Here is a 144,179-nt window from a genome sequence, read left to right as displayed (position 1 = left end):
TCCTATCTACTGGCCCCTTCAACAGAGCTATGTAGCATCCTCACATCTCTGACTCTGTCCTTCCTTTTTGCCTTCCCCTTTCACATTAAAGTCCTTTAATGTGACTTTGTGATTACATTGGTCCACCCAAGTATTCCAGGATAATCTTTTTTATCTTAAACTCAATTGATTAGCTATCTTAATTCTATCTGTAACTTTAATCCCTTCTTCCCTTTGTCATGTAAAAAAAACAAAAACAAAAAAACAAAAAACAAAAAAACATATTCTTAGGCCCCAGGAAGTAGAGCATGAACATCTTTGGAGGTGAGTATTCTGCTATCACACCATGTAAGTGGAATTGACTTTATAGAACTTAACATTTCTAGCAATTCTGATATTTAAATCCATTTAAGATGCATTTATATGTATATAGATAGATGATAGATAGATGATAGATCTTGAATGTATTTATTTAAATATTGGAATTATTAGAAATTTAAAAGTTTCATAGATCATATAGATGTATCTATCATCTATCTATCTATCTATCTATCTATCTATCTATCTATCTATATCTATCTATCATCTATCTATTTATCTATCTATCATCTATCATCATCTTCAATCTGTGTATCATCTATCTATCTATTTATCATCTATACATCTATCTGAACAAACATGACTTTGGAAACCAAATCTGTAAAGTCTTTAATTGAGCTCAGCCACTGTCTGTTTTACATTGGTCATGTTACTTAAATTCACAGAAAAATGACAGTAACACCAAAATTGCAGAGTTGGTTTGAGAAATAGAAGTACTTACCATAGGAGTTCATACATTGTAACAGCTTAATAAATGGCATATATTATTATTTGTGCTGAAAACTGATCTAAAGGATATATGATTTAAAAAAAAACTATAAACATTTTAACTATAATGAACACATACCATGCAAATAAGTGAACAACTCTCTGAAACTTCACAAACTGGACATACCTGTTCAACACACATCCATACCAAGAAACAGTATTGTTAACAACACAGACCTCATTTATGCTGTATCTCTTCTTAGATAGTTACTGTCCCGACCATCCATAGCATAAATTAGATTATCTGTTTTTGTACTTTAAATAAAAGATGCATAGATAGTCTTTTGTGTTTAACTTCTTTGGTTCAACATAATGTCTCTGTAACTCACTGATATATTTCTACATAGTTAACAGATTTTTTTTTTTATCACCATTCTAAAAAAAAAAAAAAAATCATTGTTCTATACTATTCCAGCATAACATTCTATTCTATATTATATTCCATTGAATATAATACAATTTTTGATACATTGTTTTCTGATAAGCATTTTTCAGGGAGTTTGTTGTTTAGTTATTATACGCAGTGTAGTTCAGAACACTCTAGTACTTACCTTTTGGTTAATACATGTATGCTTTTTGTTAGATTTAAAAAGCATACATGTGAATTTATTGGATGTGTCAGAAAGAATAATGCCTCCTAAAAATGTCCACATTCTAATCTTTGGAGCCTGTAGATATGTTACCTTACATGGCAAAGAGAATTTTACAGGTATTATCATTATTTTTTAACAGATATCATTAAATGAAGGATCTTACTATGGGAGATTATCCTGGAGTATTCCAGTATGTTCAAGCTAATCACAAGAATCCCTAAAATCTGAGAACTTTTCCTGGCTGAGTTCAGAGTGGAATGGAAGAATGGATTATAGAAGAACTATTAAAGAGAGAGGCACACTTGCTGACTTTGAAGATGAGTAAAGGAGTCCAAGAGCCGACAAATAGGAACGCTTTGAAAGGCTGAAAAGGGCAAGGAAATGATTCTCTAGGTCCTCCAGGAAGAGACTCTGCACTGCCAATACCTTGATTGAGACCCACGAGAGACTTCTAACTCACAATTGTAAGATAATACATTTGTGTTATTGAAACCCACTAAACTTGTGGCAATATTTTAAAGTTTTAATAAAAACAAATATGCTGGATAATTGAGTAGTCATATGTTCAGCTGGACCATTATGAATATACTCTTTGGTAAAGTGTCTTTAATTATGTATGATTTAAATTATTTGAAATTTGTTGAGTCATTTTTCATCATTTTACTGTCAATATTCTGTCTTCTTTTATTTGAGGTCTCTGTTTAACAAGCAATAGGCAAATGATTTTTTTTAACCTTTTACTTGTAGTATTAAATCCATTATATTATTACATAATTGTTATGAAAAAGATATAGCTACTCCCATTTTATTGTTTCCTATTTGACACGTTATCTTTTTTAAAAATCTACTTTGTTGAAATAGAATTTATATTTTAAAATGCACCCATTTTCTATATGTCTCATGAGTTCTAACAAATATACATACTCATAACCGTCACCAAAATCAAGATGTAAAACACATTCTTCACCTCAAAAGAAGTACCATCATGCCTCTTTGGCAATCAACTTCTCTCACACCTCTGGTGTGAATAAATAATAATCTATTTCATGTTACTATTAAATTTATTTTGTCTTTTGTTGATTTTCAGATAAGTAGAAACTTGCAACCTGAATTATTTCATGTCAGGCTTTTTAACTCAGAGTAGAATTCTATTGTATAGATATACCACAATTTGTTTATCCATTCACCTTTATGTTTTTATAATTATTAAGTGAAGTTAATATGAACTTTTTCACACAAGTTTTTGTATGTGAACATATTATCATTTCTTTTTGGGAAACACTTAGGTGTAGAATAATGGTTTATAGTTCACTTCAAAAACACCAGTGATTTACCCAGACAGGTTGAAATGTTGCATTCCCACCAGCAATTTATAAGATATTCTGTTGTTTTATGTCCCTAGCAACAATTGGCATATTTAAATTTATTTATTTATTTTTCATTTAACCAGAGTTGAGTGGAGTAGAATCTGAATTTGCTCTAAATTAGCATGTTCCTGATAACTAATTATGTCAAATATCTTTCTATGTATTTATTGTCATGTGTGTGCTTCCTTTTATGAGATGCTTTTGTTCAGGTTTTTTACCTTTTTTTAATTATCTTCTTGTTACTAAGTTTTAAGAACTATTTAGATATTCTGGATATATATTATTTGTCTGTTAAATGAATTACTATTTTTTTCTCAATCTGACTTTAGCCTTTGCATATTCTTAGTTATGTCTTGGAGAGCAGAAAACTTTTCTCTTTTAAGATTTATTTATTTATCTATTTTTATTATTTCATTTTATTTTCATTTGATTAATTTGTGATTTGTACATTAATATTTTTATAGGTCTTTATATATATTAAATTATGGGTGCCTAATTATAGTCTAATAAAGTTATTCTTTTTCTGCTTTCCCTATTCTTCTAGTACATTGTAATCTTTAAAACCATTTCCATTTTGTATTATTGATGTGATGGTGCCTTGTTTTACATATAATTTAAGCTTCACAGGACATTTCTATAATTGTTTTGTACATTAAACAACTACTTACATTCACTCATTTATTTACATTTCTGTGGTATATTTTAATTCTATTCTATATTTCTTTGTTCACATTTTAGATTAGTTTTTTCCTACCTGAAGTTCTGGCTTTAATTTAGACTTTTATTTTTAACTATGTCCCTATTATTGACAGCTTCCCTCAGTCTTTGTCTGCAGACATCCTTATTTCACTTTTATTTTTGATGGATAAGAATATATTCACTTGTTTTAGAATTCTAGGTTGGCAGTACTTTGGAAATACAAAGATGTCATTCCACTGCTTTCTGACTCCCATCATTAGTGGTGAGAAGACAGCTGTCATTCTTATGGTTGGTTGTTCTTTGAAAACAAGGTATCTTTCTTCCTTTGGCTGGCTTTTAGGATTTATTTTTTTATTCTTTTCTTTGCAGCAGATTTACTGTGAAGTGCCTAGTTAAACTTTCTTTTTGTATATACTGCGTAAGGTATAATTAGATTTCTTGTACTTGTGAGTCTTATATCATTTAAAAATTTTCTTAGCCATTATTCCTTTGAATACTACTTTTGCCCCATCATTTCTCTCTTCTCCTCTCAAGACTTGGATTATAATTATAATAGACTTTTGAAGAGTGTCCAAAATATCTCTGTGCTCTATTCTATTCTACATTTCTTTTCTCACCATTGCAGTTTGTGTATTTTTTTATGGACTTTCTCTTAGGTAACTGAAATTTTATTTTAGCATGTCCGTTTAAAACTATTCATAATTTCAGATATCACATTTTATTTTCTGTTTGTAGTGTCAACTTATTCTTTTTTTCTTTTTGAGAATCTAATACTTTGGTAAATTTCTTTAACTTTTGTCTATTTTTCACTGTGTTCTTGAACGTTAATCATAGCAATTTTTAAGTATTCGTTTGTAAATTCTAATATATGGATCTTTGACATCCAATCTAATATATTTATTCTCTGCCCTTTTCTTTGATCGTTGGTCATGTTTTTTCTTATTTATAGCCTATTTAGAACTTTTTTTATGCCTGTCAATGTTCAATGGCATAATTCTAGAGGTTCTAGATGATATTATAGTCCTCTTAATAAAGTTCACCTTTTCCTCTGTAAGGCAAGTAGCAGAATAGCTAATCATTTAAATTGAATAAGAAATTAAGATAAATTGGCCTTTTTTTGCAGTCTTGATAGACTTTGTATACCCCTGTTTTGTCTTTTTCCCTAAATATGGCTCTCACAAGCTTTTGGTTGAGAGCTTTCCAAGTCAATATCATTTACCCCAGAAGATTACAAGAGATTAATTTCTGTCAATTCAAAGATTTATCTTAACTCTATAGTGTTCCCTTGCCCTTGTGGCTTCAACATTGTGTGCACATCTTACTGATAATGTTTTCAAAATAAGTGCCTTTTCTGTCAAGTTTTCACAAATACCACATGTGTGATTTCACTCTGCCTTTTGGAAGATTTGATTTCTATTTTCCTAGTCTCCTGTGTCCTCTGAACTTCCAGGTTATCACCCTTATTGAACTACTAAAAAGTTATGTTTCTTCTTTGCCTTTTCCTTTCAGGTTCTCTATGCTTGTCCATAATTTGAAAATGTCTCCAGTAAAAAATGGCTGAATTTTGTCAACTTATCTTGGGAAGGGTCTTAACTTCTTTGACTTATGGATTTTTAGCAATTTATTCTTTTCTGTTTCCAAGAATTTTTATTGCCTTTAAAAATGTGATTAAAATAAAGAAAAAAGAACTCACCATGTTCTCATTGTTGTATCAACCTTCAGGGTCATTTCTTCTCATGTGGATTTTCCAAATCTTTAAAATAGCAGTGCTGTGTCAAATTCTTACCATGCTTCAATACCTCTGACTTCCATTTTTAAAAAAAGATTTTATTTATTTATTCATAAGAGACAGAGAGAGAGAGGCAGAGACACAGGCAGAGGGAGAAGCAGGCTCCATACAGGGAGCCAGACAGGGGACTCGATCCCAGGTCTCCAGGATCACACCCTGGGCTACAGGCAGCACTAAGCCACTATACCACCAGGGCTGCCCTATTCTCTGACTTCCTATTTTTCAACCATTTCAGACTCCCTGCTCAGTGAGGAGCCCGCTTTTCTCTCTGCCCTTACCTCCTGCTTGAGATCTCTCTCTAAATAAAAATATTTTTTAAAAAACATTAAATAATGTCTATTATATCGGATATTTATGACAACTGGATTTTTTTTAAACTAAAAAAAATAAAGTAGGATTAGAGGCTAGAAAGTGTCTTAGAGAGACTTGATGGTTGAAATTTTTGATAAAGAGGTTTGGGAAGGCCTAATTGAAATGTGATTTGAATAGCAATATTAAGACCATTCTCTTCAATTTTGTTTTTGCCTATTTTTCTTCCTGTATTTTAAGTATCAGTTTTCTACTTCAGAGCTCCATCATTTGTCTTTTTTAACTTTTAAGTCTATTTGTATATTTTATACTCTGTGTTTCTCAAAGTGTAATCTGAAAACCAAATATATTAGAATCATCTGGAGTACATTTTGCCATAGCAATTTCTAAACTGCACATAAAAGTTTGAGTCTGAAATTGGTTATTCTATTCCCAGATTTTAACAAGCACCCATTTTGATGCTTATGCAAAACAAATTTGATAACAACTTCTTTTGATGAAGAAATGATTAAGTCTATTTGCCATGGCTTTCCCTGGCACACATATGTTGGCAACATTTTTCATCTCTATTGTCTGGTAATAAATATCCGTTGAATAAATTAAAGTATGAAAGGCTTTCAAATCATTCCTGCACGGAAAAGTCACCTGTATGTTCTATTCACAAATTCCAATTGATTTTACCTGGTCACCTTCTAAATTTTCTATAGAAAGACATCATTTGAGCATTTTCATTTTTACACCACATTTTAGTCTATATCACATGAAATTTTATTTACTAATTAAACTCTTTAATTGTTAATCATTTGTGTCAATATATATTGCCACACAATGCTATTTAATAAATGACCACAAAACCTCAGTGGCATAGAAAAATAAACTGACCACCCCATCACAAAGATCTATGGTTAGACTGATTTGGGATGGGTTCAGCTGATTCCAAAGGGGTTCACTAATGCATCTGAGGTCAGCTGAACGCTGGGTGGTTGCTTCTGAATATCCTAAGCTTAGACAACTTGTCCTTGTTGCATATGGCTTCTCATCTTCTAGGAGATTTGCCAAAGGGCAAAGTTTCAGAGTTTAGAGAATTGATAATATAATTTGATGATATGTGTGAGCAGTATCTGCAAGGTAGAGCTAATAAATAACTGAATAAGCTGAAACTATTCTTATTGTCATTCAGAAATTGGCCATAACAGTTGATCTTGATCTGGTTAAGTTAAAATTATTAGTAAAATTTGGGTCACCTCAATGGCTCAGTCGGTTAAGTGTGTGCCTTTGGCTCAGGTCATGTTCCCAGGGTCCAATACTGGGCCCTGCTTAAGCTCCCTGCTCAGCCAAGAGCCTGCTTCTTTTTCTCCCTCTGTTGCTATCTCTTCTTTCTCAAAAAAAAAAAAAAAAGTAAATTAGGTTTTAAACAAAAATTTCATAATACGCACATTACTATAATTGAAAGCAAGGGAAGTTAAACTTAATAACAACAAAGAGAAAATGAAAGAATTTAGATTTTGCTTCATTATAAGGATGAATTTTGCATCAGGGCTTCCAGCAAAAGGAATACAATGCTTCCTGAAATAGTAATTTTCCCATGATTGATGGCTTTCATGGGCTCTATGGTTTTATAGGAGTTGTAGAGTGGATTTTAAACCTTGGAATAAATTGGTCTAATCTCCCTGATTCTTTCCAAGCATTAAATATTTCTTATTTGTAGAATCAAAATTAAGCTGACATGCAACAATCACAAAAATGAGACTATAAAATATACATAAAGTTCTATGTAAATTCAAATTAAGAATGAACTTGAAATAAACATCAATTAACATACTATGATGCAAAGTGTTATAGTGGATTATTTACTTGTCTGGTAACGTTAAGCTTTAATCTAGCCTGTGTCACAAATTGTCATACAGACTTTCTATCATTTGCTATGTTACTTGGTCTGTTTCCCTCAACTGTAAATGTACAGTCAAATGACCTAAATGGCACGAAGGAAAGAGTCATGTAGATGCATTAGGAATATTTTAGGCAGAGGAAATAAGGACATCCTTGGGTTATTAAAACAAAATATTTTTTTAAGATTTTTATTCATTTATTTGACAGAGAGAAAGAGACCAGAAGCAGCAGGAGCTGCAGAGGAAGGGGCAGAGGGAGAAGGAGAAGCAGGCTCCCCACTGAGCAGGAGGGCTGCTATTGGGCTGGATCCCAGGACTCCAGGATTGTGATCCAAGCTGAAGGCAGACACCTAACCAGCTGAGCCACCTAGGCACCCCAGCTCTTTGTGCCTGGAACATGATAGAGGAAGACGATGAAGGAGACTAGTAGTTCAGGTCAATGCTTGGAAAACACTGTAAAGACTTTGGAGTCTTACAGGGAAGGGGATTCAAAGCAATGACAGGACACTTCAGTTCCACTTATAGAACAGTGAAGAGATTGTGGAAGACAAGTGTGGAAGCAAAGAGGTCAGTCTTAGTTATAATAGTCCAGCAAATGAGGATGAATCTTCAATGAGCATGTCAATGTGAAGGGGTAGCATGGCTGCAAACGGATGGCGCTTCACTGACAGGATTTACTGATGTATATTATTGGGTAAGGCCATCAAGAAGACGTGACCACCAGTTGACACTCAGGTTAGACTTGGGCAATTGAGGCTCTTTACCCCAACCCCTGTTCTTGGAATATATGGTCTTGTTTACTGTTCCTACAGTGGGAGCCACTTTAAAGGATTGATAGAGCAACGTGTGTTGAGAACTTCTGGACAATATTTGTGACTTTTTTAATATTTTATTTATTTATTCATAAGAGATACACAAAGAGAGGCAGATACATAGACAGAGGGAGAAGCAAGCTCCTTGCAGGGAGCCCGATGTGGGACTCGAACCTGGAACCCTGGGATCTTGTCCTGAGTCAAAGGCAGATGCTCAACTGATGAGCCACCCAGGTGTCCCTATTTGTGACTAATTTAGTTAAGGCTTCTATATACAAACTTTAAAGATTTGCTGGGCTGGTGCAGAGAGCTACTCATTTTGCAGCTGCCAAAGACAAGCCTAGTAAGTAAATTCCCTTGTTCATCAAAACTGTCACCTACCAATCTGGAGTAATCTGCTTCTTTCTTCCTTCTCTCCTTGTCCCATGTATGGGGCTTACTCTCAGATTACATCCAGAAACCTCCCAAGGAGGTTAGGAGCCAATGTATATGATAAAGAGAAGCCAATTATAATATTATTATATTTTATTTGTTTCTGGTTCCCCAATTCAACAGTAGCAAGGTGTGATCTTAGAGAAGGATCATGTGATAAATTTCATTTTTATCTAATATAAATAAAGTGCATTAGGTATATATTAAGTATCCTGGTAATTAAGGTTAAATTTTACATCACAAATCACTACTTTTTTACAGAGTGTGTAATGTATTTTCATTCTGAAAGTGCATTGCCCAGTATTACTGTGGTGAGTGTACATGAGTCACTTTGCTTTTGTCCTAGTGAGCTTTCTGTATTATGTCAATTGCTTTCTGCATCTTCTTCTTCCTCTTTGCTTCTTCTTCTTCCTGTAACAAGTGCCTCCTCTCCTTCCCTTTCACTTCCTCCTCCTTGCCATTTTCCTCCTCAGCCTCTTTTTCTTCTTCTTCTCCCTTCAAGGTCCTGATGCTTTCACCAAACTACGGTTAGCAAACAGTGATTTTATTAGAAACATTAATAATCAGTGGCAGAAGCCCTCCCAAGAATGCCAAATTGAACAACATGCAAAGGACCATGCTTTACCTATCTTACTTGAGGAGCATATAAACCACCTAATAGAATTTGCTACTATAGAAATGTCACAGTTCTGTACCAAAGGTTGTCACTTTTTTTAAAAAAGGAAAAAGTTTATATTTTAGTTTTTTCTTTTTCTGAATACTGTAACTTTATTTTTATTTACTTATTTATTTTTAAAGATTTTATTTATTTATTCATGAGAGACAGAGAGAGAGAGAGAGAGAGAGAGACAGGCAGAGGGAGAAGCAGGGTCCATGCAGGGAGCCCAACATGGAACTTGATCCTGGGTCTCCAGGATCCCACCCTGGTCTCAAGGCAGTGCTAAACCGCTAAGCCCCCCAGGATGCCCCAAATACTATAACTTAGGTGAAGAGCAGTTTTGAAAATAATGCTTAAGTGAAATAAAAATGCTGATTTGTCTTACTGTTAACAGTTCGTATCTAAAATGTAAGGAAATGAAAAATAATATTATTTTAATTAATTAAATTTTATTTAATTTTAATTTAAATAATTAATTTAATTAAAGTAATTTAAATTTTAATTTATAAGCCACTCAATTGTGGCTTATTGATACATAAGTTTTCATAATTTAAAAAAATATTTTATTTATTCATGACAGATGCAGAGAGGCAGAGACATAAGCAGAGAGTGAAGCAGGCTCCCAGTGGCACTTGATCCCAGGACCCCATGATTACAGCTTGAGGCAAAGGCAGACATTCAACCGCTGAGCCACCTAGGCATCCCAATAAGTGCTCATATTCTATATGAAAATTATGTATCAATAATTCAGTTTCCAGTTTCTTTATATAAATACTTCTATATATTTGAACATTGTGACAGTATAAGTGTTGTTACACATTAAATTCATAAATCCATAACCAGGATGACTCTTTTTGCTTATTTACATCTGTGAAAACATCACTACAATCTATGACATGAAATCTATCATCTCCAAAACTTTCCTCCCATCCCTTTTATTTAATAATAATTATATGTAAATATAATAATTTATAATTATAATAATACTATTATGACAGGAATACTTAACATGATATCTACTCTTTTTTTCAAAATTTTAAGAATATAATATGGTATCATTAACCGTAGGCACTATGCTATACAATAGGTTTCTAGGGCTTCATCTTTGTGACTGAAACTTTGCACCCTATGACTAATATTTCATTTCACCCATCCCCCAGCCCCTAGAAATCACCATTTCATTTTCTGCTTCTATGAGTTTGACTATTTTAGATTCCTCCTAGAAAAGGTATCATGTAGAACTTGTCCTTCTGTGACCAGCTTATTTCATGAACATAATGTCCTTTAGGCTCATTAATGTTGTCACAAATTGCAGGATTTCCTTCTTTACAAAGACTGAATAATATTCCATTGTATGTATATTCCACATTCTCTTTTTTTAATTTTTAATTTTTTTTTCCACATTCTCTTTATCCATTCATTTATCAATGGGCATGTAGGCTTCTTCCATGGCTTGTCTATTGTGAGTAACACTGTAATAAACATGGGTGTGCAGATATCTCTTTTAAGATCCTGATTTTAATTCTTTTGGTTGCATACTTAGAAGTGGATTACTGGATCAAATGGAAAACTCCACATTGTTTTCTATAGAGTCCATACCAGTTTCATTCCCACCATTGCTATACTCGAATTCCCTTTTCTCCATATTGTCATCAACATTTTTTGGTAACAGCCATCCTAATACATGTTAAGTGGTATTTTCTTTCTTTTTTTTTTTTTCTAGCTTTTTTTTTTTTTAATTAATTTTTATTGGTGTTCAATTTACCAGCATACAGAAAAACACCCAGTGCTCATCCCGTCAAGTGTCCACCTCAGTGCCCGTCACCCATTACCCTCCAACACCCGCCCTCCTCCCCCCTTCCACCACCCCTAGTTCGTTTCCCCGAGTTAGGAGTCTTTATGTTCTGTCTCCCTTCCTGATATTGAAAGGGAATATAAAGGAAGGGAGAAGAAATGTTAAGTGGTATTTTCGATTTGCATTTCTCCAGAAATAATTAATAGCAAAAAAGTAAATAACTTGATTAAAAAGTGGGCAAATGAACTAAGTATACATTTCCCCAAAGAAGACATATTCTTGGTCAACGGGTACATGAAAAGTGCTGGAATTTTAAATTATTCTGATGCCCTTTCCTATCTTTAAAAAAAATTATTTATTTGAGAGAGAGAGAGTGGCAGGGTGAGGCAGAGGGAGAGAGAGTCTTAAGCAGACTCAACATTGGGTGCTGGTGTGGGGTCAGAAGCAGGGTTCATCTCACAACACTGAGATCACGATCTGAGCTGAAACCAAGAGTTGGATACTTAACCGACTGAGCCACCCAGGTTCCCTGCCCATTCTTTTCTCCTAATCAACCCCAAAACTTGTGTGACATTAAAAATTACTTAAAATGTATAACCCTTGGGATGCCTGGGTGGCTCAGTCGGTTAATCTGCTTTTGGCTCAAGTTGTATTCCCAAGGTCTGGGGATCCAGCCCCACATCATTGGGCTCTCTGCTCAGTGGGGAGCAGTCTCTCTTTCCCTGTCCCTCTGCCCCTCCCCCTGCTCATGCTCTCTGTCAAATAAATAAAATCTTAAAAAAATTCCTTATCTTTTTTTTAAGATTTTATTTTTACCTTTTTTAAGATTTTTATTTATTTATTCATGACAGACACACAGAGAGAGAGAGAGAGGCAGAGACACAGGCAGAGGGAGAAGCAGGCCCCATGCAGAGAGCCCGATGTGGGATTCGATCCTGGCAACCTGGGATCAGGCCCTGAGCCGAAGGCAGATGCTCAACCGCTGAGCCACCCAGGCATCCCTTAAGATTTTAGGCACTCTCTATCCCCAACGTGGAAGTTTAACTTACAACCCTAAGATCAAGAGAGTCTTATGCTCCACGGACTGAGCCAGCCATGTGCCCCTCCTTAACTGTATAAACTTAGATAGATATGTATCAAGCATAAATTATTGCCAGGATGATTGAATACATTTAATGTAAAGATTTTTACATTTGTAAATCTTTTTTACATGAAATAGAGACTGTAAAAGTGGAGTGATGTAATGAGGGACTGGTGATGATGTAATTTTCTTGGTAATAATAATACCAATTACTATCACAATATCTATTTCCTATTTGATTAGAATGTGTAACAGTCAATAAATAATTTTCCTTTCATATGTATTTTTAATAATAAAATGAAAGAAGAATATCAGAGTTTTGGGTGAGCCAATTATTGGCTGAGTAGGCTATTTTAGATCTATGTAGTCAACAGAAGCATTCCCAAAAACCAAACATATAACATAATAAAACAATTTTCTCCAATGCTACTGCCACAGTATTTAAAAGTTGTAATTAATGGCGTTATTAATTAAACTCCTGAAAAATTTTAGATTTATCTGGGTATTAAAGCATTATATTATATGTAGGAGACTATGTTAGTTAATTAAGATATTGATTTATATTTTTCTGATTTATTGAAAGATAGCATAACACATGATCAAATAACAGACTAGACTCTGAATCTCAATTCTGCATTTTATATGCTTTGTGACCTTGGAAAACATACCTAAGTTCTCTTGGGTGCTTTAATTTCTTAACCTATAAAATGAGGCTTATTAATTACCGCACATGATGCTTATAAGGATAAGCAATTTAGGAAAAGTTGCTATAATGATGTTATATTGCTAACTATCATCATTTCCCCCTCCCATTAGCCCTATGAGGTAGCAGAGTGAAGTACCAGGGAACTTTGATCACTGGATGGACAGGTTAATTCGGAACTTGGGATCTGGCAAAGGAGGCAAAAGTATTACAGATGTGAAGTTAGTGAGAGAGGAAAAACCTCTTCACCATAGAGGTGAGATATATCTCAATTTACAATTTGCTTAGAATAAGCATTTCTCAGCATCTTTTCCTTCTCGCTCCTAGAATATAAACATCACCAAGGAAAGGAAAACATCAATAAAGTTGAGGCTTGAAAATCTTCAAATTCATCTTGTGAATAAATGCTTTGATTTTGTTTACAGAGAAATCACAACGCTTATAACATAGAAATCATCTTGAGGAAGAGTCATTGTCATCCACATTCTGTGAGTTAAGGGAAATTCCTCTGGGAAAATCTTAGGTTATTGAAATATGCCACGTGAAGTGTGCATAGCAAATGCAAAATGAAAAGACAGCAAGGAATAAACCATTTATTAATAAACACTGACATTTAAAATATCCTGTATTATTGTATTATACATATCAGTTCAGTAAGCTGAAATGCAATCAATACCTGAGGCTACGAAGTAGTCCATTTTTTCATTTATGAAAAAAAATCAGGTTTTTGCTTTTGAGGCTCTGTGGAGCATAACACAGTAAGCCCACATTAAACTTGTCTTTTTAAAATATTGGGATTTTGAGGTGGAAGGATAGTTTATGCCTTAAAAATATCAAGCTCATAGAAGCGTAATTGGCACAAAATAAACTGCAAGTATTTAATAGGTAGGATCTGATAAGTTTTGACATTTGTATACACCTGTGAAACCGTAAAAAGTATTCAATTTTTACAAACCCAAATGAGTTTTCTTTTCTTTTTTTATGAGTTTTATTTTCAACAAATTTAGTATCTTATGATGACCTTTCATTCATAATTTGTACACTTGTAGCTCTCCCCCAACAATTTTATATGCACTATTATACTATCATTTTCTTATGTACCTAAAACTGTGTTATTCCTTCCCATACCTTGCTAATTATTCAAGGTTCAGCTCCAAAACCACATTCTTTTAAACTTTTGTGATGTCCTCTTCAGAAGAAACCTTTTCCTCTCTGGAAAGCCTTTATTCTGTCTTATGGCCCATTGAATATATTACCTTCCACTGAACTTGCAGATTAACCCATCCCTTATAGTTCATAAGTTTAGTGAGGGAGAGAAACTGATTTATCTTTGCACCCATTTCAAGGCCTATCACAGAGTATATATTGAATTGAGACAATATAGATTGAGGAACAAAGATTTTCTAACCTAAATTTGCCAGCACATGCTTCATTTAAAGATTCATACTAATTCTCCAGACAAGAGCTCTTATCATAATGAAGGAGAAGAGAAAGGGAGGGACGAGAGAGAGAGGGAAAAAGAAAGGGAAGTAGAAAGAAAACTACCACCAGGAAAGACAATAGCTTTAATTTTAGTGGTAAACAGAGATATATTAAAATTCCTTTCTGAAGACTACTTTAGGAACATTGACACTTGGGCACATTATTGCACTCATTTAAGAAAATTATTACCTTAACATATTGAAATTTCATTGCATAATTCTTGTAGGAGCTACATAAGAAACAATATAACACTAATAGGAACAAAAGAGTCACTTTAATTATAAATAGCAAAAATTCATCTTCTTCAGAAAACAAGGTTTTTTTGTTTTTGTTTTTGTTTTTTAAACCTTTGACCATTTCAATTCAGAATAGCTCAAGAACTTTCACTGAATCATTTTCTCCAATATGGCATGGCTTGTGTTTAGGGACTTCAGATAACAATAGCCGAAGTGTAGTTTGAGGGCAATATATGTTTTAATTCTGTATGGAACTTTATTTTACTTCTATCGTTTGATTTTTAAACTCTTTTTCACTCCCTCATCAGAGTATACAATGAACTTGGCAAACATAGGTAGGGACATTACACACTCCATCGCTTTAGCACATACAGCATATTAGGGGCTGAAGGGAAAGAGTTGAATGAATATAAATGAACACGGAATTGGGATACAAAATCATCATTTATATATATATATATATATATATGCAAAATTTAGGGGTAGGACGATAATTAAAATGTAAAATTTTTTAGGGATATTAAATCATGGATATAGTGCATATAAATGTATACAAATGCATATACATATACCACAGACAGCTCTTATATCTTCCCAGACTCTCCTCTTCTCCAAAAGAAAGATCTGACTGTAAACACTAGTTAGTTCCATCCATCCTTACCTTTTTAATATATTTTTCATTTATGAAAGGCAGAAAATTCCGAAGACTTGCTGTGTACACCTTCAAAACACAAAACAAGCATTAAAATAATAGAAACAAAAGCAAACATAATGAACCCTGAGAAAAATATCAAACATATTAGACTCCTGCAGTTAGATGTGACAAGTAAGTATTGCTTTTGCTTATAAGACCCCACTAAATCAAAACAATGGGGCCGATGGTGCAGGATAATTGTCTCTGATATGCTGCCGGCAGTGTTATTTATGGTTGTTTATAAAATATGCTGTCACAATGGCAGGCTGCCTAGGACTTCAGTATTTACGGAGTAGCCTATCTTTAGGTGCCCTCTGGTATACAAAATTTTTAAAGAAGGAATAGAAAGTATGTTCAGCTTTGTCCCTGTAAAATTGCTCCTTTATCTTTCACAACGACATGATCAGTCAAAAGCTAAACCTATGATATTTTCACAAAGGAAACACACATATGTAATCAGCATGCAAATTTCTGAAGGGTTTTGTTTGATTAATTTTTTTGTTTTGTTTTGCAAAACCTCTTTATCAGATTAAGGATATTCTCTACTCTTCTTTGCTGAGAAAAGTTGTTTTAATATGTTTTTTGTCAAGTGCTTTTTCTGCATCTACTAGAATGGTTTCTGTCCTTAAAACTGTTAATATGGTGAAATATATTGCTTGATATTTTAATGTTAAAGTGACTATGTAAACCTGAAACTAAACCTATTTGGTCAAGACGCAGTATTATCCCTGTATACTATGAGATTTGCTTCTAACGATTCACTTTGCCCTCCTCTAAGTTTGAGATAAGGATTGGCTTGTATTTATTTCTTGTAATGTCCTTGTAAAATTTTGTTACCAATGTGATTAAGGTCTCATAGAATGAGTTAAGTTTTCCCATATTTTCTATTTTCCCATAGACTTTCTGTATAATTTCTTCCTTCAGTGTTTGGGAAAAACTACAGTGAGACCATTTAGGACTGGAGATTTCTTCGACAACCTGTTTTTAGATACATATTCAAATTTTTAATAGAAATAAATATTCACATCACTTCTACTGTTTTTTTTTTCGAGAAATGTATCTACTTAATTCTTAAATATATTGCCGTCAGGATTTTCAAGATACTGCATCATGATTTTCAACATCTATAGGAACTATGTGGATATCCTATTTTTATTCCTGATATTACTTCAGTACATTTTAACTTAATATAAACACTGACATTTCTCAATTTATAGTGCAGTCTTGCTATTCCCCTATTTATGTTCTTTAGTATTCTTTGCTGTCTTCTCATGGATTAAACAAATATTTTTATTTTCCTATTTTCCCTTCATTTAGTTTTCATTGTGTGTGTGTGTGTACATACATACATACACACATGTGCATACCCATACTCTTCTTTAGGTTGCTACCCTAGAAATGACAGTATATATCCTTCAGTTACTACATTCTTATTTAAATTATTATTTTTACCTTTTCTAAAACAATACATTACTGGGACCTTAGTAGACTGGAATTGAATTTTTTTAAAAATTTTATTTATGACAGTCACACACAGAGAGAGAGAGAGAGAGAGGCAGAGACACCTGCAGAGGGAGAAGCAGGCTCCATGCACCGGGAGCCAACGTGGGATTCGATCCCAGGTCTCCAGGATCGCGCCCTGGGCCAAAGGCAGGTGCTAAACCACTGCGCCACCCAGGGATCCCCTAGACTGGAATTGAATTAATATACTTCCAGATGTTTAATTTGTTTTTCATGATTTTTAACCTATATGTTTTAAATCGTATTAGACATTATTGTTTTTTGTCTACTTAACAGCTATTCAAATACTTTGCTGTTTGCAATGCCTCTTATTCATTTTTACATATCTCTGCTTTGTTTTAGAATTTTTCTTCCCAATGTCTTTTGGGGTTTGTCTTTTGTGTTTGTGTGTGTGTGTGTGTGTGTGTGTGAGACTTATCATTTTGCCTTAATATTTGTTTTCCTGAAAATGCATTATTTTTGCCTCAACTATTACAGAATATTTTGAGGGCAAAAATTTCTAGATTGACATTTTAACTTTTCTTTCAGTACTTAAAGATGTTTTATTGTTTCCTCCTGGCTTACTTCATATTTGCTAAAAATTAATTGTCAGTCATGGTTTTGCTTTTGGCAGGTTTTTTTCCCTCTAATTTCTTATAATATTTTTTTCCTTTGTTTTTTAAGCAGTTTATTAGGGTATGCTTAGGTGTTAGAAATTTGAAGTTAAAAAAAAGAAATTTGAAGTTATAATTTCTAGTATATGTTATAAATATCTGTAAAACAAATCCTTCTTGTGACTCATAAACATCAAAAAGAGAGAAATGTACACATAGTAAAATGATAAAAGAATGTATAGATAAATATTCAACTAATTTAAGATTAAAATGGAGAGGAAAAGTGATATTACTGTAGAAGGTGTGAAATAGGGAACAAATAAAGAAAGGAAATGTCAACTCAAATAAATAGTACTTTTACTTATTTATAATTATCTTTAGTTACATTTTAAAATCTTATATAGTTTTTTAAAATTTTATATAGTTTAAAAACCTAAGATTGTTAGGTAAGATATAAGTACACAAAACCTAGTGTATGCTGTTCTCAAGGGGCTTTACTAAAAATCAAGGTAACAGAAAAACTATAGAAATATAGACAAAGATTAAGCATGCAAGTAGTATACAAAAGAAAACTGTCATAGCCACTTTTGTCAGACAAAGTAGATTTAGAAGCAAGTGTTGCTAGACAAAACCTGGAACTTTTATTAGTATAATGAAGGTCCATGCAACAGGAGTATATGAATTGAAGTTATATGCATACTTAGGCCTCAACAGATCTGAGACAACAATTGGAAAAATTAAAAAGTGAAGCCACATAAATCTATAGTCATAGAAAAGAAATAAAAATATGTTTCTTCATTGTCATTGGAAAAAAACAGGAAACTCAGTAGGTATATAAAAATGTAAATAATAAATGAGTTGATTAAAATTTAACCAGCAGAAGATTCACTTATCAAGGATACAAGGAACAATTATATATTATTATATATTATATTATAAATATATATACTTTTATTCTTCATAAATCAAACCTCAGCTATTATGACATGATTAAAAGCATTAAGGGTATATTCTCTGGCCATAGTGGAAATTAATAACTTAAAGATAACTAGATATTAACTAGGTTTATTGTGGTGATCATTCTGCAAATATCCATATATCAAATCATGTTATACAACCGAAACTAATATGTCAATATAACTCAATTAAGAAAAGATAACTAGAGAGGTGTCTGGGTGGCTCAGTCAGTTTAGCATCTACGTTCGGCTCAGGTCATGATCCCAGGATCCTGGAATCAAGCCTCCTGGTGTGGCTCCCTACTCCGTGGGGCATCTGCTTCTCCCTCTCCCCGCTGCTCTGCTCTTTCTTGCCATCTCTCTTGCTATCCCTCTCTCTCTCTCTCAAATAAATAAATCAAATCTTTAAAAAAAAGATGACTAGAAAATCCGCAAGGGTTTAAAAAGGTTTCCAATATTTATCTCTCTAGTCCAGTGATGCTGCCTCAAACTCCACTTCTTTCTGTTTGAAATCTATGACTCATATATTCAATTAACAAATACATTAGAAAAAGTGGCCTCAAAAATAAATAAATTAATTAATTAAAAGAAAAGTGGCCTTTAATGTTGGGTCATCTCAATGTTCTTCCCTTCTCTCTGAGAACTTGATTTCTGAAATGTTGGGTGCTACATTCTGCAATCACAGTAAGAATTACAGGGGCTGATCCAGCCACACACAACAGCAAGTCATGCCAAAGTTGTCTGGCAACCATGAGAACCTAGGAGAGAGGCATGAAACAAATTTTCCTTTCAGACCCTGCCAACACCTTGATTTCAGACTTCTAGCCTTTAGAACTGTGACAGAATAAATTTCTTTTAAGCCTCCAGATTTATGGTACTCTGTGCCCTCAAAATTTTTTTATGCTACTCAGGCTCCCTTCAGCTTTCACAGAACTGTAGACTTCTCTTTAGTTATCTTCCAGATGGGTGGGCCTCACCATCCATCCATCCATGTAGGGAGGCAATATTTCCCTCACATGTGGAATCTGTAGGTAGGCCTTTCGGCGAGCATCTCTTTCCTGTGAGACAGAATGGAGTAATTCTTAGGAGTGCATTCAGCTCTGGCATTTGGGTCTGCTGAATAGTCACTTCCCGGAATAATTGTTGAGGGATTCAGAACAGGAACTCTTTGCTCTGGCTCTTCTCTGCAGACTAAAGATAGGCAGTGGATAGTGTACATTCATGTGAATGCTTTATTTTGTGTCTTACTTCTACCATCTACCATTTCAGTAAAATCATTTAAAATTTTCAAATATTGGGCAGCCCGGGTAGCTCAGCGGTTTAGTGCCGCCTTCGGCCCAGGGCATGATCCTGGAGGATCATTGGGCTCCCTGCATGGAGCCTGCTTCTCCCTCTGCCTGTGCCTCTGCCTCTCTCTGTGTCTCTCATGAATAAATAAATAATTTTTTTAGAAAAATAAAATAAAAATAAAAATGTCAAATATTAATATATTTTAGTGCATAGATTGTTGTCAATGAAAAAATAAAATCTGAATTCTTGTGCAGAATCATTTTTTTAAAACAAATAATTAAAATAAAAAGGAATAAATTTTTTTCTATTATCAGACCATCCAGACTAATTAAACAGTGGCTCTTGGTAAATTTTTTTGGTAAGCAAAGTAAGAAATTATCTTAAACATTCATCTATCAACAATGTTTTGACCTCATTCTTTAAGCATTTTTTATTGAATTATTTATTATTGTAAAATCTTATGTGATTAAAATATATCAGATTAGGTTCAAATTATAATTTGATTAATTCAAGTGTCACAGAAGACATTTAATATTGAATCACAATGACTTTATTTACATTGGAGTAAAGTTGTAAATCAATTTGCAAAAATCATATTTAGTGTAACTAATTTTAATCCATGGACAAAGAAAATAGCTATTGTAATTATAAATTCAACAGTTTTAGCACCTACTATGCATTTTATTTCATGTACTTTATTTTGAATATATACTTCAGTTATGAAGCTGACTACACTATAGAAATATACTGATAGGATCTATTGTGTTCATCAATACATGTAGAGATAAATCCGTTCAATGCATGTTGAATAGGCTTTATTAGGCAGATGTCTGCAAAGTATAGTTATCTTTTTTTTGGTTTCTAATGTGAAAAATTATTTTTTTCTCTTAGCAAAGAATCAAAGTACAAATTTTAAAGCTATATGAATATTTATCTCCATTGGGCTACCAAAAAGAACTGCTTTGAAATCCTAATTAGGATTCTTAAGTAAATATTAAAATCCTGAACATCCTGAGTGAGAGACAACATGGAATGTGACATGTATATGACCAAAAAACCCCAGCTTTCCTGCAGAGAAGTCATCTAATAAAGACAATAGGAAGTGCTCTCAGATTATAGAAATCTAATTTTTCACTCAAGAATGTCTTTTAGGGTAAAGCTTGTTTTGTTTTGTTTTGTTTTGTTTTTCCCCCTGGTCAAGCTGGCTTTGTCCGTCTCAGAACTTCATGGCAATTAATTGATCTTTGCAGAGCCTCTAATACACTGAAAGCAGGTGTAATAGATTGGAGATTGCAATCAAAACTCAACTGACTTTTATTTTCACTTTCTTCCATGCAGGTAGTCTAACTGTCTTTGTTTTTTTTAAAATGTCAACTTGGCAGAGTGGAGTTAAGATCAACATATTGGACAATATTATTGATTAATCTCATTCGAAAACAAAATTGAGAATCAAGTGTTTTTAAGTGGTGTTATTCCTTTCAACAATTTACTTGAGCATATGTGGAAGATACTTTTATAGTCATCACAAAAGGACCTTTTGGAGAGAGCGCTCAATGTGCTAAGTGAATGCCCCTTTTGCTAATGGAAATCAGCACCTAAATAATACAATTGACCTGAAAAAAAAAAAAAAGACTGAGCTGTCTAGAAATTTGTTTCTCACAGAAAAACATCTAATTTTATTGGAGAATATGTTCAGCACTTTCTGATCTGTGAAACTTCAGATTACATTTGAAATAAAATATTTTACACTTTCTTACACATGACAGTCTGGGACAGGTAGTATTATAATTTTTTGTGCATTTTATATAAGTGACTAATAGAAATTATCTGAACAATGGATGCTTTCATTAATTTTTAGAGCTGAATTTGATTGCCTCATTCAGGCTGAAAAATTATTTTGAAGCCAGGTCTTCAAAATGTCTGTACAGATCATGTAGAAACCATGTCTGGGCCAATTTGTTTTCATTAGGTAGCTATGGACCCTTACAATTATATCCATTGGTTTTTCAGGATAGACTTGAAGCTAGCAAGATGATCCAAGAAAACAACAATTTGTTTTGAGAAATGTAAAAAATCACCTAACCATATCGAGAATGAAAATATCAAATTGATATCAATGAAAGTAACGGCAACTTAGATTAACAAAGGACCTGAGACTATTACTAATCCTGTTATCGTATATCAAGTATAAATAAACTGTGATTCAGTAAAGATACATGAACTGGATCAATATCACACCACACAGTTAATGTCATGCTCTCTCATGTCAATTTTCCTAAGGGCTCTTTCCTTACACCACAATATTTATTCTATGTAAATATATACATTGAAAAACAAATTGCTATTAAAGATAATAACAAATCAGGCACATGGGCATTTTGAAGATGTTTCCATAAATGAGCAGTCACCTGGGGGAAAATGATCTTTGATGTGGATGTATCATTTCTACTGGGGCTGTGGACATTTGGAGTTTAAAAATAACTATTGATACAAAGTGTTTATAGCCAATAAATCATGTGACTATAAACATCAGTTTGGAAGTATGAAATAGAAGTATGTCTTGCTCAGTTTTTAGTTAGAAGAAAAATAAGAATTCATATCTCAAGGTGTGGACTAAATCAATAAAGTAGAATTTTCCAAGTACCACAGGTCCTGGGATCAAACCAAATAATATGGAATTTACAGAGATTAGATCCTAGTAGCTACCTGTGTATTGAGAGATGTCTGCATTACCACATGTCTTTAGTTGTGTGTAACATTAGGTAATGGAAAATTCAGTAAGTGTATAAAATGTGACTGGAGTAATGATTTGACATTAGCTAAAAAAGTATTTGCACTGACTGATGTCATGTGCTTTTTTACTGTCTTTTCAATTATACTGACTTTTTCTATGCCATTCACATAATTCTTTGATACTAATGTCATGCTTTTACAAAATAGTTCACCAAGGTTGAGACATTGCGAAGAATTGAGAGAAAATTGCTTACCAGCCCATTAAATCATTATATGTAGTAACTTGTTCTCAGGTAAAGAAGCTATTTCAAAACCATATGCTGAAAAGCTGTTTAAATCCAAACATCCCTATGGTTTTCATATTTTGAAAAATCTGTGTAATACAACAATCACAAACTTTATATACCTTTCAGTAAATGAAATGAATAATTGCCTAGACAACACTTCATAGGAATATTTAAATCCAGAACATAACAAAAATTTTTGTTTATCGATTGCTGACCTATATCTTCTATTTGATCTTAAACTATTCAATCCTACTCATTATCTGTTATGACTAAATTTAGATTACAGATCACCCTAATCCCACTGAACAATCTTATAAACTATAATTTACACACTCATCCTCAGCACATATAGAGATTTTAAAAGGGTGTATTATCTATTACAGTGTATTTTTAATAAGCCAATAATATAACCAATGTGAGCTGTCACATTTAGTATGGAAAGAAGCTCCTATTTTTGGTTTCATAGCTAAATCAGTACTGCTCAAGAATGGATCTTCTCTTAATATATTTAATAATTATATGCATTTTTAGAAGCATATGTTTTGTTAAGGGCTTTTATTTTTTAAAAAATATTTTATTTATTTATTCATGAGAGACACAGAAAGAGAGAGAGAGAGAGAGGCAGAGACACAGGCAGAGGGAGAAGCAGGCTCCATTCAGGGAGCCCGATGTGGGACTCGATCCTGGGTCTCCAGGATCAGGCCCTGGGCTGAAGGCAGCACTAATCCACTGAGCCCACCAGGGCTTTTAAAAACTATCTGCCACTGGATAGTTTTGCATCTCTGTGCTATGTCACAGACAGACCAGGCTAGGTGGGGGCTTCTTAGCACATCAGAGCATTTCTGCATTAGCTACTTCTCCCAGAAACACCTACGATTTGGGTTTTCCTCCATTAGAGCAGCACACGAATATGAAGAAATCAAATCAGTATTGATCTACAACACAGATAATTATAGAAGAACGTGTGAGGAGGCTCTCTAATAGAATTCTGTCAATCAACTCCAAGCCCAACTTTCTCATTATGTGTTTGCTGAAACTATATGATGGGATTTGTCTGGTGACATTTCAGGGATAGTGACTTTGATTTCAAAGGAAATGTTTCAGGTTCATTTCATTACCTTAGAAAAGTAAAAGCAAATTTGCCTTATAAAAAGCAATTACTTCTTAGCTGACCAGTGCACAATAGCAATATAAGAGAGATTTCTCATTCCACTATTCAAATTCTGAACCAGCAAACTAGTGTTTGATTTTGCTTTAAGCCAATTTTACCATGTTTGAATTGCAAAAGCATTTAATCTTCATAAAGTAGGTTATTATAATGGAGATCATATTGTATTGGTATGGAATACCAGCTAAGGACAACCGGGTAGGTCTCCCCCCCCCCCCCCAGTATTTATAGCATTTAAAAAATGATATTTGGTAAAAAGCATTCATGAAAATTTTAAGAAATAAAGAAATATATTTTAAATTGAGACACTGAACTATTTTTTGCTTCTGCAGTTGTTCTTATATTTGTTTCAAATTATAGTTCTATGAATTCTTAAGTGCTAAATGCAAAAAAATATTTCTATTCAACTATAATGACTTATGAATAATATTGGAAAAATCTGAATCTGTTTTCATTTATCTTTAATATTTTAAATTTACTCTTTATAATAAAATATATTTCATGCTTTATAAAAGCTATTTTTTATAAAGTTATTTTTATTGAATTTTTTAAAAGATAATCCAGAGCAAGTAGTATTAGTAGGAAGCGGCATCACTCCTCAAGTGGAGACTGAAGGAGAACCAATTCTGGGGAACTCTTATGAACATTTTCTGAGTGAAGACAACCAATAAATTAAATGACGTAAAGTAGTTCAAAACCCTGGACTTCCTACCTTAAACCAATAGAAATTTTTATTTCTGATGGAACTAGAGACACAGTGAGACAACATCCTCAATCCTGATGATCCTTCCCTCTACTCCATACCACTGAGATGAGTATATCCATTTTATGGGCCATTAATTTCTTGATTATCTGGAATTTGTCAGTCTCCACACATCTTTTTTATTTAAAGTATACTTCATACTTAAAAAAATAGAGATAGAGATCAAAGGGCCATTTGTGCATAGATTTGTTATCCTTCACTATGGACTCTAAAAGGGGGTCAGATGAACTCCCACTCTACCCCAGGGCCTTTTTGTTTATAACTGCCCTCCCCTTTTCTTCAATAATAGAGCGGCTTTCTCCATAGCTTGCTTGTCCTGGATTATAATTCTCAGCTATTCTACAATAAAACCATTTTTTACCTATTTATATTTATTGTGTGTGTCAAAATACAAAGTACAAGAAATAATAATACTCCATGCTAAAGTGTGTTAGGATTTTTAGAATGTCATCTAAATATAATTTTTACAGTCTGATATAAGAAGTGATTTATATACATCACTATGTGTTAATACATGATTTAAATGTTCAATTCAACACTACCATGCTTAAAGCCAATAGTCAAGTGACTTATTTTTTGTCAATGGAACTGCAATAAATTTTTATGCGAGTAAATATCCATGAATCTTGTAGTGCTATAAAATTCTATCTTTACAATACCAAGTCTAGCAGGTAAATTTGAGTTTTTATCTGTACAAGAACAGAAAAGAAAATAATGACTTAAAATGACATATGAATTAAGGAACAAAAGGAAAGAAGTAAAAACCTATGATAAAATATACATTTGTAGGAACGAAGAGGATATAAATCACCGAAGTGGGGCACAGTGAGTCTAACAGAATATGACTGTGGAAATAAGGAAGTGAGGTGTCAGTGGAAAAATACAAGAATGGTGCATGAGTCAGAGAGTTTCATGACCAATCAGGATAAATGGGAGGAATACATAGAACGTGCCTCAGTGAAAAAAAATTGTTAGTGGGAAGAAGAGACATTTACAACTGGAATTCTAAACTAAAACACATTTACTACTGTACATAGAAATACTTAAGTTATAAAATGAGAGATTTTTAGACATAGACTGTTTTTGTGAATTTAAGAAAAACAGAATCAGGATTTGAGGTTCCTTGATGATATTTGTGAAGTGAAAATAGTTATTTTCACGTATTTTAAAAATAGGACTCAAATACTATTTTAAGTGCAGGGGAGGAAAAATAATTTTGTCTCTACCCTTTTAGGTTCTTGACTGAGACACTCCTATAATGAAAGACAGATATACAGAAGAACAACAAACAGAAATTTAATGACATATATAACTCCTGAATACAAGGGAGATAACCAAGAAAACTGAGTAACTCTCTGAAATGGCCCAAGCCATCACCTTAAATACGATCTCTAGAAAAGGTCAAAGACATTGAGTTTGGTAGTGCCAGTTATGGGAGATTTTCAGACAGAGCATAGTCAACAAGTACAAGGTTGTTATGCAGATATAAGTCTTTGATTTCTCTGTTGACAAGAGTTTCTGGGGATTTAGTCCTCCTCTTTCTGGTTCAGAGGAGACACCCTTACAATTGGAGATTTCCTTTATAAATGTAAAAATTTCTTACAAAAAGGTGACTTTTACTTGGTTTTCAAGGCTTTTCCTATGTCTATTTCTTAAAAGTAATCTACTCAAGATCTTTATGCCAAAAAAGCATATTTTGGGGTGGCAAATTCCCCCCCCCTCTTCATAATAAAATGCTCAATTGTCACATAGTCTTATCCTGTTTTAATAGAGACATCTTAAGGGTCATCCACTCTCTTCGAAGCTTTTTTTTCTTTTATTAGAAAGTTCAAGAACTGTGTAAATAACTGAGAGAGAAATTCCTGACAGATATCTCTCCTATTTTCTTAATACAAAGATGATTTAAGGTATTGTTAAAGATACTGCACTTCACATTGTGTTGCTTCATAGTTGAGGCATTAGAAAGAAATGCCTTTAGGGGCACCTCGGAGGCTCAGTTGGTTAAGCCTCTACCTTCGGCTCAGGTCATGATTCCAGGGATGGAGCCCAGAGTTGTCAGGCTCCTTGCTCAGTGAGGAGTCTGCTCCCTCTCCCTCCGCCTTTGCCCCTTCTTCTGCTCCTGCTCTCACTTTGTCTTTCAAATAAATAAATAAAATCTTTATAAAAAGAGGAAGAAATAACATTTATATAGTGTGCATACAATTTCCAGTGATGATGTCTTTAATAATAATGTAAGCATTTTTATTATTATTTAAGAAACATTTAATAGATCATTGTTTCCTTATGGCTTAAATATAAATTAATCAGCATCCCCAGATTCAACTCCATAAAACTTACACTCTGAACTTTACATTATTGACAGTTCCCGCCATATAGTACACACTCCAGTGCTTTCAGTTCTTTGATCCTGATTTCTTCTTTGCTTTATATACTTTGGAATCACATATTAGATAGCATTTTCTAAAACTATGCTTGCCTCCATAAGGTGGGATTAACTTTTCTTCATTCATGGTCTTTCAACCTTCCCTATAAGCCTCTTTTGCATAAAATACTGCATCTAACTCTCCCACAAGGCTGAATTTCAAGAGGAGCAACAGTATTCTCATTCAATATTACATCCTGAGCACCTGTTGTAGTGCCCGATTTATATTACCATATTATGACAAATATAAGGAAAAGTGATAACTGGCAGCACAATATAGCAACTGCTGGTTAACAGTTATAGGTAATTTGCTGTGTGTTCACTGCTCAGCTCTTTACATTGGTTGTTCATGTAATTATTTAACAACTCTATCGAGTTGGTACATTATTATCTTCACTATGCCATCGAGGAAATTAAGGTAAATAGAGCAATTTATGTATGGGTGTTTGGTGACTATGGATACAGCTCACATAGTAGCCTTGAATTGTATAGACTGAATTGTGTTTCCTCTGTGTGCGGTCTTCCAGTTCTGGATAACTAAAGAAAATTGTATCTATGAGTTTAAGGGGGCTCACCAAAAGTGAGAGTCCTCATGATTGCTACAGGTCACTGGGGGGGGGGGGGGTGGGGGGGTGGAGGGAGGGAGGGGAATGACACTGGAGAAATAGTTCTAACCAGTTTACTAAAAGTTACCAAATCTAGGATAAAATTTAAACATTTCATCCATGCATAATTTAGGCAGATTTGATCATGGTATGATTATGGCAGAACTATCTTTTCCCTACCTATATCCATTTCATCTGTTGCCCCCCACTGCCCCAGTTGCTCTGCTTAGAAAGCAAGCATACAAACAAACAACATTTAAAAACCGTAGATGCTGCTTTGCTCTGAATACCCACAGCATCAGCCTAGGCTCATTCACATCTTCCCACCAAAAGCTGATCCAGAATTTTGCTATTTGGACCCTCAGCCTGTTTGAATATCTCTATCTACCAGCTCCCAATCAGATCAATACCTCAAACTTCTTTCATAAGATTAGCAAGATTAGTTCCCGGATTTTTATTTTTATTATTCTTTAAAGATTTTATTTTTGTATTCACTAGAGACACAGAGAGAGGCAGAGAGAGGCAGAGGGAGGAGAAGCAGGCTCCCTATGGGGAGTCCAACGTAGGACTTGATCCCAGATCCCCGGGATCATGCCCTAAGCCAAAGGCAGACACTCAACCACTGAGCCACCCAGGTGTCCCAGTTCCCAGATTTTTATTACATTAGTACCACAATTTGTAAATCTTCCAAAGTGACATGATGAATAATCACTTTTGAATATCTTTGGAGATTAGTGCCTCGTTCCTTTTTTTTTTTTTTTTTTTTTGGTTTGACAGGCAACACTTAAAAAAAGAAGTGTGGCATCATTCCAATAGATATTGCTTAACTTTTCTACTGACTCCAAAATTCTGAATCGCCTAATGCTGAGTGGAAAGGAGAGTGGAGATAATACCAGATAAGCTGTCTGGATTCCAGTGTGGTAAAAAAGGAGATTATTTGACTTAAACTTTTAGTGCAAAAGTGAGGAAATTCCATGAAGAATTACTGACTTTTAACAATAACATTAAAAGATGTGGAAATATAGAAAAAATTGTCTCTTGAGGCTTTGTTGTTTTACCATTTAAAATCAAGTAATGAGATATTGCAACAATTAACAGCCACATACAATAGGAAGCTTATCAAATATGACACTTTTATGATTTCTAAAATGATATGTTTTTCAAATTTAAGATCTATTCTAGAGATACATTGTGTTCCATCTAAGTGCCAATCACTTTGAAATATTCCTTCAAAAATATCTGCAGAATTTTTAACATCATTCAATTTAACCCTTAAGAAGTTCTAAAAATTTACTGAACTTTGTAGAAAATTACATTCGTTAAAAGCTGTAATGAAAGGTTATGGTTTGAAAAGAGTGTTTCAAGCCAGCATTATCTTTACAAACTAAATCCTTTCCAACAAAAGAAGCACAAATGATGCAGGAGCTAAAAATCAAAGAAAAATACTTTTAAAGCAAAGTATGGTTCACACAAAAATAAGTTTGAGAAATTTAGTACATGGTATGAATAATGAATTAAGGGAAATTTAACATGATTTACCTTAAAGGTAATTAAAATTCCAGTTTCATTAGTCTTATTTTACTTTATTTTATAATTTTTATTATCATTACAATTCAGTCACTATCAGACCATGCAGTATGAATTATTTGTGGGTCTTAAAGTCAGGTCATCTATTTTTTTTTTTTATTGTTTCCTTCATTATTTTCCTTGGCTAATGCATCTGTTCTCTGACAATTGCAAAAGGTAGTCTCTGAGAGTCTCATTCAAGATTTTATATCAACTCTTCTTAAGATCAAGGGACCTTTGCAAAATGACTTCTTTCTACTGAACTTTTCTGAGGATGGGGTTGAAAGACACACCATACTGGGATGCCTGGGCGGCTCAGCATTTGAGCGTCTGCCTTTGGCTCAGGGTGAGATTCCTGGATCTGGGCTTTTGGCATGGAGCCTGCTTCTCCCTCTGCCTATGTCTCTGCTTCTTCTCTGTCTGTTTCTCATGAATGAATGAATGAATGAATGAATGCATAAACAAACAAATAAAATAAGAAAGAAAAAGAAGAAAGAAAGAAAGAAAGAAAGAAAGAAAGAAAGAAAGAAAGAAAGAAGAAGAAAGAAAGAAAGAAAGAAAGAAAGAAAGAAAGAAAGAAAGACAGAAAGACACACCATACTACAAGAATCTAAGAGGGGAATGACAAAGAGAAGGACTAGTGCAAATATCCATGTCCAAGATATCAGTAGACAACATTAATGCGACAAACTGGCATCAGGAAGCCACAGGAGAAATTTATGGAATGAGCACTGCCAAATCTAAGACAAGCAATCAGAGCTAAGTGAGTGTCATGAGCACACTATGAAGGTGCGCACATGAGTTGTGTCTTTCCACAATGTCAGCTTTATTCAATCATAAAGCAAGGTTAAAACAGGTTCTGGAGTCCAAATTCAGTGACATTAAACCATGCATTTAACTTGGCTTTGTACGTGTCACAAAAAGCAAAGCACAGAAGAGTCACACAACAAACAAAAAATAACAAAGGGTGAAAAGTTAATGAACCAAATGTGAACTTAGTCCCTGAGTGCAGTTGAGATGAGGAAACAGTCAGGCCCAGGTCAGCCCATTCTGCTTATTATATTCAACTAGTGGAGGAGCTCTGCTATGTTCAGACATCAAGCAGGCGAGCTTTCTTTTTTGAGGCCATCAGATGCGAGAGGTTCAGTGTCTGGAGACTTCGACAGTTTGCTGCAAAAGTCCTCCATTTTTAAAGGAGTTTAATCAGCCTCGGACCTTTGCAGGTCTTCTCTGACTCTGCTGGTTATCAGTTCTGAGTGTTGTCTGTCTGGTTTGGGCGATACCTGTTCTTAGCTGCAATGCTCTTGGCTGCTCACATCACTACTTGACATGAGTGACTCCATCTTGCTCCCTACAGTAAGCAACAATCATAGAAGAGTTGTAACAATAAAGAAATATGTGACTATAAGTGTTTGCAAGCACCAAGAAGAATATTATCACGATAAAACTTACCAGCGCCTGCTTAAAGAATATCTACACTTTTTTTAAGTAGTAAGAAAGCTTATTTGGACTTACAGTTGGGAGCATTCATTTGGCCATAGTTATGAGGTATTAGGCCAGTGGATCAGCAACAGCTGGTTACAAGATTCTTAAATAGACGCACATATGTTGTAACCATTTGTATTTAACAGATTCACATCATCATCCCAGAGGGAGATATCATGTTAAATCTGCCCTTTGTGACAATGAGTCTTGCTGATTATGAATGCTAAAAGGGACTATAAAAATTATCTATTCCTATGTCCCAATTGTATTATTGTGAAAAGATAGTGTAAGTCAATTTAAATAGCAATCCAAGGTTTAGAGTTCAGTCAATAAAGTAGGCTAAAACCCAATGCTCTTGATTTTTTTTCCATGTCTTCACAAACCTTCTCCACCACATTGGCGATTTTTTCCTAGCCTAAAAATGAAATTACACTTCACTGCTATAGTGAAAATGGATATAATAAAACCAGCTTTGGTGAAAATTAATATTTTGGCTATTTCTCCAGCTTTATAATGTTCCAAATATAATAGATACCTATAAGCAACTCCTTTCTTGGCAGCTCAAATAATAACTCTGTAAAATATTATGTCTATACCCTGCTGATATTGTAATAGACTTTTGCTTCAATCTTCTGGCACCATTGTACAGCTTCAAAAGAACACTATCTCCTCTGCTATACTATGAAATCAAAATAACAATTTTCTTTAGCTCCATTATTTTTCCTATGGAGCTGCAGAAATTTAAAAGCATATTAATATGTTTCAACTGTTAGTAAATTGCTTTTGCTTCTTTTGGAACAGAAAATAATGAATATGGACGGAGGGATTGAGAGGTCCTGCAGTTACAAGCCAAAGAAGACCTTAATTTATGATAGTCAAGCCTGCCAATTTAGGACATCCTAAGTGGTCTGTGAATCTAAAGCACAACCTGAAAATGTATTTTTATCAGATGTATAAGTTAGGGGTAGAGTTTGAATTTTATTGTCATAAATTAATTTAACATCAAGTTAAAACTGGAACTTGCTTAGTTGATCTCACCTTCTCAGCTTTCTTCAAAATATGCACTGCAAACTGTTAGGAAAGATCTATATTGGTATTAGAGGCAATTCTCTAATGATCTAAAAAATACAGTGGAATTGAGGCTGAACTCTGAGAATGGATATCTAGCCTATGAATCATGTCAAGAAGAAACACGTAGGTGGAAGATTTATAAAAGGGGAAAGTAGTAAAGAAGGCTGGTCAAATTACAGTTGATTTAAAGAATCGATACCATTACAAGAAAAGGCAGATTGATGTGCTTACACAAGTTTGAACATTAGGAAGATAATACTATATATAAAAGGCTGGTGATAGTGCAAGGGAGGCAAATGTCCCTGGGTAACTTTGGATTGCAACAACAAACGTAGAAAAATCTTTATGCTGTGACACTTTCTACTACTTGGTGTTCCTTTTTTTTTTTTTTTTTTTTTTTAAACTTGGTAAAAACAATGTGACCTCTGTTCTGGAATTTTTAAGCACATATTTTTTTTTTTTCTCCCTTCATTGGCTTGCAATATCTGTAATTTCTTCTTTCTTTCTTTCTTTCTTTCTTTCTTTCTTTCTTTCTTTCTTTTCTTTTCTTTCTTTCTTCTTTCTTTCTTTCTTCTTTCTTTCTTTCTTTCTTTCTTTCTTTCTTTCTTTCTTTCTTTTCTTTCTTTTTCTTCTTTTCTTTCTCCTTCCTTCCTTCCTTCCTTCCTTTCTTCCTTCCTATGTACTATAAATCATCAAGATATTGAATAGATAACCCACAGAATGGGAGACACATTTAAATTGTACGTATTTAAATTGTGCAAATTGTTGTGATGAGATTGACATGCAAATACAATAGTGAAATTATTATCACAATCAAGATAGTCATCATTTCTATCAGTCTCAAAAGGTCCTTTATGCCTTCCTGTATTCCTCTCTGCATTCTTTCCACAGGCTTCTTGATCTGTTTTATTGTTATAGATATGTTTTTATTTTTTAGAATTTTATCTAGATGGAGTCATACAACCTGTATTCTTTTTTATTTAGCTACTTTATCTAACTAAAATATAGCCTCAGAGATTCATACATGTTTTATGCATCAACTGTTTGTTCTTTTTTACTGCTGAAAAATATTCCAGTAAGTGTATGTCCAATAATTTGCCTCTACCAGTTTTGGTGTCTGGGTAATACTAGCCTCATAGAATGAGTAGGGAAGTAATCTTCCTCTATTGGAAGAGTTTGTGAAGAATTGGTATTAGTTCTTTAAATGTTTGGTATAATCCAGTGGTGAAGTCATCCAGGTCTGGGCCTTCCTTTATGGGTAGTTTTTTGTTTGTCTAATTCCAGTGTAGTTAACGTACAATGTTCTATTCACTTTAGGTGTACATAATAGTGATTCAACAATTCCATTTATTACTCAGTGCTCATCATGATCACTGCACTCCCTAATCCCCTTCACCTATTTCACCCCCTCTCAACCTACCCTCTGGTAACCACCTATTTGTTCTCTATAGTGTAGAGTCTGTTTTTTTGACTTTTTTCTCTCTTTTTCTCCTTTCATATGTGGGCATTTTGTTTGATTACTGATTCATTCACTTCACTCCTTATAGATCCGTTAGGATTGTTAATTTTTTCATACATCAGCTATCATAGTTTGTGTGTTTTTAGAAATTTATCCTTTTCATCTTAGTGATCTAATTTCATGGCATACAATTGTCCATAGGATTCCATATTTAATCCTTTACACATCTGTAGAACCAGGGGCAATGTCTCCTATTTCATTTCAGATTCTACAAATTTGAGTCCTCTCTTTTCCTTAGTCAATCTCCTAAATGTTTGTCAGCCTTTTATAGAACCAGCTTTTGGCTCCATTAATTTTCTCTATCATTTTTCCTATTTTCAATTTAATTAATTTCCATTTCTAAACTTTATGATTTCCTTCCTTCTGCTTACTTTCAGTTTAGTTTGCTCTTTTATTCTCCAACATCTTAAAAGAGGAAGATTAATTTCTGGTATTTCCAATAAGCCCATGTTAGTGCACTTTATGGTGTCCCATGTTTCTGATGCTCACTTCAGTTTTTCTTCATTTTTTTTTTCTTTGTTCTTCAACATTCATAATCTCTATTCATTTCTCTCTGAGTTTGCATGTTCTTTCTTCTACCAGTTCAAATCTATGTTAAGCCCCCATCATGAGTCTCTTCAGCTGGACTTTTAAACTCGAGAATTCCCAGTTGATTATTATTCATAATTACTACTTGTTGATAGCGTTTATTTGATGTGACATTGGTATTATACTTTCCTGTATTTAAGTCATGTTTTCTTTTAGCTCTGTGAACATGTTTATTATGGATACTTTAAAGTATTTTTTTTTTTTCAGAGAAAGCCAAAATCTGGTTCCTCTCACAGATGATAATTTATTTTGGTTGCTCTCCACCCCTTATGGGTCTTCTTTTACTGTTTCTTTGCATGCATCATTTTTAATTGGATATTTTATATAATACATTACAGCAATTGGGACTGTCCTGGTGCTCTGGAGCATGTTGTTGCATTTATTTAGTCACTGACTGAATTATTTTAGCAGTCTATTTTCCTCTCACTATATTTAGTCTCTGATATTCCTCTGGGAGGTACAGGTTTTGGGCTTTCCAGAGTTACCATGGCATGCACTGGTTTTGTTAGGGCTTTCTTCTTCTCTTTTCCTGCTATATCTCTTAAACCCTATTAATTGTAACTGGTTGCTCTATTATTTTCAACAATGTCTTGAGTGGTCTTGATTCAAGTACCACAGACTCTTGCCACTCCTATTGAATTTTCTAGATGTTTTTTGAAAAATTTTTTTTTTCATTTGCTGATTACCCTAAGACTATTTCCAGAGGCCATTTTTGAGTTGATAGTTTTTAATAGTTCTTACCAATTTTACTGGGAAGAGGCTCAGTGCATCCCCACATGGTATCATGATGAATGTTGATTCCCTGTGTGGGTGTTTTTTACTTTTCAAATATTTGAGTATTTCCCAAGTATCATTCTGTCTTTTATTTAAAATGTAATTATCTTATCGTCAGAACACATATTAATAATTTCAATTTTAAAAATATGTTAATATTTGTTTCATGGTACATATTAACTAATTATAATTAAAATAATAACTTTAAAAAATATTTTATGTATTTATTTGAGAGAGCATGAGTAGGGCACAGGGGCAGAAGGAGGAGAGAGTAGAAGCTGACTCCCCACAGAGCAGAGAGCCCAATGCAGGGCTTGATCTCAGGACCCTAAGATCATGACCTGAGCTAAAGGCAGACACTTAACCGACTGAGCCACTCAGGTACCACTAAAATAATAAGTTAAAATTTAAAAATAAACAAAATTTGTTTTGTGGTCCAGAATACAGTCTTATTAAATTTTTCACATAAACTTTTTAAAAAGTGCCTATGTATCTGTTAGGTGAAATATTCTATAAATGCCAATTCAGTCAAGTTGGTTATTAGTGTTGTTCAAGTGTTCAATACTCTTTCTGATTTTTTACTATTTTACTTGTATCTATTATTGAGTGAGGAGTGTTGAAATCTCCTACTAGAATTGTGGATTTGTCTATTTCTCCTTTCAGTTTTAATTTCAAGTATTCTTAAGCTTTATTATTACATACATAAACATGTAGTATTGCTATGTCATCTGGATAAATTGACCTATTAATCATTATGAAATGAACTTCTTTATTCCTGGTAATATCATTTTCCTATCTACTCTTTCTGAAATTAATGTAGCCACTTCATCTTTCTTTGACTAGTGTTAAAATGGTACATCTTTTTCATTTTTTGTACATTTAAGTTATTAATGTCCTTAAATGAAGAGTGGGTTTGTTGTAGACAGCATATAGTTGGGTCTTCTTCTTTTTTTTTTTTTCTTTTTTTTAATGAAGCCTGACAACATCTACTTTTAATCATTTACATGTAATGTCATTATCATTATTTTTGTATTTAAATATACCACGTTGCTATTATTTTTATGTTTTTTTTTCCTATCTGTGCTAGTATGTGAGAAATCTTACCACATCCTAGAGAGACAGGATGTTAAAAAACAGATTCTTACCTCACATAAATACATAAATAAGCAATAACACTGCAGATTATGTTTATATGTAAAAACTGAACACACTAGATGGTTAAATATTTATGGGTGGGAAATAAACTTTAAAAACATAATACCAAAAGTAAAACTTATAAAAATTAATAATAGGTGTTTTATTTATTTATTTTAATAATAGGTATGTTAATATGAAAATTAAAGTTTTAATTTTTCTTATAAATAATCAGGTAATATTTTATTGTCTTATCTTGGTTTTCAAATTATTATTTTAGTATCACAAAAGTGTTTTATTTTATGACCATTTATGTATAAATTTTATTTCTTCCTGTTTATAAGCTCCCTGAGGTGATGAGAGGTACAGTCATTTCTGTCAGGTGTTCAATCAATATGTGTAGAAAGAATAAGTGAATAAATCTCATGATGAGCAATGGGGTGGCTCTTTACACTCAAGAATACTTTCCCTTTCAAATAACAATCTCTTTTAAAAAATCTGTATTTTGAGTAACTACAGTAGCCCCCTTTATCCATGGTTTCACTTTCCAGTTTCAGTAACCTGGGGTCAACAGGGGTTTGGCAGTAGATGATCTTCCTGACATATCATCAGAAGGTCAGTCACATCATCAGAAGGTACATCATTTGCCCCTCTTCATCTGATTAGTTAGACATTTTGTCATCTCACATCATCACAATAAGAAGGGTGAGTATAGTACAATAAGATATTTTGAGAGAGATGACATTCACACAGTTTTTATTACAGTATAGCTAAAATTGTTCTAATTTACTATTAGTTATTGTTAATATTTTACTGTACCTAATTTATTAAGCTTTATCATAGGTATGTATGTATAGGGAAAATTGTAGTATATATAAGTTTCAGTACCATCTATACTTTTAGGCATCCACTGGGGGTCTTGGAATATATCCCCCACAAATAAGAAGTAAGTACTGTAGTTATATTTCCTTTGTATGGTGTTTGATAATATAGTTACTTCACAAAACACCAGGGTTTGCTTCAGCATTTTTTTTTAACCTAGCAAAATACCATTACCACTCAAAGGCACTAATTAAACGCAACTGAACACATGGGAGGCATTAGGCAGACAGAATTGCAGCCTGCTGTGAACCTAATAATCTTGGTGTTAAAAAAATGTTAAAAAACAAAATTCAGCTGAGTAAATTGTAAAGATCTTAGTCACTTCATTCAACAATTAGGAATCAGGCAGCGTCCCATCTAGTTGATAGACAGGAACTCAGAGGAGCTACACAAAATGAAAAGCTTTTACAGGTAGAAGGGAGTAGGATAAAGAAGTTATACTATCAAAAAGCAAATTGGTTTTGACAAGGTCACCTTCCTTTAGGTACAGTAAAGGTCTCTATCAAGTAGATTACCTCACTAGTGCTGACCAAGTAACTTCTGATTAACTGGTTTAAGATTCATTCTTGGGAGATGCCAAAACACTAAGTATTAAGTCTCAGTTTGGTGACATGGGGCTTAGCATAAGTGACTCCATTTTGGGACCATTAACTTGTTTTTGACAAGGAGTATTTTTTTTTTTTTAAGATTTTATTTATTTATCCACAAGACACAGAGAGAGAGGCAGAGACACAGGCAGAGGGAGAAGCAGGCGCCCTGCAGGGAGCCTGATGTGAGATTCAATTCCAGGACCCCAGGATCATGACCTGAGCTGAAGGCAGTTGCTCAACCACTGAGCCACCCAGGCACCCCTGAACAGTAGTATTAAGAAGGAAGGGGGAGGGGCAGCCCTAGTGGCTCAGCGATTTGGCGCCAGCTTCAGCCCAGGGTGTGATCCTGGGGTCCCGGGATCGAGTCCCACATCAGGCTTCCTGCATGGAGCCTGCTTCTTCCTCTGCCTGTGTCTGCCTGCCTCTCTCTCTCTCTCTCTCTTTCTTTCTCTCTCTCTCTGTGTCTCTCTCATGAATGAATAAATAAAATCTTAAAAAGAAAAAAAAAGAAGGAAGGGGGAAGTTCATAGATCTGAAGAAGGAATCAGTTGAAGTCACTGAATACTATTCATCCCTACACTAGTAGACTTCTTATACTTCTGCATAATTTCCCTTAACTTTCAAAAATTCATTGTGGCATACTATCAATTCTAATCACAGAAATTTGAATTATCTCCAAGAATGCTAAGACTGCCACCCTAGCTTCTAAAATAGCCACTCTTTCTCTGTACTTTATCAACAGGATAAAGAAGTCCTTATTAATGGTTGGAATTAACAAAAATTTTAATAGAAATCCAGTAATGGAGTACTAAAAAGAACAGAAAGAGCATATCTAGAGTACTACTTCTAAAAGTACCTAACAATTAGTAGGTGCTTAGTCATTTAAAATCATCTGAGGTAGAAAACATCTTTATTACAATTGTGGATGCCATAATGACTCTAAATTCCCTTTATTGTCCTTTTACATGACCCTTATTTAACTTTCAATAAGCCGGAGAAATGAATGTGATTTGTTTTCCTTGGAAGAATATTAATTTTAAGACCTACATATGACATAATATAATTTATAAGGGGGTTTTCACTTGTTTAGTGCTCTCCCACTTAACATCCATGTGAAAAGAAATTTGTGACTTATTTATTAGAATTTTTAAATTGATTTTGATATTGTCCTGGTAACTTGCTGTGACCCAGAACCTATTTCTCTTATAATAAAAGTGGCATTAAAAGGCCATTTCACTGAAAATGTGCAATTATTAAAACTAAAAATATATATATCATTTTTATTCTCTACATCATGCATATTTGAGCATTATGTACAGTTGGAAATTTGCAAATTTTAAAAGCCCATACAGTCTTAAAGCAACAGTGTTTCATATATATGTATGTGTATATATGTACATGTATATATGTGTGTGTGTATATTTTTTGTGTATGTGTATATATATACACACACACAAACACACACACATACACATATATCACCAATAGCTCACATAAGGTTAGAAATTAAATTGTGGGAGTATTTTTAATTGGATTATTCATAATTAGATTTTTTCCCAAAGATGATGAAATGAACTTTTGGATATATAAGGTTGATAGTTTTCATTACATTTATTTTGGTGAAATAATAAAAATTTAAATGTCACAATATCTCTTTCACATAGTGTTTAAATTACTTTTGTGGATTATTAGAATGTCTTTAAAATAGAAAAACTTAACTTTGTAGTTCCTCTAGGGAAAAACCTAGCTTTCCTTACTGTGTGTTTCTTCCTTGTGCATCTCCTTTACTACTTAAAATATAAGCAGACTCACAAAGAACACTTCATTTCTGATACTTCTGGTCACCAAATGTGTGGAGGTTTTTCCCCACATCAAGCAATTCTTTGTGATACTAGCTGGATGACTTACATTTCAACTCAGCTCTGACACTATCTACCTAGAGAGAATGTCAGATCCCACAGGTTAAGGGTTCAGTCATTCAAGACTACTCTTACCCCACTTCAGATGCCAACCTCAAGTTAGGTCTCCAACTTACCGACAACTTCGGTCCAATTTGACTATAAATACAATCTCCAATTGGAGTTTACCACGGAGGTTCCCCTATTCAGGTTCAATTAACTTGTTACAGTGATTCACAGCACTCAAGGCAACCTTTACTTGGGCTTACCAATTTATTAAAGGACACGATAAAGGACCCAGATGAACAGCCAGATCAACAGATACACAGGGTGAAGTATGGGAGGGTCCTAAGCACAGGACATCCTGTCTCTGTGAAGTCTGTGTTTCACCCAACTGGTATGGATATGTTCACCAAACTGAAAGCTCTCAGAACTCTGCTTTTGGGATTTTATGGAAGCTTTCTCATGTAGGCATGATCAATCATGAATTCCATTTTCAGTCTTTCTCCCTTCTCAAGAAAATGGGGCATGGGGCTAAAAATTCCCAGTTGTGGCTTTTTCTTGTCTGTGACCAATCTATCCAGGAGCTATTAGGAGCCTACCAAGAGTCACCTCATTAGAATAAAAGACACTCTAATCATCCAGGAAATTACAAGGGTTTCAGGAGGCCTGTGCCAGGGACAAGTCAAAGACCAATGAGCTTAATTATTTTTTAGCAATAATAATTAGAACAAGAGATGTCCTTCACATTCTTATCACTTAAGAAAGTACAGGGGTTTCAGGAGCCCCATGTCACCATTCATGGGCAGAGACCAATACATAATTCTTATTATAAATCACAACGTCACAGTCTCAATCTGAAAGTAACATACAGACTACTTAAGATGACTTAAGGTCATTTGTAAAGTTCTCCAGCTCCCAATATATACTAATTATATAGATCATAATTGTTAGTCTAATTTGCACCATATAATAAAATAGAAATAGGGCACCTGATCTTATTGAGCTTATTCTCCAGTGGAAAAAAATAGGCTTTAATTTTTTTAGAGTGTTAAAGAAATATATAACAAAAACATCATAATAAAGTGCTAAAATATCCAATGTACTTTAAGAGGGTATTACAAGTGGACATAATATATTTTTTGATTTTTTAAAAGATTTTTATTTATTTATTCATGAGAGACATAGAGAGAGAGAGAGGCAGAGACAGGCAGAGGGAGAAGCAGGCTTCCTGCAAGGAGCCCAATGCATGACTCGAACCGGATACTAGGATCACACTTTGAGTGGAAGGCAGATGCTCACTCCCTGAGCCACCCAGGCGTCCCAGTGGGCATAATTTAGAATAGGGATTCAGAAAAAAACTTTCCTGATGAAATGACATTTAAGCTGAGTCTAGAAGGATGGGTATGAATTGGGCAGGAAGCATGTGTTTGGGTTGAGGAGGATTCTAGATCAGAAGCACAATTTGAAAAGGCTCTGAAGAAAAAAGTGTGATGGTTATGGGAGCATGTGAGTCTGATTTGACTGAATTACTGTAACGGCTAATGTGGCTTCAGCTCAATCTGGAGAATATATAGGTCAGAACATGCCAGGTTTTACTGGTCACATTAAGAATGTGGGATTTGTTATATGTATAGTTGAGGACCATTGGAAGGTTTTAAGAAGGAGAATCATATGTTTGGATCTGCATTTTATTTATTTTATTTTATTTTATTTTATTTTATTTTATAACTTTTATTTAAAAAAATTTTGGATCTGCATTTTAAACAAAAACAATCACTCTCTTTCTTTTGTAAATAACTATTTTGAGAACAGCCAAAAAAGGAGAAGACCCAACCAGCAGAGGAATGAGAAGACCTGAGTAAATTTGACGTACATTGGAGGACAACTTGAAAAGGATTAGTGATTAATTAGACGTATTGAATGAGTGAGAGGGAATATATTAAAAAAAAAAAAAGACTCTACATTTGTTTGTATCAGCAACATCAAAGTGATTTTTAAAACTCTTTTATCTGTTGGTTATCTGATCCATGTCACTGTCAAAGCAAGAAAATTCGTCATTTAGTTAGATCAAAATTTATCTGGTTCATATTCCTCCAAAAATGGTACCATCTGTCAAGTAAAGTATATTTTACTAGGATTTATTAGCTATGATATAGATATGACCACGAAAATGATAGAATGTGTTTCTCCAGGCATCTAACTAATTAGAATTAAACTCATTACTTAAAAGACCCTGAGACTCAAATGTGACAAAGCTGGACATATCACCAAGGAGAAAAAAACAGAGGCACAGGCTTCTAGATTTACCAAGCTTCTCAAAGCCTATATTTTTTCAAAAGGCAAAGCTCAGTTTATAGAAACTCACATGGTTTTTAGTAACTTTGAAAGTGCTATGGACTAGAAAAAGAATCTGGCTAATTATACAGTGTGGAAATTTGAGAGTTTTAAGAAGCAACTCCTAAAGAATTAGAAATATACATTGGAGAAGTAATTTATATAATTGAGCAGTTTTATAAGCATATTCAATTCTTTGGCTACTATCTCAGGAACAATAAGAATTAGTGAAGACCATTAGGCAAATATGTTAAGGTATTTTTCTTTCTTTCTTTCTTTCTTTCTTTCTTTCTTTCTTTCTTTCTTTCTTCTTTCTTTTTTTAAGATTATTTATGTATTTATTCATAGAGACACAGAGAGAGTGAGAGAGGCAGAGACATAGGCAGAGGGAGAAGCAGGCTCCATTCAGGGAGCCCGAGGCGGGACTCGATTCAGGGTCTCCAGGATCACGCCCTAGGCTGCAGGCGGCGCTAAACCGCTGCGCCACTGGGGTTGCCCTGTTAAGGTATTTTTCAAGAAATAGATGTATTTAAAAATATTATGTCTACAGAGTAGACAATAGATTGTAGATATTTTAAAAATATTATAGGATTGAAGTTTCTAAAAAAATTATAGCAACCCAAGCAAACAAGGTGATCCTTTATGTAAGGCAGTATCTCTGAGATTTAAGATTCAGATAACTTCAAGATATTTAACAGATGTTTTTAATAGATGTTATGGTAATTCACATTTGACAGGATAATTAAATAAAAACAATGAATAAGGAGCATTCACCACTTTTTCCTGTGATTCACTGTATAAGTGCTTTACTTTTAAATTGTAAACATCACAGTAATGCTTTATATAAACATCTAATTCATAACATGTAGCTTACTAAACTGAATTTTTAAAAAAGTGAATAGTTTGCTGAAGTTCAGAAACTCTAAGTGACAAAACTATGTTTTAGACCTTTTGATCTGGTTCTAGAGGGTAGTTATGGGATAGAACAAGAAATATGAAGCAAGAGTAAAACCTGTTTTTTCTACTTAGAAAACTGTCTGGATGTAATACCAAAAATAATTGAGTATCTAACACTGAACAATTTAGAATCAGAACCTGAGCCCAAATAACCCCATGATCATATATTCTATGAGGTTCTGTGTGAGATAGAGTTTGTAGAGTCATCTAAAGCTGACAACAAGTTTCCTTCTTCTCAAAATGTCTGAATTGCTTTTTTTTTTCCTTCACAGTTTTGGCAGAAAGTTTTAGGTATTGCTTTATTTTTTAATTGAATAAGTTCCAGATTTTAATATGTAGTCTCATAGATCTATTCTTTTAGAGATTGGTGAATGTCTTCCCAAAGCCTAGATAATAGATCTTTTAGGTATGTATGTATGCCTGCAATTTCTGTTGCAACTTTGGAATCTAATCTTGATGACTCCAAGGTAGTTACAGACGATATGTAAAGGAATGGTCATAGTTCTGTTCCAATAAAACTTTATTCCTAAACAGGTGTCCAATTAATGGGATCAAGTTTGCTGATGCTGGGTGATACATAGTGAATATAAATATATAAGCAGCTCAACCTAAAGAAGACAATGTTATAGTGTGAAAATAATTTTACTTAAATCAATAAAATAAGCTATGTTCTTAAAAATAATGTATGCAGTAAGTTTTGTTTAGACTAAACATTGTCCAATCAGAGTATATTTTTTTATTAAAGAGAACCAAAGAAAATATTGTTGTTGTTAAAAGAACCTACTGAAATTTGCAAATAACCAGTACTACTTTTATACTTGGCATTGTTGAATTTTCTATTTAAGCATTATTTAAAATATCTACTTAATTATCTAGGGAAATGAAATTTCAGTTCACTTTAACGTTTATTATCAATTGAGTACTCTCATTCTATGTGTTTGCATATTTGCTTGTACATCAAGTCCTGCAGAAATATAAATAATTTTTGTCAGGTAGAAAAGCAGTTTTGTAGATTATTGCTATCTTTGCTGGCAGTGGATTAACCAGATATGTCTCCAACTTGAAATGTGTTTCCTAATGTAATCTGTAACTTCATCTCACATTCCTGTCACCTGTTTACTATGTTACTGGTTCTCTCATTAATGAGACAATAAATATGTTCATTCTATGTTTTTATGAAGTAATTTTTAGCATCTTTAACATTTAAAAATTATACTTTGATGGTATTTCACATGTAAGACTTTATATTTTTGAGTAAAACTCAACATAACATTTTGATTCTTGAAAACCCTCTAGCCAGTGGCTATTTTTCTTTTAAAGATTTTATTTGTTTATTTGAGAGAGAGAGCAGGTACAAACAGTGGCGATGGGCAGAGGAAGAAGCAGACTCCCCGCTGAGCAGGGAGCCGATGGGGACTGGGGCTTCAACCCAGGATCCTGGCATCAGGACCTTAGCAGAAGGCAGATGCGTAACTAGCAGAGCCACCCAGACACCCCAGGGGTTCTTAATCTTCCTTTATCAGAAGCCTCTCAGTCAATGGATGGACAATAAGGAATCTCTTTCTATTACATATATTTAATCACAATTATGTGGAATGTTCATTCATAAGCTACTCTCTGAATCTCATTTAAAAATTCTTGAATTTATGAATGAGCTGGGCTTTAGTCGATATAGTTATAAGCCGGGCTTGTTTAATTTCCTAAAGTATATCCTTTCAGTTAATTTTTTTAAAAAATAAAGTCAGTATTCAAAGCACCTTCGGATACAAATAACCTCCCATATCCATCACCTTTATGTGCTCTCTACTCTCCTCTGACAAAATTCATATTCTAATTTATTTATGTAGATCGAAATAACTGTTACAGTGTTTCATCTTCTTGAAATATTTGTGGTTTAACACTAAGCAAAGGCTGATGCCAAAGTATAAAAAAATAGTGGAATTTTAAGCATTGGTTAGCCAACTATAAATGAGGACAGATAACATTTCATAGATATGTAATTCTTTGGTCTCTCCATCCAATAGGACTTGAGCTGATCAATGGAGAGTAACATCTGCATGCTGGATTCAGAGATTTATCATGAGATCAACTGGGGTCTTCCTTGCTTGTGTAGCATTGTAAAATTAGCATGCATATTAACTCTTGGGATTCTCCTATCTTCTTTAGTAGGAGTACATATGCATGCCTGGATATGAAGTTCTCTAATTAATCTAATACACATCCACTTTAAATTCACTTGACACTTATATTTTGCTTTTTAATCTCTAAATTATCATTTTTCCCATTTCAGATTCATCTGACTCATCTCTCCAATTAAATGTTACATTACATTGCATGTTGGAATTATTTTTATTCTCTTCTTTCTTGTTAACTTGTGGAAATTATAATTGTTTAATGTACACATAGAAATATTAGTGAAATAAAACATTAAGATAATTTTATTTTAAAGATTCTATTTATCTGTTCATGAGAGACATGGGGAGAGAGAGAGAGAGAGAGAGAGAGGGAGAAGCAGGCTCCATGCAGGGAGCCTGACGTGGGACTCGATCCCGGGACCCCAGGATCAGGCCCTGGGCTAAAGGCAGCGCTAAACTGCTGAGCCACCAGAGCTGTCCTGAAGATAATCTTAGGAGATTGTGTGGCTATTGTGTGACAGGTAAATGATATTATAGTGGGAAAATGTGGTTTTCTTTCACCAAAAATGAGGCTTTCTCCAAAATGTGATTTTTTTAATTCAAAATAAAACTCCTCAAAATAGATTTGTTTGGGAATCTCAATTGTAGAACAGATATGTTCCCAAATGTGTTCTTGCTTTCTTGGGAATATATCATAAATTCTCATATATCAGAAAAATCAATGAATCTTATACATTTTCTTCCTATTCAATTCCTCAGTATGGTATCAGCAGATGGCACTGTCAGAATAACCCATTTAAATTAATTTCTTCGGTACTTAGGTTATTTTTAAATTATTTTAAGTGTACTCATGGGGCACAGGATGGTTTTGTTAAGAAGCATAAAGAACACTCATTGTATGTTTAATGCAAAATGTAATCATTTAGTTGGCACACCCAGATTGACAATTAGCTTCTCATCTTCAACTTCATACCAGAAATTGAATGTTTCCTTTGAATTAATGGCCATGAAATTTTGCTTTTGTATCAACAGGAGGTTTCCTGTTTCATTTCTTTATGAAGATGAAATTGCATTAAGTCTTGGGTGGCTATAACAAAATACTACAGACTAGATAGCTCAAAAATAACACAAATTTATTTCTCACAATTCTAGGGATGGAAGTCCGAGATCAGGGTGTGGTTTTCTTTCACCAAAAATGAGACTTTCTCCAAAATGTGATTTTTTTTAATTCAAAATAAAACTCCTCCTTGATAGCACTGTGCAAATTCTTATGCGAGTTCAATGCAAAACTGAATGTTGGTTCAACTTGGAACAAGAATGAACTTTCTAGAGTCACAGCTTTATGTAGAGTGACTAAAACTGCTGTTGAACCTGCCTTATAGCTCAACTTTTTCCTCTGACCAATCCTGCTTCCTTAGGTACTGATAGCATGAATATTCCTTAATAAATATCCTGCACAGTAAAAAAAAAAAATGAGGGCCCCAATTCAGGTCTTTTCATGTCCTCCCACAGTGGAAAGGGTGAGCTAGCTCTCTGGAGCCTTTTTTATAAGGGTATTATGCATTCATAAGAACTTCACCATCATGACCTAATCATTTGCAAAGCCCAACTCCTTATTTTGTCACCTTAGGCATTAGGTTTTCAACATAAAAATTGGGGGGTCCAGGTGGGGCACAGTCATTCAGACCATAGCCCCCTAAGCGAGGTACGATCTTGTTTCTCTGTCTTTTTTAGGTACCTAAATCGGTACCTAAATCCACAATTATAATACCTGAGCCTTTACTCTCTTCTGCCATACAGCTCTACACCATTACGTGCTTTAATCCTTTACTTTTCTTTCTGATATTGCAAGGGATATCTAGAAAGAATAGAACTGGTATTGTCTGTGATGCTGTCTAAAAACATATTACAGTGAGATGCCATATTCAACTCTTGGATGGGCTCAGTAAGCAGGCTGGTGAAACGCAGAGATTGCAAAGATGTGGAGAAATGGTTACACACAGTCGTTTCTGTTAAGGAAGTAAATTATAGATTTATAAAATTTTCATGTCATTACTATTTAAATTTTAAATGTACCTAAACTTCTATTCCATAATTACACCTTGAAGCCTATATCCTACCAAAATAAAAGCAATATTTATAAAGATACATGGGCAAGATATTTATCGTAGCAATATTTGTTATAGTAAAACAAAACATCACAAAAATTATTAACAACTTCACGTTTATTACAGAAAAATAATATGTATTTTATAACTTATTCTTATTTTTTTTTAAAGATTTTATTTATTTAGTCATGATAGAGAGAGAGAGAGAGAGAGAGACAGAGACAGAGACAGAGACACAGGCAGAGGGAGAAGCAGGCTCCCTGCAGGGAGTCCGACACGGGACTCGGTTCCGGGTCTCCAGGATCACGCCCTGGGCCAAAGGCAGGCGCTGAACCGGTGAGCCACCCAGGGATCCCCTTTATTCTTATCTTTATACATTATGCTACTATTAAAAAGATTGAATTAGATCAGCACATATTATATCAGAAAGAGATCTATGATATATCAAGTTTAAAATGTTGCAAAGTAATCAGTATAGTATATTCCAATATCTTTAAAAAAGAAAATCTCTCTTTCTCTTTGTCTCTCTCTCACTCTGACCCACTTTCATTTGTCTCTCTTTTTCTACACACACTCACAGAAACACTCATATGAATATACATACGTATAGTTTTTCTGGATAGGCCTTGAGAAGTTATGAATGAGTACATAGCATACTTTTATGCATAAACATGTAATAATCTAACAAAATATTTGTTTCTGAATATACATAACTTCTATAATGTATATATCACTTATATCTACATATTTTATGTAAATCTACATAGTCTGAGGAGTGGTACTGGGGAAAGTATGAGAGAGATTATTGTTTTTCCATTTGTATACAATCTGTACTGCTTAATTTGTTACAATGAACATTCTTAAATTTGAAATTATAATAATCAATTGATAAATCAAAAGTTAAAGATAACTAAAGGAAATAAAATAAGATCTGAAAACTAATAACATGAAAGATTATAAGGATATGGTATTTGAAAATAAAAGAGTCAAACATTACTTTTGAAAAGACTATTTTTTAGTAAATGATAAATAACAATCTTTGAATTTGTGCTTCCCACTTTCCCATTGAAATGACTAACCAAAACATAAGATGTAAAGTTACGACAATACTTATTACTAGAAATACAGAATCTACAAAAAAAAGTTAAACTCAGAAGCAAAGAGTCTAGAATGGTGGTTATCAGATGCTGGAGTGTAGAGGTAACCGGGAAATATTGGTTAAAGGGTACAACTTTCCAGTGATAAGATGGGTAAATTCTGAGGATCTAATGTACAGCATGGTGACCACTGTTAATAATATATATTGCATACTTGAAGGTTGTTAAGAAAGTAGATTTTAAGCATTCTAACCACATAGGGGGAAAAAGAAAGTAATTATAACAGATGATGGATATGTTAATTAATCTGTTTGAGGTGATCACACTGTATACTTGTATCAAATCATCACATTGTATACATTACGTACAATTTTATTTGTCAAATATATCTCAATAAAGCTGGAAAATAAGCCAAACAATCAATCAATTTCTAATAAGAAAAAAAATATCTGTCAAAGTTTAGGTTAGAGGGGTTTCAATATTTAAATCATCCAAAAGTTAAGGTGGACTATCTCAAAGACATTTGCCCCAATTGATGTCTTTTGACTTTTCTACTACTCATCAAGTATCTATTTCTAAAATTATTCAGAGACCAAATTTTTCAGTCACACTTTAAGAATTAGCAATAAAATTGGAATGGAGGGGGAAATTGTCAAATTATAATATGAAGTCATAATAATTAAATAGAGATTCAAAAGAGTTAATGACCTACTTATGTTTTTAGGTTTTTTTCTGCACTGCATTTTGCAAGTGATAAACTACAGATAGCACTACCAAGCAATAGAAACAAGTTTTACTTTTTATCTAATAGACACAAAAGGAGTTATGTTTACTTATTTAGCATTTATGCTATCATGTATCTGACAATTATCTCAGGGTAAGAAAATATATATCCAATGACAGTTATCTCTCCCACAGCCTGATCTTTCCTCCAGACCTTATCCATGTTTTATTATTCTTTTTAATAACATCTTCTGTTATGTAATTCTAGAAAATGAACATCCTGTTTCTTAGCAAGTGAGATCAGAGAAAATTTGTTGCAAATTTTTCATCATATCCCATCATTATGACCAAAGATTGTTGTGCAACCAGAGTGGAAAAAAAAAATCTCCATTCAGAGTGCGTGTTTAACTGCCAGGAGTGGGCCAATCACTCCAACCATTCTGCTAAATTATGTTGTATTTGTTGGTTTTGACAAGGCTTATTATGCAAAATCCTTTATTAATTATTTTTGGAGATGAGAATTAAGTTTTGGCTCCTAGTGTCATCCTTTCATTATCCAGTCTCCACTCTAATTGACAAAAGTGTCTTAGAGTTTATAATATGTAGTTAGCACTATTTCTCAGTTTCTGTAGTTTTTCTCTCCTATTATTATTCTGTTCATGCTTTTGGTTGGTAAGTCTAGTTTGGAGGGCTTACTATGTCATCATTCAACCTTCCAGAAGTCTCACTATTTAAATATATTTCAGTGTTGATTAAACACTGACAGAAGGAAATGATTAAGGTAAGGGGGAAGTAGAGATATCGACAGAGTAAAGAATCAAGATGGTATAGGAGTTACCTTCTGTTAGATGCGACATTTAAAAGGACAGCAGGAGAAAAGGATCTGTGGGGATGTAGGTTAGTTTAATGCTCTGGTTTTAGGATGTTGAGAATCCTTTTCTTACTGAAGTAAGAAGTGAGGCCATTGACTCAGAAAGAATACAAAAAGAACAACACAATGCCTTAGTTTTGAACTTTGTATTTTTTCACATTTCTTGTTGGCAGTTTGTTTGCTTTTCTGAATTGAGAAAACCCTTGTATACTATATAATTATTAATCTTCTATCTGTTGATTATGGTGGTGGGTTTCTGTTTATTTTTACTTTGGCTGGATTGTTTTATCTGTCATTCATTCTATTTGTGTTTTTAATTTGTGGTCAAGCTGAGGAATTTCAGTGGTATTTTGCTATTTTTGTTGCTTGCTTGTTTTCTTAGCTCATGTCTCTTTCCTCTTCCTATAGAACCCCAGTTAACTTTGGGGCATAGACCCATCTACTTATACAGAATTTGTGATTCTTTAAACTAGGTGTCATGGGAGACCCAAGCTAGACTTATCAGCTCATTTCCTCAGGATTCTAAATCTAGATTGGACAAATACAAGCATGGGAGGAAATGGCTGGAGCCCATTTATTTTCATGCTGGTGCCCATGTAAATAGTTTCTCTAAACCTGATCTCTGACCAATAGATTTTCTTCAGATTCAGCCAACAATGATAATTACTATATTTATAGCTGTGTGCATATTTCTCTCTTGATATATTAAATATCTATTTATCTGTAAAACTAATACAAAATATTTTTTTGTGTTCTTGCAGTTTTATATCATTTACTCATTTATATTATAACCTAATTTCTTGGGTCATTGCATGGATTAAAATTCAGGAAAGAACAAGTCTCAGGAACAATGTGTAAGAGATACTTGTACTGACTCTTTGGTAATAAATACTGTGTTTTACATTATTAAAAGGACTTTGTCAAAAACATCTAATACATTACAACAGTCCTATCAAAACAGCTATGACATGATGTACTTTATTTGTTTAGGTAAAACCACAAAAACAGGGATGGTCTGGAAGTCCTTTTAACCAGGATGCAATATTGATTTTCACTACACTGTACTATTCTTTATTTTTTACAGATGCATATTAACTACTAAAATACTTATAACAATATAAATCTCCTTCAAAATATTCTTAAAATGCATGGTCTTTGCCTACTTTATAAATCAAAACATATGCATTATTCCATTTTATTTCAGTAATAATAGCCTAAATCAGATTTGTCACATTTACTGCCCTATGGACAAATTAAAGAAACATAAGTTTGGAATCTGCCTCTTTCATGTATTCTTTTCCCCTTAAAAAGTAAAACTTAAAATAAAAACTTTGCAGGGATGGAGCACATATTTAATCCTCTTTTCCTGACACAATTATATAAAATATTTTATTCAAATGAAATATCAAAGTGTCATCTTTAATTAATGAAGCAGAATATTATTTTAATCCAATTATATGCATCTTTTAGAGAGCATAGATTCAAAGGCATGCTAGTAATATATTCAAGCATTAACCAAATATTTTTCTTAGTACACAATTATCTTTTTATCCAGTTACCTTCTTTTGATTCCACTGTACTGAGGAATGACACATTATTCAGTGTGTCATTGAATATTGACCAAACACTTGCAACAGAATACAAGTATAAAAGCTTATTTCTCAAGGTTAATATTAAGGCATCAGAGTTTTATCCAAGATGGACAGAAGATAACGTTTAAGAGAAACTTTATTTAAAACCACTACCCTAGGAACACCTGGGTGGTTCAGCAGTTGGGCATCTGCCTTCAGCCCAGGGCATGATCCTGAGACCCCGGGATCCAATCCCACATCAGGCTCCCTGCATGGAGCTTGCTTCTCTCTCTGCCTCTCTCTCTCTCTCTCTCTCTCTCTGTGTGTGTCTCATGAATAAATAAATAAAATCTTAAAAAAAAATAAAATCACTACCCTAATGGATGACATATATCACTACTAACATTTGTTAGGCAGTAAACATGATATATTAACTATTCCTCTTCCTGTTCATAGGTTCATTTATTAAATCTTATCATGAACCTTTATGGCAAGTAAAATTATTATCCATTTTCTAGCAGACCAAAAAGTGAGGCACAGAAGTAAAGTACAATGCCCAAGGTCACCTAGCTATGAAACACAGGAAGGGGGATTTCAGTAGAGATTTCAGTGGCTCTAGTCACTATGATAAATTATCAGTCAAAGCTCAGCATACTAATAGATACAATTGGTTTTCATTAATTGCTTACTAAACATAGCAATTCCTGATAGAAGGAGAGGTATTTTGTACATTGTAGTATAATTGGTATTAGTAAAACTGTGTTTCATCTAATCTAAGTTGCCATCAAATGTAATTCACACCATTATTTTATGTAAGAAATAGTCAATTTAACTATAATACAATCTTGTCCAAATTTTTGTTTTGTAATTATTAAAATAATTGACAGATTTGAAAGAGTATTTAGAATGATATGGTACTTAACACATGCTGATAATCCTGGCCTTTTTACTATATTTAGCATTAAGAGTATCACTTCAAGGTGCAAAATAAACATCAATTATAATAGCCATTTCAGTTTCAGATATTATGGAATGTGAAAAACACATGTTTGGAATACATAAAATAATAAAAGTAGTTGTCATTTATTGAAGACCTACAAAATTTATAGCATTCCACTCAGCTTTATATGAATTATATCGTCAAATTTCACCAAAACTCTTTGAGATGGTACAATGTACGCCTGATTAAAAAATGAAAGAAATGACTAAATATAAAAGACATTGAATGATTTCATTTTAATTGTATATTTGGCATACAAATCTAAATATTCCTGAAACAGAAGTCTACACTATATTTCTTTCACTGTACTACTAGCCTTGGTATAAACATGCAACTGATTAATTGGTAACACCAGGGCAACTGAAGGAAGCCTGGAGCCTCCTATATTGTATGGGGTAGTAAGCTTCCTCCAGGCACCAAGACACCTTAGGACACAAACAATAACCTTTTTTCAAATAAAATTACATAATTAAAGGTTTCAGAGAGCAAGAATATTATGAGCAAAATGAATAGAATAAAAGAAAACAGAGGAATAGCAAAGAGCCATAACAAGCCCAATGTAAAGGAAGAACTGACAACTGTAAAGTAAGTCCTATAACACTGCATAATTCTTCATGTGTAGCATCATCTTTTAAAAAGAAATTTAAGTAATAATAGTCTTTTGGGACTAAAAATACATTTATAGCCACCAACTTCAACATACTAACCATAATGTGTTCTACTATAAAGGAGATTTGATTCCTTTAAATCATGTTTATTTATTACCCAAGTCAAAATTTAAGTTAAATCTTAAATCAAGCTATGATTCAGCTGAATGCCTTTTATTTTTTAGAGTACAATATACTCTATAGCACTCAAATGTTCCTTAACATTACTTACAACATAAATTTAACATATACAAACTTTAGTCATTTGGATCATTACTAAAGACTTTTAAACACTTACTAAAAGTATGAAATGAATTTTAATAGTGTCTTAAATTATAGTCTTAATATTTTGTTTATGACTTAAAAGGTATTATAAAAGGAATATGAAAAAGCAATGAAATATCAATGGGAATATAAACTTGTATAATCATAAGACCTCCTTCTGACCTCCTTTCTCATGTTATATCCAAAAATTGGAAGTGTGGAACTCCCAAGGCATTGGTTGAAAACTGTCTATGAGCAAGATTTATAGGTGTGATGACTCAAATTTTGCTTAGGCAATAATTCCACAGTATCAAAGAAGAGCAATTTCAAGGTCAGCATTCTGGGGGAAGATCTGGTTCAACACATGACAGCTGTTCCAAAAAAGAATGAAATATCATATGACTAGACAAAATTTGGTTCTTCTCTGAATCGTCAATTAATGCCAAAGAAAACGAGGAAGTGGGAAAAATAAAGAGCAGTGTGGGGGGGAATGAGACAAAAACAAAGAATAGGGTGATATATTTAAACCCAACCATGTTGGTGACTGCATTAAATATAAGTAGGTTAGACACACTAATTATAAGGCAGAGATTGTCAGACTGTATTTTTAAAAACAATCAATTATATCCTGCTAGAGGAAATGTACTTTATAGAACAAGAGAAAGGTGGATTAAAAGTTAAAGGATGGAACAAGGTATATCAGGCAAGTAGAAATTAACTAAGAGGAGGGTGGACTGGCTATATTATCAAACAAGTGATGTTTTATTAGTGATAGAGGACATTTTATAATGACAAAAGTGTCAATTCATCAAGAAGCCACACCAATCTTTGAATGCAACTGATGAAGACAGAGGAGAGAGAAAGAGAAGACCATTTATCTATATCAGAAAAAAAAGGGGGTTGTCACTAAATAGGTTACAGAATTTAAAAGGATAATAAAATTATGCTAGTAAATTTGATAGATAGTATATACATAAGAAAATAATCATGGAAATATATTAATTACTAATCAATTTTTAAAAAGATTTTATCTATTTATTCATGAGAGACACAGAGAGACAGAGAGGCAGAGACAGAGGGAGAAGCAGGCTCCTTGCAGGGACCACGATGTGGGACTTAATCCCAGAACCCCAGGACCCGTCCTGGGTGGAAGGCAGATGCTAAACTGTTGAGCCATCCAGGGATCCCCTAATTACTAATCAATTTAACATAAATATATCTGTACAGATTTTCTTTCATAATTTTAATCATTTGTGTTTTTCAAAGTCATCTATTCCATTAAAATTCTCTGAATTTTTCATTAAAGACAAGAGCAAGTTATTTTTAAGATGTTAATTCATCAAAAATTATTCAATACAGGCATACCTCATTTTACTGTTTTATTGCACTTTGCAAATATTATTCTCTATCTCTTTCTCTCTCTTTCCTTTTACAAAATTCAGATTTGTGGCAACTCTACGTTGAGGAAGCTTATCAGTGCCATTTTTCCAACAGCATTTACTCACTGTGTCTCTGCATCACATATTGGTAATTCTCACAATATTTCAAACTGTTTTTTTATTATTATATTTGTTATTTTGATGATCTGTGATCAGTGATCTTTGATGTTGCTATTGTAATTGGGGTGCCATGAACCACACTCATATAAGACAGCAAATTTAATTAATAAATGTGGTATGTGTTTTGACAGCTCCAATAATTGCTAACCCCATATCTCTCCCTCTCTTCAGGCTTCCCTACTCCCTGAGACACAATATTGAAATTAGATCAATTAATAACTCTACAATTGCCTGTAAATGTTCAAGTGAAAGGAAGAGTCACATTAACTCACTTTAAGTCAAAAGCTAAAAATGATTAAGCTTAATGAGAAAGGCATGTCAAAAGCTGAGATAGGCCAAGGCTAATCCTCTTAAATCAGTTAGCCAACTTGTGATTGCAGAGGAAAATTTCCCGAAGGAAATTAAAAATTATACTCCAGTGAACACACAAATGATAAAAAAAAAAAAAAAAAAGTGAAAAAACCTTAATGCTGATATGGAGAAAGTTTGAGCGATCTCAATAGAAGATCAAACCAGCAACAACATTCCTTTAAACCAGAGCCTAATCCAGAACAAGGCCCTAACTTTATTTAATTCTGTGAAGCCTGAGAGAGGTAGGGAAGCTGCAGGAGAACAGTTTGAAGCTAGAGGAGGCTGGTTACTGAGGCTTCAGGAAAGAAGCCATCTCTATAATATAAAATTACAAGGTGAAGCAGCGAGAGCTGATGTTGAAGCTGCAGCAAATTATCCAGAAGATCTAGCTCAGATCATTAATGAAGGTGGCTACACTAAACAACAGATTTTCAGTGTAGACAAAACAGCCTTCTAGGGGAAGCAGATGCCATCTAAGTGTCTTCAGCAGCATCCTAAATAGTGGAGAAGACAAGCACACACCTCTCTTTCCTCTGCAGTGGGGCTTGCTGGTCTCCTTCAGCTGGAAGGTGAGCCACCCCAGGAAGAATGGCGATGCTGGCAAAGTTCCTCTTACCCATTTCAATGCACCCAAACTCATATATACATATATGTACAGATATATATGTGTGTGTATGTGTTGCACACATGTGCGTGTGCACACACACACACACTCCGGCAGAGTGTTCTAACATGTCTCTTCTGAAAACCTGGACTTCTACAGAGCTCTAGTCGTGGGTGTCTGCCCAAGTTAGCCTTTTCCACGTGTTCCCAGATCTGTCCAAGAGGAGCTGAAGCCAGGTCACAGGGCCCTGCCTATACCGCAGTCTAGACTGACGCCTCTCTGCCTGTTACCCATTGCATAGCTGGGCGAGATGCCTCCCGGGGCCCCTGGTCCTGGAAGCTGGAACCCACAACTCTCAAAGAGGCACTTTGACTTGTGAAAGGATGTCAAATTTTAGTTGTTAAAGGAGGGACAAAAACGAGGCATGTCTTGTCACCATGATGCTGACATCACTTCTATATTTCTGAGTTATGCTTGGTGTAAGGTTTCCAGTTCTTTTGAGAACCAAGCTGAAATCATTGAATTTAAGGATTTTTATTATTCATATGCATTCAATGGAATAACTATACCTTTGAGTACTACTTTAGCAGCAACTACATATTTTTACATGCCAGATTTATTATAATTCATTTCCAAAATTTGGCTGTCTCTGAAAATTATAGATTACTTAAAGTTTAATTGTTTGAATTCCAGACAGAGATTATATATATATATATATATATATATATATATATATATTCACTACTATTTTCTAGTTTAATTCTTTCACACTTGGAAAAATTTTTGAATGATTTAAGTCATTTGAAATTTGCAGAAGCTCTTTTTAGGGCCTAATATACTAGAATCCATGACTTGATAAGAAGTTTATTGTTATCGTTAAGATTTTCTGTGTATTAACTGAATTCTCCTATTTTTACAGTTGGTACTTTTATTTATTCCATTGGCTTTATATTACTTGCACTTAAGCTATGTACATCATCTGAATTTATTCCTTTTCAATACTGTTTTGTATCTTCTACACCATTCTCATTTTCCTAAAAATTAGAATCAACTTGTCAAATGCTACAAAGATGTCTTCTGGGTTTATTTGAATCTATAGGTCTATTTGGTAAGAAAATCATTAAAGGACTTTGAGTTTTCTGATCCACGTACAGTTTATACTTGCATTTTATTCCCTGCACACTATTTTCTCTAGAATGAATAATTCTTTCATTGGCTTACTCTTTTTCATGTAACTATTGCTAAATTGTCTCATAAACTACATGAATCAGCTTTGAACAGCATTTGCTACGTTATATGGCCTTCTTCCCATGCCACACATCTCTAAATATTAATGTAAACAAAGCTTAAATCTTCATTGAAGACATCTATTTTTCAAGTTTAAAGCCAAGTTTAAATTAAGTGGTTTATAGATATCAATTTGTATTCGGCCTAAATAAAAAATGTATAGAAAAAGGCTTACTATCCTTACCTTAATATCTAAAAATTCTTCTCAGGACACCTGGGTGGCTCAGTGGTTGAGCATCTGCCTTTGGCTCAGGTTGTGATCCCGGGGTCCCAGGATCGAGTCCTGCATGCTCCCCATAGGGAGTCTACTTCTCCCTCTGCCTATGTCTCTGCTTCTGTCTCTGTGTCTCTTATGAATAAATAAATAAAATCTTTTAAAAATAAAAATAAATAAAAATTATTCTCATTATAAGGATGTTCACACAAATTTTTACCTAGAGCATACCTGAGGTGGCTATAATGTTATGTAGCTGATTACTTCTACTTAGTACTAGCAAGAATGTCACATGGAACCACCTACTAACCAAATCTCTCCCCCTTCCTTAGGAAACTAAATGTAACAATTCCATGGGTATGTAGATGAAGGAAATGTGGAACTACTATGGAAACAAGGGAACTAGGTGAATAAGCCACATGCTCATGTATATTATTTGTGTTTTCAGGAACTTATATCTGATCTTGAATATACTTCCAATGAAGAGGGGATCATATTGCACATAGTCAGCTTCATGATTTATTAGGCCAGGTAACATGATAAGGGGTCAGTTTGCATGGGTTCTGTTGTTTCACGGTCTGATGATCAGATCATCTCAATCACAGTGTAAGAGCTGTTTCTCAATAGGAAAATATTAAGGCTCCAAATATGGAGTTGATATGCTATAAAACCATAGAAGCATATTTTGTGACTCTCCTTTGAGAAATTGCTTCCGTCTCCAAACAGCATCCTGACTGCCACAGACACTTCAAGCAATATTTGATCTGCTCAAGGTCAGAACTCCTTGCACCATGCCATAAGGTGATGGAGAGAATTATTCTCCTCTAGGAACTTTTCCAAAACACACACTCCTTCCCTCCTGAGAGAGATCAGTACACACAACATGATTTGTTTAGCATACAGTATTCAGTGGAGACCTTAGAAATTGTTCTGTGACATGTACAAGGGCAGAAAATTCTTTCTTTCTTTCTTTCTTTCTTTCTTTCTTTCTTTCTTTCTTTCTTCTTTCTTTCTTCCTTTCTTTATTCTTTTCTTCTTTCTTTCTTTGTTTCTTTCTTTCTTTGTTTCTTTCTTTCTTTGTTTCTTTCTTTCTTTTCTTTCTTTCTTTCTTTCTCTCTCTCTCTCTCTCCTCTCTCTCTCTCTCCATTTCCATTTTAGAAGTATCTTGACATGCTCAATACTTCTGGCCCTCCAAAACTACATTCAAATTTATGACGTTTCTTTCCCACCTTCTAACATATATAGATATTGTGAGACTTCTAAGGTGCTTTTTACCCCTTGTTCTTGAGATCAAACAAATTATCTTGATGTTTTCAATATAAAGGCAAATAAGAGAAAGTATGGAACTAAATTATAATGGAACCACATAGTTGTTGTAGACTTAATGACAAGTAATTAGATTGTGTTCCTGTCCCTTTCAGGTTGAAGTCAACTGCTTCTGTTGTTCTCTGTTTATCGGAACAGAAAAAAAAAAAAAAAAAACCAGCACTAGCCAGCTCAGTGGTAGTGAATCACATGAAAGGATGTAAGCTGACTTGCTTCAATAAATAAGAGACAGCAAAAGAAGCTTCTTCCACTGCTGTATCACCTAATTACATTTATGATAATATTTCTATTTTTACAAAATTTCTCTGTCTTTCTCATAGGCCATACAAACTAGTAAAGTACATTATAACATCAGGAACATTCCCTCTGACACACAGGAACATTCCCTGTGACACACAACACACAAGCTATGAGAATATCCAGAGTGGGTGAGTTTTCATATCCTCACTCCCAGAGTATACTGCAAGATAGACTTGTATTCAAATTCTATTCATTTTCTGACTTCCATGATATCTATTTGAATTGGAGGCCCATTTTAGTTTCCTACATTATAAAATAATAATACCTCAAATCCAGGATATAGCCTTTACCCATATCACTCTCCCTCAAAGACCATCGCTCCTGTATATACATGCCGTTGAAGAAGACAAGGTGGAATAATTTTAGTGGAAAGTTATGGTCATATAATTCAAAATATTTTAGAGTAGGGCATGGATCTTCATCATGGTAATGATTCAAGCTTCTCTTTATCATATTTAGATTTTGTTGTAGCTATTGTTTTGTAGATATGCTAGAGCTATTGTTCATTGCTTATCTGTATCTTTTATGGGTACTCCAGAATCAATTCAACATCACCAATGGTACTTTTGGTGCAATCTTCTGATTACCTCTCTAGTTATGCTACCTATTATAATACCCATTCTCACTTTTATTCCTTGTTTAGATACTGCCTTTTGGACTCTGCCAACCAATATATTTGCTCCTTTGATTCAGGGAGCCTATTTTCCATGCTAGTTTCTGTTACTCTTATCTCCAGCCTACAAAGGAAAGCTACTACAGAGTTTTGAAAGAATGTTGGTGATTCCCTAATCCTGGTGCCTTACTGAAGATTCATTTTCAGTGTTCTCTCAGATGAGAAAAGTTGTATGAAGTCAGGTTATAGAAATTTTCTGTATGCCTGTCTGAAGTTTTTCCTCAACATTAAGCAACAGCACTTTTGACATCCAAATATCTTTTGGTGTGAATCATTATTAAAGTGAGATTTCAGACAATCAACTTAGTAAGCAGCTGTTTAAATTAATGCCGCACTACATTCAGAAACTAAAGTATCCTTATATCAATACATTTATGCCAAGCAAAGGCTAGAATCCATACTACCTGTTCTATCTTTATTTACTAGCCATTTTTACAAGAATTGTTAATGCATATGTTAATTTTTAAATAAAAATGGTCAGATATAATTTCATATGATTCAACTTAAGAAATAAACAAAACCTCATTTCATTTTAAGGAACATTTGATGTTCTCTTTGATTTACTGAGATCTGACATACTTACATGTGAAAAAGGAATAGGAGCAATGTGAGGAAAACTCTTTTGTAAGATCACTACTTCACGTGAGGCAATTATAGGGTTTCCAGGCATGCCAGGTACAACTTCTCAAGTAGCTGATGTAAGGCTGCATAACTGGTGATGGTGTTGGGCATTTAGTATCAACTGAATTTACCTAAAAATGACTGAAAAAAATATCCTGTCTCTGCAAATCCAGTGACTGGAGTTTTACTGTTTCCAAATACCTGCTCAATTTTTTTCTGTAGGATACCAAGACATATTTGTAAATTCAAATGATGCTCCTGCAAAAAAAAAAAAAAAAAAAAAAAAACAAAAAAACACAAAAACAAAACAAAAACAAAAACAAAAACAAAAACAAAAACAAAAACAAAAAAACAACTCCTGCTCAGCAACTCATGGCATCAGATTTGCATATGATTTAAGTATGTCACTTGTGTGGCTAATGTCAAAAAATTATTGCAGGATAGTAATTAAATCTTTTTTTTTAATAATTTATTTTTATTTTTATTTATTTATGATAGTCACAGAGAGAGAGAGAGAGGCAGAGACACAGGCGGAGGAAGAAGCAGGCTCTATGCACCGGGAGCCCGATGTGGGATTCGATCCCGGGTCTCCAGGATCGCGCCCTGGGCCAAAGGCAGGCGCCAAACCACTGCGCCACCCAGGGATCCCTAATTAAATATTTTTATTTCGTCATCATGTTTTAAACTAGGAATTGAAAATTCTGAGCTTGCCTCTGTTTTTCTTGAACTTCCCCAATTCAGACAGAAATTGCCAACCTTTCATTGTTGATCTGCAACAAAAAGGCCAATCATATTAGTATTTCATTCCAGGTGACTATGAATAATAATTTCAGTATTTTCCTGTTGCATACCATGAATTGCCAATCCTTATTCCCAGTGATAATTCAGTTTCACTAAAAACCCCAAAATGTCAGATAAGCAATCTCAGTTTCCTATCTTTGAGTAATATTTAGCCACCATCTCTAGTTATACCACAGATTGTCATTAAAGATATATTAAAGGAAGATTAATTATTTTAGGTATTATAGCAGACAGTTATTTAAAACAGGAAGACAAATGCTTATAAAATTAGAAGTTTTAAAGGAGTTAGCTTCATGCTAGGACTTCTCAAATGATTGCCAGAAAACAAGAGAATAGATCTCTGTTATTACCTTTGCCACAGTTGCACACGGAAAACCACAAGGTCATCACTGCGACTATTGGCATCAACTATGCACACTTTACTTGAAATTCAGCAATCCAGAATCAGAGAATTAGTACCAGAACTTCCACAATATCATGGACACTGGAAAGTGAAACCCAAGAGCTTTTAACCCTGCACCACCTTCCAATATCGACAGAGTAATTCATCATTGTAACATCCATAAATCTTGCTCAATAACCTAATGTAGCAGGTATTTGGCCTCTGCTTAACTACTCCCTCTGTCTAATTTTATAAAGTAATATAATTTGTGGAAGTTATCTACATATAGAACCTAGTTAGCATCAAGGGAAACTAAAAGGAAGGCCCTCTCTCTGCAACACAGGAAAGAAAACTGGAAGGAGATTGAGATGTATGCTGATTGTCAATCAATTATATCCAGTCCAAGTTAAAGGCCAGCATATTGAATGTGCAGAATTGTTAAATTACAAAAAATGATTACTATCCTCGGAGTGGAAAGGAGTATGATGTAGCAACCAAATTTTTCAGATAATGAGAAGAATTAAACTTACTGGTATCATGAATCAAATATGTGAATTATTTTTTGATTAAGGGTTGGCAAACTATCATTTGTGTCCTATTTTTGGAATGTATGTGAGCTAAAAATGTTTTTTACATTTTTAAGGTGCTGGGAAAGAGTGTTAAAGAAGATGGCATATATCTTCTGTGGTGTGCAAACCCTAAAATATTAATTTTTGGGTCTTTTCCCCAAAATGTCTGCTGACTCCTCTGTTAGCTGAGAACAATTAATGAGAGAGCACATAATTCATTAGAATTTAGTATCCATGAAGGAACAGACTTTGTGTGCCTTTCCTATACTCATTTCTAGTACGGTGTCTGAGACATGGTATACATTAATTATACAAAGGATGAATAAATATAATTTACAACACTACCAATATATTTTTTAAAATTCATTTATTTATTAATGAGAGACACAGAGAGAGAGGCAGAGACACAGGCAGAGGGAGAAGCAGGCTCCATGCAGGAAGCCTGGTATGGGGCTCCATCCCTGGACTCCAGGATCACGCCCTGAGCCAAAGGCAGATGCTTAACCAGCGAGCCACCCCATGGGCGTCCCCAACACTACCAGTCTTTAGCAGACTTTAACATGATCTCTGCATATGGTATCTTTTTGTACACACATATTAACATTGTAATTCAGATAATGCAATAACATAAGCAATATGTTATTCTAGATTGATATGGATGTCAAAGTGTTGCACTGACTCATATCCAACCATATACAAAAAGAAGTCCAGGTTTGGTAAGAACTTTATCACCAGTCAGTTTCTATCCAACTTTGATCTCTTCCTCTTCTGGTGAAATTTATTTCAAGTAATATATTCCATGTCACTGAAACCTATTAGCCCAGTTTAATGGCATCTTATCCATACCTCTATATACATTAGGAAACAAAAAACAAAAACAGAACAACAACAACAACAAAATTCTATTAAGAGAAAGGCTTGCCTCTGTAACACCCAAGGACTCATGTGCAGAATAAATTCCTTTTACTATAAACATAACAAATAATTACTTTAATTGGGAATACAATGTGCTTTAGTAACACTTTCTTATGTATTTTTCTTTTGAACACCTGAATGAACAGATCTATGTTTTTGAAAATATTTTTTGCCCTATGACAATGCTGTTAAAATTATCTAAAATTAATATTTCAGATTTTATATTTACAGGTACATAATTTACATAATATAAAAGATACTCTATAAATTTATGTTTGAAAATGTTCAAATAAAGATAATAATATCACAAATTCAAATAGCAGGGGGAATATTCTAGCATTGGAATAAGTGAGCATGACATAAAATGCAAATATTTGTATATGATGAAAGAGAAGAATGGTGTCCTGTAAGCTCTTTGTTCTCTAGATATATTATTAAAATTTCAAATGGACTTTACTAATGACCACATAATTTTCTTTTAAATATTTTGCCAATACAGAAACACAATGATATTTGGGTGCCTGCTTCTTGAGCGAATTTTATGAAGTAATTTTTCTAAGCAAAGATTTTGTAGCACCAAGGTTATACTTTAATTCTTTCCATACTTAGGAAATTAGTTAATTTCTCAAGTTAAAGTTCCTTTGAATAAATATATGAGAACATTTTTCAACTGAAAATTCAAGCTACAATTATAATTAACTTGCAGATAAATTCAAAACCATACTTTTCCTGAAAAATAAATTTGACCAATCATAATATCTACTTTTCTGGGAAAAATCATCTTTTATTTTAAATATCTTCTATTTTCTTAAATAGGTTTTTCCTTCCATTCAAGAATGCATTCATAAGTATTAAATTAATGAATGATATTATATTTCTAAATGTAGGCATTCAAGGTGTTAAGTGTAATTTTGAAAGATGAGGGCAGGCCGGGTGGCTCAGCGGTTTAGCGCTGCCTTCAGTCCAGGGCCTGATCCTGGAGACCTGGAATCGAGTCCCATGTCGGGTTCCCTGCATGGAGCCTGCTTCTCCCTCTGCCTGTGTCTCTGCCTCTCTCTCTCTCTCTCTCTTTCTCTCTCATGAGTAAATAAATTAAATCTTAAAAAAAATTTTTTTGAAAGATGAAACTAAAGAAAAATTCTCAAAATCTACCTAAAATTGTTAGAAAAATGCAGTGTATATATTTCCTTAACATAGACAAAAATATTTTTAAAATATTGTTAAGTTAATTTGTTTCTTTTTATATTTAACGTATAATTTCAAGTAAATTTACCCTTTTTAAAAAATACTCTTAAATCTGACATTTGCTATTAAGATAAGAAAGTAAATTTTGAACTATAGTACTCAGGTATTAGTGTCTTTGTTCATGAGTCAACAACCAGTTTTGACATTTCAAAAATTTTGGGGGTTTCTGGAATTTTTAAATTATAAATAGCTGTTCCTATTTGTAAGAAATTATGCCTACTGTCCACCTTTAGCCATAATAAATTAGACCAAAAAGTTCCCTTCATGCCAGGTTTAGAATTCTTAGCTGCGGATTATTTTCCTTCTATAGTATAAATTTCACATATACAGTTGGATGCTACAATGATTATAGTATTTCTTGTGGACTGACAGCCAACATAAATGGTTCACAAAAACAAGAGAAAATGCCAGAAAGAAGCAGATATGCTTCTGGAGTTCTAATGTCAACCTGTATTTTTACTTTTTGGTTTCTGTGAAACACAACTCTATTTGTATAAAGCTTTCTCTCATTTATTGAATTATTAGTTATTTTCCTTCAAATTGGTTTTTGCTGCCTGCAACAAAAGAGGCATAATTAATGGAAGAGCCCTTTCTCTTCATTGTTCTAGGAATGCTATCAGTAGTTCTCCTAATCAAAAGTGCAAACTTATTAACCTGGAATTACAATTTAATACAATCTGAGTTTTAAAAATCTTATAAAAACCATATGCTTCAGTTTAATTTTTTCTGTTCTTTGTATATATATTTTTCATTTTTTAAGACTAAAAAAATTTTAAGTCTGTTTAATTTCCAGTTAGTTAACATATAGTATAATATTAGTTTCAGGTGTACAATTTAGTGATTCAACACCTACATATGACACTTGGTGTTCATCACAAGTGACCTCCTTAATCTCCATCACCTATTTAACTCATTCCCTTACCTACCTCCCCTCTAGGAACCATCAGTTTGTTCTCTATAGTTAAGTATATAAATATTTTAAAGATTTTTATTTATTTATTAATGAGAGACACAGATGAGGGAGGCAGAGACACAGCCAGAGGGAGAAGCAGGCTCCATACAGGGAACCCGATGTGGGACTCGATCCCAGGGCTCCAGGATCATGCCCTGGGCCAAAGGCGACCCTAAACCGCTGAGCCACCTGGGCTGCCCTATAATTAAGTGTATATATTTTTATTGATTGATTCACAAATATTTATTGAGCTATTAGAGTGAAAATGTCACCAGGTTAACTATTATACAGTCACATTTTTCTCTCATACTTTCTATGGTTTTTGAGTTATGATTGTCTTGCTTTTCTGAATAATCACACTTTTTCTAATTTTAATATAATCATGTTTCTGACTTATAATAATAAGATTAATGTACATAATCAATCTCCTCTTCTAGAATCTAAGACCTGTTCATACATCTTAATACATAAAAATACCATAATACATAGATAACCAAGATATTTGTTGAAAGAATATGGGTTATTGAACATTAGCCTCTATATTTTTATTGTTTTTATTTCTCCTTATTATATGAAAATTTCTATTTTATATTAGCCAGGTTCCTAGCTCTGTGGTTGCAGTGGCCTGTGTCAGACTTATAATTTTATTCTTCAGCTTTTTTCCTGCTTTCTGCACTGGGAATGCACTCTGATCCACGAACCCTTATTCCATAACTCTCTCTGTATAAGCTAAGCACTGATTCCCTCAATGCTTACTGATATTCATTTTAAACAATTATGATATTCTTAGTCTAACCCTAGTCTTTTAACCGTTAACTTCATAATATTTTTCAAATTTCTTGACATTCAAAACTATAGTTTATTTGCTTCTTGTTAATTATTAGTTAATTCTTTAATTTCTCTATTCCCATTTGTTTCATATATTCTTGACTGTCTATTGTATGGTATTGTATTGTATTTATTTGAGTGAGAGAGGGAGAGAGCAGGGGGAGGGGCAGACTCCTCACTGAGCAGGGAGCCCAAAATGGGGCTCGATCCCAGGACCCTGGGATCATGACCTGAGCTGAGGGCAAATGCTTAATTCACTGAGACACCCAGCACTCTTTGACTGCCCAATTTATGTATTGAAGTACCCAGGTATCCTTACAATTGCTAGTGGTAGAAGCTTCCCCTTCCCGAAACAGAGCCTCTAGCAACAGGGAACCCAAGTTTATGGTAAAAAAGGGCAAAAATTTCAAAGTGTCCTACTGGGAATGATGGTAAGTGAGGCCTACTTATGCTTCCAAATGTTGATGTTACCATTTTTGGATCTATCAGTTGGGGATTAAAGGCCATGTAATAATTATTGATTTAGAGGGCAAATGGTTCCCATCCTCAAATTGTGATCTTCAAGATACCATCGATGCACTTTCAAGGCTGATGAAAAGGCTGTTTGCTCTATAAGGCTGGGAGTTGTGGGTGCTTCAGTAGGAGAGAAGACCAGTGTTTCCACGATCACGTGTCTATTGCCACACTACATTTAATGTAAGTATGATTTAATGTAAGTTTTAATTTAAATTTCAGTTAGTTAACATATAGTGTAGTATTAGTTTCAGATATACAATTTAGTGATTCAATACTTTTGTACAACACTCAGTGTTCATCAAAAGACGTGAACTCCTTAATCCCCAACACTTATGCAACTCATCCCCCAGTGCACCTCCTGTCTGGTAACCATCAGTTTGTTCTCTATAGTGAAGAGTCTATTTCTTGATTTTCCTCTATTTTTTTCTTTGCTCATTTTTTTTGTTTCTTGCTCATTTTTTTGTTTTTTTCTTTGTTTGTTTCTTAAATTTCACATGTGAGTGAAATCACATGGTATTTATCTTTCTCTGACTTATTTCACTTGGCATAATACTCTCTAGCTCCATCCATGTTGTTGTAAATGGCAAAATTTTATTCTTTTTATGGCTAAATTATATATATATATACATATATATATATATTTGATATATTGATATGTTGATGTTACCATCTTTGGATCTATCAGTTGGGGATATATATATATATAAAGTCAGCCCTTGCATCCATTAGTTGATACGTGGATAAAGAAGGTGTGAGATATATATATTCTTTATCCACGTATCAACTAATGGATGCAAGGGCTGTTTCTATAATTTGGCTATTGTAAATACATGCACCCTAGTGCATTTGAGTTAATATTTTTATATTCTTTAGGTAAATACCTAGTTGTGCAATTACTAGATTGTAGGGTAGTTCTATTTTTAAAATTTGAGGAACATCCATACTGTTTTCCATAGTGGCTGCACCAGTTTGGAAATTAGACCTTTTGGTTTGGGGCAATGTTATGTGATATTACCTGTCATTGATAAACACTTAGCCCTCAGATAATTTCTGGTTAAGGCCCTCTGAAAAGGTTTGATATATACACAAATGAAATATCTGTGGGTTCCAATCAAGATGAACTGAAGAAGGGTTTCAATACAACAATCTCACCATGAAGTAACTGCTTTGTCTTCCCAAAGGATGGTGCTATATTGCAGACTCAATGTTGATCTTTTTTGCTGAGTGGTTTATATGTTTGCTGTGGACCTTTCTTATGTATGGAATCACAGATGTTGGGCCAATGAAAAGCCTACTTCCTTGCCACCATGGCTACTTTGTAACCCACTCTATCTGGATGTCTCATGTAAGAATTCTAGTAATATCACTCACTAAATCTTTTTGTTCACTCATCACTTAGAGACTTTTTGTGTAGTCAATACTGTGTGGTTAGTGTTAGCAAGTAATACAAATATCTTTACCCACTATGCTCCTACTCTCATAGAATCAACATGCTTTTTTTTTTTTTTTTTTTTTTTTTTTTGGTCAGACCTCTTTATCCTTGAGTTTTTATTGTTACTCTCTAATGTATTGGTTGTATCCAGCTAGAACCATCAAATTCCTGTGTTTATAATTATTAATCCTTTAGAATCAAATACCTAAGATTTGTCTCCTTTTGTGTATTCACTCACTTCCAGTATCTTATCTAATCATAGCATCCATAACATTTTAACAGAAGCACTATTATAGTATGCCAGTGATTATTATCTGTCTATCTGACACCAGTGATGGGGTTAGACTGGCAGGTGATCCCTACTCTCAGAAAGAGGACATAATTTTGAGAGGAAGCTTCCTTTAGGCAATGATTATTCCTCTTGAGGAAATCAGCTTTGGCCACTAGCAGCCAACAGTCCCCTCAGTTAGGAAAATGAGTACCTCAGCCTTGAAGAGAGGTTCGAATTATTGTGTCATTGCATTCAGGATGCTTTCCTTATTATTTTGAATGCCATTCCTGGTTTATGTTCCTTTATTCTTCAGTGGTCACTTTCCACATTCCACTTTGCACTTTCCTTTCAATTTACTATACAAGTATTTTTCAAAATAATGTTACCAAGAATCAACATTGATCATGTGACTCTCCACTCAAAACCACCAGCAAATATCTGTCTTCTAAAGAATTACAGTCTCTTAACTTAATTTGCTATTAGAAGTTTTGAAGCAAAAAAAAAAAAAAAAGAAGTTTTGAAGCATCTTCTCTTTGATTTATATCACAATTGACTTTACAGTTTCATATTTTATGCCTCTTGATTATTCTTAATTTAATATTTGCATACTCCCCTGACTTCAAAATCTTGTTGTGAAAATAATATACATTTATACAAATGAAATGACAAAGATGCCACATTTTATACTGAAGTGTGAAATTAGTAGGGCAATTGGTAACATAGATTTGTGGAATAGTGAGTTCATTTTTCATGGTCAATTTGGGAGATGTGCAGAAGGTAAAAGGAAGGAGATGGTATTCCAGGTATTGGAGAAGATAGAGAGATGGTTCCAAGGACCATCAAGGACATCATAGCCTTTCCAAGGACAACATAGAGGACAGACAGACTGAACAACAACAATAAGAAAAAGGTTTTCAGGGGATGCCTGGATGGCTCAGCAGTGTAGTGCCTGCCTTCAGCCCAGGTGTGGTCCTGGAGTCCCGGGATCGAGTCCCACCTCGGGCTTCCTGCATGGAACCTGCTTCTCCCTCTGCCTATGTCTCTGCCTCTCTCTCTGTGTGTCTTTCATGAATAAATAAATAAAATCTTTAAAAAAAAGAAAAAGGTTTTCATTTGGGTCACTAATGGCAGATACTGATGTAAAATAAGGATGGTTTCAGATTATTAATGACCAGAGCTACCATTTCACAAAATTTGGATTTTAAGGGAGTGGAATGTTAAAAGAGGTTTTCAGATTTATCTGAAAAGAACATATATGCTCTATGATTTTATTCAGGATTTTCTTTGTATTAATTGGAAAATATGTCATTTTTGCTTATTTCAATATAATGTATGAGTTCAAAATAACAACAATAATAATAATAATAAATGGTATTATTAACCATTGCACAATTTTTGCTTTTTCTAATTAAATTAAGGAGCTTGCCATATATTAAGAAGACTCAAATTATGAAGGGACTTTTTATGTGTTAGTAATTCTTGTATAAACAATGGAATATCTCTGAAAAAGAGAAATATGGAGCAACTAGTGGAGGGAGAGGAGGTCATCAAAGTTGTTTTTTGATGGATTATCTAATGGCAGATATTCATACTGATTGGAATTATGCAAACATTTGAAGAAATAATATAGTACAGGAGAAAATCTCTGGAGCGATTATCTGTGAAATTGGTCATAGAAGACTCTGCAATTGGTAGTTAGATGTGGTGTTGTGGAATTTTAGAAGTTCTCTTTTGATTGCCTCTTTTTCTTCTACTCAGTGAAATAAAATGCACAGTTATAAAAGGGAGGATGGAGAGAGATTGCTGGATTCCTGAGGAAAGAAAACAATGTCTGAAAGCATCCCTCAGGCAGTGGAAAGATGAATGGATTGGACAAATATAGAAAAATGGCTTGGCAACACTAAAAACATGTTGAGGATGATTATAGCGTATATAATGTGATTCCACTGAAAAAATTAAGTTAAGGGGTAAATAACTTTAGTTGAGATATCCTGAAAATAAAGTGGCTTCAGAAGCTGTTAAGTTTATTTCTGTTTCCAATAGTAGATCTGAAGTGATTGTCCCAGGTTAGTAGGGAATTCTACTCCTGCTACTGACAATCATTGAATGCACTAATTTCTTCACAGACTTAATCTTGGCTTTTCTCTAGGGGCTGATTTTATCTGCATGTTCAAAGATAACTAACAAATTTATTTGGGGCTGTGAGAAAGAGAGGAAGATCATTTCCTTATTTTTTTTCTAAGTAAAAAAAAGAAGTCAAAGGATGAAAACATCGCTTCTGCTCATATTTAATTGGCAAAAAATTGGTGATGTGGGCACAGCCTGCCATAGTGGTGTAAGATGATGAAAAGTATATCTGCATGGCCATGCATCTATGACAGAAGACAGAGATAATGGATTGTACTAACATTTAATGTCTTCCGTATATAGCAAACATTGAAAGACGTTCTGTCCATCTGTATTCAGATGTGAAGTAAAGAAAGTTTGCATATCAATGTCCGCAATAGCCAAACTGTGGAAGGAGCCTTGGTGTCCATCGAAAGATGAATGGATAAAGAAGATGTGGTTTATGTATACAATGGAATATTACTCAGCCATTAGGATACAAACAGTTTTATTTTCCAGGAAAGTAAGAGGAAAGGAGTGATGTCCAAGGAATTTGAAGGTGTATGTATGCAAAGATGTGATTATAAAATTGGGCAAAGGGATCCAAGTTTTGGAAAAGTGAAGTAAAGATACGAGATGGGTTCTGCTGCAGAGGGTTACTGAAAAAAATGGTGAGCAGTTTTACAGGAAGTGGGTGTGGCTGTGGGAGGCAACTTTAAATGGATAAAATACCTTAAATCAAGGTAAGTAAATAATAATGAGAAGTTCGAAGGAATAAACACAGGACTGTGCTATCAATCCATGCTGTTAGGATAAGGTAATTGGAGTCCGGAGAGAAATTCAAGGGACTGAGAGGGCAGATTCAGAGATGCACACACTGACACTCTACACTGGAGAAGTTACCATAGTAGGTCTACTTAAATGTCAATCATTCATCTCTCCTCTTGGAGTAGGATCTTGGCACAGCTTTTCTATGTAAATTCTCCTTGCTTGCTTGTCATTTTACTGATGAGCCATTCCCAGTCATTACAAATAAATTCTTATGTGAAGAATTTAAAAAACAGAAAATAAGAATTTACACTTCTAAACAAAAGCAAGCAAACAAACAAACAAAAAATGGATCCCTACTCAGATTCAGACAGCCAGACAACAAATCCTGTATCTTTCAGTTCCGCTTTTGATAAAATAATTCACACTCCCTGCTTGTCAATGCATGGGTAATCCATAAAATAACACATTTTAGTGTTCTGTGCAGAAGGGCACTTAATGCTTAAGAAGAGACTATTCTTCTGTTTAGTAGTCCAGTCAGGAAGTTATGTGTGTGTTTTAATCTTTACTTGGCATAAATAACTCTGCCACTTTTCATTCAGATTGCATTGCCTCTAATTCTGCTTCCTCCTCAAGAATTCCTTTTTTACTTGTTATTTACATCTTTCAAATATTTACAGATAATTTTCATATTCCTTTAGCCCAGCTATAAATATTATGTTGCCTTAATCTCCCCCCATAAATCAGTCTCTCCTTCTCATTATTCAGTTGTTTTCTTCCTGGACTCTTTCCAGCATTACTCCATATGCCTGGAATTGAAGTGCCCCAAATTAACACAATATTGCAGCTACAGTCCCATCAATAAAGATATCAATTTCCATTCCGAGTATGGGATATCTCTTCATCTTATATTTGCTAATATATTCATGGATTTTGTTTCTTTTGTTGCCTTTTTTATGAAATATTTTAATTAAACTCTTTTCATATATTGTCATTTCTAATATCCATGGATTAGTCATGATAATGGTGTCTATAAACCATAACTTTATTTCATATTCAATTGTGATTTTATTTTCCCTAGAAATTGTGTTTTCAAGTCACATTAGCAGCACATCATCACACTATTCTTTCCTTCACTTAGATTTTTGAAAAGGTGTTAAATAAAGGACAACAAAAATCTAATTCCTGAAGGCAAGCGTATTACCTACAGGCAAATTCTTTCCATTAGATAGTTATCATAACTCTGATGACCATATTTCATTCAATATTTAAATCAAGAGGAAATGTTTGTATTCTCCACAAATTAGATTGAAAATATCATTGAACGTCTTCGCTTATCCAAAATATGGTTTTGAATGACCTAATAGGATGATTCCCAGGGAAATAGAAAATTTCTAAACACCCTGAAAAATATTAGAGTTTCCAGTTGGTGCTGTGATGCTATGTCTCTAACTCCCCAAATACTATCCATATTATAGTATTAACTTTCTATGTTAAGAAGTGCATAACTTCTGTTATGTAACACTTTCTGTTTCTGTTTCTTAACATAGAAAGTTAAGAAGTAGAACACTGTGTTTCGACACAGAAACCTGAAAAGAAAGTTACTAACTCTATCAGCATTTTCCTAATGAATTTAACGTATCTCTTAAGACTTAAAGTATGATTGTAAATACATCATGCACAGTGAGATATTAAGAATGTAAATTGGAAATGTATAAAAGCAGAAGGATCTAAAAGAACATATTCTGGACACCTCAGTTTTGGCTGGATGATAGGTTTTGGGGGATAAAAGAAAGTGGCTTCAACTAGCAATCAGAGAATTGACTGCTATTGGTTCCTACCCCAAATCCAATGCCTGCATTAATTTATTTGGTGCTCACTCCTTTAATATGTGATTGATTTTTTTTATGTGATTGATTTGAATATGGTCCCACAGTCAGCTCCAGAAGTTGTTTCTGATTAGTCATATCCAATAGTCAATAACCAATATCAGTCATCTCAATATATGCAGAAGAAATTGAACAAAATCCAAAAATCCACTTCTGATAAAACTTTCAGCAAACTAAAAGAAAAGGGGAATTTCTTCAGCTGATATAACCATCTACATCAACTCTACAGCTAGCATCATAATAGCAAAAAACTAAATATTTTCCCCATAACATCAGGAAAAGGACAAATATGTCCAGTCACAACTTCAATATTAAATTGTGTTGGAGGTTTTAATAAGTAATAAGATATGAAAAAAAAGTATCAGAATAGGAAGGAAGAAGTAAAACTATCCTAATTTTCAGGCTACATGATCATTTATGTAGAAAATATGATGGATTTACAAAAATATTTCTAAAATTAACAGATTAATATAAAAGGGTTGCTGTATGTAATACAAATTTACAAAAATCAATGTATTTCTATACGAGTAACAAATCCCCTGAAATTAGCATAAAAATAACATGTATAATGGTATTAAATGTATAAATTTTAAAGAAAATGTGCAAGACCTGCACCCTGAGAAATAAACACATTTCTGATTGCCACTAGGCAATTAAAGAAAAAGCTTAAATAAAAGAAGAAAGGTATCTTGGTCATATCTCAGAAGTCTGAATACTATGAAAAGGTCAAATATCTCTAAAATAAATGATAAATGAAATACCTATTAAAATCTCAGCAGTGTTTTTATAGAAATTGACATGCTGTTTCTAAATTCATTCAGAAATTCCAAGGACCGATAACCTAAATACCCTTCAAAATATAAGGACAAAGTCAAAGGCCTAACCTGATTTCAAAACTCATTATATATCTACAGAATTATGACAGCTCATTTTTTCATCAAGATATAGATCTATGGAAAAGAAGGGAAAATCTAGAAATACACTGACACACATATGGGCAGCTATTTTTTGTAATAGTTTTATTGAGCTATAATTCACCTACCATGCAATTCACCCACTCAAAGTGTACAATTAAATCACATTTAATATGCTTACATAATCGTGCAACCATAAACATAATCAAATTTAGAACATTTTCATCACCTCAAAATGAAAACCCATTTTCTTTAGATACCACCTCCCAACCCCTCAATCTTCTCCAGCCCGAAGTAAACACCAATCTACTTTCTGCCTATAGATTTGTCTATTGTTGTCATTTTATCTCTAGATTTTCTTCCAAGAGTTTTATAGTTTGAGATTGTACATTTAGATCCTTGTATATGATAGAAGAGGCCAACTCCATTTTTTTTGTAGGTGAATTTCCCGTTTCTGAGCACCAGCACCACACTTAGGAAAGATTATTCTATCCCAGTTGAATGGTCTTGGCTCCTTTGTCAAAAATCAGTTGACCCCAGATATGTAGGTTTGTTTCTATCCCATTGATATATGTGTTTCTCTATATGCCTGTACCATGTTATTTTAATTATTATAGCTTTGTATCAGCCTTTGAAACCAGGAAATGTGAATCCTCCTAATTTGTTCTTTTTCAAGATTGTTTTGGATTTTCAGTGTCCCTTGAGGAATTTTAGGACTAACACATCAATTCCTATAAGGAAGGTGTCTGGGAATCTGATGGAGATTATGCTGAATATAATAGATTACATCAGTTTGGGCCATAACGCTATTAAAAAATATTGTCTTCTAATCCATGATTAAGGGACAATCTTTTCATCTGTTTAGATCTTCTTTAATATCTTTTATAAATATCTTATATTTTTCATTTTAAATTCTGCATTTCTTTTGTTAAAATTATTCCTAAGTATTCTATTATTTTGGATAATATTATAAATGGTATTGATTTTTAATTCTTTGTATTGTTATGGCTATTTTTAAGAAATACAGCTGATTTTTGAATGTTTATGTTATATTCTGAATTTTGATGACTTATTTTAGCTCTAAATATTTTTTTTTAATTTTTTTTTTAATTTTTTATTTATTTATGATAGTCACAGAGAGAGAGAGAGAGGCAGAGACACAGGCGGAGGGAGAAGCAGGCTCCATGCACCGGGAGCCTGATGTGGGATTCGATCCCGGGTCTCCAGGATCGCGCCCTGGGCCAAAGGCAGGCGCCAAACCGCTGCGCCACCCAGGGATCCCAGCTCTAAATATTTGTATGTGTGTGTGTGTGTGTGTGTGTGTGTGTGTGTGTGTATAAATTCTTTAGGATTTTCTCTATATTAAATTATGCCACCTGCAAATTGGGATATTTTAGTTTTATCTTTTCCAATTTGGATGCTTTTCATTTCTTTTCTAACTTAATTGCTCCAGCTAGAACTTCCAGTACAAGGTTGAAAAAAATCTCCCACTGGGCATCCTTGTCTTGTTCCTAAACTTAAGATTTTCAGTCTTGAATAATTGTGTAAGATATGAGCTGTAGGTTTTTTCATAAGTGGGTTTAGGAGGTTCCCTTTAATTCTTAGTTCATTAAAGATTTTTATCAAGAAAGGGTGCTGAATTTTTTCAAATGTGTTTTCTACATCAATTGAGAATCATGTGTGGATTCTCTCCCCCCCCCCACCTTATTCTATTAATGTGCTATATTACATGAATTTTTTTGGTATGTTGAAACAACCTTACACTCCTGGGACAAATTACATTTGGTCACATATATAAGCCTTTTAATATAATGCCTGTTAGCTTGTATTTTGTTGAGAATATTCACCTGTATATTCATAAGGGATACTGATTTGTGGTTTTCCCTTCTTGGAATTTTGTCTGGGTTTGTTATTAGGGTAATGGTGGCCTTATAAGAATGAGTTTGGAGTGGTCATTCCTCTTCTTTTTTTGGAAGAAATTGAAAAGGATCATTATTAAATTTTTTTGAAGTGATTGGTAGAATTTATCAATAAAACAATATGGACCTACCTGAACTTTCCTTTGTTGGGAGGTTTTTGAGTGCAGATTTTTTTTTTAATAGTTCTGCTCAGATTTCCTATTTTTCTTGAGTCAGTTTGGTAATATGTGTTTTTCTAGGACTATGTCCATTTCATCTAAGTTTAGTTTGTTTTCATCCAATGGATCACAACAAACTAAACTTATAATCCTTTTTATATCTGTTAAGTCAGTAGTAATGTTCCCAATTCATTTCTTATTTTATTTATTTTTTAAAGACTTATTTATTTGACAAAGAGTAGGGGAAGGGGCAGAGAAAGGGAGAAAGAAACTGAAGAAGACTCTGCTCAGGGAGAGCCTAATGTAGGGTTTGATCCCATAGGCTGGAGATCATGACTGGAGGCAAAATCAAGACTGAGTGGCTTAACTGACTGAGCCACCCAGGTGCCCCTCATTTGTTATTTTAGTAATTTAAGCTTTTTTTTTCCCCCTAATATCAACATACCTAAAAGCTTGCCATTCTTACTGATCTTCTCAAAGAACCTTTTTTCCTTTTTTTTTTTTTTTTTTTTTTTTTTTTGAGAAAGAGTGCAAGCAATGGGTGGGTAAAAGGCAGAGAAAGAGGGAGAGAAAGAAACTTAAGCAGTCTCCATTCTCACCATGGAACACAAGGCAGGGCTCCATCTCTTGACCCTGAGATCAGGACTGAGCCGAAATCAAGAGTCAGACACTTAATGCACTAAGTCACCTGGGCGCCCTTCAAAGAACCAATTTTTATCTCATCAATTCTGTATTGATTTTTCTAATCTGTATTTCACTAATTTTTGCTCTAGTCTTTATTATTTCCTTCGTTCAGTTCACTGAGGACTTAGTTTGGTCCTCTTTTTCTAATTATTTATGGCTTAAAGTTATGTTATCAATTTGAAATCTTTATTTTTTAGGAATACTTGGGTGGCACAGTTAGTTGAGCATCCCACTTTTGGTTGGGCTCAGGTGGTGATCTCTGGGTTGTGAGACTGAGCCCCAAGACTGGCTGTGTGCTCTGCATGGAGTCTGCTTGAGACTCTCTCTCCCTCTCCCTCTGCCCCTCTCTTTCATTCTTTCTTTCTCTCTCTTAATAAATAAATAAATAAATAAATAAATAAATAAATAAATAAATAAAAGATGATAGATAGATAGATAAATAAATAATCTTGAAAAAATATTTTTTTAATGTAGGCTTTTTACATCGATAATTTCCCTGAGCACAGCTATACTGCATCCCATAAATTTTGGCATATTGTCTCTTCATTTTCATTTATTTTACACTATTTTCCATTTGTGTGTGTGTGTGTGTGTGTGTGTGTGTGGTTTATTCTTTGACTCCTTGGTTGTTTAATATGTGATGTTTTATTTTTATATAATTGTAAAATTTCCAAATCTCCTTCTGGTTTTGATTTCTAGTTTTATTTTATGGTAGTCAGAAAAGAAGATATTTTATTTAACTTAAGTCCTTTTAAATTTACTGTTACTTGCTCTGTGACCTATCATATGATCTAGCCTGGAGACCATTCCATGTGCACTTGAGAAAATGTGTATTCTGCTACTGTGAGTGATGCATTCTATCAATGTCTGTTAGGTCTAGTTGGTTTATAGTATTATTCAAATGTTATATTTTCTTAAAGATCTGTCATGTTCTTTCCATTATTGACAGTGAGGTATAGCAGTTTGCAATAATTATTGTAAAACTATCTAATTCTCTCTTCAGTCCTGTTAAATTTTGCATTGTATTTTTTGGAGCTCTGTTGGTAGGTGTGCGCATGTTGATAATTGTTATATCTTCTAATAGCTTGGCTTTTACTCTATTTATAATATTTTTCCTTATAGTTTATAGTAATATTTGACTCAAATTCTATTTTGCTATATATTCATGTGCTACCCAGTTCTCTTTTTGTTAGTATTTGCAAGGAATTTCCCCCATTCTTTTATTTTCCATCTATTTTTGTCAAAAGTCAGTCTTTTGTAGATAGCATGCAGTTGAATAAGGTTTAAAAAATCCATTCTGCCTATCTATGCTTTTTACTAAAGAGTTTTTTTTTTAATTTTTTTTATTTTTATTTATTTATGATAGTCACAGAGAGAGAGAGAGAGGCAGAGACACAGGCAGAGGGAGAAGCAGGCTCCATGCACCGGGAGCCCGACGTGGGATTCGATCCCGGGTCTCCAGGATCGCGCCCTGGGCCAAAGGCAGGCGCCAAACTGCTGCGCCACCCAGGGATCCCTACTAAAGAGTTTTTAATGCATTTTTTTACTTAAAGTAATTACACTTTAAAATAAAGGATTTGCTTGTCATTTTTCTGTTTTCTCTGGGTCATATCTTTTTTGTTTCTCAAATCCTCTACTATTCTTTTTTTTTTTTTTAATTTGCTTCTTCTTAATTTCCTTTTCTGTATGTTTTTACATACTTTATTATTGGTCGTATAGAGATTCCAATTAATCTCTTGTACTTATAACTATATGTGTGTCAGTATACATGTGTATATCTATTTTTATAGATGCATATATATGTATTTTTTATATAGCAGTAAAATAATAAATAAAATTCAATATATATACACATACATATATACACATATATAATGGATAAATAGCACAATGATTTTACTCTGTAGTATCTTATATTAAGAGAGATATAGAGACAGCCGGGGTGGCTCAGTGGTTTAGTGCTAACTTCCGCCCAAGGTGTGATCCTGGAGACCCGGAATTGAGTCCCACATCGGGCTCCCTGCATGGAGACTGCTTCTCTCTCTGCATGTGTCTCTGCCTCTCTTTCTCTGTGTGTGTGTATCTCTCATGAATAAATAAATATTTTTTTTTAAAAGAGATATAAACTCACTAAGATGTAAACATGTAAATGTGTAGTAAAAATGGAGGATGCACTAAAACATAAGCACAGATAGAACTATATCATGGTTTAGAAATTATAATATGCTATCATGCACTGTAATTAAACCAGTTCAACTATTCCACAAGCTAGATGTATTTTTGTTGTAGTGGTTGGTAGTTAAGATAATTGATTTAAGAGTTTGGAGAAATATATATATATATATATATATATATATATATATATATATATATATATTAAGTTATATATCTAGTAAGATATATATAAGTATATATATAGTAAGTTTGGATATATATATATATATATACACACATATATATATATATATAGTAAGTGATGACACTGCATTTGAAATATAGATCTTTTTAAGTTTCTAAATTCTGTGCTCAGTCACTAGCTCATATATCAAAACTTTCTGAAATGTTTTAGTTTGTGTCTCTTCAATCTAATTTTATTTGTGTAAAATTTTTATGCTTGGAAAATCAGCAAACATTGTAATTTTTACATAACAGCAGTTTTTGATGATTATTCTGTCCATTTTATAAATCTAAATTAACTGCCATTGCTATATCTTACATTTTAGGGATCACTTTTTCCCTTCAGTTTTGTACTGTACAAAACTGGTCCAAATCTATGCAGCATATCTGGATGTGAAATGAGTGAAAGTCTGCTTAGTACTCCGATCTGGGCCTACCAAGTTAGATGGAAAAAAGCTGCTGAGTATCACAAATATGCTAATTTTTCTTCCTTGGAAAACAGTTTCCTCTCTTTTACAGATTTTTCGCAGCTCCTATTTAAATTAGTTGAATGTAAGCCAGTCCTATTCAGGTTCATCTGAACATATGAAAGATCCAAATTAAAGAGTTTTTCTAAAGTCTAACAAGAAATTGATCAAAAAAATAAATAAATAACTGTTGGTAAATCACAAAATTGTTCCATGAAAATACAGTCTGCCTGTGAGAAGAGATCTGAAGAGGCAAGCATGAAAATTTAGGAGAAAAAAAGAAATATCATTTTGGAAGCCTGTAAGATTTTGTTGTAGGTGTATTTTTGTCATAAATCTACCACCATCTTCAAATAATGTACTGAAATCCTATAGTATAATATTTTAATCAGCAACTGTATTCTTTATTCTTTAAATTAATGAATACCAGAATAACTTGTCCTATTACTTTATTTAAATTTGCAATCCTTTCTGACTTGCTTACACTGTGCTATTAACCACTTCCAGAGTAACTATTAATCAAAAAGTAATTTAATCTTTACTTTATTGACATGAAATCTATCTTAACTTTGTTAACTATATAATTTTCCAAAGTCTCAACTTTCAAGTTTCCCAAATCCCATACTCATAAATAGTTTATTCACCTTTCTCCTTGCCTTAGGAATTTCTTTTTTCCTAGAGGTGTTCTGTGACTTCTAGTATTTCAGACTTCTTTTCTTGTTCAACAGAGAAATAGATAAGAACTATATACTTCAGAAGAGGAAATGTTGGTGCCCTTAAGTAAAAAAGAGAACTGAAGACACAATGGATCTCATTCTCATAGATAGAATGGATAATGAGATCATGACCTAAGCCAAAATCAGGAGTCTGACGCTGAACCAACTGAGCAGCCCAGGAGCCCCTATAATCAGATTTCTATTTGTGTTTCTTATGTCAAGTTATTTTTAAAAATATTTTATTTATTTGAGAGAAGAAGAGAGCGTGTGCTAGGGGAAGGGCAGACAGAAACGGAGACAGATTCCCTGCTGAGCAGGGAATCCAATTTGGGACTGGATTCCAGGACCCTAGGATCATGACCTGAGCAGAAGGCTTAACTGACTGAGCCGCTCAGGCATCCCTGTGTCTAGCTAATTTTAATGAAAACATTTTCATTGGTTGGCGAACTGAATGTAAGTTAATAAATGCACTAATAAGATAACTTAATTTTTCATCTTATGGCCAGACCATGCTAAAATGGTAGGGATGGGGTTATTGCAGATAGGAATATCATTATCATTCTTGCATTTCTTTTTCTTATTGGAACAAAACAGTTTTTAGTCATAGGTGGGCAAACCCACTAACTTCCCTTTTTAGAGTTTTCTCAAAATACCATAATAAATAATTTTATATGATGTCTTATTGATTCATAAAGGACATGATCAATCTGAGCAAATTCACAATGAATGCTTAAATGTGCTGTGTCACCTGCATGGCTTTTCCTTTTCAATTAAAAGAATGTCACATATTAAATCATGAGAATATCTTGATGAAATATGCATAGATTCTAATTAGGAAGAGTGGCACTCTTATTTTTAAGGCATTTTTGAATTTTTAAAGAATAAGAGAGAGTGGACTGAATTCACAACTTAAATATTATGCAGCATAATGGACAACAGTAGTATACAGCATATAAAAGATTCTGCTGTGGTGCTTTGTCTCCTTAATTAACAATAATAATTATAATTAATTGTAATTATTAATTATATTAATAATTAATTAATAATTAATTAAATTATTTTCCACCCAGCACCTTATTTAGATATATGGTCCAGTCTTATGTAACATTAATTGATCTTAGATAATTTCCTAGTGCTTATCAAACTTTTTTCCAGCAAAGTAAATTCATACTTGGAGTTAACATGATAGGAAATAGAAAAAATATGTTTTTCATGATTGCATAAAGAATGTAATGAATGATTCAATAATCAGTACTCTCCATCTTTAGAGAGTCAAATTTCAAAATTACTAATTTCAGACATAAGAAAAACACTGGTGAACGTCTGTGTAATGTTACCACTTAAAATATCAATTTTAAAATTTGCTAATATATAGGTAACTTTATTTGCTATTGATTATAACTGTCAAAAATCAAAATGCCTCTTTAGAGTGGGATTTAGTCTTAAAACTTTATGTCCTCTCTGAGAAAACTAAAGTATCTGAAGCTTAATGGTACCCAACACATTTTTAATGAATTAGTCAATAATTATTCTATTATCATATTTACAATCAATTTACATGCATTCAATTATTATGGAGAATTAAATTGCTCTCAGAGCTACAAAATACACACACCCCAATATTTCTTCAAAATAGTTGTATATATGTGTTTCTGGGGGTAATTTTAAATTGTGTAAGTGAAAGCTTATACACTTAACAGAAAGCAGCTAACTTGAAATTTCAGCAATACTGGAAGCCTGCTCAGATCCATGCCACTACTTACCATTATCTGGGAAAGTATGGCATATTTAGTGGGAAATTGGAAGTAAAACAGCCAATATTTTGCACAATAGTATTTCAATTTATTGTTTATAGTAGAAAAAAGATGTTTAATTGGAACACATGGAACACAGATGGTATAGGATTACTATGTTTTAATGATATTATAATGTATGTACGTGTATACATACATATATTTATGTTTGTACAGGCAATTTTTACACAAAAAACTATTCAATTTTCCAAATTTTCTGAAGTAAAACCTTGTTATTGCCATTGACAGGCAAAGTACAAGTAGGTAGTCTTGTGCTAACAGCTCACAAGAGAAACCAAATCTCTATCTATGGGACTTTTGTTCTCACTAAGCTAAAATAGCTGTCCTCTGATATTGAAAATATAAATAACTGCTAGAAAGTAGATCTAAGGGGGGTGTTGTTGTTGTTTTAAAGATTAAAAAGTAGGGAAGCCTGTCGAATTTCACTTTTTTGTATTATAAAATTATTTTTATCCTGATATTAAATTATATGATTATGCTTAGAGGGGAGCAGTAAGGTCTTTCAAAATTACATTATTTTCTTCTTTCATTTTAAAAGGGAGACAGAAACTCTTGAAATGATACCTCATGTAATCACCTATTTTTGCATGTGTCATTTATAAGTATCTAATGTGTATGCCAAAAATATGTTCAGTCAGTTCATCATATTAAACAATTTAATAAAAAGTGAATGCTTTTAATTATGAACATTGGATTTTACTTTACACTGATTCATGATGCCATGAAGACTAGTGAACAAGGAAACGTTTAATAATCATTTTACCACAACTATATTGTAGATAGAGTTTAGGAGAAGATCAGAGAATAATTAAATTGGTAATATAAATCATGTAAAAAAGGTAAATTGCTTTTGAGACTGCCCAATTTTATTAACTCATCTTATTGAGAATCTGGTTGAGTATTTATTTTAAACAGGTGTCCAAATTATATAAAAGCAAATTGTGAAGAGAAGGATACTCAATATAAAATCAAAACAGAAAGAAAACAAATTAAAACTATGGAGAAGATTTTTAAAACCTAACAAAATTATACATGTAGGTATCTTTTAAATTCAGAAATAGTCTGAAGGTGCAATGGCAAAAACATAAAATGTTATATTTGAGCTTTATTTGTTACATGAAAAAATTGAAAACAAAGACATGGTTGAAGGTAAGAATTCTGTTTTATGTTTTTTGCCTTTGAAATCATGTATAGATTTGACATAATTCAAATCCAAAATAAAATAACCTAACAAAACAATTGTTAAAATCAAAAATAATGAAGGAAACCTAACTATATACAAATATACATAACTATAAATATATATATATGTATATATATATATATATAAATGAAGTGAAATGTAAATATATATAAACTTAGTGGCATAATTCCACTAAGAATTATATTTGTGTACTAAATATATATATTTTCCTCCTATAGTTAAAAAGGACCTCAAATAAATATTAAATTTCACCTATTAACCCTAGTATTTATTTATTACTAATATGGCTGTGTTGGAATATTATATACATATGCATGTGTGGGTAGATAGACATAGAGAAATAGGTAGAAGAAATAACCATGTCCCTGTTAATATCCGATTAGGAATCAAGTTTCCAAGTGGAAAATATATGCAAATATAAAATTCAAGTAGTTAAGTAGATTCTGTAATCTTGAATTTTAACTTATTTTTTTTTTCTAAAAAAAAATACGTATTTCAAACTTGTTCATTGCAAAGGTCTAGAAATAATGGTAATCCAGAAAAATAAGTGGTCCAAACATGTAGATAATAAGTTTTAAGTAGAATTCTGTAACATTCTCACCTATTATCTTCCCAGGTATTATCTCCTCCTTCTGTAACTCTGATAAAATGTATGAAATCTCCCCCTTAGTCTCTTCACTAAGCTAACAAAACTAAATACATCACTTGAGTTTTGTTGGCCAGTGCAGGTCATGTGAATTTGAGCTGCATCTCTACACAGAGACCAACTTGTGGATATGAAGTTTCAAATATTTATTTTGTTTTTGTTCATTGTGCCCTGTCAGACACCAAATAACTTTTCATGAAATTCCCTGAAGATAGGGGAGGGAGGAGATTTATTTCTGGACCACTCTTAAATGGAGGGTAGAACTTTTAGTTCCTATTCTTGTCAAGTGTCTTATCTTATATTTTGCAACACATAACATGACCTGGTTATTATCTGAGGAATCTGTAGGTTCCTCAGATTTGTGAACATATATCTCAAAAATTCATTATATTTGAGGAATATCTTCAAAAACCATTTTAGTATTCAATTTATTGTTCTGAATCATTTCTACATTTTGGTCTGATAATTTGTGACTATATTGTCAACATTCAGATGTTTTTAAGAATTCTTTTTCAATATTTCTCCAATATCTTAAGGTTTATCTAGTGGAGCTAACACGCAAATACTAGCCCATCACATTACTAGAAATGGAATTATAGACAAAACTCTATATAAGATATGTTCAAAGTACCCTTTCAGTTTTTAGCATTATTATAACTTTTCCTAGAAATTCTATTTAGATTATTTTTGTCAGTTCCTTTTTCCATCATCATTTTATTTCTTAAAAAAAAAAAAACATTAAGTATACTTTTTTTTTTACTCATGAATGACAAATACTTATCTCATTCATTCAGTTAGTATTCATAAAAGGCTGTTATAGGATCCAGGGCTATAATGCCTAAAAAACAGTAAAAAAAAAAAACCCTTGTTCTAAGAAGTCCAAATTCTAATCATGGAAACAAAACACAGCCAAATAATAAGTAAAATATTCGGTGTGTTTGAAAATAGTAAGTGCTAAGGCCAAAAATGGATAGAAAATGTAATAGACACTGTCAGAGAGAATGGTGTTTAGATTTGATAGAGTGCTCAGTAGCTGGAATGGGCTAAGTGAAAATGAAATTAGGATAAGACATCAGAAAGACAATAGCGAGCCTAATTGTAGAGGTGTCTGGCCATTATAAATAGTGGAGGATTTTGAATAAAGAGGTAACATTATTTAACTCACATTTAACAGAATCACACTGAATGGTGTATTAAGAACAGACTGCAGGAGGCAAAGATAAATTCAGCTACAGCAGTTAGGATGTTTTTATACTGTACCCTCAGTGGTACTTGGTGGTGACTTGGATCAGGGCTGTAGCTATGGAGGAGTGGTTGAATAAGGAAATATTTGTTTAAAAGCCAAACATAAGGGATATGCCTTGGAATCAGGGTTTCTTAAATTCTTTCATATACTGGATCACCTCTATAAATTATTCGCCAGTCGTTCAAGATCTATATATCTAAAAGCATGAATGCAGCAATCTCTCCCTCTACAATTAGAACCACCCATTTAAAGCCTTTTTCCTCTGTTAGTGGTAGTAGCCTTCTCTTAATTATCTGGGTTTGTCCCTCTACATTCTTCCTTGTTCTCACACCTAAGTAGACTCTACCTTTTGTTGGCTCTACTTTCTGAAATGTTTCGTTTTTAAACATTTTTTAAAAATATTTTATTTATTTATTCATGAAAAACACAGATGATTCAGATGAAAGTTAAAATTCAGTTTCCTAACTAAAGATTCCTTTTCTAACATCCCACAGAATTTTGTTGATTATTACTGTATTATTTGGCTTATACCATAATGTCCTCTCTATTGTGATTTATATACCTTTACTAGTTATTTCTCTAACTGTGAGAAGATTCCTGGACCAAACCCATTCAACAATTGATTCAATACCTGTTTCTTTCTTTCTTTCTTTCTTTCTTTTTTTCTTTCTTTCTTTCTTTCTTTCTATCTTTCTTTTTTTCTTTCTTTCTCTTTCTTTCTTTGAAATGGCATTCATTGAAAATATACTCACATGTTTGTACTAAAGTAGCATGAAAGAGTAGAATATTTTTCTTTGATCTCAAGTATTCAAAAGATAAAATACTATGAAGTATTTATACATTAAATATATTTATCTAGGATTTAAACATTTGGAACAAAGCTTACATCTGGCCTATTTATTGACTCAGTCTTCTAGTCTGTGGTTAGAAGACATTAATTTAATTCTGATTATTTCATGGGAAAAAAATAATGGCTTCTGAATTTACCTATCTTTTTTTCCAATAAAGGTAATCTATTTTAACAAATTATAAATTTTGAAAGTTTTCCTTTTTTTTCCAAAATCTCTCATTAGTCCCACAGATTTAAGTGTGACCAATTTATTCTTTCGACTTGTGTTTCATTATTCCAGTCTTGTTCTCCAAGTTACCAAATGCAGAATCCTAAATAGAACAAGACTGTTGTCTTGAAACTGTTCTGAGATTATTTATAGTTTAAAAACTCACTTACATACCTGCAAAATATTGACTTCTTATTCTTTAATTATATATTTTATGTTGTCAGCATTTTGGTAATGAATATTCAGTGCTGTAGCATAGCTATTTAGTGCTAAAATGAATTTAGTTGGAAAAAAAGATAAATCTCATTTTATCTAGGCTTTTATCTTGCCCCAGCTTATAACTAGCTCTTTTTATCTAAATAATATGATATATACTTCCCATATTAGTTTGCTAGGGCTGACATATCAAATACCACAGACTGGGTGGCTTAAAAACAAAATTTATTTGCCCACAGTCTGGAAGCTAGAAGTCCAAAATCAAGGTATTAGCAGTTTCTTCTGACACCTCTCTCCTTAGCTTTTGGATAGCTGCCTTCCTGTTATGTCACATGGTTTCTCCTCTATGTGCATGTTTCTCTGCTGTCTCATTTTCTGTGTCCAAATTTCCTGTTCTTAAGAGCACATTAGTCAAATTGAATTAAGGCCTACTCTAATGGTCTAATTTTTTTTAATGCTATTTGTTTTTTGTTTTTGTTTTGTTTTGTTTGTTTTAGATTTTATTTATTTATTCATGAGAGGGAGAGAGGCAGAGACACAGGCCAAGGGAGAAACAGGCACTAGGAAGGGAGACTGATGTGGGATTCGATCCTGGGTCTCTGGGATCACAACCTGAGCCTAAGGCAGACATCCAATCTCTGAGCCAGCCAGGCGTCCCTCTAATGGTCTAATTTTGACTAAGTCACCTCTTCAAAGGCTCCAACTCTAAATACAATCAGATTTGCAGGTACTGGAAGTTAGAGTTTCAACATTTGGGGAGATGTTCAATTCGGCCCATAACACCTCTCTTGTTAATTTTCTTGCCCTTTGTTCTGTAATAAACTCTCATTTATAAACTCACTTTCAACAAGTCTCAAATACTTAAAATGTCTTGCTAAAGCTTAATTTATTTGATATATTTTAGTTATGCAGTGTTATGTTATAAATATGTACTGGTTATTGTATACTGGTGCTTATGGTACAAGTTGAAATAAAGGAAGGAAAAGCTAGAATTATCTGGCAAAATAAAGTAAATTTAAAATAAAAGAGATGCAGCTTAAATATTCTCCATTCACTTAATTTGGGCCTTATGTTTTTAATATTTTTACCTGACAAAATCACGTACTCATAGACTAATAGGCAAGTTTTATTGTTTGTTTGTTGATTGTAAAAGCAACCTCTAATCCTTTCAACCTTTCAAAATTGTTCAGGGCAATTAAGCCTTAGAAAACCCAGATACAAGGCCAGAATGCGGAATGCTCAATTTGCATATTCAAATTTCCAATTATGTGCATAGTAATATGCAAATAAGCCTTATTTTCTCTTGACTAAGAACTTTATGGTAGGAAAATTGCCTATTTGTCCTTACAGAAAACCAGACATGAACAACAAACTTCCCCCTAAATGATGAGACTGATGAGTTCTATTTTCCTGAGAACTACTTATCTGTGTGATCCTAACTCTTCACATTAAACTGTAATAGAAGAAAGAAAAGTATAGCACTCTAAATATTTGTTATTTTCTATACATACACATTTGTGTGTGCATACACACATGCATATGCATGCACATATATGGATATGGATATGTGTGCATGTGTGTGTCTGTGTGTACATGTTTCCATAATTTCTAGATTTTGGATAATCTGAAGTTACCTGGAGGGCATGATGTTGACCTGGGTTTGAATATTGTGCAATAAGACACAACTACTTTTAAACACACACACACACACACACACACACACATATATATACATATATATATATATGTATGTATATATATATATTTATATTTTAGAGAAAGAGAGAACAAAGATGAGGGGCAGAGGAAGAGGGAGAGAGAAACTCAAGTAGAGTCCCCACTGAGCATGGAACCCCACAAGGGACTTGCTCTCATGACCCTGAGGTCAGACCTGACCCAAAACCAAGAGTCAGACACAACCAACTACACCACCCAGGCACCCTTTAAACATGTATTTTAAGGTCTAAAGGTAATATCCCCTATAAATATCATTTCCTACTCACTTAGTATTAAGCACAATATAAGTTTAACTTTGAAATTATTAAGAAAATTAATTGCTTTTCTAAATTATTATCAACATTATGTATAGCCATAAAATATACAATACACAAAATAGAATTAAAATTGATTAATTCTGGGCAGCCCAGGTGGCTCAGCCGTTTAGCTCTGCCTTCAGCCCAGGGTGTGGTCCTGGAGACCCAGGATTGAGTCCCATGTCAGGCTCCTTCCATGTAGCCTGCTTCTCCCTCTGCTTGTGTCTCTGCCTCTCTCTCTCTCTCTCTCTCTCTCTCTCTCTCATGAATAATAAATAAAATCTTAAAAATAAAAAGTAATTTAAAAAATAAATAAATAAAATAAAATAAAATAGATTAATTCTGATAAATGATTTGTTTTAATGTTTTCCAGCCTAGAGTGAGATACAATGTTCTCATTTATAAATATCTTATTATCTAAACATAGCCTTTGTGTACCTGGGTGGCTCAGTCCTTAACCATCTGCCTTGGGCTCAGGTCATGATCTCAGTGTCCTTTGTGGGGCTTAATGCTCAGTGAGGAGTCTGCTTCTCTCTCTGCCTCTGCCTCTGCCTCTCCCCCTGCTTATGTTTTCTCTCTCCTAAATAAATAAATAAATAAAATCTTAAAAAAGTAAACACAGCCTTTATGTTCAATAATTTCATTTGTCAAGTAATTTACTAAGTACCATGTCCAATTTTTAATTATGTGTATGAATTTCATTTGTTTGTATAGTGTTAAAGTCCAATTTGACCTGGTTCTTCTAAAATTTATATGGATACTTAAGGACAAAGAATTATAAATGTACTCTATAAGGAATGCAACAAGATACCAAATAGTGGTGTGTGTGTTTTTTTTTTTTTAATTTTTTTTTATTTATTTATGATAGTCACAGATAGATAGAGAGAGAGGCAGAGACACAGGCAGAGGGAGAAGCAGGCTCCATGCACCGGGAGCCCGACATGGGATTCGATCCCGGGTCTCCAGGATCGCGCCCTGGGCCAAAGGCAGGCGCCAAACCGCTGCGCCACCCAGGGATCCCTGGTGTGTGTTTTTTTAATAAAGAAACTATATTTTTTATTTTTATTTTTTTAGATTTTTTTTTAATGTAGATACTGGACACTATAGCATTACCATGGAATAGTAATAGTATAGGGACTAATGGATTATTTTTTTTTGAGCTTCTGCCTTTGGCTCAAGGGGAAAATATATAAGAAAGAATATAGATTTCAGAATCAGATCTATTTCAATGAAAGGCAGTATAATGTGGTATTTGGAGATAAACTAGCAAATGACAGTTTCCCTGAGAAAATTATAATTACTTAATATCCTGGTATCTCACTTTTGCCCTCTATAACATTTGGATAATAATGTGCTATGGACTAAATTATTTGTGCCCATTCATCCCTCATAATTCTTATGTTGAAGCCCTGACCCACAAGGTGATGGTATTTGTAGGTGGGTCTTTTGGGAGGTAATTTAATCATGAGGGTGGAGCCCTCATGAATGGGATTCCTGCCTTTCCAAGAAGAGACAGGAGAGAGAATAGTTCCTATTGGCCAAGTGAGGATATTATGATGTTATCATCTTCATTCTTTATATGGTATCATCATCTAAATTCAGGGACATTATTTTTATGCCACTTTGATAATTTCTTTATAAAGGAATTTTGCTATATGTTTGGTATGTTTTAAAATTTTCTATATTCCACTATACTTTCAATATTAGTTTTCCCTCAACTTTATGTTTTGAATAAACTTTGCTTTGTATTTAGTATCTTTTGAGTATATCTATTTGGAAAGCTCTATAATATGTCATAGTAAGATGGCACAATTTATCTATTCTCCTTTGCTTGAACATTGAACTTACATGTATTTAATTTACTTACCTCTGTGTCCTATTTCAAAAAATGCTAATTTTGGTACACATTTTTGTGTTTACATGTAAGATGTTCTCCAAAATATATGTGGAATACAAGTGAAATCTCTGAGCCCTACGCTATAAGCATTGTTGATGTTAAAAATACTGAAAAATATCTGAAAAGTAGTCATACCATTCTCATGAGCAGTGAAGAAAATTCCTCTTTTAACACATACTAACACTTTGTATCAAATTTAAGGTTTATTAAGTGATGATATTTGTGCAATTTTATTTCATTTTTCTTTAAATTTGTTTTCGGAGATTATTCATGAGACCGAGTTTCTTTTCATATATTTAAGGGCTATGAAGATTTCCCTTTATGGAAATTGCTTTTATATATCCTGCCTATCATTACACAGTACTTTTGTGCTGTTTTGGTCCAGCTGTGTAACCAAGTTATGCTATTTATGCTTGCCATGTATATATTGAACATATAATCTAATTTTCCTTCTGGCTCCTTTTCATACAGGAAGTATTAGTGGCAGTTAAGTTTAGAATTTAATCTTTGAGTGACCAGATATACTATGGGATTGTGATTGAAATAGAGAATCAATACCCCAAGAGGCTTTGAACTAGATATTTCTCCTGGTATGGAATTGAGTGTTGACATTTTTTTTAAAGATTTTATTTATTTATTCATGAGAGGCACAGAGAGAGGGAAAGATACAGAGACAGAGACATAGGCAGAGGGAGCATCAGGCGCCCCACAGGGAGCGTGATGTGGGACTCAATCCCAGGATCCTGGGATCATGCCCTGAGCTGAAGGCAGACGCTCAACTGCTGAGTTACCCAGGCATCCCGGGTGTTGACATTTTTATATGAAGGATAGTTGAATTTCCTTTTGTTCATACATAATATTATTTTTGTATCAAAGTTTAAGTATAAGACTATATGTATAGTCTTACAAGAAGCCATGGAGTTGGACCTAGCTGATTACTGAGTTGTTGGCAGTGAGGTCTAGGCCCATCTCTCCATAACTGGTTCTGTGACACTGTTGCTGATTCTGCACACCCCATTCCCAGATTCCCTTGCCAACCTAGCTTCTGGTTAAGAAAGTTCTGACAGTGAAACTCACTGATGAAAGATTATAATGCAGAAAGAAGAAAGAAAGAACTCTCTTTCTGGTTTGGCCTTCGGTTAACTTCTCTGTAGCAACAACAAACAATTATAGTTCTAGTCTCCAGTATTTTTGGGCACTCCCAGCACCAACTTGACCACACTTCCTCAAAGGCACCAATTGCATACCTCAACCTCTCACTTATCTGAACCATGCACTTTGAACCAGTGGTCAAATAACAAGCTAGACTTACCCCTATCTGGCTATTAACACCTGTCAGGCCACACATTATCAAATAACCAGTGCAGGATCTCTTTGGTGCCCTTCCCACTAGAGTTAACTGGCAATAGGGAAGCCAGCCTGGAGTTCCAAGCACCAGCTGCCAGCTGCAAGGCAATGCCTCTTAGAGGTCTGAAACACAAACTCTATGATGACTATTTGTCCATTCCAAAGATTTATTAACTCCTCCTCCTTCTACTTTTCTTCCTTCTCCCTCTTCCTCCCTTCTTCTCTCTCTTCCTTCCTTCCTCCTCCTCCTTTTATAATCCTCCCTTTTATCCTTGATTCACACCCTGATTCATACCTTCTTCCTTTGACTCATACCTCTATATATTATTGTTAATTCATTTCAAATGAGTCCTGAATATTAGAACATTTAAAAGATCTGCAGGTTACCCAAAAGTTTGGCCAAGGTTAAAAACTACTACACTATTAGTTGCTTTATACCTTGAGTTCGTGAATATTCATTATATCATTAAGAAATGATAAATAAACACAATAAAGCTATGCAAAACCAATAGTAATATGATTGTTAGTAATCCAATTTCACACATTTGACTTTCAACAAAGGAACAGGAAATGGTCAAGTTTCTTTCCAACAAATTGGCAGACAGCATGGAGAAACTCTTACAGATAAACTAATGATTATAATTAATTATATTTCAAATAATTCTAAATCAATTACTGAGCCAAGAGAAAAATATGGGAAATATTCAGATTCCAGAAACTACAAGAAGGTGAGAGTCTACAGAGGTAAGTGCATTGCTGAAGATAGAATTTAAGTGGAGTTTTTGTTAGTATCTTATGGTACAGAGCTGGGTTATTTTACTATACTAAATTTGTCTGTGCAGGGAAGAGAAGACAAATCCAAGCATCTGTTTTAGAAGTTAACCCAGCATAAAAATGAGTTCCTTTAGGATTATAAGGATCCCAAAGAATTATACATTCATAGTATAAGCAGGGTTAAAATCCCATAAAATTTCTGCCCTGGAAATTTTTGATAATAATAATAAAATGCTTTGGCTTTATCACTGCCCAAAAGAAAAACAAAGAGAGAAGAAAGAAAAAAAAGAAGTAAAGGAAAGATAAGGGGGGGGGGGGAGGAAAGAATCTCTAAATCTTTCCTTTCTTCTGATATCTAAATTTTACTCCTTCTTTGATCCCAATCAGAGAAATTTTAGGCTTCTTTCTTCTGTTTCACTGTTTCTATCTTTCAGTTCTTTAATTTACTGCTTGTATCTAACTTGGGGTTGCATCCATTGATTTGGTTTCCATTACAATTGCATTTTTATTTAATAAAAGCTCAATTTTTTAATGTTTGCTCATTGCTCATCATTCTCTTGATTTCTAACTTTGTAATTTCATTATTTTTTGTCTTCAGACTTTTTTTCTTTTTGCACAGCCATTTATTCACACAATCTATGTAGTCTCACTGTGGAAAATTTTTTTAAAATATTTATTTACTTATTTGAGAGAGAGAGAGAAAGAGGGAGAGAGAGAGCATGGACAGGAGGAGGGGCAGAGGGGAAGGGGAAGCAGATTCCCAGCTGAACACTCAGCTGACCACCTACCACCATTAAGCTGGATGGGGAGCTTAATCTCAGGACCCTGCGGGCATGACTTGAGGCAAAATCAAGTCAGAGGTTTAATGGATTGAGCCACCCAGGAGTCTTTCACTGTGGACATTTTAAGTGGAGAAAAGTATATTTTAAACTGTGGGAGGTAAATATATTTCATGTTTCTTTTATTTTGATATGTATTGTCTTTCACATATACTTGTTCATAATGAATGTGAGGTCAAGGCCAATGTCAATCTAGAGAAAAGTGAAATGTCTGCTAGTGAGTATTTTCTGCAAAGGTAGCTTCCTTCTCTTTTACTACATGGAGGCAGAGAGTAGCCCCATTTCAGAACAACTACCACCTCTACAGGGCTAAAATTCAGAGTCAGACTCACAAAATCAGTTACTTTTCCTAATTGTTTCATAAAATAACACATACACATGGAGTTCTATATTCATGTAATTTTATATGTGTGCACATGCATGTGTGTACAGAAAGGAACACAATATCAAAAGTAATTATTCTGCAATTTATGTTTTCTTTCATACTTTTCTGTAAATGTTTTATAATTAGTTTATGCTGCTTTTATAATCAACAAATAAGTTTTATTAAATTGAACCATAATTTTTAAGTGGAGCAATTACTCTAATCTTATTGTGATTAATTTCCAGAACACTGGCTATAGAGCAGGAGCTTGTTACCTTTTCCTTTGCACATTTTCACACTCTACAAATTTGCCTTAATTTCATCTACATGTCCTTTTAATTAATAATGTAAATAGATTATCTGAGGTTGATTTTAATCATTTATTATGGGTATTGATACTTCTAAATATTCTCAATCTTATTTTTCCTTTGTGTGCTCCTTATATGTTGTGACTTTTTAAAAAATATTTTATTTATTTATTCATGAAAGACACACAGACTGAGAGAGCGAGAGAGGCAGAGACACAGGCAGAGAGAGAAGCAGGCTCCATGCAGGAAGCCTGATGCGGGACTCGATCCCAGGACTGCAGGATCAAGCCCTGGGCTGAAGGCAGATGCCCAACTGCTGAGCCACCCAGGAGTCCCTTTGTAACATTTCTATCTAATGACTGAAAGCAATTCATAATCTTCCATTATCTTCCTGTACTTAAATTGCTGCACAGTTTGCTTACTAAAAAATGAATTGATTATCAGGATTTTCAAGTCTTCCTTAAGTTTAAACATGATTAGAAATAAGTGACCTAAGTTGAATAAGAATATTTTTTCACAATCATTGTTATAATAGTTAATACTACTAACAGTTATAACAGTTTATTAGGTAGCATATGGCAAGCATATTTCTGAGTGCTTTAGAACTATCAATTTAAATATTATTCATTATAATGTCTTAGGTAGGTGGTTAATATTCCCACTTTGCAGAAGACATGGTGGCACAGAGAATTAAAATAACTTGCTCAAGAAAAAAATCTTATATGTAATGGTACCAGATTTAGACGCCACAGGTTTTTTGACATCAAAGCTCATGATTTTCATGCTATGTTTTCTCTATACCAATATTCTTTAGGAGTGAGAGTTTTATGTGATTCGATATGGTATTTGCTACTGGCATTAATAATCAAAATGATTGAAAGGTGTTTTTATTTGTAATTAAGAGATTTCAGTCATACTATTGAGGTGACATATGTATATACAACTCACTGAATGAACATAGCATAATGTGTTAGAATTCTAAAGCTAATTTTTTTTTAATTGACTTAAGTATCTACCCATTTCAGAACAACTACCACCTCTACGGGGCTATAATTCAAAGTCAGATCACAAAATCAGTTACTCATTATTGCAAATACGCTATGTGGCAAAAATACTTTACCCAAAATTAAAAAAAAAAAAAGATTCTACAAAAACTAGTTTCTTTTTAAAAAACTTGTCATAGTTGAATTACAGTACTTTGAAAAATGTAAGGATGTTAATATGTTTTCTCAGGGACAATGTAGAAGAACTAATGAGAAAAAAATCTACTAAGCAATACTATCTACAGAAACAGAACAGTAGCACAAGTTATTTGTTTTATGTCAGAGGCAACAAAGGCACAGTATGAAAAAGCAAGTCTTACAGATTTCTAGAGAATGCATGGTTATAATTTCAATGTGTATTAAAAACATGCCAACAAAAGGACAAGAATAAAATTAAGCATTCTAATTTTACTAAATTAAATTTTTATGGTAAATTGGTGGTGCTGAAATTTTTTAAGGTAAAAATAAGACTTTGTACTAATTATTTAATAATACTGTCTTTGTCATTATCTGTTACTTTACTTCATATCAACTAGTCATTATTGAATTCTAAAGTACAAATATTGTGTGAATACCTTCTGCTTAAAAAATTATTTAGAGTTTATTGAGAAAGGCATGCATATAGCCTTTTTTTTTTCTACTAAACTATGGTTTATACTGAGACACGGTTATATACAGTGATGGATATGGGAGCGCAGAAGAGGGTCACAGTCCAACTGATAGGTTTAGAGAGGCTTTCTGTAAGAAATAAATCTTTAGCTGTCTTAAATAAATCAAAGGCATCACATTTTGCTTCTAGGAAATTAGATTGAATCTGGTATTTTGTGCAAATGATTTCTTCATAGAGGAGAAATTTAATATTTAAACATTTCAAGAACTAAACATTACTACAAGAAAGAGATAATAACTTGGGGGAGATGAAAATGTGGGTCAGTGAGCAGCAGCATGTGGCCAATTTTGTCTGAAGCAGGAACTAAATTAACCTTTGAATCACAAAAGTGTAAGTGAATAAATGAAAGGCATCACTCTGAGCTCAGACAAGATCTTAAACTTTCAACTTTATTTTCTATCTATCTATCATCATCATCTATCATCTATCTATTCACAAACAAAAACAAATAGGAAGAGTTTTTCTTTATATTTCAGTGTTGGAGGAGCCCATGACCAATCTTCACACCCTTTTTTCCATCTATATTCCATTCCATGTAGATCTTCTCCATTATAATTGCTTTAATTACTATATATATCTTCAAGATGATAGCCCAAAGTTTTGCCTAAATTTAAGATGCACATACTCAAACTATTCGACATTTCCATAGGCATCCAAAAATGAAGAATTTGTTTTTTTATCTAAAACCTATACCTATTTGTATATTTTCCATTTCTGAACAGATGTCACAATTCAATCAGTCGTTCAGGTCACATGCTAAAATTATCTTTGATTCTTTCTTTTATTTCAGACTTTCCAAATTGATGAAGATCATCAATTTGTCCTTTAAAATACATCCTGAGTTAACTACCTCTTCCTCTTCCAGTACTCCCCTTTTGGAAATACATATTGCAGAGTGTTTTTTTAAAAAGATTTTATTTATTTATTTGTGGGAGAGAGAGTGTGAACATGGCGAAGGGGCCAGGGAAGAGGGAGAAGCAGACTTCCCACTGAGCAGGGAGCTGAACACACAGCTTGATCCCAGGGTCCTGAGATCATGACTGACCAGAAAGGCAGATGCTTCGGGCATGCCTGAAGGGTCTTTTAATAATTCAAACAAGAGAGGATTGTGATTTGGTCCAATGTGGTAATATTGGAGGTTATAAGACTGGTCAAATTCAGATAAAATTTGAATTTAGAGTTAGTAGGATTTGCTTACAGACTGGATGCAGGATATGAGAAAAGGAGAAAGTGAAGGAAGACTTCATATTTACCATTTACTAAGGTGGGGAAATCTGTGGAAGGAACAGGATGGGGAGTACATAAAAATTTAGTTTGGGATATATTGTTACATGTCTATTAAATAACCTAGAGGATGAGTGTAGAACAAAAGATGTCTAAAGGATGAAATCTGGCTTTCTGATATTTAAAGGCCATGCAAATAGGGAGACAGAAAAATACAAATTAATGTAATGGGAAGAATTACAGAAGAGTGCAATATCCTGGAAATAAAAAGATGTCACTAATAGAAGGTAATGTTCAATAGTATGAAAGTAAGCTACATCTTTATTACAAATAATCATTTGGAAATGAAACAATTTAAAGAATGTCCATTAGTAACTTAAGTCCAAAATACTGTTTCCTTTTTTAATAATAAATTTATTTTTTATTGATGTTCAATTTGCCAACATACAGAATAAGACCCAGTGCTCATCCCGTCAAGTGACCCCCTCAGTGCCCGTCACCCATTCTCCCCCAACCCCCACCTTCCTCCCCTTCCACCACCCCTAGTTCGTTTTCCAGAGTTAGGAGTCTTCATGTTCTGTCTCCCTTTCTGATATTTCCTACCCATTTCTTCTCCCTTCCCTTCTATTCCCTATCACTATTATTTATATTCCCCAAATGAATGAGAACATATAATGTTTGTCCTTCTCCGATTGTTTCAAAGTCATACTTACATTAAGCTATAAAACAGGGAACATGGGCAAAAGGTCCCAGTGTTTTCCTAAGGCTTGTTATATATTCCTGTACATAACTTTTTCCATATTTTTATTTAATATTTTTACTTCCAGATGAAAGACTGTATTTGCAAACATTTTTTCTCAAAGTATATATTTCAGCTTAGTAACTGGTTCCCCATAATGCAACCACGAAAGTGCATGTTACATATTATTAAGACTATATATATATATATATATATATGTATATATATATATATATTTAGTTACTTCAGACTAATGATTAAATGTGACCAGTGTTTTCAAGTATACATTCTCTTTCCTTCCTCAATACTCATTGTCACCCATACACATATATCTAGACATTAATAAGACAATTAGAGTTAACAGGTTGATACTGGAATATTTTGTTCATCTAGCCACAGAGCATTTGGTGAACAATGGTTGATATTTGGAAACTTTTTATGGAAGAATAGCAATGGTAGAAACTAATCAGAGGAAATACTGGGTATAAGAAAGGGATATGCCTGCTCTGGTGCTCATGTGCTAATGATTAGCTCTACATATAGCACGTCAGAATTTGTGTAACCTTTAAATTTGAGTCTAGTCTCCAACATTTACTAGTTTCTTAAGTTAGACAAATCAATTAACTTCTCTGTTATACAAGTAGAAATAGAAGAGGATCCCCAAGCTCTGAGAGGGTCTGTTCAAATACATGCAATTTAAAAAGGGACTATTCCCTAATAATAATGAAGATTAGGCACTATGCTGTTGTCAGAAATACAAGTCTATTTGACCAGATTATTCTTAGCTTTGACACAGTAGACATCTAGAAAGTCTTAACAAAAATTTGATGTTATTTCTCATGCTGCATCTGATGTATTTATGAAAAAGAAAAAGAAAACAGATGGCTTGATCATTTTTTTCAAATATTAAAGTTTGATTACATCTTTATTTTCTGCAAGATTTCTTTCAATTGTCTCATTGATTCCATTTTTCTCCTTTCTACACTTGTGCTAAAAGCTTTGTATATGAAACAGGAAACAGGTTCAGTGGATAAACTTAATCCATATGAAGCAATTAAGTTGTAAAGGAATATCAGCTGTAAACTACTGTTAAGTTCTAACTTCCAAATATTCTCAGCTAAACCCATTGTATTTGTTTTAAAAATTTCAGTATCCATTTTATCTTTTGTTTGACTCTCAATACATTCAAGATGTTTATCTTAACATAAAGAAAAGTACGTCCAATGAAATTAAACTGTATCTATCATGATAAATAAGCCAGGCCATTATAGTATATACATTGGCATGGGTATATTACTTTAACACACTCAAGAATAGCTTAAATATTAGAACATAATAAAATTTTAAGATTTCCTTTAAAAAATTAAATCGATTGTTTGAATTCCCTGAAGTATGTTCATTTTATTTTTGTTTACCTATAATAGAACATGAGGTTAATGTCTGGCTTATAAAATTTTAATTTATAATTAGAGATAATGATTATAATTTGATAATGTATTTTTCATTTTTATGTGATTTATAGGTATTATTCAATTAATATTTAACATTATAATATACCTAACATACATATATTGCATACATATAACATTAAATTAATGTTTAAATATTAAATTTTTAAAACACATTGTGTATTAAAGTGAAATGACTAGTTTGGTTTTGCTAATCATTTAATAGTCTATAAAGCTAAAACTCAATTAGCATCTGCTTAAATCTACCTCATAATTCTCTAAAATGAAGCCTTTGAATGTGTTCAGCATTAGGCAGTACATCCATATTAAGAGTGATTGGACTTAATTAGAAAAGAAAACAGCATTAAGTAAAAGGAAGAAGAAATAAATTTCAGACTGGTCTCCAATATTTCCTAAATTTATATACTTGAAGAATCAAATAACTTCTCTGATCTAAATTTATCAGTATTGCAAAAATAACAGGATTATTGAGGATCAGATAAAATTATTTGAAAGTCCATGGTGAGACGGAGATCACATAATTTAGCATTATTTTCTTTAATTTAATATTAGTAATTTGAAATATCCTCTTTGTGACATCTGCCAGTGGTCTTTGATATGAATATAGAGTGGAGAAATCACCTTTCCCTTATATGTTCTCCCTTTTTCTCTTTTGTAAGGCAGACACAAATGCCTTACGAATTTTCTCCTGAAAAAGTCCTAATTTCCTTGAATAATTATTTAAGTGATACTGTGCTTATATTCATATTTTATAGTTACATTTTCTTTGTAACTATAAGATTTTATTAGGTTGGCTGATTTGGTATTTTGGGCAATGCATGTAGTGTAGGTATATTCATATTTTGAAAACTTGTATCAAATCAGTATTAACGTTATACTAACGTAGTTTCCTTTGGGGATAACATCTTAATAAACTAATTTATCTGGTATCTTAGACACAGTTTTCATAGGAAATCAGGAGTACACTTTGTAAAAATACTGCATCAACTTCATGATTTTGAGACAAGTATCAAGAGGTCTTTGTCAACATTCACTCTCCAGAACTTGAAAGTTCCACAAATGAACTCCTGTATTTTCAATAGAATAAAAATACAATCTTTTTGCTTGTTGTAGTTTCCCCTGTCATCACTTGGTTGGCTGAAATTCATCCTCTCATTTTGCCATCAAAGAGGGCTCATGGGAAATATTTCCTGAGTTTATGTATAGCTTTCATGTTTTAAGAATAGATTTTTCTGGAACTAATATTTTTGGCTTTTTGTTTTCTTTTTTTTTTTTTTTTCTCTAGGACACAGAGTGCCCATTCAACATGTAGATTCAGTCTTCTTTAATTCTGGGCATTGAAAGATATAGTAATTAACATTCACTGAATATTTACTATGCACTTTATGCACTTATTTAACCAATATTATTAGAGATTTATTGTATGCCTAGCATTATCCTCCTCCTAGGAATACAGGGACAAAAAAAAAATTAGACAAAATATCCAACCTTATTGAGCTTGTATTCTACTCAGGAAAGATAAGAAATAACAAAAGTAAGTAAATTGTACCCAATATGAGAAAGTGATGATCCATGGCAAAAATAAACCAGGAGGGGTAAAAGATGCAGAACATCCACTACAATATTGAAGGAGAAGAACAAAGTTGAAAGACTGACACTGCTTGACTTAAAAGACTTACTATAAAGTTACAGTAATCAAGACAGTGTGGTATCGGTGAAAGAATAGACGAATGATCAGTAGAACAGAACAGAGAGCCCAGACATAGACCCACACAAATATAGCCAAATGATCTTTGACAATGGAGCAAAGATAGTATTTTCAACAAATGATGTGGGAATAACTGGACATTCACAAGCAAAATTTTAAAAAAAAGAATCTAGAGACAGACCTTATTAACTCAAAACTGGTCATAAACCTAATTATAAAATGCAAATCTCCTAGAAAATAACATAAGGAAAGCTGAAATGACCTTGGATATGGAATTAACTTCTGAGATGCAACAAAAGCATGGCCCAGAAAGAAACAATTGATAAGCTGGTCTTGATTAATTTAATTTTAAAACTTTTGCTCTATAAAACGCAGTACCAAGAGAATTAGAAGACCAGCAATATGGGAAGGGAAGAATAAGGCCAGCCACATAGTGGGTGGAAAATATTTCCAAATACATATCCAATAAAGGACTGTTATTCAAGATGTACAAAGAACTTTGAACAATAAAAAAAAAATGGTTAATGATTAAATGATTAATGGAGACAATAATTTAACAATGATTTAAAAAATAGGCCAAAGACCTTAACAGACACTTCATCAAGGAAGATATATAGATGAACAAAAAGCATATGAAATGATGGTCCACATAATTTGTCATCATGGGCATCCAAATTAAAACAGCAATGAGATACCAATATTCACATATTACGATGGCCCAAATCTGGAACAATGATAACAACAAATGCTGAAAAGAATATAGAACAATCGAAAACTCTCATTCATTAATGGTGGGAATGTAAAATGATACAGCTCCTTTGAAAGACAGTTTGGCAGTTTCTTAGAAAAGCAAACATTCTCTTCCCATACACTTTAACAATTGTAATCTCTGGTATGTACTCAAGCAGTTGAAAACATGTGTCCCTATGGAAACCTGTGCATGGATGTTTATATTAGCTTTAGACATAATTACCAAAACTTGGAAGCAATCAAGTACATGAACAGATAAAACACTGCGTTACATCCAGAATGGGGTATTATTCAGCACTAAAAAGAAATGAGCTATCTACCCTGAAAAGACAAAGAGGAGTCTTAAAAGTATATTATTGAGTAAAGGAAGTAGCAAACATCAAACGTCTTCACACTGTGTGATTCCAAGTAGATGAAATTCTAATAAAAGAAAAAACTACGGAGGCAGTAAAAAGATCAGTCATTCCTAGAAGCTGGAGGGATGATGACAGGGAGAATGAATACATAAAGCACAGATGACTTTCAGGGCAGTGAAAATATTCTGTATGAATACACTTTATTATTACACATTTGTCCAAACCTATAAAATGTACAATACTAAGAGTGAACCCTAATGGAAACCATGGTTGATTATGATGCATCGATGTAAAATACTTAATTGAAACAAATGTACTACACTATTAGGGGATGTTGACAAGAGAATCTATGCATATGTGGGGGTAGGAGATATTTGGGAAAGCTCTGTGCTTTCCTTTCAATTTTTTTTTTGCGGGGGGGCAGAGGGAGATGAAGAGAGAATCTTAAGCAGGCTCCACACCCAGTGCAGAGCCTGATGTGAAGCTCGATTCCACACCCCTGAGATCATGATCTGAGCTAAAATCAAGACTAAGATGCTTAACCAACTGAACCCCTAGGCGCCCTCCCCCCAGTTTTGCCGTGAATCTAAAACTGCCCTAAAAAACTAAAGTCTTCATAATAATAACACTCTGGCAATGGCAGATTGAATACTGAAGGATGCCTGGATTCTTGGAAATTGTCCTATCATACCAGCCCTGGACTGATTTCTTCCAGATTTTTATATGAGATAGAAAAATATTTTGGTTTTAGCCCATTTAACTTTGTATTTGCATTGTTTTCAGGTGAAATTAATCCTAAGAGAGAGATTCTCATTTTAAAAAATAGAAGGGGATTTACTAATTAGTTTTATTACTCTTACAGTGAGGAATAAAATGTCCTCCTTCTGATCAGATCAATTTATGTTGTGTAATACGACTTGAATACCTATCATTATCTTGATAGGTTGTTTTCCTTCCATTTTCTTCCTTCCATGTGGGAAAGGAATAATAGTTGTTCTTTATTTATTAGTAAGAATTGAATAAGATGCAGTCATGGAACAGTCATGACATAAACAGTTTGCTAAAGTTTGGTGGTGAATTATAGAGAAATTAAAACAGAATATGTATATGAGTATACTCTCTGAATTATAAAACTTTTAGGTACTATTTTTCTGAATTATTTAACAAAGAAATCCTTCCTAAAATGTGTTATTATGTAGGATCCCAGTATATAAACAGAGAAAAACTAAGTTCTTTGGTAGGGGAAAGCATCCTGTTTTTCCATCCTACCAATTGTTCAACATGGCAACCTTAATATATCTCTTGGAACTGTTAAACAGAACAAAACATTAAAATGCCATGTAAAAGTTATAGTTTTTACATGTATCAAAAAAGTTGTTTTCAATATATGTTTTGGTTATATTAGCATAAGCATGAAATCTATTCAGAATTTTAGGTAATTAACATAATCTGTCATTGAGACTATGATACTTTGAGAATATATTGGGGGATGAATAAACTGCTAAATGTCTTTAAATAGTTTGCTAAATCCTAAGTAAATAAAATCATGGCTCTGCATATAAGAAGCACTCATGCATAAATTTCCCCTTTTTCCTCAAAGAATCTGCTTGTTGTTGTAAATGAGGACCCACATATACAATTACCTGTGATTCAAGAAGGAAGCTGCAAATATATGACACTATGGATGCATTTGTAGAAAAAGAAGGAAAAAAAGCAGATGCTATGATTTTTATTTAGACTCCTTTCAAAGAAGAGATGAGACCCAATAGGAAGAAAAGTCACTAGACAATTAATAAACATTACTTTTCATCTCACTGCTTTACTTTTATTGCCTCATCCTTTATAGTTTTATGGGTTTGTTCTTGCTGCCCTAATCTTTCCCTCTTGTAATTTTGTGTTGATTTAAATCAGCTTTCCTGTGGCTTTTTTAGACCAGGGAGTTCTCCATTAATAGTGTGCTTGCCTAGCATTTTTTCCTGTATCCTTCACAGCTCTATTTAAGAGTTAAAAAAATGGGTGATAAAATTGAAATATGTCAATATAAAAATGAAGAAAAGGATTTGTCTTAGTATATTAGGAAAATTAAGCAATGGTAAGAGAGTTCTAGACCATCTAGGTTTTATCTTTTGCTTGTTGAAGCTATTCTCACTTCTCTATAAAGACATTGGATGACAGCTCTCCTCCAAGGTCAGGTTATTTTGTTCCTGCAAGTGAAAAGCATGAGGGAGATTTATTAGGTAGCAACATGCATCTATGCATTCTATCTCCCTCCAATATAAATACCTAAGAGACGCTTGAAATAGTGTTTAAAAGGAGTCCTAATGAATTATAAATGATGATAAATCTGACTTGATTTCAAAGTGATGGGCGTTTTACATTTAACACTTTTTACTATGGAGGTTGCCTTTTGTTACTTAGCTCTTTTAAGTTCAAATACATGATGCATTATGCAAAACTGGTATTTAGGGGAGTCCATTAAAACAACAAAAATATAAGAATGAGGGACGCCTGGGTGGCACAGTGGTTGAGCGCCTGCCTTTGGTCCAGGGCATGATCCTGGAGTCCCGGGATCGAGCCCCATTGGGCTCCCTGCATGGAGCCTGCTTCTCTCTCTGCCTGTGTCTCTGCCTCTCTCTCTTTCTGTCTCTCATGAAGAAATAAATAAAATCTTTTAAAAAATGTATATATATATATATATGAATGAAATATAAATATAGAACGGTCTTTATTGGATCACTGAGAACTTGCATTATAGAAATATACACACAATACATGGATTTATCTATTTGGATTTACTATTTGTCTACATGGATTTACATATTAGCTTTTTAATCAAGGCATATTTAATTTTGATAAACTACAGACTGTTGTTATTGTTTTTACCTTAGAAAGATCCAATTTCTTCAAAAAAAGGCTGGAAATATTTAATGAGGAAACTATAAATACCTTTATGATCTTCCTCACTGTTTTGGACTTGGGTATCTCAGTTGACCAAAAGTAACGAATACCTTACAATTTAAAAAAAATATTTTATTTATTTACTCATGAGAGACACAGAAACAGAGAGAGGCAGAGACACAGGCAGGGGGAAAAGCAGGCCCCATGCAAGGAACCCCATGCAGGACCCGATTCCGAGACTCCAGGACCAGGGCCTGGGCCAAAGGCAAGCGCTAAACCACTGAGCCACCCAGGGATCCCCAATACTTTACAATTTTAAGTAGTCTATGCTTGTTTAAAATTTTCAGGGAATGAAAAACGCTGTGTAATATATATCAATATAAATCAAATTTTGAAAAAGAAATAAATCAAATTTTTGCATGCATATTACATAAACTGGGCAGGCAAATAGTCTAGCAACAACCTACTGACTTCAAGATATGAGTAAGAAGTTATGTTAATTATGCCTATTAGAGAATAAAAAGCTTTGAAATTCCACAATTCTGGTACTCATCTACTAATCTCAGTTTCCACATTTGTAAAGTAGGGATAATAATAGTGTAATAGTGTTTACCTATTGGTTACTCTAAAAGTAGAATGAATCCATGTGTATCAAGGTATTAATAAACTCCTAGCTAATGGCAACTGCTTAATAAATATCTGCTATCAGATAAAGATTTATTCCTTCTCACCACTTTGATTAATTGGAAAAAAGTATTAAGTGCTTCAATGTATTAGATACTATTTTCAACACAAAAGTGCCTACTTTTGTGGAGGTTACATTCTGGTGGAGAAGATGGAAAGACAAATCATAAAGAGATAATTGATATATTTGTACCATGACAAAGAGTAATATATTAAATGCTATGAAGATAAACAAGGGTAAATTATGAGAGACAGTTACACTGCCACTATGTTAGATAGAGTTGTTGGAATATGCTTTTATTCACGGTAAATTGACTCATTTTTTAAATCTATACTTTTCAATATTTAAGTAAGACATTGTATTTAACATCTTCATTTTCTCTAAATACCAATACTTTGAACTCTCATTCTTATCTTTATCCTATCTCGATCTGTAACTCTATTTAAACTCTAGTGAAAATGGATAAAACATTCTGAATAACTTTGAATTTTTTAATTAAAAAAAAGAAAATACAAAGGCTTAAATTGTGAAAACTAAAAATAAAAAAATTTCCTTTTTATTTTTTCTAAATTTATTTATCAGATTATCCACCTATAGTTATTGAGAAACCTGTTTTTTATGATATTATCTGCATCATAAACCATGCAGGCCATAAAAGCACAGTTAGCATTGCTAAATTGTAAAATGTTCCTCTTTGTTCTAGGGGTCTATGTTAAAGATTTTGATGGTCAAAATTTATATGATGCCACTTTGGCCTATTTCTAATTTTTAATTTACTGGCTCTTTCTATGAGGCTGATGACTAAGATGTGAAATTTGGGTTTGAAGTAGGTGTATATTACACAGACCTTGTTCCTGAAGCAAACATCTTTTTTTAATCAGTAAAGCTCTCACTGTAATGTGAATCTTGTCCTCTTGCATAGAATAATATATAGATTGAATTTCTACTCTTTTCTCCACAAAGACAAGCATCCAAAACTATTTCAAAGTGGTTCAGAGTTTCTTTTCAGAGAGACACACTTTTAAATTTATAACATTTAGTCTAATTTGGGGGAAAAATATACAAAGACATAATTCTCTGAAGGTGGGAGTGTGAAAGAATGGACGAGGAAAACTCAATATAAATAGAGAGTGTCACAAGGCTTTACAGTATCAGCCAAGAGACACAATTTTGTAAGCACCATAGTAGTAGTAATTAAATCAGTTATCAAAATACATGTCCATCATTATTATATACCTCAAAAGTGTCAAACTTAACTGCCCCTACAGGAATATAAATTCTATTATATAGCATTAAATAAGATGGCATTTTAAAAAGTAGATGCTGACTAAGGAAATGGAAAGGAATACACATTACCTATTCTAGTTAAATATCTAAAATACTGAAAATAGTACATATAAGATCATTTGAAATTCTATGCTTCTAATTATCTTGATCAAAAGTTATGAAAAGCATTGGGCTGATCCCTTTGCTGTCAAGATTTTATAATGATCACATTTTATAGAATAGAAAATGCAAAATGTAACTTCATGGATTATATAGATGTAAGTATGACCTCCCCATTTATTCTGTTAAGCTGCGATTTGAAAGCATGCTGACACTGCCATTAAAGAAACAACAGTGACTTCATGGTCTCTTTTATATTTGGACATTATAGAATTGACCAAAGTAGCCTCTGCCATAAACACAATGACTCAGCTCTTATGAATTCCAGAAGGCTTCTTCTTCTTCTTTTTTTTTTTTAGATTTTATTTATTATTTTTTCTTTAAATAAATTTATTTTTTATTGGTGTTCAATTTGTCAACAAACAGAATAACACCCAGTGCTCATCCCGTCAAGTGCCCACCTCAATGCCCACCACCCAGTCACCCCCACCCCCCGCCCTCCTCCACTTCCACCACCCCTAGTTTGCTTCCTAGAGTTAGGAGTCTTTCACGTTCTGTCTCCCTTTCTGATATTTTCCACTCATTTTTTTTCTCCTTTCCCCTTTATTCCCTTTCCCTATTTTTTATATTCCCCAAATGAATGAGACCATATAATGTTTGTCCTTCTTCGATTGACTTATTTCACTCAGCATAATACCCTCCAGTTCCATCCACCTCCAAGCAAATGGTGGGTATTTGTCGTTTCTAATGGCTGAGGAATATTCCATTGTATACATAGACCACATCTTCTCTATCCATCATCTTTCAGTGGACACGGAGGCCCCTTCCACAGTTTGGCTATTGTGGACATTGCTGCTACATTGCTGCTATAAACATCGGGGTGCAGGGGTTCCGGCACTGCATCTGTATCTTTGGGGTAAATCCCCAGCAGTGCAATTTCTGGGTCATAGGGCAGGTCTATTTTTAACTCTTTGAGGAACCTCCACACAGTTTTCCAGAGTGGCTGCACCAGTTCACATTCCCACCAACAGTGCAAGAGGGTTCCCTTTTCTCCACATCCTCTCCAACATTTGTGGTTTCCTGCCTTGTTAATTTTCCCCATTCTCACTAGGGTGAGGTGGGATCTCATTGTGGTTTTGATTTGTATTTCCCTGATGGCAAGTGATGCAGAGCATTTTCTCATGTGCTTGTTGGCCACGTCTATGTCTTCCTCGGTGAGATTTCTGTTCTGTCTTTTGCCCATTTCATGATTGGATTGTTTGTTTCTTTGCTGTTGAGTTTAATAAGTTCTTTACAGATCTTGATAGACATAGAGAAAGAGAGAGGCAGAGATGCAGGCAGAGGGAGAAGCAGGCTCCATGCAGGGAGCCCGTCGTGGGACTCGATCCTGGGACTCCAGGATCGCCCTGGGACAAAGGCAGGCGCCAAACAGCTGAGCCACCCAGGGATCCCCTCCAGAAGGCTTCGTCTGTATCGTTAACCCCTTTTATCTCTCTTTCTGTGAGAGAAATTACGTGGCAAAATCTTATTCTCATTTGAATCTAATGTCTACTCTACTTCTGCATGGGACCTATACGCTGAGGAACCTCACCACCATGCTGACTGGTTTTATCATAAATAAATGAGAGGCAGCCTTAAGTAGACCTTTAGTGTTGCCTGCCCATCACACTATACTTTCCTCATTCTCTCTCCTAGTCTTCTGGATACTGAGGACATACTTCTCTCCTTGCTCAAAGCTCCAAAAATCTCTCAACCATGCTCATTTTCAGATTTTGTCAAAAGAGGACTTTCACATATTTCCATCACCAAATCTGCCTACCTACAGCATATACCCAGATACTCTTGGTATCCAGGAATCCTCCATGAGATCTCATGTCATATCCTCTTTGTGTGCACCAATTCTTATCCCATTGCACAGACATGGCCCGCCTATGGCTTCTTTCTTTCCTGTCTCTGTATCACTTCACTTTATTTCTTCTCTCTTTCTAATGGAAACAGCTCTTTATATTTATCTAATGGTTTTTTTGATCCTAACATCTCATCTTCTCTCATTTGTCAGCAGAACTATTTACAGTGCTTATGTTCCCTGTCTTAGAATCTTCTAATTACATTCTTTTTTGAAATAACTTCAATAGAGCTCTCTACAATACCCCATCCAACTTCCAGGAAACTGCTTTTGTCTAGGAAAGTCAGCAGTGAGTTTAAATTTGCTAAATTTAATCATCTCTTTTCAGTATTTATTGTACTTGGTTCTTCACAAACATTTTATGCATTTGATCAATCCTTCATCATAGAAAGACATTCTTTCCTTGCCTTCCTGGACATCAAACTAACATTGTGTTTTTTTATATCCTATTTGACAACCATCTGCTCCATTATATTTTCTGAATCTTCTATAACTTCTGAACTAAAATATTGGAATATTTTATGTCTCATTCCTTTAACTTCTTTTTCTGTTTACATTAATGAGATTTCAGGCACATTTTCCTCAACGAACTAACGAGATTCTTATACAGTAATAGAGTAATGAGGGAGGAGTCAAATGTGTTTACATATGTCAAATAGTGCCACTAATATATTACTCTTGCTTAGTTATACTTGGAAGGAATCCTTGACTGAGATGAAGAAGTAGTCACAATCATGTCATGAATTGTCCAGAAATCAGCAGATAGTATAAATTTTTCATCAAATGCAAATGAGGAGTGTGATTACAACTAAGAAACAGTGTCATCTCCAACCTAAGGAAGCCAGCTAGGGAAGGTAATGAAAGAGGATCAGCAAGAATTTAAATTACTCCAGTTATGAAATCAATAGACCCTTTATTGACTAAATAAGCCTTTAATTTACAGAGGAAAATACTCCTACATCTGTTAAAAACTCTCTAGAATTGACCAATATTAAATTACAGCTACCTGATGAATTAAGGATCAAGAAATAAATTATAGCAAAACAAGGGAGTAGACACTCCACATTTGTGTCTATGGATGAGAAATATGTATCTAATTTATTACATATGTTATAGCCAAGATGACATTCTACTGTAAACATGTCTTATTTAACTTTCATTTTGAAACAGAGAAAATATTATCTGTAGATAAAAGCACAAGATCTATCCTAAAAAACTCCATAATGTTCAAAAGGAAGGATATACTATAATCTGCACATGTTGCTTTATTTTTCTATATTAGAATATTTAATAATATTTAATAATAACATACAGTTTAATAATAATCATGGTTTATAATCATGTATTAAGGGAATGACATTGATTCAGCTACATCTTTAGTTTAAACTGTGAGTTTTTGAACAAGTAAATTTTGTGAAATATTAATTTATTTAATGAACAGATTTGATAGCTACTTGTTAGACACATAATCCTATCTGATATTAAGATTAATAATTCTATTTGATAGTAAAAATAGCCAAATCAGTAACACACTTAGTAATGACATTCACATTGACTGGTGCATTCTTAACAGTATAATTACAATTATGGATGTCTCATTCAGAACTTCATTCACAAATTCTGCAAAACATACCACGATTTCAATGCCTTGGTAAATAACATTTAAAAAATAAATATTGAAATTAAAATTATAATGTAAATTGACATCTTTCACTTAGACATTGCTCATCACTTTTGCATCTCTTTTAACAGCCCTTCACTAGGCAATTTTGTCAAAGAGCTTAAAATGGATACATTGCTTGGTGAAACATGGTCTTTTTAAAAAATATTTTATTATTTATTTTGAGAGAAAGTGAGATAAAGAGAGGAGGAGCAGGGAGAGGGGCTGAGAGAAAAGCAAACTCCTCGACTCCGGGGGCTTGATCCTGAGACTCTGGGATCATGACCTGAGCCAAAGGCTGATGCTTAACCTACTGAGCCACCCAGGAGCCCCAGTATACAGTCTTAACATTCAAAGAGGTATATTAAGATTTAAAAAATATTTTCCTTTTCCCTCATTACATAGGAAGAGCAAGAATACATAGCAAGAATATTGCTAGAATGTTAGCTACATTCTTCAATATAGGATTTTATAAAAAATGTATTTTTTATACAGAATACTAACAAAGTCTTGTGGTTTTTGTTTTTGTTTTTGTTTTTTTCAAAGTCTTGTTTTTATATAAGATAAAGGTATACTGAGGTGGGCAGTTGACGGAATGAGCACTGGGTGTTATTCTATATGTTGGCAAATTGAACAGCAATAAAAAATAAATTTATAAAAAAAGGGTAAACTTCTAAAACAAACAAACAAAAAAGATAAAGGTATAGATAAATGTTTTAATCTTATATATTTTGCTAAACACCATATGAATTATTCAACAATATGGTCAGAATATCATGTATTCATCATACCTTATTCTGATTTTGATCATTTATAATACTGCCCATGTCTACACATTGAATATAAAATCAATACAAGTATATATATATATATATATATATACACATACACACACACATATACACACACACATATACATATATATATATATATATATATACACACACAGATAGACACACACACACTAATATGCAACTATTGGGCTTCAATCAATGAAAAACAAACTTCTTTAAAATATTTTTTATTGCTCTGCACATGTGGTTGATTTATTTTTTAAAAAATGTTTAGTTTTTCAAAAAACAAATTAGCCTCTGCAGATGATACAATGATACATCAGCAACTCAAATAATAAATTGAAGCTTTAAAAACATGTAGTTAGTATTTATGCATTAAAGTAATTACATTAATTGATCTAAATGCCAAAGGTATCATCTGTCTTTGCTTTTAAGTATTAACTCAAAATCACTTTCCTCATGAGCCAGAATAAATATATGAACTCTCATTAGTGTCCCAAAGGTATTCTTTTAATACTAATCAGAAATTTTAATTGCTCCAAGACCAAATGGTTAAGATAAAAATTACATAATCTGTGAAGCTTAGACTACACATGTGAAGTGAGAAATTATACAACAGATAATATTTTTTCCTCAATTTTAATAACATTTGTTTTTTAACTAGGTTATCTGAATAATATCCTTCATTTTCTAGTTCCTTTTGAATGTTTACATAAAATAGTAGTGGGATGTTACTGTAGTAATACAATGCAGTGAATACTATATTTTCATAAGTGCATAGTATTTTAATGAATATATAAAAACCTGGTATTTTTCTTATAGAGTACTACTATCTATTATTTACCAAGAGTATATTACATGCAAGACATGCATCTAAGTCCTTTTCTTACTAATATATTGAAAATTAAATTAATCCAATCCTCAAAACAACCCAGTGGAGTAGGCACTATTTTTATCTAATTTTACAATTTAGAAACGTAAGGAGGGCAGCCCCAGTGGCTCAGTGTTTAGCACTGCCTTCAGCCCAGGGCCTGATCCTGGAGAACTGGGATCGAGTCCCATATCGGGCTCCCTACATGAAGCCTGCTTCACCCTCTGCCTGTGTCTGTGCTTCTCTCTTTCTCTCTCTCTCTCTCTCTCTCCCTCTCCCTCTCCCTATCTCATGAATGAATAAATAAAATCTTTAAAAAATAAAAACATAAAAAAGAAAGAAATGTTAGGAAGGATAATTGATTATGAATTTGTTGGAATGATGCTTGTGTGGTCATGTTTCTGATCATGTGCACAAGTATGGCTGAAAAGAATTATGTGTTTTCTTTTTTTTTTAGATTTTATTTATTTATTCATAAAAGACACACAGAGAGAGAGAGAGAGAGAGAGAGATAGGCAGAGAGAGAAGCAGGCTTCATGCAGGGAGCCTGATGTGGGACTCCATCTAGGACTCTAGGCTCATGCCCTGGGTGGAAGGCAGACACTCAACAGCTGAGCCACCCAGGCATTCCAGAATTATGTGTTTTCAACAGTCGTTCTTTCATAGTTTCATAAAGGCCACGATCTTCTGATTTATACCTAACTAACAGTGATATTGCTAACTAAGATGCCACTTATAAATTGCTGGTCGTGGCTCAGGTTTTTAATTTATAGAAACAATGTATTTGACCAAAATATTGATGTTTCCGATTAAAATCTCCATAATTTAATTACCCAGAAATACGTCTTACATGCTACCATGATGCTAGCATTGTTACCTAATCATAAATAGATCCATAATTGCATCTTTCTGGCAACAATATCCTTGTATTAGTAGATTGTCTAATTTCTTGGATGCTGCAATTGGTGATTACAGAGATTAATGAAATGTCCATATTATGGGCAACATTAATGGCACTGATAAAAGGTCTCAAATTGGATGTAAGAATAACATAGCTACCCTACCCAAATATTAGTATGATTATAATTATTAATTTAACTATGTTAGTTATATATTATAAACTTTTTAACTTTTGGGATATCTGTAGTATTTTTACTTTAGAATAATATTTGTAGTTGTCTTAACATATGCATTTTGTCATGTAACAAAGGGTTCCTCTATTCTGAGCTTTGAATATTTTTCTTAAACCAGGAATGGGTGTCAAATATTACCCAATGCTTTTTACATCTCTCTTTTTTTTAATTTTTATTTATTTTATGATAGTCACACAGAGAGAGAGAGAGAGAGAGAGAGAGAGAGAGAGAGAGGCAGAGACACAAGCAGAGGGAGAAGCAGGCTCCATGCACTGGGAGCCCGATGTGGGATTCGATTCCGGGTCTCCAGGATCACACCCTGGGCCAAAGGCAGGCGCCAAACCACTGCGCCACCCAGGGATCCCTACCCAACGCTTTTTATTAAGATGACTACATTTTCAAATTTTATTCTATTGTTAAGATTTTTAACATCAAAAATTGTCCTGATGTTTTTTTTTTTTTTGAACTTCAAGAGTGCTGAGATAATTTACTTGTTTTGTTTTGATGATTTTTAAGTTACTTGTTTAGTTTTGATAAATGCTCAATGGTTATTAAGATGTTCACATTAGAGAAAGCTGAGTGATAGGGATTTGAGGACTCTCTGTACTATCTTTACAACTCTTCTATAAATCTAAAAAAAATTTAAAAATTCTTTTAAATGTCCCTGCCAATTTTAGGACAAGATTGTCTTATAGCTATGGGGTCATTATCCAAAGAACTCTTTTAATCAATTAGTATTAGTTCTATGATCATTATAATTCTTGGTCCATGATAACATGTTTTAAAAGTCGGTATTCAATCAATAACAACTCACTTTGGTGAACCCACTCTGAAAACTGTCTACCTCATTTATTAAAAGTCAGTCTTTTAGTGAATTTACTGTGGTGGACATTACTCTAAAGATGATGTCACCAAACTCATATATCTCTACCCAACAGAAAATATAAAGTATTACATGACACATTCTCAAGACAGATGTCAACTCACTCTAAACTCTACAACCAACACCATCTTAAAAACAGAGGCTTACCAAATACTTCGTAAAACATCAGAATGCTTTGCTTAAGGACACCATGTCTGACTAGCATAGTACTCCTTTGTTTAAGAAAGCAATACATTCAAGCTTTTTCTTTATAGATATTAAGCAATGCTTTCATAATTTGACAGTCATTTAGTCGTTTAATACAATTCACCTGGAGCTCATAATGAGTAATCGAGAAGGTATAAAACACTTAGACTACCACTGTCTCATTTTTCGAGGTCACAAGGTCTCCTATCTCTGTTGGTCCAGAAGACTATATCTCTCAGACCCAGAAGTAGACTGTTCCCATACTGTCAGCCATTGTTTGTAGTGACTAGTTCAAGTGCAGGAAATTTGTTCCACATTGGGCCAACTGGATGCCTTCCTGGATTTTTAAAAATTGCTTTGTTTATACAAGTTTAATACAACGGTAGAATATTCTTCCAATGATATCTTACCTGGGCACCATGCTGTTTATATAAACCTCCCACCCCTATGTCCAATGGCACCCAGGGAAACCTGTTATTGCTTTAGTCACATGTTATTCCAAAGCCTACATTCAAAAACTCAGAACTTGAACAATTTTATGTTTCTCTAACAGCAATACAAACGATCTTTTTAGATAGATGTCCCAACTAGCTTAAATTATCACACTAAACATCATACATAAATGTAGACTACTCTGACTCAAACTGTATATAAAAACTAAAGGGGTTGGGGGAAATGCCTGGGTGGCTCAGCGGTTTAGTGTCACCTTCAGCCCAGGGCATGATCCTGGAGACCCAGGATCGAGTCCCACGTCGGCTCCCTGCATGGAGCCTGCTTGTATCTCTGCCTCTCTCTCTCTCTCTCTCTCTCTCTCTCTGTCTTTCACAAATAAGTAAATAAAATGTTAAAAAAAAAGAAACCTAATGGCGGTTAAATAGGTGGTGGGAATTAAGGAGAGCACCAGTTGTGATGAGTACCAGGTGCTGTATGGAAGTGTGGAATCACTAAATTATACAACTGAAACTAATATTACACTGTATGTTAACTAACTGGAATTTAAATTAAAACTTACAAAAAAGAAAAAAATCTAATGGAAAAGAATGAAGAGCTCTTTAGAAGGATATGATGAATACATTTAAAAATAGCTACAATAAAAATAGCTACAATATATGAAGGAAAGCGTATATTAAAATAATAGAAATAGTTTTCCAACTACAAACAAACCCCAATGGAAGTTTCATTTCATTCTTTTTTTAAAAAAAATATTTATTCACGAGCAAAATGGAGAGAGAGATATAGAGGCAGAGACACAGGCAAAGGGAGAAGCAGGATTCATGCAGTCCCAAAGTGGGACTCTATCCCAGCACCCTGGGATCACACCCTGAGCCAAAGGCAGATGCTTAACTGCTGAGCCACCCAGGCATTCCATCCTTTCCATTCTTTGTCACATGTTTCTTCTATCTGCAATTTCTAAACAAAGTTGTATTTTTAGGAGATTAATGATTATTAATAGTGGATTATTAGGAGTTGCAGTTATCTTGTCAAAGAGTCTAGTAGGAGATAACTTCACTTGGAGGTAGCACTGTCCATAAGTAGAAACTTTAAGAATATGTTACTCACTGAGTACATTTCCAGGGTTCCTATGTATCTATGGAGATTTAGTATATAAATATTATAATCTTATAACAATTTAGTAGTTTGTTTTGGTAAGTAAACATAACAAATTTGTACGCAAAATCCAGTTACTGAATTTGCAATGAAGAGATCCAAAGTTAAGTATTTCTAATGTGTATATAAAAACAAGTTTCAAAATATAAGTTTAAATAATATTATTAAAAGGATTTTGTTTACTTCAGAGAGAGTGAGAGAAAGAGAGAGCATGGTAGGGGTGGAGAAGACGGCGGGAGAAGCAGACTCCTCACTGAGCAGTGAACCCCAACTTGGGGCTTGATCCTGGACTCATAAGTTCATGACTTGAGCCAAAGGCAGATGCCTAACCAACTGAGCCACCTAGATGCCCCTAAATTGAAATAATCTTATTGGTACCAAGCATTCCTACTTCAATTCCTCCCAAGCTTTACAATGAAATTTTGCTGCAGTTTATATGAATTCATAATCCAAAATATAGTGGTACCATAAATTATATATAATTTATGGGTTTGATACTCCCAGAGAGGCTCTTGAAGAATGCAAGGTCTAGAACACTTATCCATTCATCAGTGCAAAAAAAATATTGTAGATATCATAATAAATAATTACAAGAAGTAAACACTCTTCTTGGAGTTTATACTCTAGTGAGTGAGAAAAGACAAAAATCAAGATAAATAAGAAGATATAAAGAAATATATGACAAATGCTATGGAGAAAAATAAAGCCAGAAATGTAATAGGGAATGAGGGGTAGAAGTTGTAGCTTTTGGTAGATGTGTGTGTGTGTGTGTGTGTGTGTGTGCACGCGCGCGTCCACACATGTGTTATGTAATGCTTTTCTTTTAGTGCAAGTAGTGCTTTTTGAATCTCTAGATTCTTGCTTCTCATAGTTTTGGGAAAGTCTCATACTGATCTTTGCTGTATTCGTGCTTCTCTCATTCTTTAATGCCAATTGTACTTATATTAAAGGTTTCAATATTTCCCTTATGTCTTTTATCTTCTTTCTCTTTCTGTATTTGTAAATCTATATTTTTATTTCAAAATATTTCCTGTGACCATTCTTAAGATCTCAATTCTCAATTTATCTACACTTTTTCGTTTTCTTAAATGTAATTTGAATTACTATAAAGATTTTCAATTCTTTATGTTCCATTTTATTTCTTTAAAGTTAATACTTCTCCATTGTAAAACCCAGTCTTATTTGCAATAAACATTGTCTTTTTCAAAATTCTATATTCTGTTAGGGAGTTAACACTTGAATAACAACTACTGCTGTTTTTATAAATGGGCAAGAAAATCTGGACAAAAATTAAAAAATAAATATTTTAAAAATTTTTGACAGAAATGAGAAGGAAGATCCACAGAGTTGTCTATAAATCACATTTTGTGGCTGCATGTTTTAAATATTTTGGGGAAATTCTGAAAATAATAATTTATTTTAAAATAGAGGCTATATTACTTCAGCAGATTTGTTTCATGTGTTTAAGGACACACTGCAGCTGTCATGATGGATGGTAAAGGTAAAAAATTATCTTGTGCACTTTGAAACAATAAAAATAATTATGTTATATGAATAGCTAATATAAATTACTAAGTCCCTAGAGTTATTCAGCTTCCATCTATATTATGTATTTAAGTTTTATTTCTCATATATATTTCACCTGACTTACAATGAACAATTTCCCTTTTGATTCAGCTATCTAAGAATATCTTGGTGGCTTCATGGCATGGGCCTTAGGACCAGGGCTGGTACACAAACTCATTGACAGAGGTAATAGTGTTAATTTTTTTTAATAACCACTTAACATGGGAAAAGTTTATCTATCTAGGAGCAGATGATGTACAATGAACTTACTAGGGATACTCAGAAAAATCAGTGAACAAGAATAGTTGGTAACAATTGTGTTAATATGATTTACAATATGGTTTTTCTCAAGCTTCTATTTAAATTCAAGTTAATTAACATACAGTTTGATATTAGTTTCAGGTGTAGAGTTTTGTGATTCAACACTTTCCCACAACTCCTAGTCCTCATCACAAGTGCCCTCCTTAATCCCTATCACCTATTTTGTATAAAATATGTTTTAAGTTAAACTACTCACCTAGGGAGAGTGAAGGATCTCAGTTCACACATGAATGATACAATTGTATTGTACATGTCAAGGAAACAACAAGTGTGTTCACTTATAAGTTGATAAAAATGAAAATAATCAATTTACACATAATTTTAGAATTTACAAACCTCCTATTTCTACCTGTTTCCATTCCTGATTTTTCAAGGTTGAAAATGTAATTTCAAAAGGTGGGCTAACATGCCAAGGTTGTATAACTACTTAGTGGCAAGGTAAGTAACACAACCTGGACTATTGATTCCAAATTTAATGTCCTTTTCACTAGAGTACAGTTTTGCCCCTTGCCATGATATAATATAATAATTACAAAATGTATTGTATAGTATAGCAATAACCATATAAAATAATATAAAGTAAAACAAAATAACACAATATAACATATAAATTAATATATTGTCCCTGTTTTTATAAATTAAATTTTATTGACCTTTTATAGGAAAAGCTTGTGTCTTTCTGATTTAGAGTGAAGGAAATGGTTTAGTTTCCAACTCATGCAGACCAATACTTTTTCAAATAATAAAAAGGTATTAGAAAGCAGCCATGCATATAGATGACACATCAATGTCAAATACTTCTTATATTTATAAATATTTAACCTCAATCTGTGTACCTACTAGCAAAATGGATCCAAACGGTTCTTGGATCACACAGGTTCACTGAATGCGCTCTGAGTAGCTTGATTATAGAGGTAAAACAAAACAAAACAAAACAAAAACCAAACTAAAAATTCCATAAATAACTGCCTAGGTTGTTTTGATTCACAGTTCTACAACCTACTACTATTTATTTTGTTAAGGTACTTATATCTTTGTTTCTTATGTTTCTTATATGTGAGAAGTGTGGTAATAATAATAGTGAACATCAAATTAGTTCTTGTGAACATCAAATTAGTTAAAATATAAGGCACTTAGAACATGCCTAGCATGTATTCAAACATTATGGTACTAGCTATTACTATTACCTCTTACTATATAAAGCAGTCATAGATTCAAAAGATACCTGAACTATTTACTCAAATGTTAATTATTGTTTACTCTGAACCAAGGAAAATAAAATTGTATCTCTGGATAATATTGGCCATGAATAAATCTAAAATTTGCATAAGGAAATCCAATTAAAAATAATTATTTGACCTCCTTTGGTAACCACTGAAACACTATTTTAAAGATTTCATCTATTTATTTGAGAGAACGACAGAGAGAGAGCACAAGCAACAGAGGGAGAGGGAGAACCAGACTCTGCTGAGCAAGGAGCCTGATGGGGGACTCCCTTCCAGGACCGTGGGATCATAACCTAAACTGAAGGCAGACTCTCAACTGACTAAGCCACTCAGGTGTCCCCATTTTTTTTTTTTTTTTTTAGTGTAGGCTCCACATCCATCATGGAGCCCTACATGGAGCTTGAACTCATGATCCTGCAATCAAGACTGGAGCTGAGATCAAGAGTCAGACACTTATCCAAGTGAACCACTCAGACATCCCTCACTGAAACATTATTTTAATTAAATCTTTATTTTTGTGGATGAGTTTTAGATTCATAGCAAAGTTGAAGGGATAGTATAGAAATTTTCTATGTACCCCTGTCCCACACATGTATAGCTTTCCCCCATTACCTACTACCTACCTACTTCCTACTAAAATGGCAGATTTGCTACAACTGATTACATCATAATCACCCAGAGTTCAGAGTTTATATTACAGTTCACTCTTTATATTATATATTCTATAATTTGGACAAATGTATAATGGCATGTGTCCCTCACTATAGTATCAGAGTATTTTCCCTGCCTTAAAAATCATCAGCACTCTATTTATCTGTCCCTTCCACCAACCTCTGACAACCATTGATCTTTTTGCTGTCTCCATGGTTTTGCCTTTTCCAGAATATTACATAGTTAGATTTATACAGTATGTAGCCTTTTCAGATTGGATTCTTTCTTTTAAAATATATATATTTCAGATTCCCCATGTCTTGTCTTCTCCTGGCTTCATAGCCCACTTCATTTTCACACTGAATAATTTTGAAGCATTTTAAAAGGACTATGCTCTCCAAATGAAATCCAAATTTTAAAATGTCCATTTAAAAAAAAAAAGATGAAGGTAATGTTTTTCAAGCAAGGTTGAATAAAATCTGTTAGCTAGGAGCTACACCAACTTTTTGCTCAGTACACAACCTTCTTATTCAGATACTTTCTTTTGAACTCTCATTTACAATATACTACAGATATTATGCCCTTTGTTTATAATTGAGCTTCAGTTTAAAGTACCCACAGGCAATGATGCAGGTCACTTGTTCTCAACCTCATCCGCCTTTCTTTCAGAATTGTTTACTTCTTCTTTCAAAATCTCAGGTCTATAAAGAATTTGGAAGTCCTTCATAGAGGACAAACACTAATTTTAAAACATGAACTAGTTGATGTGTTTGTATTCAATATATGAAAAGATAGAATCATACAGAATGTTTTTTGGAAACATGTAAAGTTTATTCAAACCAAAATCTAAATAATGTATCATAATAAGATCATCAAATTATCAATACATTCTTTTCTCACCTCTGACTATATTCTATCCATTTAGGTCTCATCTCACATATCTCATTTTCTATGAAACAGTTACCAGTTTTTAATATCAATGATTAATCCTCATTCCTTTTAATGCCTAGGATGCCCAGCTTGTACATTTGGGCACTAAGTTGTCTGCTTTATACTATAGTCATTTTTTTTTCTTTTTAATCCATATTGTGAGCTCTTTAAGTTTAGAATTATGTCTTATCGATACTTGTAACTTTTTAAACTTAGTGTTTTTTAATTTTAAAATGTAGCCACCTAATAATAAAATTAAATCAGTCCATTTTGGCATGCCAATTGTGGAAAAAGAGGTCACAAATTACTGAGGTTTTCAGGCAGGAAAAACTGGTGAGCCATTGATAATTACACAGATATTGATCATTTTATAGCTGTAAAGCTCACTTCCCCTCAAAAGCAACACAAAATAATATAAAACATAGATTACATGAGAATAGCTTGCTTAATAACAAGCAATATTTATATAGTGATTATATAGTGTAATCTGATTTAATTTTCATACAATACAGGGGAATTATCATTATCACTTCATAGATGAAAGAAGAGACATTTGAATTTGTCATGTTGTAAACAGTGGACTTAAGCCTTAAATCCTGGCATTTTGACTTTTTATATAGATTTCTTTCTTCTACACCATAGTTGATGTTATAATTTAAGTATCATTTTCTTATGTATTTCTGGCTGATTACATTATAAATTTCCACTATTAAGTCCACTTTTCTTACTTAAATTTTAATATTCTGACAATGGGAACCATTTTTGGCACTGGTTTAAACTATGATACCCAAGTGATATCTGGTCAATAACATTTAAACCCATTAAAGGATTTATCTCCCCTGCTTCTGGATAACAAAATTTTGCTTTCAATCTAATCTGACCAACACATTGAATGTGGAAGGGAACAGAAAATAGAACTAATTAAATAATAATTGATGGGTAAATTGCTCAATTCTTCTTGAATTTGATGAAATGGGGCATACTAGTGGGCAGGCTCTTTATCTTAGAATATCTATCTTTGATGTAAAGTACATCTAAAGGATTCTCATGCAAGAGTTGCATGAAAGTGGCCTAACCACTACGCAATCTATTTCCACAGTTGTCTGCCAGTATGACTGCTTCTGTACTATTATAAAAATCTGTCAAGCATTCAAAACCAATTACACACAGGATGTCAAGTGTTGTCATGCCAGCTGTCCTTTTACTCCTGAGGGGCTCCCACTGTCCATTTTCAGTTAAAAATATATCCTGCTATCTTGAGCTTTTGCCAAGATAACCATTGCTATTTTTATGTCCATCTCTTAAACAAAAGTAAATGTGATTGTCTTTGAGTGGCCAATAATTGTCAAAGATTACAGATGATTTTCCTGGTCACTACATTCTACAAACTTCAATTATCAAGAAAGCCCTAAGATTAGTAACAAAGATCTCCACTCTCACCACTTTTGTTCAACATGGTACTCTAAGTCCTAGCCACAGAAATCAGGCAAATAAATAAATAAATAAGAAATAAAAGGCATACAAAATGGAAGGAAGGAGAAAAACTGTCACTATTTGCAGATGACATGATACTAGAAGTAGAAGACCCTGAAGACTCCACCAAAAAAAAACTATTCGAATAAATGAATCCATTAAAGTTGCAGGATGCAAAACTAATATACAAAAATCTTTGCATTTCCATAAACTAATAATGAAGTAGCAGAAAGAGAAATTAAGAAAACAATCCCATTTACAATTGTACCAAAAAGAATAAAATACCTAAGAATAAATTTAAACAAGGAGGTGAAAGACCTTTACTATGAAAACTGTTAAGACACTGATGAAAGATATTGACGCCAATATAAATAAATGGAAAAGTATTCCATGCTCCTAGGCTGGAAGAATTAATATCATTAATATGTCCATACTACCCAAAGCAATCTACAGATTCAATGCAATCCCTAATAAAACATCTGCAACATTTGTCATAGAATTAGAATAAATAATCCTATTTGTTGGAACCACAAAAGACCACAAAGAGGCAAAGCAGTCTTGAGAAAGAACAAAACTGGAGGTGTCAAGCCACAGGTTTTCTGATACACTACACAACTGTCAAAACAGTATGATATTGGAACAAAAATAGACACATGGATCAATGGAACAGGTTAGAGAGTCCAGAAATAAGCCCAGTTTGATAGTCAATTAATCTATGACCAAGGAGGAAGGAATATACAATGTAGAAAAGACAAGTCTTTTTTTCTTTTTTTTTTTTTAATTTTATTTATTTATTCAAGAGAGGGAGAGAGAAAGAGAGAGACAGGCAGAGGGAGCAGCAAGCTCCATGCAGAGAGCCCGACGCAGGACTCGATCCCGGGACTCCAGGATCAGGCCCCGGCGGAAGGTGGCGCCAAACCACTGAGCGCTGAGCCACCGGGGCTGACCCCCCCCCCCCCCCCCCCGCCGCTCCCCGCAAGTCTTTTTAATAAATGGTGTTGGGAAAACTGGCCAACTACATGCAAAAGAATGAAACTTGACTGCTTTCTTTTCTTTTCTTTTTTTTTTTTTTTTTAAGATTTTTATTTATATATTTAAGAGAGACACACAGAGAGAGGCAGAGACACAGGCAGAGGGAGAAACAAGCTCCCTACAGGGAGCCCAATGCAGGACTCAATCCCAAGAGCCGGGATCAGGACCTGAGTCAAAAGCAGATGCTCAACCACTGAGCCACCCAGGTGTCCCTCTTGACCGCTTTCTTACAACAGACATAAATAAACTCAAAATAGATCAAAGGTCTAATTGTGAGACCTGAAACCATAAAACAAGAGAAAAACAGGTACTAATCTTGGACAGGGGTCTTAGCAAAGTATTTATAGATTTGTCTCCTCAGGCAAGGGAACAAAAGCAAAAATAAACTACTGGGGGTGCCTGGGTGGCTCAGTTGGTTAAGTGTCTATCTTCGCATCAGGTCATGATTCCAGGGTCGTGGGATTGGAACCCCACATCAGGCTCCCTGCTCAGTGGGAAGCCTGCTTCTTCCTCTCCCTCCGCCCCTCCTCCTGCTTGTGCTCTCTCCATGTCTCAAATAAATAAATAAAATCTTTAAAGAAAATAAACTACTAGGATTATGCCAAAATAAAAGATTTTTGTATAGCAAATGAGGGAAACCATCAACATAACAAAAAGGCAACCTAGTAAATGGGAGAAAATACTTGCAAATGATGTCTGTTAAGGAGTTAATATCCAAAGTATATTAAGAACGTATACAATTCAACACCAAAAAACCTCAAACAATCTGAGTAAAAAACAGATACTTTGCCAAAGAAGACATATAGTTTGCCACTAAACACATGGAAAGGTGTTCAACACCACTAATCATCAGGGAAATGCAAACCAAAACCACAGTGACATACCACCTCATACCTGTCAGATAACTAAAATTAAAAACACAAGAAACAACAATGTTGATGAGGATGTAGAGAAAAAGGAATCCTCTTGCGCTGTTGGAGGTAATGGAAACAGGTGTAGCCACTGTGGAAGCCAGTATGGGGGTTCATCAAAAAATTAAAAATAGAACTACCATACAATTGGACAATCACATTACTGGGTATTTACCTAAAGAATACAAAAAGGGGATCCCTGGGTGGCTCAGTGGTTTACTACCTGCCTTCGGCCCAGAGCGTGATCCTGGAGTCCCCGGATCGAGTCCCACATCGGGCTCCCTGCATGGAGCCTGCTTCTCCCTCTGCCTGAGTCTCTGCCTCTCTTTCTTTCTCTCTCTGTCTCTCATGAATAAATAAATAAAATCTTAAAAAGAAATAAAAAAATAAAGAATACAAAAAGGCTAATTTGAAAGGATATATGTATGTTTCTTACAGCATTATTTATAATAGCCAAATCATGGAAGCAGCCGAAATGTATATCAATAGATGAATGGATAAAGATGTAATGTGTGTATACAATGGAGTATTTCCCAGCCACAAAAAAGAATGAAATTTTGCCATTTGCAACAATATCTAGAGAGTATGATGCTAAGCAGATGCTAAGTCATGTTGTCACTATTGCAGAGAAAGACAAATATCATAAGATCTCATTCATAATGTGGAATTTTAGAAGAAAAACAAATGAACAAAGGGGGAAGAAAAAAGAGAGAGACAACCTAAAACTCAGACTCTTAACTGTGGAGAACAAATAGGTGGTTCCCAAAGAAAAGATGGGTGGGGAAATGAGTAAATAGCTGAAGGGGATTAAGAGTACACTTACTAGATTAAAAATAAATAAATAAATAAAGTAAAAAGAAGAAGAGAAGAACACTTAACATAAGATCTACTCTCCTGGCAAACGTTTAAGTATACTATTCAGTTTTATTAACCACAGGCACTATGCAATACAGTAGATCTCTAGGATTTTTCATCTTGTGTAATTGAAACTTGTACCCTTTGATTAATACCTTCCCATTTTCCCTTCCCTCAATCTCCTGGCAACCACCATTTTACTCTCTGCTTCTATAAGTTTCACTATTTTAGCTTCCTCATATAAGTGGCATCATGTAGTATTTGCAACAACATGGATGAACCTAGAGAACATTATGAGAAGTGAAAAAAGCCAGACACAAGAGCTAGATGGTATTCTTGAGTGTAATAATCAAAAGCAGAACTTCCTAGTAATTAACTTAGAATAATGCAAAAATCGGTGAAGATGCACTGAACTGTATTCGCTAATGATGGGAAAGCAAATTATTCAATGGGAGTTATAATGTTAGAATCTACAGAAATCATTATTTTATTCATTCATTCAAAACAATAAACATTTTAGGTGAGATAACTGAGGCGCACAGACAAAATAATTTGTCTGACATCACAATACTAGTTTATTAGGTAGGTAGGATAAATGGTTACAGACCCTCAAACTTTGGAGTCCAAAACCATCACGGTTTAGTTCCTTGTCACATAATTGGTCAAGTTATAGTTCAGATAACAGGCAATTCCATGTCACATAATCTTTCTAGAATCCAGGCTGATGGATGCACTGCCACCTTTATCTTCTGGCTTCTGGAAGTCATGCTGGTCATTGTAATCCCAGCCTAGCTTGGGAAAATGGAAACAAACAAACAAACAAAAAGCATGGCCACTTTCTTAAAGACCCTGTGTTGGAAGAGAAACACATTACTTCTATCCATATTTCATTACAGAGATATTGGGACAGGGCCACACTTAACTACACTTGAGGCTGGGGAATGTAATTTTGTTGTGTGTCAGTGAAGGGGAAATAGATTTTTGTGGACAGTTCCAGATTCTGTCCCAATCAATAAGTGACAAGTAGAGATTTCAACATGAGCAGGTAAGAACAGAGTTTATGCTTTTAAATATTATTCAAAGCAAAGAACTGGCATACTAGAAAATTTTATTTTTTAAGATTTTATTTATTCATGAGAGACACAGAGAGAGAGGCAGAGACACAGGCAGAGGGAGAAGCAGGCTCCCTGTGGGGAGCTTGATGTGGGACTCCAGGATCACGTCCTGAGCTGAAGGCAGATGCTTAACCACTGAGCCACCCAAGAATCCCCCCAAAATTTTACTTTTAAATAAGCCTCTATAGTTAGATATCAATACAAATAAATACTTTCAAATTTAATTTAATTGAGTTTTAATTAGCTGTTTTTGCCCTGGACCTCTTTCTGTCCTGCCCATAGCTATTTTTTTATTACTATTTCACATGTAGTGTTTAACAACTGTAAATACTGTGCACAGAAAAGTAAAGCTGCTGTCGACTCATCCAAGGTCTTGCTGACTAAAGTCAAAAATGACGGATCATGGGAAATTAGTAAAATTCGAATGAGATAGAGAGCCACTTGCATTCTGTAGCATTTTTTCCTTGTACACTAATTATTTTAATAATTGAAAATAGAAATAATTAAAATAGAAATGTTACTGGATTGAAATTTATTTACATATATTAAATACTTTATGTATACATATAACATTCCTAAATATTACAAATGACATTCCTCTGATATATGTCTATCTGTAATCTGTCTACCTATTATCTTTACATGGCGCTCTCCCATATGGTTTCCTTTTGATTACTGGATATTTGCAAAGGAAAATATTAACTGAAGCCCTAAAATACTGCTATTTTCTTGAAGCTACTTGAAATCATACCTAAAAATCACCATTGAGCCAAAAAGAACCACTACACAGATGTCTCACCCCAAATCCACAGAATTTGTAATTCTATTGATTTACAAAGCCCATTATTTTATAAAACTCCAAATCTCTCAACAATAAAATATCTAATTGTTCCACCTGCCAATTCTTTGTGAAAATAGAAATATTAATTTAATATTAATTAAAACGGAAGCAGGGAACATGCAGATTGATTAGGTGAGAGGAAAAAATTCTGATAGGTCAAGAAATTTTAAAAGTCATATGCTTTTCAAAGAATTGTATTTTTCTTTATGTTAGATTATATCAGCGATCTATTTTAATATAAAAATTCTGTCATTCCAAGCAAACACATGTATTTGGCACATAATTTTCATGGCTAATACTTGTGTAAAGTTATTTCATAAGCTGCAATTTAAACATGCATTAAAATTAGTTCCTAGAATTGAACAAATAAAACATACTTAAAAGGCGTAATATAAATATTTTTGTTTACTTGGAATTTCATACATTTAGAGATGATAACAAGTAGTAATTATGCCATTAATAGCTGTGACTACAAAATAGTAACTCAAAGATATTTAATGACATTAGATACTATATTTTAATATATGTGCCACTGATTTGAGGTACTATCACTTCTGAAAATAAAGGAAACTATGTACAACTGGTACAGAGAAATAGCTTCTAAAAGTAAAATTATCAAAGCAATTTTTCTTGTTACTGTAGCAAATGGAATAAAACCAGGGAATAGAGAAAAAGAGCAAATCTGCACCAGCAGCTAATTTTTGGCAGATTGATCTTTCAGGAACCATGGTAAAAAGTGCATTTTAAGTAGCTATAATTTTGTTTTAAATAGAGAGATTCTAAGACACAGTCAGAGATGCCTTGGGAATAGGAAATGAAGAAGTAATATGCAATTACTTTACTTCTGAATCTTCAAATACTTTAAACCTACATTTGGGTCTTTAATTGGTAGGTCTGACAGTTTATATGATGGCTCAAAGTCCTTTACAGTTATACCTTATATGTCCACATTGATATTTTAATTTACATTCAATTGAAATTTTGAGTTTCTGTATTTTATAAGTCCAATTTCAAACTACCTGATTAAGAATGTGCTTCTTTAATATTTCTATATATTTTTAAAATGTAAATTATATGACAATACAAAATGTTAATAAAAATTTATTTGGAATCCTATTGCTAAAAGTGCTTTCATAAAATTATAATTCATTATTAAATTCCTAATTAAAATTTTTCATTGTCATTTTAATTTGATTAATCAAAAATTGCTTTAATCCTTTAACTTGTTTCATATGTAATGATGGATTTAGAAGATTAATAAATGTTTATTAATTACTCCAATAATGATTTGTCTTTACTTTTAGATCCATGGTTTGGTGTCTGCCATTAATTTAGGGAAATTCTCAGTCATTATTGTTTCAAATATTCTTCTGTTCTTCTCTCTCTCTCTCATTGCATCTCCTGTTCCCATTATGTATATGTTACACTTTTTGAAGCTCTCCCACAGTCCTTGGATATTTTGCTTTGCTTTTTCAGTTTTTGTCATCTTTGTTTTTTGGTTTTCAAGGATTCTACTGATATATTTCTAGCTTAGAGTTTCTTTTCTTAACTGTGTCTGGTCTACTAGTAAGCCCATCAAAGGCATTCTTCATTTCTGGTACAGTATCTTATATCCCTAGCGTTTCCTTTTTAGTTGTTTCTAAGTATTTCTCTACATATAGTTCATCTGTTTTTGCATGATGTCTATTTTGTCTATGAGAGCCCTTCAGATATGAATTATAGTTGTTTTAAATTCTTGGTCTGATAATTTCAACATTCCTGCCATGTCTGGTCCTGTCGCTTACTCTATGGTTTTAAATTGTGTTTTTTGCCTTTGGTTACCACTTACAATTTTTTCTTAATATTTGGATATAATATAATAGGTAGAAGGAACTGCTGTAAATATTCTTTTAGTAATATGGCAGTGAGGGGAAGGGTTCTCTACTCCAAAGATAAGTCTCAGTTTTTTAGTGAGCCTGAGCGTATGGACTGTGATTTTCACAAGAGTTTCTCAGTTTACTTCTCTCCCATTACGTAGGACAGGATGGCAACCGTGGGCTGGAGTTAGGAATTTCCCTTCCACCAGGGCAGTTAGGCTCTGACAATAGCTCAGCTGCTTATGTTCTCATTAACTAGTTTCCCCTGGAACAATCTGTGTCCCAGGGGAACTGAGTGTTATATTGTGGAATATTACAAAATGATTCCTTTTCCCCTCCTCTCTGCTGGAAGCAGGAGGTGCAACTCACAAAACTCTGCCCCCCCAACACCCTCATGACAGGCCCCCTGGAGTTTTTAACACTCTGATTTATCTGCCTTGGGCCACCAGTAATTTGTCACTTAAGTTCAGGTTGTCCTACTTGGTCAGCGCTTCTATGGCAGTTTCAGCTCATAAGTCTCTCCTTTGGCAAGCCATGACTCCCCATATTCACCTGTTTATACAGTCTTGGAGTAGGGATTTGCTCTGTTTCCAAACCTCTCAAACATTCTAGAGGAGTTGCTGATTTTTTGGTCTGTTTAGCTTTTTACTTGTTGTTAAGATAGAGTGACAACTTCCAAGCTCCTTATATGCAGAACTGGAAAGTAGACATTGACATATTAGGTTTAAAGATGCAAATAATTTTGATAGTTGATAATCTCATTAACACTGACAACAGGTTAATATTAATATATATATATATACATATAAATTTAAAAATATGAAGAAAGACTATCTGATTTAACTTTGAACAAAATTTGAACATTTAAATAGACATTTCACTAAGAATATTCCCACCCATATATGCATGCAGGACACACACATACACAAAGTTCATTCTCACAGCCTTGGTAGTTATGGTCTGTAAAATTGCCACAAATGCTGAATCACAGAGTACTGAATGATTGATCCTACCAGAAATATAAGGTTAGGTTCCTGTGAGTCTCTGGTCACAATGTTTTTATCAAATGATTAATAAATAGCCTGTTTTTTGTGTGTTTCTCTTTAAAGATGCCTACTCAATATATATTGTTGGTTCATTCATATTAAAGTTAAAAGCCAACAGCACCAGGCAGCCCCAGTGGCTCAGTGGTTTAGTGCTGCCTTTGACCCAGGGTGTGACCCTGAAGACCTGGGATGGAATCCTGCCTCGGGCTCCCTGCATGGGGCCTGCTTCTCCTTCTGCCTGCGTCTCTGCCTCTCTCTCTCTCTATGTCTCTCATGAATAAATAAATAATATCTTTAAAAAAAAAGCCAACAGCACTTAGGTTATGAATGTATAAAAATTACCTAACACATATTTTCTGTCAGGTCAGTTGGGGGAAAATTTTAATAGCAAACTTATCAATGAAAACATAAAAATAAAAAATCATGGCACTAAGTAGACTGCAGAATGGACACTGTTTACAGTATGAGAGATGAAACAAGTAGTCAGAACATTGCTTTGTTCACCTTCATCTAGGAACCATCATATTAAAGGATTTAACTTTTTTACAGCTCTTCACATGTCTATAAATGACATTGATTTGAGAGATACAATAATTTTACCTAATAGGAGGTTTTGAAATATGAATCCTTGGATAACGAAAATGTGCATGTGTATATGTATGATATACGTAGATTTATTCTATAATGAAGATATAAGTATGTTTGTATATACAATATATAGAAATAAAATATACACAAGTTTTCTTTATATAGCTATATATTTACATAAGCTCATAAAAATTACACATTATAACTAATAATCAGGAAAAATATATATTAATACTACAGTGAGATGCCCAGTAGAATGGCTAAAATTAGAAAACACTGGTTACTGAGTGGTAATAAGGACATAGAGAAAGAGAGCTCTTATTTAATAGTAGTAGGAATGTAAAATATTACACACATTTTGGAAAATGTACTCTTTTTAAAAGTTAAACATAAATTACTTTGTAACTCATCATTTTAACTACTATATACAAATGACATATAAAAACAGTTATTGCAGCTTTATTATAGCCCAAATCTGGAAACAACTGAAATGTAAGTCAACTGTTGAATGGCTATGATTGAGGCTGTGATGGGAAATGACTGAAAAAATAAAAAAGAAATGTTTTTTGGGTGATAGAAATGGTCTATATCTTGGGGTGCCTGGATGGTGTGGTTGGTTAAGTGTTTGACTCTTGGTTTACACTCAGGCTGTGATCTCAGGGTTGTGAGTTCCAATCCCGTATTGTTCTATGCACAGCACAAAGTCTGCTTCAGGTCCTCTTCCTCTCCCTCTACCCCTCCCATTCATGGGCTCTCTCTTTCTCTAAAATAAATAAATCTTTTTTTTAAAAAAAGAAATACTCCACACCTCTATTCTCCTGGTGGCTATGCTGACATTTACATTCATCATAGTTTATCCAACAGGACACTTAATAAATGCTTTTTGTTGAGTGTAAAGTATACATTGGTAAATTAATATGAAACAAAGAGACAAAGGACTTGGTAAAAGTAACCTACTTTATGTGCAATTCACAAAAATGTATATCAAAACAATCAATATAATATTAAAACATGCTTAAAATCTTTGTAATAAGGCAAATTCCAATGGCACTATCAAGATACAATTATAAATCTAAAAAATCTAGAAAAATGAAAATGTCTGACAGTATTAATGTTGACAGACGTCTACAGTTATTTGAAACACTATAGGTAAATTTATCAATGGATGTATCCACTTTGGAAAATAGTTTATTATTAATATGGTAAATTTTAAGATCTATAACCTTTGACATATCAATCCCGAGAAAAAATGTGAGTCATGTACAGCAAAAAAAATATGCAGCATGTTAAAAATACCATTGTTTCTTAATAATCCCCAAATGGAAACAAGTTAATAGTTAAGTATAATTAGTTCACAGAATATTTTATAGCAATAAAAAAACTTTAGCCACATATAGCAACATGGATGCATTTCTCTCATATTGAACAAAAGAATGAAATCACCAAAGAATACATAAAGTATGACTTCATTTACATAAACTTGAACAATATTAAAATAATTATCAGGGTATATACATAAGTAATAATATTATACAAAGGTAAAGGTATGATATATCCAAAAGTTGAATTAGTGCTTGATTCTAGGAGGAGATAGAAGGATGTGATATAGTGAGACATAAAGTTTACTGACTCTAGCCAATTTCTAGCCAATGTGTTATAGGCAAGTGTAGTTACTTCAAACTTTATACTACAGTTTTATTGTACATCACACAAATACACATAGACACACACACACAATAGTAATATAAATCCTTGTGAGATATTTTATGGGCATACTGCTTTGGAAGAACACAGTAGGTGGACAAAAGGTAATGTGCTACATGTAAAGTAGAAAAGTAGTGGGTTTTTTTTATTTTAAAAAGTTAGTATCAGCATCCCTATTTATACCAATAAGGAGTAGCAACCAACTATGTATATTAACTCCCAAGAAAAGAAAAAGAAAGTAAGGCTGTTGGGAGGGAAAATGAAGGCAGTGCAAATACAGAGAAGAGAGAGTGTTGTCAGATTCCAGATACTCCACCTAAATTTGCCTATTATATACTTTCCTCTTGACCAGCGGTATCAATGATATTTCCCGTCTTCTAGAGTTAAAGATGAGAGAAAACTGATATACAATTTCAGTTAAAAAATAAGGCCCAGGGGCATCTGCCTTTGGCTCAGGTCATGATCCCAGGATCCTGGGGATCGAGTCCCATATCAGATTTCCCATGGGGAGCCTGCTCTCCCTTTGCCTATGTCCTGCCTCTCTCTTGGAGTCTCTTATGAATAAATAAATAAAATCTTAAAAAAATAAAGGCTAGTATAAAATCAACAACCAAAAAAACAACACGTGTTGGGGAGGATGTGGAGAAAGGGGAACCCTCTGGCACTGTTGGTAAGAATGCAAACTGGGGCAGATACTCTGGAAAACAATATAGAGATTCCTCAAAAAGTTAAAAATAGACCTACTCTATGACCCAGCAACCATACTACTCGGTGCTTACCAAAAGGATATGAAAACACTAATTCAAAGGGACACGTGTACCTTATGTTTACAATAACATTCTAACAATAGCCAAATTATGGAAAAGCCTAAATATCCATTAACTAATGAATGGATAAAGAAGATGTATACATACATATTCAGCTATAAAGAGAATAAAATATTGCCATTTGCAGTGATATGGTTACAGCTAGAGTATAATGCTAAGTGAAACAAGTCAGAGAAAGACAAATACTATATGATTTCACTCATACGTGGAATTTAAGAAACAAAACAAATAGCAAAGGGAAAAAAAGAGAGAAACACAAACCAAGAAACAGACTCTTAATTATACAGAACAAACTAATGGTTATCAGAAGAGGTCGGTAGAGGATAGATGATGGGGATTAAGGGGTGCATTTATAAAGATGAGCGTCGGGTGATGTATGAATCGCTACACACACACACACACACACACACACACACAGAGCCATTCATCAGTGTGCAAGTTAGATGGAAAGCTTTCCTTCAAGCCTAAGTTCCAAACTGTGATTTGGGTTCTTGTCTGCAGCTCACATTCCTATCTCCAAATTCTCCTTAGATCAGGCTTTAACTAGAACGTATTTGTCTCATGGGGAATCATAAATGCACATCGCGCTTGTTAATTCATATGGGCACATTTAATCAGTCTGCTTGCATCACTTGGCCAATATTTCATTAGCTAAAAGTCAGTAGGTCAGGGTAGTATCTTCTGCCTCAACAGAGAGGCATAGAGTAAATATTTGCTGAATAACAATACAATTTTTCAAAGATGTAGATGACCTAAAGTTGAGAGCCTGGATGAAAGTTTTTAAAGGTAACCTATTTTTGACTTTCCTGATCATGATTAACTACATTTGAAACAGAATATTAAGGAAGACATTAGTGACACCACTTATGCATATATATTTTAAAAGAATATTATGGGTTTATATATTTCTAGTGAATACAGAATGACATTTTTGAAGTTGTAATTCCTATACATCTTAAAATGTACATTAATAAGGCCAAAACTAACACATTTGAATAACTATGTAAGAGTTAACGTTTCTCTAAGTAGCTAAGAAAAGTTTTATTTTTTATTTTATTTTATTTTTTTTTTTTTTAAGAAAAGTTTTAGACAGGGAAGAAAAAATTATAAAACATCTGTTCATTAGTGCATTTCATCTATAGGTATTCAAGTGAAATCTATACACTAAATACATGCTTAGACATAGAGATTGCTATTTATCAATTGACTCATGACTCCTGGGTTTCATAAAATCAATTTTTAATCCCATAGTTTATATTTTTAACTTTCTCTTTGAAATTCATCAAATATTCTTTTAAAATAACAATTTCTTTTTAGACTATGAATATGCTTAGCTTGATAATTGTTCAATACCAATACCCAAAATATTTAAGGAATACTATCATTCTAATAAATAAAGGACACAAATGGAATAATTTCAAAATCCACATGCTGGTCAGGGTATTCTCAAACTGCTTCAAGATTTTTGTATAAAAATAGATCACTAAAATAAAAACAAATAAATCCAAGAAAATACCAGGAGGTAAATTTGCTTTAGTCAGGATTATTTATCTTGTAATATATAGCCTGTGTGCATGCCAATATAGTAATTATTTTCAGGAAAACTTTTAATTTGATAAGAGCTAAAATTAATAGGATAGTCATCTTAAATACCATGACTATATTTACTTCTAATATTTTTATAAATACCATCTGGATTAAGTGTGGTACTTGGTTATAGGGAAATGCAAGGTAAAATATAGATGTTGTCACAATGACTTATGAGTCCTCTAGGTGAGGACAAGTATTAACTAATTCTACTGGTAAGAAGATCAAACTACAGAGAACTGACTCTCTCTAGTTTGTCATGTGAGTCAGATTCACAGTAGTCATTGATGATAGAAAGAAATTAATCTCCTAGTCTCCTGACAATGACTGTTCATCTTTCAAAGATTATTTCAATTATACCTGCTTGAGGAAATCTTAACTTTTTCCTGAGCAGAACTATTTATCATTTAGTCTCAAAGACCATAATATACCACTTTGTTCTCATAAAAATGTATTCAATTTACTGTACACTTATAACATAATTCAATAGCAAGATTTGGTAAGACATGGACTTTAGTCAAATTATTTCAATTTATATACTGTCATCTTGCATAAATGAGATCTTTAGAAAATGCTAACTGAAAGAAACTGTATATAAAGCCTTGTGGATGAGAATGTACACATAAACTTCATTAGAGGAAAAAATAATATCAAGTGGGAAAACTTATTTAAAAATAGGTGGAAAGGAAACTATATACCATTTTTCTTTTTCCGGGGGGGGACTTTATGTAAGAAGTTAAGAAGCGCAAATATATTTCCAACTCTAAATTAGCTAAAATCATTTTTGAAGAAATAATGGCCAAGAAATGAGGAGTGAAGTGAATTGACTTAAAAAAAAAAAAATGAGACAGACGTCTGGGTGGCTCAGCTGTTGGGCGCCTGCCTTTGGCCCAGGTTGTGATCCTGGAGGCCTGGGATCGAGTCCCACGTCGTGCTCCCCGTGTGGAGCCTGCTTCTCCCTCTGCCTGGGTCTCTGCCTCTCTCTGTGTGTCTCTCATGAATAAATAAAATTTACTTATTTTTATTTATTTATTTATTTGTTCGTTTGTTTATTTTTATTTATTCATGAGAGAGAGAAAGAGAGGGAGGCAGAGACCCAGGCAGAGGGAGAAGCAGGCTCCATGCAGGAGCCCAACGTGGGAGTCGATCCAGGGTCTCCAGAATCGCGCCCTGGGCCAAAGGCAGGCACTAAACCGCTGCGCCACCCGGGGATCCCCAATAAATAAAATCTTAAAAATATAATGAGAAATAGTCAACTGATGCTTTGGAAGTAAAAATGGAAAGAGAGATACAGGAGAAAATATAAATGTCATGACCATGTCAACTTTAAAAACAGGCTTAAAATTAAGTTACGATGGGCAGCCCGGGGGGCTCAATCGTTCAGCACCTGCCTTTGGCCGGGGCGTGATCCTGGAGACCCTGGATCGAGTCCCACGTCGGGCTCCCTGCATCGAGCCTACTTCTCCCTCTGCCTGGGTCTCTGCCTCTCTCTCTCTCTCTCTCTCTCTGTCTCAATAATAATAATAATCTTTAAAAAATTAGGAAATTTGACAAGTCAGAGATTAGTATTGAATTATTAAATGTTTCTAAACAATAATGAAGCCTAAATGATTTAAATTTTTCAGGGAGCTCAAAGAATTCAGGATAGCATCCATACAAATAAGAAGGAAGATTCATAACACTTTACAGGATCCCAATGAGTTAGCTTTGAAAATTGTGGTTTATATCCTTATATTTTATGTCTTGTTTTGTTTTGTATCAAAGGCAGTGCTTATTGCTGCCTGAAGCCTGGTTCCCTCTCTCTTTTCTTTCATAGAATTTCTATTTTAGTATTCTGTTTCTATGGTGACAGACTTCTTTCTCATTAATAATGTTTTACTATTGATCATATGTTACTATGATAATATTTTGGAGAGGTTGGTTAACTAAAATATAGTACCACATGTAATTTATCTGTTTATTACATTTTTAATAAAGCTATTAGAAATTTAAAAGTACATATGTGACTTATGGTATATTTAAAAATTTCTATTGAGATATAATTGACATAGAACACTGTGTAAACTTAATGTATACAAAACATTAATTTGATGTATTTATATCCTGCAATATAATTACCAGCAAAGCTTTAGCAACATCTCTTTCATGTCACATAACCAGCACTGCTAATTTGTGGAGAGAACATCCAGTCTCTTACCAGCTTTGAAGTATATAAAACAGGATTGTTGACTATAATTACTAGTTTGTACATTATATTGCCAGAACTTATTTATCTTTTAGTTGCAAGTTTGTACCCTCTAACAACATCTCACCAATTCCCTCACCCTCTAACCCCTAGTAACCACTATTCTACAATTTTTATGAGTTCAGTTTTCTTAGATCCCTCGTAATACTGATATACAATATTTGTCTTTCTATGTCTGACTCATCTTACTCAGCATAATGCCATCAAATTTATTCATGTTATCACAAACAGCAGGGTTTCTTTTTCATACATATATGTGTATATATATATGTGATATATATATGATATAAATTATATATATGTGTAATATATATATAGTGATATATAGTGATATACAGTCACATATTCTTTTTTTAGGGAGGTTGGGCCAGAGGGAGACAGAGGGAGAGAACCTTAAGCAGGCTCCATGCCCAACATAGAGCCTGACACCAGGCTCTATCTCACAACCTTGAGATGGTGACACAAATTGAAATCAAGAGTTGGATGCTTAAGCAACTGAGCCACACAGGAGCCCTTATACTTACATATTCTTTATTCATTCATCTGTTGACAGACACTTAGGTTGTTTCCATATCTTGGCTATTGTATATAATACATCAACAAACATAGGAGTGCAGATATCTTTTCGATATCCTGTTTTCATTTCTTTAGATAGATACCCAGAAATGGGATGCTGGACCAAATTATATTTATATTTTTATTTTTTTGAAGAACCTCCATACTGTTTTCCATAGTGGCCAAACTGAACCAATTTACATTTCCATCAAAGATGCACAAGGGTTTCCTTTCCTCCACACCCTCTCCTACAGTTTGTCTTCTTGATGGTAGCCATTCTAGCAAGTGTGAGATGTTATTTCTTTGTGCTTTTGAGTTTCATTTTTCTGACAGTTAGTGATGTTGAGTATCTTTTCATAAGTACCTGTTGGCCATTTGTATGTCTTTGATAAAAAATGTCTATTCAGTTCCTCTGCCTATTTTTAAAAGGGGCTTTTTTTGTTTATTTGTTTGTAATTGAATTGTATGATTTCTTCCTATATTTTGGATGTTAATCCCTTATCAGATATATGGTTTGCAAATATTTTCTCTTGTTTCATAGGATGCCTTTTCAGTTTGTTGATTGTTTTGCTGTGTAGAAGCTTTATAGTTTGATACAGTTTCACTTGCTTTTTGCTTTTGTTGCTGTGCTTTTGATATCATATCCAAAAGACCATTGCCAAAATCAATATAAAGAAGCTTCTACCCTATGTTTGCTCCTAGGAGTTTGCCTTTAATCCATTTAGAATCTATTTTTTAAGTCTATTTTTTCTGATAAAAGTATGGCTACTTCTTTTTTCTTTTGGTTACCATTTGCTTGAAATATCTTTTTCTATAACTTCACTTTGAGCCTATGTGTCTTTAAACTGATAGGTGTCTCTTGTGGACAGCATATATCCATTTTTCAGCTTGTTTAGCTTCTGTCTGTACTTTCATATAACAAAACCTCTTCACTTTAAGTGGTAAAAATCATTGATCATTATTCAAATTTATATAGCCTCTGTTTCTTAAGAAAGTTTATCATAACCTAAGACAAATGAAATTTCTACTGTAGTAAAAATTTGCTCAGTTTCACAAATAAGATTCAAATATATAATCTATTAGCAATTAATATCTGTGTAGAGTATTGAAAGGATATTACATTATATTTTCCTTTCCCTTCCATAAAAACAATCTATTGTCCCACCACCATTTTTAGGATAGCCCTTTCTTCCCCAGAGATCGCAAAGCTAGCTATGTGTGGAGTGTGTCATAGGTTCCTTTCTAGTATCTACAGTTCTCTTTCATTGGTCAATTGTCTTTATCCCTACCATAATAGCAAACTCTCTTTCTAACAATAATTTTATAATGAGTCTTGATATTTGGTAGGTATATCAGATCATATCCCTTTCACGATAAGTCCTCATCATATATTTCTTATTTAGGAATATGTTGGCTCATTATGCCCATTTCATCTTTCACAAAATATTAACATTAATGTCTTCATAAAAATACTTTGAGCGACACCTGGGTAGTTCAGTGGTTTAGTGCCTGCCTTCAGCCCAAGGGCGTGATCCTGGGGTTCCGGGATCAAGTCCCACCACAGGCTCCCTGCATGGAGACTGCTTCTCTCTCTGCCTGTGTTTCTGCCTCTCTCTCTCTCTCTCTCTCTCTCTGTGTCTCTGAATACATAAATAAAATCTTTAAAAACATTTAAAAAATAAAAATACTTTGAGATACTGATTCAAATTGCATCAATTTTACAGGTAAGTTGTGGGATGATTGATATCTTTACAATATTGAATTTATCTAGACATAAACATAATTTATTAGAAAACATATTTAGAAATTCTTAGTCTTTAATAATGTGCTATATTTTAACTATGGAGGTCCTATACATATTTTATTTTTATATACCTTAATTTTCCATATGATTGTGAATTTACATTTTTGAATTTGCGGTTTTGAACTCTTCATTGGTGCTGTAATAAATTGTATTTATTTTTTGTGCTTTCCACTTATACCAAACATTATCATTAGACTCTGCCACTAATTAAACGTTTTCTGCAGTATTAAGGTGGTTGTGTGAATAGTGAAGGTTTTGTTTATTCTTTTTCACCTTTATGTCATTTAATATATGTTTTGGCATTTTTTTTCAGTGGCTAGAAATTCCACTACAATATTAATTAGAAGTGATAACAGTGGTCTTTGCCTTGCTATGATTTTTTAGGGAAACATTTCTACCATTTTAACATTAAGGATAATAAAATAATCCTCAGATTTTTGGCAGATGCAGTTGTGACCACTCATGATCAAAACTGTGCCTCAGGGGATCCCTGGGTGGCGCAGAGGTTTGGCGCCTGCCTTTGGCCCAGGGCGCGTTCCTGAAGACCCAGGATCAAATCCCACGTCGGGCTCCCGGTGCATGGAGCCTGCTTCTCCCTCTGCCTGTGTCTCTGCCTCTCTCTCTCTCTCTCCCTCTCTCTCTCTCTCTCTCTGTGACTATCATAAATAAATAAAGAAAAAAAATATAAAAAAAAAACTGTGCCTCAGGAAGAACAAACAACTGGCACTAAATAAATATCTGCTGAATTGATAAATTAGTGGAGCAAGAGATATGAGGAATTAGACTAGGGTATCATTTCTTGTTTATTATTAAGATCCATACTTGTACGTGGGCAAGGATAATGTTAAAAGTAACATTAAATATATTCGAATTTACTCAATAAAAGATAAGAATTCTTATGAGAAAGAGACTTCAACATCTCTTCATTACTTATTGTACTTGTGTATATTTGATAGTGTATATATCTGAACACCAGTTATTATATCTGATCTAGGGGAAAATTGGCAATGCCTCTGAAAATTATTCATAGCATGGCTTAAGGTGACTACCACAATTACAGGCTTCATTTTCCCAGAAAGGTTTTCTGTGGACTGTAAAAGCTTAACTAAATGTTAGCAACTTGACAGGCTGCACCTGCAAAAGGAATATTTTATTTCTAAATTACTATTCTGTAGACCCCATAATATTTAATCTTTTAAAGTGCCATAGTGATTCAGAGTAGATAAAATTGAAATGCATGTTTTCCAGAAGACAGGAACCGAAACCTATTAAGCCAGAAAACCTAGACCATTAATTTTCCTCTACCGTCTGTAACGGAGGTTTGTGATAGACTTGTGACGGATCCCTTTCCTCAGAGATCATTTCCTGCCTCTGTCTGTGCTCAATAAGATGTAATATCATCCCCCTGATAATAGGTATTTGTTACTTAGCAACAAGTTCTACTTGTGTATACTACAATTCATGGTTAATATATCTACACACTCTCTCCAAAAATGAATAGTTTTGATGTTTTAGGCTGAAATCATACTTAAATTGAACATAATGTTTTAAAAATCCAAACCAACTCTGCTAGCAGCTCTGAAAAAAATATTAAACTATAAAATAATCTAAATTTAAAATGATATAAACATGTTCAATTTGAATAAGTATCAGTACCTCCTGATTGTTTTGGCTTTTAAAGGTTGAAACTAAATAGAAGTGAAAATAATGAAAAATAAAGTATGATTTCATTAAGAAATGAATGAAGGGGGCATTTTCGTTGGAATAGATTTCCCAAATTGAGAATTTTAAGTTAAACTGTAAACCCAGAATGACTAAGTATTAATGAGGCTGTTTGAAAGCTGAATGTGACTGAAAGCTACTTCAATATATGAGAATATTTGTTGGGAAAATGAATTTTCTGGCACTGTGATTTGTGTGACATTATGTACATTTTGGCTCAAAAATAAAATAAGTTGCCATAACATAAAATAGAACCATCTACAAATTAACCTATCAAAACATAAATACAGTTGATTCAGGACAAGTTAAGTTCCCATTACAATAAAAAATTAAGTGGAGACTGGATTATGTTTTGAGAGTGAAGCCAAGTGGGAAATTTATGCACTGCTAGAGAGTGGTACATATTAAATATGATTAATCCTGGGTTTTAAATTAAATAATAACAATAATAAAAAACCTGCAATCATTACATTATTTCTCCAAAAAGTTCTCATTAGTTTTTTTATAAGTGATGTACTATTTAAATTGTTTTTAACAGAACAACTTTATTTTTTAGAAGTATCAATGACTAAATGTGAAATGCTGTATTTTGCTGGTCATATATATACAAACTATTGATGTAAAATGTTGTCTTCTCAACACATCTATTCAATATTTAAAACTGAAATTTTAAATATGTATGATAATGATTCTTAAGCTTCTGAACTGTTGCAAACCCATTAAAAAACATAATTAATAAAAAAAACATAATTAAAGCTGAGACTCTAACCCAGGAAATTGGATATACATAAAAGTTGTTTTAAATAGTATTTAAGTATTACGTTGGAGAAATCTAATAAAATACAATATTTAATGAAAAATATTAGACATAATTGACACAGAAAGCTATAATTTTGCTCTTCTGGTGTAATAATGTGAATACTCAATCTGCTTTTCTTCTGTCAATAAGAGTTTTTTTTTTAAATTATATAAGGCAAGAAGGGATTCTTTTGCTTATTATTTGTGTTCTTAAGCACCATTCATATCAGATTTCTTTTAAGCAGAAAGAAGTCAAGTTTCTGTACTGTATAGTGTTTTAAAGTCAAACGCCATATACATAAAGTATTTTTCTGGATCCCTCTTAAGACTATCAGAGGATAGGCATGAGGAATAAAATTTGAAGAGTGGTAATAACTGATGTCTTGAAGTTTAGAAGAAAACATTGATTTCCATTTGAATTTTTTTTTTTAATGTCCATTTCTTATTCCTTAATCCTGCTCTTGCTACAAGTTTAACTTCCAACAGTTACTACAGGACCTTTAATTTCCTGTTACTACAGGAACTTTAATTTTAATGTGACTTAATATATCTTACCCCTATAGCCTTTAACTTCTATTCCTAGATTAAGTTTGATTATTATGTACAAATTAAGTACACAATTTTATTCTTTATGGTGGCCAAGTAGTTGTCTTCTTTTCTTATTTTAGAATCAAAAAAGAAAGGATGTGTTAAAGAATTCTTTTTTCTCTAGAACTGCTTCATATCTTGCTTCTCCATTTTATTTATTTTGTATACAAATATAAACTTCAAATCGTAGCTCTTTATTATTAAAGTATTTTTTCAGATTTTTTTATTTATGAGAGAGATAGTGTATGTGTGAGAGAGCATGAGCAGGGGGGAAGTTCAGAGGTAGAGGGAGAAGCAGACTCCCTGCTGAGCAAGGAGTCCAATACTCTGGACTCCAGGACTCTAAGATGGTGACCTGAGCAAAAAGCAACCACTTAACTAACTGAGACATTCAGATACCCCTATTATTATAGTATTTTAATAACTAGTCTATGTAAGATTTATTTTTTTGTTTATTTATTTTTATAATTATAACTTAAATGTTATGTGTTATAACTAGTCCCATATATACGGAAGCTAACCTTCTGAAGAACAACGTTATTTTACTGAAAAACAAGTTGCGTGTGACAATATCCTATGTCCTTAGCACACCAACAATATAGGAGATCTCTAAATATCTCATTTCTCAAGATTTTAGAACAGAGCAGTCACTACTCTATCATCCTGGGTTTTTTACCAGGCTGCTAAATTAATTTCCTATAGTTTTCAATGGTAGTTAAGTTTTGGAAAAGAACTCCAACTATCCTTTATAATATCAATAATTATTTTATTCTCTGGAATACTGGTACAAGTGAAATTTATTGTCCACTCTTTTAAAAGTGAACTGTATACAGTTTTTCTTTTATGTCAACGAACTCTTTTAGAATATTTGCATACACTCCTATGTTATTTCTTTCTTTATTTTCACTCTGATATTTTTCTATTTTATTTTTTTAAATTCTCTTTATTACAAAAGTAAGCAAAACTTTGTACAGAATGTGAAACAAAAGTAAGAAATTAAACAGGGTTTCAACACATCAACAGCTTTGTTCAATAAAAATGTATAGGCAGCTATTGCTACATAACATATACTCTACAAGTAGGAGGCTTAAAATAAGAAGCATTAAATTTCACTCATGTATCTACTAGCTAGCTTGGAATGAAATGATTTAGGCAGGACTAGCTAGGTTCCAAACCACAGGTCTATAGACTGGATGGGTGGTGCTCCTCCACCTCTTTCATTTTCCATGGAACAGTAGAAAAGTCAGGCCCTGGCTTTCTGAATGTTCTCCTAAAAGTGTAAGACAGCAAGTGACCAACAGGAAAGCACATTTCAAGTCTTTACTTGAAATATTTATAACATCCCATAGTCAAAGTTAATCATATAGCCAGCTCCAAAATCAATGGAACAGTGAAGTTTACCACGATCATAGGGGGAAAGAGCAAAGAAGAGAAGATTTACTGAAAAATAATCCAAAGTACTTCTTACAGGCATCTCAGTTTGAAAGATAATAAAAATATTTAATATATTTCTTGGATTTGGAAATAGGCTAAATGCATTTTCTAGGTTCCTGCCATTTCTCCTGCAGTTCCCTCTGCCAAGATGTCCTAGCTGACTAAATTCCACTTATATTTTAAAATTTAATCAGCATCGTGTTTTCTAGGAAGATTGACTAAGGGGCTCTACTATACTATATTATTTATTTCTTCAAAATTTTATTGAAATTCGACTTACGACCCATGGTAATATTCATTTCATGTGTAGAATTTAGTGATTCAACATTTACATGAAACCCAGTGTTCAACACAATTACTCTTCTTAATTACCCATCACCCACTTAACCCTTTGGCCACCCACCACCCCTCCAACAACCCCATTTGTTCTCTATAGTTAGGAGTCTCTTAGGTTTGCTTCCCTCTCTTTTTTCCCTTTCCCCTATGCTCATCTGTTTTGTTTCTCAAACTTCATATATGAGTGAAATCATATTGTATTTGTCTTTCCCTGACTCACCGGTTTCCCTCAAACTCCATCCACGAATTTGCAAATGGCAATATTTCATTTCTTTTGATGGCTGAGTAATATTCCAGTGTATATATGCACCTTCTTTATCCATTCATCAGACAATGGACATTGGGGCTCTTTCCATAATTTGGCTATTGTTGATGACTCTGCCATAACCATCGGGGGACAGGTATCTCTTCAAATTAGTTTTGTATCCTTTTGGTAACCGCCTAGTCTGCAATTGCTGGGCAGAGGGTAGTCGTTCTATTTTTAACCTTTTGAGAAACCTCCCGCTGTTTTCCACAGTGGCTGCACCAGTTTGCATTCCCACCAACCCTGTGAGAGGGTTCCCCTTTCTCTGCATTCCTTGCCAACACCTGCTGTCTCCTGTGTTGTTAATGTCAGCCATTCTGACAGGGGTGAGGTAGTCTTTCATTG

This window comes from Vulpes vulpes, chromosome 3 (genome assembly GCF_048418805.1).
Source record: "Vulpes vulpes isolate BD-2025 chromosome 3, VulVul3, whole genome shotgun sequence".
Taxonomy (NCBI): Eukaryota; Metazoa; Chordata; class Mammalia; order Carnivora; family Canidae; genus Vulpes; species Vulpes vulpes.
The sequence above is the reverse complement of the archived record's forward strand: the minus strand, read 5'-3'. Positions refer to the sequence as shown.